The sequence below is a fragment of the Myodes glareolus genome, chromosome 9, assembly GCF_982192425.1.
Source record: "Myodes glareolus chromosome 9, mMyoGla1.1, whole genome shotgun sequence".
In the NCBI taxonomy this organism is placed as follows: Eukaryota; Metazoa; Chordata; class Mammalia; order Rodentia; family Cricetidae; genus Myodes; species Myodes glareolus.
This window is the reverse complement of record NC_142034.1, coordinates 19,547,106-19,670,339: the sequence shown is the minus strand read 5'-3', so window position 1 is coordinate 19,670,339 and position 123,234 is coordinate 19,547,106. Positions and strand designations below refer to the sequence as shown.

The window sequence follows — 123,234 nt, the reverse complement described above, 5'->3', positions numbered from 1 at the left end:
CAAGGAGGATCCCAGTGGGAAGGGATGAGTAGGACCAAAGAGTGAACGGAAAGGAGAGGCAGAGAGCTCAGAGTGGCATCAAGATAGATGTCCCGGGGGTCAGTCCCGAGGAAAACCGTGACAGAAGGGCAAAGGACCACCACATGCAGGAGGTTGAAGGATGAAACATTTCCTCTATCTGCAGCGGACAAAGAGATGTTGAAGTGGGGCTGTGCAAAGTGAGGAGCAAGAGGACAGACCAACAAAGAGGGACAGGGTGAAGGCCAAAGAGCAGGGAAGGAAGACTAGTGAGTCTAGCATCCAGATAACCCGTCTGGATACTTTGCTTTTAGGATGCCCAGAGGGATCTCTGAATTCTAAAAGCAGCCACCTCGTCGTCGTCGTCGTCGTCTTCTTTTTCTTTTTCTTCTTCTTCTTTTCTTTCTTTTCTTTTAATTATAACTGTTCAGGAACACCCTCTCCCAGGGTGGCGACATCTTCAACCCTTTCTTTTCTACTGCCCCTAGGGCTATCTGCTAGACCGCCCCTACCTGAGATCTCTTTCCCGCGGCTTCCTCTGGTCCCAGCTACTAGCTAGACAAGGGAGAAACAAGGCCCGTGAGAAGGTGAAGGGCCCCCCATGTTATCTCTTAATGCTAACCAGTCCTGGGTAGTGCTATTTTCTAGCTGCCAAAGGAGGAGGGGTTGATCTCCCCTAATCCCTTAGGGGACTCCCTAACTCTTTTCCCCATCAGGTTGCGGGAGGCTCTCTTTTTTCCTTGAGCGCAGTAGTGTTTAGGTTGCATAAACTGAAATGTGTCTGCTTCCATCAAAATATTTGTCATATTATTTGAGGCCCAGCTCAAGCTGCTGCACTCTGTTCCTCCTTCATTCCCCCCTCCCCTTTTCAGAGGAGGACTCTGTCTTTCTGAAGCCTCTGGTCATGATAAACAATGACACTCCAGCTCATTCTCTCAGGCTGCAAGACTCCTCCCAGCTCACACTCCCACCGCCGGCCTCCTGTGGTCCACTTGATTCTGTGACTATTCCTACCTAAGATTGAGACTAAGGGACACAGGAATAACCGATGGTAGGAGAGGGGGTGGGCGGGACGCTGCCAGAGAGGACCTTCTAAGCACTAACCCAGGTCAGAATGACATGGATCACCAAGGAGGAGGGAGCTAAAACAAACAAACTGTGTTGGATGCTGTGTGTGTCTGAACATATTTGATCTTCAAATCAATCTAGACATAAAGCCCACCAATAGTCTCATTTTACAGATGGAGAACAGAGGCTCTGTGAAGTTAAGAGATTTGCCCCCAAGTCACGAAAGTAAGATGTGGTGGAGATAGCTAGCATTCAAGTCTGCTTCCTCATTCCCAGCTGTTCCAACCTCAACGCGCCAGGGTCCCTGGGGACTAGTTACTGTCCAAACTGCAAGGTGATGCGAGCACACCGTAGTGCCCTTACGTTTCTCCAGGCAGACGCAGGCCAAGGAGACCTCCGGGTCCCTCGGGACAGATTCTTGAGTGCAGTTCCCTTTAGAGCGACCGGGCTGGTGACCCGAGGGGCACATGCGCGGTCTTGGGAGTTTGATTTGTCCAGACCCCCCAGCTTTCAAGACACACGCTAGAGACCCTCGTCCCTTAGGCTACCGGCGTTCGTTGGTTGCCCGCAGCCGTAGCTTGGCGGGCGGGGGAACCAACCCAACAGCATGCGGCCGCCGAGGTGGGGGCGAAGGCGGCCACCCCCTCGCTCGCCTGGCCGACCGAGAGGAGCGCTCGTAGCCGCAGCGCGCTCCGCCCCCCGCCCCGAAAGCGCGCCCACTCCCCTGGCGCGGTGTGGCGTCTCTGTCAGCCCAGCCGGATTCTCCCCGCTTCGCTGGAGTGGAAAATAACGGCTTCAAACTTTGCAGAAAGGAGCTGGTGCCAGCACTTTAATTAACAGCCATCTTGGCCTGTGAGCCTGAGCCACCGCCTTCTCCCCTGAGCTCCTCCCCTGGGTTCTCCCGGCCCCGCCCAGGTCCCCCCATAAGAGACCATCCCTACCCCTACCCCTCCGGAGTTCAGCACCTTTTTATCCGAGAGATCAGGTCTGGACGGATTGAGAGGATGCTGCATTAACATCGTCTCCTTATTTTAATTTGTTAAAAAAAAAAAACAAAAAAAAAAACAAAAAAACTTCTCCAAGCATTCTTCATTCTCAAAAGCCGGATCCAAAATTCTGGAATTAAAGAACTAGGTGCCGATTCCACCTGGTGATTTTAGATCAATGGCCTTGTGTTCATTACCTCCAGTGTCCTCTGGAAAAAAGGTGGTTGAGGGGGATTAAATGAGATACAATGTATGTAGAATGTCGGGCCTTAGTTGCTAATATAATTGCAGTCACCTAAGAAAGTCCTCTTATCACCCCCCCTTGGCCTAAGTTGGCTGTGCGTAAGCTGTCTTCTTCCGGAAGCAGTACTGCCGTATTGGGGCTAAGAGAGGACAGAGGATGTATGCATGTTTCTAGGTTTAGAGAGGGCACACGAATCTTTTATTATTTTTAATGTTTGTTTGTTTGTTTGCTTGCTTTGAAACAGGGTTTCTCTGTATAGCCCTGGTCCATCCTACAACTCGCTCTGTAGATCAGACTGACCTCGAACTCACAGAGATCCGCCTGCCTCTGCCTCCCAAGTGCTGGGATTAAAGGAATGTGCTACCACTGTCAGGTTCCAGGCCTTAACTAAGAGGCAAAATAAGGGCTTAGGTCTTCAGGGAGGCCAAGAAATGAGAACTCTGCCTTCCAGGAAGGCAGACAGCACCCTTCCATGTTCCGGACTCCGTAGTTGTTGAGGGCAAAACCATATGTGGCTTTGACTTCCCTTTTCTGATCGAGAATTCATCCATCTGGGTCCCTCCATTTTCGTGGTGGGGGTTGGTCCTCAGTGCTGGAGTGAATTGCTTGGGGAGGGCACAGGAAAAGGGGAACAAGGTTTCCGACTTATGGATGGCTGCCTTTGAGAATGAGTAGCTGTCCTCGGTGTTTGGAGGTACCCTGAATGAGTGTGAGTGGGTGGGCGTGGCTGTTAGAGACTGTGTTAGCAGTGTCTGGGATGTGAGGGATGAAGGGAAACAGCGCTTTGACTGAGCAGCTGGCAGGTCCGCAGTCAGTGGTGTTTGCAGTGACTGGAGACACCTGGCTGGGTGCTACAAGATGGTAGTGGTGATCCTGCCCCACGAGAAGAGCTCAGTGGAAGCACCGTTGGGCAGGAGACATAGACAGAAAGAAATTATAAAATAATGTCACTGCAGCCAGTGTGAGTTTTGATCCACTTACTAAATACCAGAACCCATTTCAAGCACTTTATATGTATTCTGCTCTTTAAAATGAGTAGTTGATTATCATGGACTTAAAGTCATTATGTGTCTTTTAAAAATTAGTGTGTTGTGTGTTTGAGTATTTTGCCTATATGTATGTCTGTGCACCACTTATGTTCCTGGCCCTGTGGAGTCCAGAAGAGGGCATCAGATTCCTTGGAACTGGAGTTGTAGGTGATTGTGAGCTGCCATATAGGTGCTGGGAATTGAACCCAGGTCCTCTAGTAGAGCAGCCAGTGCTCTTACATGCTGAACTATCTCTCTAGACCTGAAGTTATTGTATGTCTTTATTTATTTATTTTTAAATAAGTTCTTTCTATATAGCACTGGCCATCCTAGGTTTTGCTATGTAGACCAGGCTAGCCTTGAACTCATAAAGATCCACCAACCTCTGCCTCCTAAGTACTGGGGTTAAAGATGTGTGCCACCATGCCCAGCTAGTATGCATCTCCATAGAACAAACCTCAAGGCAGATACTGTTATTTGCCCTGTTTTATGACTGAGGAGTCCGGGTTTGGGTAGCATTTGCACGAGATGTTATGAAGCATAAGTGATTTACAGATGAAGATTGGCAAGCCCGCAGGACTCTAGGGAGGCATTACAAAGGAAGCATCATTTTTTTTTGCACCTGTCTGTCTATTCATTCATCTTTCTCCCATCCATTCTGTAACATAATTTTAACTGACTAGGGGTCCAATTTATTACCACGGGACATAATGATGAGCAAGAAAAGGCTTCCGACCTCATGTAGTTTACAGCGCACCACTGGACTCTGGACTATTAAACAAGCAGTGGCTATTAAGCCTGACAAGCCTGCTGTCTGGGAATGTATGACAGTCACACAGGATTCATCTGGAGGTCGGAAAGAGGGGACACCTCCTGATCCAGGTGCTATTTAAATTAAGCCCTGACAAAGGAAGTCAGCAAGGTGAGGGGCTGGCTGTCAGAGGGGTTGGGGAGGGGGATAGGACAGGGGTCTAGCTAGAGAAAACAGCATGTGTTAAAAACTAAGCTTGTGGAGGGGGGGCTGTGGGCTGTGACGGAGTTTACAATTTATCCCAAGGCAATTAAAAACTACTACTGAACGATGTTGAATGAGAAATATGATCAGAATTTTTTGCATGAGAATGATTACTCTGGCTCCTGTGGAGAAGAAAGATTAAAATAGAATATTTGTGGAGAGACTAGGAGGTGATTGTGGTCCAGGTAAGACGTGATAGCCTAGAATAGGCAGATGAAAGTTTATGTTAGCGACTGATGAGAGGGACCCTAAAAGGATAGGGAGGGGGACAGAGGACTTCCAGATTTCTGGAGGAATCTTGAAACGTATATTATGGGAATGAAGGATGGATGGATACTATAGTCATTGCCTGGGCACCGATATAGACTATGTTCTTTTGTATTCTATTTATTGAATTCTTACTAGAGTCTAAAGAATCAGTGCCACCATCTCCACGTGGAAGGGGAGGACACTGAGGGACAGAGGGGTTAAATAACCTGCCCAGGATCATGCAACCAATAAAAGAGAGAGTCAGGACAGGAACACTGGTCTACTGGAGCTTGGATTGGGACCATTCATCTCTCCATCCCTTCCAGGTACATCCCTGAGAGGGAAGACAAAGAAGAGGACTTTGGGATCAAGGCCCAGATAGATAAAAGCATATTTCATTTCTAATCTCTAAACTCTGGCTTGGCCTAGGTAGGGAACTGGGCATCAGAGGCAAAGACTGGCTTAGAGGCCCAGTTAGGTTGTGTGTAGTGTGTTTTGGGAAAGCTTTGTCACATTTTAGGACTTTTCTCTTTCTTCTTCTTCTTCTTCTTCTTCTTCTTCTTCTTCTTCTTCTTCTTCTTCTTCTTCTTCTTCTTCTTCCTCTTCCTCTTCCTCTTCTTCTCCTTCTCCTCCTTCTTCTTCTTTTCTTTCAAGATAGGGTTTCTCTGACTGTCCTGGAACTTGCTCAGTAGACCAGGCTGGCCTCGAACTCACAGAGATCCACCTGCCTCTATCTCCCAAGTGCTGAGGTTAAAGACATGTGCCACCACTGCCCGGTTAGGACTTCCTCTTACTTCTCTGGACTGAATAATTGTCCAGGAAAGCTCTGGAAGGATGTGTTGCTCACAGTAAGGACATCTCCCCAGTGGCATCCATTAAAATATTTCCATTCACTCCATGACATTTTAATTTAGACATTTCCAGAGCTTTCATGAAAGTCCTTCCATAATTTAGGCCCCCCTCCCGCTTGGAGAAGTATGACATTGGGTCAGAAAGTACAGGAGAACAGATTTTGAGTTATGATCTGGGGGAAGGGTGCATACCTCAGCAGGCTAATCCAGGCTGGCTCTTAGAACTCAATTCTGACCCATCTCAGAGGTTGGAAAGGAGACCTCCACCAGGTCCCTGACTTCAGCCCCATCTCCTATGGAGGACAGAGGGATCCAGAAGCAAAACCAAAGTTCCCAGGTCACTGGTAGGTTTTCTTATCCCTCTGTCACCACAGAACCTGGACCTCATGCCTGAGGATGGGGGTGGGGTGGGGTGTGGAAGTTCCAAGGACCTTCCCAGGCCTGTGCACCCCACTCCACCCATTCTGATCTGTAGCTGCCTATTGCCATCTCAGATCCAACTCCAGGGAGACAGCTCAAAAAAGGCCCTGGCTGAGGGTGGAGGAGAGCTAAGGGGAGGGGTTGTTTCTCCCAGCCCAGTCTGCCTCCCCCAGCTGCATGTATAAGTGATGAAGCTCCACAGGCCCAACAGGAACCAATATAATAGCGGGTGCGTAGGGTCAGCCGGAGAGGCAGATATCAGGATGCAGGAGTGACAGGCAGTGCAATTATGCCGAGCCTCCTGCAAAGGCGACTGCGAAGCCCCATCTGACCAGTAGGATCTGCAGGCTCCCTTAGGTTCCCTCTCCACAGGCCTTAACTCTTCCAGTCCCACCAGAAAAGCGGGAGAAGAAGCCAGGATAGAGAAGAAACCGGGGCTCTTGAGGAACTCATCAGGGGTTTCAGAGATTTCTGGGTCTAAGGATGGGAGGTGGGGGATGGCTTGGGAAGGCTTTCTCTTCCAAAGCACTGGATTCTGCTTTTGGAGGGGAGGCACAGGAGACAGAACCTGGGGCTTCCTGCCTATCAGGAAAGTGCTCACTCTACCACTGAACTCTATTTTTTTGTTTGTTTGTTTTTGTTTTTCGAGACAGGGTTTCTCTGTAACCGCCCTAGCTGTCCTGGAACTGTTCTCTGTAGACCAGGCTGGCCTCTAACTCCCAGATACCTGCCTGCCTCTGCCTCCTGAGTACTGGGATTAAAAATGTGTGCCACCCCCCCCCCCCAGCTCACTGAGTTCTATTCCTAGTGTTATACCCCCAGCCCACTTTTTAATTTTTTATTCTAAGACAGGATCTTGTTATATTGCCCAGGCTAGCCTTGAACTCTATCTGTAGACCAGCTAGAGTTATTATTCTCCTTAGCAGTTGGGAGCATAAGTCTGTGTCATGAGCCCAACTCAGAAGCACCTCCCTTTTAAGGAAAAAACCTCCCTGCTTATACCTACTTCAAGAGGCAGAGACGGGATCTGGAGAGGTCTTAGAGACCTGTCCATTCACAGAGAGGGAAATGGAATCGTCCCAGGGAGGGAGGGTTGGTTTGCCCAAGGTTGCAGGGTCAATCGGAGGCAGAACCATCACGAATCCCTGGGACTCTTCCCAAGGTCATGCTGGTGAGAAGCTTAGATAACACACCACTGGACTGGGAAGTCCACACAGACAGACCCTCTCGGGTGGTAATGGAGGATGGGACTTCGAGGAGTTACAACAGTTGGTGGGAATGCTGGAACTATGGTTGTGGTAGCATCTTCAGAGAGCCCAAGTCAGCTGGGGCTGGGGGTAGCATGGTGCTCTCCTTCCTGCTGTGTTCGAATGCGTCTCATCTCTTTATGAAGAGGGGTATATGAAAGCCATGGAGACAAGTAGAACTGAGCAAGGGGTACATAGTACATGTTCACTAAAGGGGGCCCTACACAGGACTGGCTGCAAGGACGGGCATGAAGTCTGTGCAGTAGTGTGAGGCCTGCATTCAGAACAGACTTGAATTTGGTTTAATGCTCTCTATTCTCGCCACCCTGAAATTCCTACCAGTTTTGGAACCATGTTCACTTCCCACTGGGCTCTGCAAAGACGCTGGCTGGTTCTGCCCCTGGAGTGAAAACGTAGTTTCATCTTGGAGAGATTTCCCTGATATCTTCTTGCCCAAACACCACTCCAATATCCCAAAGTGGAGAGGGGGACACAGATCTAAGAAAAACTGGTGTTTGATGAGCCTCCTAGGGTCTTCACCTACTGTGGTCGACCAGGCATGTGTTGGGAGAACTTGGCACAGTGTACTGTCAGCTTCAATGCATTGCGCCTGCCTGTCCATCTGTGTTTCATTCCTAACCCAAGGCCAGGGATATACATGAAATGGGGGTACTGGACACCAGACTGTTGGTCCCAGCTGGAATTTCCTGTCCTTTGGCAAAATGAAATGTAACCCCCCTGTTTTCTCCTCCCATGGCCTCCTGCTGGGATAGAAGGGGTTGGTGTGTGTGTGTGTTGGGGGTGTGCTGGGAGATTAATTAGCAGCCATGCCAAGCAGCAGGCGGTGGGGTGTAGAGTAAGCTGACTTTTCCCTGCTATAGATCCACGCTCTCTGGGAGAGGCACTAGCTGGCTGCTTTGGGCTCAGGCTTGGCTATTTTAGGAATATTCTTAACCCTTCCCGAACCACAGCCATCACTAGATCTCTCTTCCAGAACACATGCCAGCTCAAAATTGTCCTTCCCTTCTGTTTCCTCCTCCCAGCCTCTGCTCTTCCTCCCAAGCAGTTGAGAAGGTCAGAGTTGACTTTCGCCAAAGAAAACGCATGGCCCATGAATCCAGGAGTTTTCTGCTCTTTATCTCCAGGCACTAAGGAAAGCAATCCCTTTGAGCATCTTCCCAGCCCTTCTCTTTTTAGCTGGGAACCAAATTCAGGTCATCTGTTAGAGCAGGAAATGCTCTTAACCACTGAGCCCCCTTCTCATCTTAAAAACGTGGAATGGAGGCAGAGAGAGGCAGATTTATGCACATCCGAGGCCAGCCTGGTCTATAGAGTGAGTTCCAGGACAGGCTCCAAAGCTACAGAGAATCCCTGCTCAAAAGCAAACAAACCAAGGAACAAAAACCAAAAACCAACAAAAATGTGGAGTGGTTAGACCTGATTGCCAGAGAGTAGAATGGAAAGCCTTGGGGCCTTCTGTGCTCCCCGGCACAGCACAGCCCTTGTCTGCCTATACAGCTCCAGCTGGGTGATTCATACAAGTCGCCAGGGACCCTCAGAATCATCAGGTCCCCTGCTTACTTTTTAAATTTTTTCTTTTATTACAAGGCCTAATAGCTTCAAAACACCTAGGCAGTACAGGCACCATCTGAGCAAGGTCAAAGGGGGTTGTACCATTGCAGGTCAGAGGGGCTCACCAGCCAGGAGCCTGAAACCACAGATAGTCTGTGTTGGGTCCTTCTGCCACTGAGAGCTGGAGTCGGCCAGCTATGAAGTGCTTCTGGGAACACGGTGATTGTAGCTGGGTGTGGTGACCCATCTCTGTTCCCAGCACTCAGGAGGCAGAAGCAGGCAGGTTTCTGGGACTTGGAGGGTAGCTTACTCTACATAGCAAGTTCCTAGAGGCTAACCTAGTCTACATAGCAAGTTCCAGGCCAGGCAGGAAAAAAAAAAAATAAAGGGGATGCCAAACATGGTAGCACATCTGTAAATGAAGCACCTGAAAGTCATAAGACAGAGACCAACCTGTGGCGTGTGGGGCCCTGTGCTAGGCACAGACATAGAGGATTAGTTTCTCAGTCTCTGTCTGGGAAAAGGTACTCCGCCTCCTACAGTTCACCATGATGCCGGAGCACCCACCCTGGACCATCGTGTGGACAGCTTCGGGCACGCAGGCCCTTCTCCTTCAGGTATTCATTCATTCATTCATCCCCAGTAATAGAAGTGATGGGGCTGAAAATGCTTTAGTCTACAGAGAGGAGCTCTCATCTGCATGCCCACTGGCCTCCCCCAATCCAGAGAGCTCCTGGCAGTACCCTCCAGGGACTGTGGGGGAGTTCCGTGTCATCTAAGATGTAGGAAGGCCCATTCCTGTATCTGAGTTGAGAGACATGGATAGGTGCAGGAGAAAGACCCTCTGTTAGATAAGGACGGGGCAGGCTTCCTGATCCAGAGCTGTGGCTGATGTTTCTAGACCTACAGGGGCCATGGGCTAAGCTTTGCAAAGTCAGAAGCTGTGAACTCAGGAGTCCTGAACACCTGTCTCTCCACAGCAGTCCTACCCTCCCTCCCATGGTCCTCACTTGCCAGATCCCTCCCACCAGCTTCCAGCCTGGGAGCCCCAGCTGGCAGGGGATGTCTTGCTCCTCAGCAGCTGGGATTTGTAAATATTTATAGGAACACGAACAGATCAGTGGCTGACAGGCCCAGGGAGCGGGCAAGGGTTCTGTCTGCAGCTCAGCAGCTTCCTTGCTCTCTGGCCTGATTTGAGAGTCTCGACTGACAAAGCGGGTGGTCAAATAGGTTGTGGGGCTGGCTGCTTCTACATCCAGAGAGGCCAGCTGGAAGGATGCATTTGTCCATCTGTCCCCAGTTCCACACGCAGAGTCATCCCCGTCCTTCCTCCTCACCTAGCCTATCCGAGGGCTCACGAGGCCAAGGCCACACTCACCCTTCGACTCACACACATTATTTTCAACTTTCAAGGACCCTTACTTGCACACTTGTGTGATACTCACACGTTGTAACACCCACATCTGCACTGATGCTCTCAGGCTCGTGCCTTTGCACACACATCAGCTCACAACCACCTACAGGGGGCTCGAGTCCCAGTCATTCACTGCGATCTTAATGAAGGTCCCCCAGAAGAGATGGTGTGTGTGTGTGTGTGTGTGTGTGTGTGTGTGTGTGTGTGTGTGGCTAAAGAGTAAGGAAAAAGGAGGAAATGGATAGAGGCCTGGACTGAGGGCCATTTGGAGCTGAGGTCAGTCTGGAACAAAAAGACGGAATAAAAACAAGCCAAAGAAATGGAGACTGATGTGGGTTGAAGCAGAAGAGGGCAGAAAGTAGGGACAGTGCCCACACCACCACCCCATCCCCCCCGCCCATAAGAGATGCTGTCACATTGCTGCTCCAATGGCCTGTGAGACCAGCACAGCCCCAGCTGGAGCTTCTCCCCTCTGGATCTTGTCAGTGTGGCTTTGCTTTGCTGCTTGGGCAGCCGGGAGTGGTGACAAGCAGGGAAGACAGCGCCCAGGGCATCTGACTGTGCTGCTCCAGCCTGACTGCCAGCTCACCCATCAGTGTCCATCTCGTCACCCAAAGGGACCCAGATGAGACCGGAGATCAGCAGTAGTCTTACCTTGAAGGGTCGCGTTAGGGGAAGAAAGCAAGTGGGTCCCACGCCCCAAGAGATGGACAGTATTAATCAGACCTTGCCCAGGGACCTGGACTCCCAAGTGGGGCTCGGGGAGCACGGAGCCGCTCTCTATTTCCTGGAATCCAGGATCTGCCAGCCATGCAGAGGAAAGGAAGCACAGGCAGGGGCTGCGGGGGAAAATGGAAGCCACCCCGAGGAGGAGCCTGACTTGCTTTTGGCATAAACTTTTTATTTCATCGACTTTATACTACACAAGAATGATGTTCCCATAGCACATGCCCCTGGGTGCTGTGTTAAATAATCGTCCCCTCGCCTCGGGTCTGTCTGAGGGTGTTAGTTCCGGGACATCAATCAGTCAGTTTCTGCTCAGCAATCTGAAGAGAACCATTTCTATAAAATCAGAAAGGGAAAAAAAGAAGAAGAAGAAAAATGCAGGGAAAATGGTGCTCACTGCTGTTTTCCTGCTCTCTGGTCGTCAGTGCCGCTCTCCCCAGGTCCTGACGTCCTGATTGATTCATGCTTTCACAGGTTCATTCACGGATTCACTCAGCCACCATTACTCATTGGAGTGCCAGGCCCTGTGCCGTGTCTCTGAGCCAGTGAGAAAGCCGGCAAGGTTCCCGCTTACTTGATGTTAAGAACTGGTTCAAGATGAGCAAATGCACAACAGAGTGACTCCCTCGGGGTCTAGGGGCAATGTCATAGTACATAGCTTGGAGACAAAGACATCTTGTTCTTCTAGCAGAAGGTTTGAAAATGATCCAGAAACTATATGTGGTGTTGCCTGTCTGCTGCGAACACTGGAGAGGAAGAAGCAGGAAGATAAAGAGTTCAAGGCCAACCTGGGCTATGTAACAGGACCCTGTTGTTTTTGTTGATGGTGGTGGTTTTTGTTTGGTTTGGTTTTTTGTGTTTTGGTTTTGTTTGGTTTAGTTTGGTTTGGTTTTTCAAGACAAGGTTTCTCTGTGTAGTCTTGGCTGTCCCAGAACTCACTCTGTAGACCAGGCTGGCCTCAGACTCACAGAGATACGCCTGCCTCTGCCTCCTGAATGCTGGGATTAAGGGCATGTGCCACCATTGCCTGGTTTGGTTTGTTTTTTAAGGATTGGGGCTAGTAAGACAACTCGGTGGGTAAAGGTGCCTGTTGCCAACTCTGGCAACCTCAGGGACCCTCACAGTGGGAGGAGCACCAACCTCCAACTCCACAACTGTCCTCTGACTTCCACACATGTGCTGTGACATGCATGTATTCGAGTGCATGTGCACTAAATAAATGTAAGACATATTTAGCCAGATGGTGGTGGTGCACGCCTCTCCCAGCACTCGAGAGGCAGAGGCAGACAGATCCCTGTGAGTTTGAAGCCAACCTGGTCTACAGAGCTAGTTCAAGGACAGCTATGGCTGCTACACAGAGAAACCCTGTCTCGAAAAACAAACAAAAAGGAAAGGAAAGGAAAAGAAAGGAAAGGAAAGGAAAGGAAAGGAAAGGAAAGGAAAGGAAAGGAAAGGAAAGGAAAGGAAGGGAGGGAGGGAAGGAGGGAGGAAGGAAGGAAGGAAGGAAGGAAGGAAGGAAAGAGGGGAGGAAGAAAGGAAGGAAGAAAGAAATTTTTAATTTAGAAAAAATGAGGAGGAGCTGGGCATTCTGGTATAGTAGCAAATGTCTGGACACTCCCAGCACTTGGGAGATGCAGGAGTAGGATCTGGTCCTCAAGGTCATCCTCAGCTGTTTATCATGCTTAAAACAGCCTGGGCTTTATGACACCTTCATGGGAACTCAAAACACACAGGCAAAATAAATAAATAAACAAGCCACAAAACAATGTGGTCCAGAAGCCACTGCCATGCCAGAATCAACACCTCCCTGCCATATACCTGCAGTTTGGCTCTCCTGAGTAGCCATCTAGGAGTGGGAGCAAGAGTGTGATATGGGCTGGAGAGACGGCTTGGCGATTAAGAGGACTAGTTGCTCTTCTAGAGGACACAGGTTTGATTCCCAGCGCCCACATAGCTACTCATAACCATCTGTGATTCCAATTCCAGGGGACGCAATGCCCTCTCCTGGTTTCTGCAGGGAGCAGGCATGCAAGAGGTACGGAGAAGTATACACGTGCAGGCAAACACCCATACACATGAAGTAAGATAATAATAATAAAAGGGTATGGTATGAATTCCACCTTGGACAGTAATTGATCAGGTGACTGTAGGCAAATCCTTCCCATCTCTGAGTTGCTGCTTCTTTCTCTTTGAAATTAGGTAGCTAATACCCATCATATGCTAGCATAGTGTCAAAGAAGATTATACATGTAGACACCAGAGTTAGTGCCTGACACACAGTAGGGCCTAAATTTATGCTTGCACCTTTGCCAATTGTATGCATCTGTTGCATCTTTAACAGCCAGCAATTGGTGCTGAAGCTTGGGAGTCAGGGCTACAGGAAGACCCAGCATTCCCTTGCCCCATGTACCTTTGCTTCATGCTGTACTCCAAGTCTGACTGCTCTTGGGTGGAGGGTATCTCACAGTGTGGGAGGGAGTCGGGAGGTCTGGTTTTGCTTCTGTACTTCCCAGACACTGCATACATCACTGCTCCTCACCCTGATTCAGGTACAAAAGTGTATTGTTCATGTGTGTGACCCGTATGTGGAGGTGGCGATGGTGTTGATGCAGGAGGTGCTGGTGGTCGTGATGGTGTTGGTGAAGGTAATCATGGACCTTCTTCTTCTTCTTCTTCTTCTTCTTCTTCTTCTTCTTCTTCTTCTTCTTCTTCTTCTTCTTCTGCTGCTGCTGCTGCTGCTGCTGCTGCTGCTGCTGCTGCTGCTGCTGCTGCTGCTACTGCTGCTGCTGCTACTGCTGCTGCAGGAGGAGGCGGTGGTGACAGCCGGCGAGAGTGGTGACCACGTGCTGGAAGTTCATTTAAGAACACTTTACTCAGAAGAGAGCTAGAAGAAAGAGCTCGGTTTCAGTTGAGCCGGGAGGGCCTCCTGTGTGCTGGGTCCTGTAGTGTCTGCCTGGCTTTCACAGCGTTGCCTGGGGAGTGCTGGGAGTGCTGTCCCCTTCCGCAGATGGAGTACACAGAGCTGTGTGCAGTCAGACTGAGGGGAGAATCACAAATTCCAGGCAAGCCTGGGCTACAAGGTGAGACTCTGAATAAACAAAACTCTGAGCCCAGAGCTATCAGGTGACTTGCTAGAGGCATGGGAAGGTATTGAAATCCTTTGGCTTCTAACCCATGTTCTTGGTTTTTGTTTGTTTAAAAAAAAAGGCTACGCTGGGCCTCGCAGATTCTTGGTAGGTGGCCTATGAGTGTGGTCCACTTGTGAACTGCACCCCTCGCTCCCGCTCACCTTCTTGTCATCACAAGGCCACCCACCTGCATGCCAACCGGATAGAAATGGCCATTCTGGACGCTTTAGTGACTACCACTTTCTGCAGTGGGTCCTAGCCGTTTTGTCTGCACTTCTCAATCTCGGAAGCAAGGAAGATGCAAAAACCACGAGCCCAGGAACCCTTGGAGTTCTGCTAACTCCGCCTCCTCAGCTCCTGGGCAGCCTCTGTTATCTCCTCACCCTGTCCACTGTCAAGTGCAATCTCCCCTCCGGCAGCAGAGGAGAGTGGCAGGCAGCCCAGTTGCCGCTGCCTGACCCATTAAATCGATAGCTCCACTCCCAGGTCTGACTGTGGGCTTCCTTTGGCCTAGACACCATACTAGAGTGGCTCTGAGTGGCACAGAGATGGAAAGGCACTGGCTGGCACTCTTCTTCCCTTTCTCTGAGCTTTGAGATGGTAAGTTTGGGAATCTAGCAGTCTTGTTATCCTGGTTCTTTACTGGTCTTGGACTTGATTTTTCTATTAAAGCAAGAGAACTGTGCTGTATTTGATTCCCAAACACCCCCAGCAGGAAGCCTTCCGGGATTCCTGGCATCGTCCCAGGCCTCTGGTTCACCTGCACCATTCCTTTCACTTCAGGAATATGTGTTAGAGTGTGAATCACGGTGATGCCAGGGGTGATGGCAATGCCGATGACGGTGATGGTGACAGTGACGGAGAATGTGAGGGTGGCCTAGTAGCTCTTGGGTGGTCACCACAGACTAAGCTCTCTCAGGAAAGAGGCCGACTGGCCAACTATCGTCTTCTACATCTTCAACTCGAGCTGGCCTCAAACTCTCTACATAGCCAAGAATGGCCTTGAATTTACAATCCTACTGACACATCCTGAGCCCTGGGATTACAGGTGTGGCCCACCGCACTTGATTTTATACAATGCTGGGACTGAACCTAGACTTTGTGCGCGTGCTAGGCAAGCACTATCCCAGCCGAGCGCATGGCCGCCGCCCCCACCCCCGTGCAATTCTTTAATAGTAGCGGTGATTTATGGAGTGTTACCCATAAGCAAGTAACATGCCAAACACTCTATACATAATAATTCATTTACTCTTCCCAACAACCCTATGAAGTAGGTATTAATATTTGAAAGAAATGTTGCTGAGGCCTGGAGAGGTTAAGTACCTCACATACTCAAGGTCATACAGCTTGCCCCAACCTACAAGCCAGTCTCAACTTCTGCTCTCCTTTCCTGTGTTCCCAGTAGAGCTGTATTAGGAAGAGTCAAAAGGTAAGGGGCAGGACCAGCGGGACTTCAGAGGTCTCCACTGTCTTGGGATTTCCAGGTCACAACAATGGACTCTTTCTCCCTGGACCCCAGGCGGGATAGCGGGATGTGGGGAGAACTGGGTTCCATAGTAAGGGCAGGTCTGACCTTTGGGAGCTCACCCCAGAGCTCCAGCCTGGGGCTCCCTCCCTTGGGAGCTCCAACTTGCTGCCTCCCTCCCTCTCAGGATCTCATTATATCCCTAAGAGAAACTGACAGCCTCAATATCTTACTTTGCAAATATAGTTTATTCCTTCAATAAAGCCGCCTGCGCAGGGGAATGTTTAAGCCCGGGTCTCCCCCGAGAGCCTCATTTGAATTTCTAAAGTCTTTAGTCGGCTCCTCCAATGGGGCAGCTGGGTAATGAAAACGCAGCAGCCTCTTAGACAGGATTCATTTCCTGTCTGGGTCTCTGCTGCCGGAGGAGCTGGACAGACCGGCGGGAAAACTGCTGCCTACCCGGAGGTCGTGGCACGGGCCTGAGCCCCCAGCCCGCTGGGTGGAGGCCATGGATCATGCCCACGCAGATGGGTCTGTGGATTCCGTGGGGGGAGGGGGAGGTAGGGGTTCAGTCTCCAACTCTCCCCGCCCAGGTCTTTCCTGGTAGGCTCAGCTCAGGGACCTTTAGCCCATAAGTCCCTTCATGGGATCTCCCTGATGGAGGGTCTCTCCATGGAGACCTCCTAGTGACCCCTCCATAGGGTCCCCTATACCGGGACCCTTTAGACAGCATTTCTCAGGCCAGGACGCTTCCCTGGAGGCCAAGCCCACCAAATCTTTGGAGATGATGTCTGCTCCCGGGCTGGACCCCCTCACTCTAGGGCAGCCCCTATCCCGGGCCCCCTGGGAGTCTCTAATTAAAGGGCCGGCACGCCCCTCTGGGACTCATTAGGCCCGCTGTGCAGAGAACATTTAATCATTGCTCAGAGCATCGATTGGAAAATCAATTTCTTTGTCTCTCCGCACGAGGCGCGCTGGAGAAGTGGGGGGAGCGCTGACCTCCTTCTGCTGCCGTGTAAAGCGCTGCACATTTAATCAGGGAACAGAAATCAATTAGCCACTTACGAGGTTGGCTTTAGTTACCGAGTCGGCAGGGCCCGCGCCACAGCTCAGCCGCTGACAGTAGCGGATCTCCTCGCCAGCCCTGCTGCATGGCTCTGTCTCCCTGCATCTCTCCAGGTTCCTTCCTTCCCAGAGTGCTCTGGGTTCTCATCATCTAGGCAGATGCTCATTTAACCCCAGACAAGTCCTGAGAAGCCTCCCCAACGCCCAGTCTCCCTCTGTCACCTTCCTGTGCTCAGCGCTACCCATTCCAAGAAGTCAGTAGGCGATTCACATCTTAGCTTTGATCACTGGAATTCCATAATGTCGGGGAAGTAATTGTCAGTCCGAGTGACAGATACCTCAGGCCCACTTTACCCGGAAAATGAGAATAACAGTGCTTGCCTCTCCAGAGTGTTCTGGAAATCCAATGAGATCATTTTGGGGAAGTGCCTACTAAGTAGTTTGAGCTCCATCCAAAGAACTTTGAACTCACAGTATGGGGGCAGTGTCCTCCTCCTCAGAAAAGCGTGGGTGTGAGCTGGGACCCTCTAGCCGCAGCTCTCTTTCCTTCCAAGACAAGGATAGGTGGGTGCCGGGCCCCTTTCACCCTCTGCATTTCCACATTGTCTTTTGGGGGGTCGCCTTGGAATCAACTGTGTCTCTGTCCCCTTGCTCACAGCCGCACCCTCCTGGCAGCTCCCTCACTGACAATTATGCTCCCCTACCCCCAGCTCCAGAGGTAGAGGCCTTTCATCCCTGCCTCACGTACTCGAGTTACACACACCCAATTACACAGTTGTACACCGACTGCACGCCCCATTACACATAGTTTCGGAGAGTTGTTCCTACGTTGAAATCCCAGGCATCCGAAGCCCGCACGCAGCTGTCCTTCTTCCGCCACACATTTGGTGTCATATACACAGACCCACCTTGGTCCCATCACCACGCGGTGTGGCACACTGGTGGCACAAGCGCCCTCCCACACGCGCATAGCCACGCAGGCTGGCGCACACCCGTTCCATAATAATATTAGACATGCCATTTCTTTTGCATGACAGTTCCAGTGGAGATGCTTGGAGCTGTCACTTGGATGAAAAATAATGCATAATCCTCGTCTTCCTTCCTTCCCTTTCCTTTCTTTCTTCCCTGTTTAATGAGCTCCTAAAAATATTCCTTGCTGTCTCGCCGAGGATGTGGGCTAAGTGTGAGTCAGGTCTTTCTTCTCTCTCCCCGTCCCCCACTGCCTCCCTCAGCCCCCTGAGTGGCAAGGAGGATGAAGGGTCACAGTGAGCTGCCATGCTTGGCCAAGCCCAGATCATGTAGAAGGGCTACCAGCCAGGCCTTCTGAAGATCTGAGTCAGTACCTGTCCTCCCTTGACTGGCCCACCTGAACCGGAGATCAGAAACAGGGGAGACATGGGTGGGCGCAAGCAGAAAGGCAGAAGCCCCTCACCACCCCCCACACCCACACCAATTAGCTCCTGGCCTGCTTCACAGGCCTAGCAGCCTCCATCGTCCCTCTGCCTCAGAAGGGAAAGGCCTCCATGGAGACACCATCCCTTCTCCACCTCCTAGCGTTCCTGCGCCATCCTCCCAGAACTCGGAGACAGGGAAGAGGGACTCTCAGGGCCCTGAACTCCCAGTGTTTTCCAGCACCTTCCCTTGCCCTTACTGGAAAGGCCATACAGTCACATATTCCTCGCTTCATCCTTTAAAGCCCAGGCCGACATCACCACTTCCTTGGAGCCTTTCTGATTCTGTTTTGTTTCCTCACTCATCCTCACTAGATACCAGTCCCTGCCTTGTTCACCCAGCTCTGACTGAACTTGAAAGCTTGTGTCTCTAGGGTGATAGGACAGGGAGTAGGTGCAGGGAGGGAGGGAGAGCTGGTAGGTGATGGGAGAAGCTCAGGGGCCTGAGTCCTGGGCCTGACTGCTCACACAGGTTCTACCAAAATTCACTATGATTTGGGGGAATTTAAGGTTTTCTCTTGACCTCGGTTTCTCCATTTACAAGATGGGAGAGCAGGGTCAGGTGGCGTCTGAGATCTCACACAGCTCTGACAATCTTTACTTGGTAATCCAGCAGAGGGTCAGAGTAGAAGTGTCTACAGCTCTTTAGCATGCTACCCCTACTGTGTGCAGGAAGCCTCAGGTGCTGGGTTGTACGGTTCTGTCAGCCTTTCTGGACCTTCCGCCTGCCTCCCACCTCCTCTACACTACCTCCTAGGCTCCTAAGTCTATTTCTGGGCTTTCTGTTCATCCTTTGTCCCCTTACTGTTTTCTCTGGGGCTGCCAGCCTGCCATTGGTCCCCGGAAGCCAGTTCCTTCCCCCTGCTCTGCTTGCCTCCCTCCCCAGCCCACCTGCTGCTGGAGCCCCCTCCCTGCGCACCTCCCCAGCTCTTCCCAGCGGCTCCAGTCCCGAAAGGTTAAGCTAATAGCAGCTCCTTTCTCATCAGCTGTTCTTGTTTGCTCTACATAATTGCTGTGGAGGGGGGCTGGGTGGGGTGGGCCCTTTGGTGGCAAGTGTATGGGGTGGGGGCTGGGCAGGCTTGTCAGTGGGAAGGGGGACATGGTGAGAGGACACTTGCAGAAAATGGATGGAAGGCTGTGTGGGAGCCAAGAATATTGAGGGAGACAGCTGTGGTATAATAGTCACCTGAAGAGGGAGGAATGGAGTCCAAAGGAGGGCTAAGACAGCACCACTCCTGGGAATAAAATACCACCAGCCCTGGCTGTCAGGAGGATTTATCAGGTAAGGACTGTGAGCCAGATGTTTGACTGGCTCTATCTCATCGGATGCTTGCACTGGTCTCAGGAGGCAGAGTCAGCCTTTGTACCCATGACTTTTCCTTGTGCCCATTTTACAGGAGACAAAGGCTCCAGGAGGAAGAATCTCCTGACTGAGGCCACACATGGCTAAACAGCAGAACCTCCGGAACTCTGAATATGTGCCACACACCCATCTAAGACCGTGGTGGTGGTGTTTCCTCCTCTTCCTTTTTCTTCTTTTTGAGACACAGTCTTATCATGTAGCCGCAGCTGGACAGGAACTCACTATGTAGACAGGCTGTACTCGAATTCAGAGATCTGCCTGCTTCTGCCTTCATAGTACTTGGATAAAGTCATGCACCACCAGGTCCACCTTGAAAGTCGGGGTCTCATGCAGCACAGGCTGCTCTCTAACTGGCTATGTAGCCCGAGATGGCCTTGAACCCCAGCTCCTCTTGCTTCGGTGAGCACCACCCAGCCCAGCCGGATACTGCTATTAGTCACGGCCTTCGCTTGAGGAGTGAGGCTTGCAGGAACCTGGGAGGCAATTAAGTTGAACCCACTCCATGTCCAGAGTGGCAGAAGGAAACAGGCTTGTCCAAAGTCATACAGGAAGTTGTTATGACTATGTTTAGATCCATGGGTGATGCTGAAACAATTGCTCATCATCCGGGTCTTGGTCACCTTAGGGACTCCTACGGTTGGGGTGCCAGGGTGAGGGGCAGTGAGATAGACGAGGCATGCTTCCCGGGAAGTGGAGTTTGGATCTAGAGTGGTCTGATGTGCATGGCTGAGAAAAGGCACACCTGGAGGGGTCCCCTCTGCCAGGAGCAGCAGCCTTGGCCTCCTTCTGTGTTGAGCACTTTTAATAATTTATTGGGGACAGAGCAGGGGGGCAGATCAGCACACATAGGTACAGCAGTGGGGGATGAATTAGGCCAGCATTGTTAGAGGGTTAGAAGCCAGTGTGCCAGCTAGCTGCTAGTCCATCTCAGCTATAGCTTCACGGCTACTCTCCTCCACATTCTGTCACCCAGCTCAGACCTGGTCCCCCAGTGCACCTCCCATAGGACAACTTGCCTATTTATTGAAGGAGAGGCCATTTGTTTGTTTCCCGGCAGCCCGGCAGCTCAGCCCCGAAATAACCACTCAGAAACTGTATTAATTAAATCACTGTTTGGCCCATTAGCTCTAGCTTCTTACTGGCTAACTCTTTTTTATTATTATTATTTTTATTGAGCTCTACATTTTTCTCTGCTCCCCTCCGTGCCTCCCCTCCCCTTCAACCCTCTCCCAAGGTCTCCATGCTCCCAATTTACTCAGGAGATCTTGTCTTTTTCTACTTCCCATGTAGATTAGATCTATGTATGTCTCTCTTAGGGTCCCCACTGTTGTCTATAACTCTTATATATTAATTTAACCCATCTCCATTAATCTGTGTATCACCACGAGGCTGTGGCTTACTAGGTAAAGTTTCGGCAGGGCTACATGGCTTCTCCAAACTCCGCCTTCCTTCTCCCAGCATTCAGTTTAGTTTTACCCACCTAGCTCTACTCTACACTATCAGGCCAAGCCAGTTTCTTTATTAACCAATGGTATTCATAGCATACAGAGGGGAATCCCACAACACATTTCCTCCCAAGCAAAGGTCACTCAAGGCCAGGTGCTGCCTCTGTCTTTAGACTTGAGGGCTCCCTGAAGCAAGGTCTATGTCTCCTTTTCACAGTGGGGTTCCTAGAAAGGCAATGGACCTCTCCATCAGGCTGGACATTTATCTAAGGCACGTATGCTCCTCCTCTATCAGACTATGACTTCTAGCCTACACCCTGTGCTTTGATGGTCATGGTAGCTTTGGCATTGACTCCATCCTGAATCATCCTGCTCCCAACTCTGCCAGTTCACAGCACTGGATTGGCCTGTCTCTCCCTGTCTCCTGCCTCCCTGTGGGAACTTGAGACTTCCCTTAATTGGAGTCGGTGCCACCCAAGTGGACTCCCTTCTCTCTGCCTGCCCTCCACGGTAAATGTCCTCACACCTCTAGGGGGATATGACCAATTCTCACCGTTCACACCATGAATGAGAGCTCTGTGACAATATAAGGAAAGCAGGGTGGGAGGGGTGACTCAGGGGCCACCTTTCTCACGAGGGGACTTCTCAACTTTACTTGGACAATGCCAGCTCAGGGCATTCTCTGTCAGTCGAATAGGGAAGTGATCTCTTTATTTTGGAGAATGATCAGCTCTCTGCAGAGACTGTTCCCAGAGGGAGCTAGGATACCCTGTGATGATCATGCATGCGTGCAGCTGGGATGCTACATTCGAGAACTACGGTTCATGGCCTATCGTGGGCCCTCAAGTCTTCACAGCTGAAGTTCACCTCATACTTGGGTACATGTCCCGACCAGTACCTCAGGGGGAAGCTGTGGCAGTCCAAGTGAGCAGACATCTCATTGGTATTCCGTGTGGCCAAGTCATGCCATGACTTTCTCTGAGAGACCTCCATCCTCTCCCTTGGCGTCACCTTTCAAAAATTGTCCAAGGAACATCAATAGCGGGAATCAATTCATCAATGAGCATCTTGGCCTCTCTTCCAACCCTCATCCTGCGGAGTTTCTCTGCATTCCTAAGCACTCCATCATCCATGCTCTATATACCATTTTTTTTTTTTTTGGAGGAAGGGTCTTAGTATCCCAGCATGTCTTCAAACTTCCTGGGTAACCTTGAACGTCTCATCTTCCTGCCTCCACCCCCAGAGTGCTGGGGTTACAGGTGTGTGCCACCAATACCGGCTTTCACACCACTGGGGACTGAACCCAGGGCTTTGTGCATGCTAGTCAAACACTCTACCAACTGGGCTACGTCCCAAGCTCCACACATCACTTGTAGAACCTGGCCTTGCCTTGCCATCTGAGAGACCTCAGAGGCCAAGCCTTTTCTATTCCTAGGACCTTTACCTGAGTAAAGCAGGTTGCACAGCTTGGGGCTGATCATGGAGTAGAGCCGGGAACCTAGGGCATTATAGTTTGAGCCTTATTAGACACCACACAATATGAGGGGAGGTGCCATGCCTTAGGGATGTGGGGGAACCAATCATTTTTCCAATATTTAAACCCTAACATTCAGCATCTACTTCTTACCACTGACTATGACTCCTTGACTTACGTTACCTCCCCAACAATAATGACCTATGCTCAATCAACTATCAAATGTCTACTCAACCCTCATTGCTGACCAGGTACTCCAGATGACCCAACACCAATATGTTAATACAATATCTCAACGGCGGCCTCCCAACACTGAATGCCCAGCATGACCAGCCACCCCAACACCTAATAATGGCCTTCATTAAGAATTCCCAAAACTGACACCTCAAATTAACCAGGGCTAGTAATTGTCCCCCAGTCACAGGTCTAACAAGGGCCCCAGTCCCTGACCATTATCCGTTACTGCTTGCTGGAACAATCAGACATGTGCTGGTAACCGCTGGATTTACTTGGCTCTGACTGGAACTAACCTGAACTTCCTTCAGCTTCTTGGACAAGGCTAGTTGGCCAGTAGTGGAGCTACTGGGTCTCTTGCTCACTCCTTCTCCACCTGACCCAGCCCGACTTTCATACCAGACAGCTATGTCATCCAGAGCTGACCTGGATGGACATTCCTCATTTTCCTAAGTTATTTTGCTCTAAGGAATCCAGCTGTTATCCACTGGACATCTCCCGCATTCCCTTACCTCAGGAAGGATGCTATCTGCTGAAAGTGATAGTTCATGGAGAGTTATGGTACCAGGATGGGCTGATTTCAGAGGCAACGCCCACAGATCACCACACTCAGTGTGCCCACTTACAACTAGGCAAAGCATACAGGATTCAAGGGAAGAAGAAACCTTCTGGGACAGGTTCTAGGAAGGAAGCAGAGGATGGAGACCTATTAGGGCAGAGAGGAGCCAGTGTCAGGACACAGGGAAGAAGGAAGAGGATGCTTTGAGAAAGAGCGAGGGTAAAAGAGAGGACAAAAGGCGGGAAGAGGCGCCATTCTCGGTGTGGCAGCCCTGTGAGCTGTCCCCGTCTCTCCCAACCCCTCCTGGAACCTTTGCTCAATGGAAAGCTCCGTGGAGACTTGAGCAGAGCAATAGCTCATGATCCCCCTTCATCAAGAACTGGAAACCAGGACCATTAATTAGATGAGGGAGCAGCTGCTCTGGGCCCAGCAGCCAAGTGACAGGAAATCAGTCTGGAAGTGCTGCTCCGGCCCTGGCTGTAGGCTTGTGAGACAGACTGCCCTCTCCTCCTTGGGGCCTGCCCTGGGAGTTACATATACCAACTGTGATGCCCTGCCCACCACCAGCCACGGACCAGCCCCAGGAGAATCTCATATGGTGAGAGGGCACTGCCCTCTGGCATACTGTAGGCAGAGCAGGTCATTGTCCCAAGCCCCAGTTTCTCTATCAATGAGGAAGCTCAGATTCCCAGGGTGGGTGGGGCAATTTCTGGGCTCCTCCTCCTCCTCCCTCTCACAGGTACAACCACAGGTCCCTGTAAACTTGCCCAGAACTACAAAACTGAGCTGGATGGCGATGACTTCTCCTGGGTTCTTTTATTATTATTAATATGATTTCTTTGAGACAGGGTTTCACTGTGTAGCCCTGACTGTCCTGGAACTTATTCTTAGACTAGGCTGGCCTCGAACTCAGAGATCTGCCTATCTTTGCCACCCAAGTGGTAGGATCAAAGGTATGCACCAATACCTGCCTCTTTCTTTCTTTCTTTCTTTCTTTCTTTCTTTCTTTCTTTCTTTCTTTCTTTCTCTCTCCCTTTCTTCCTTCCTTCCTTCCTTCCTTCCTTCCTTCCTTCCTTTCTTTCTTTCTTTCTTTCTTTCTTTCTTTCTTTCTTTCTTTCTTTCTTTCTTTCTCTTTCTTCTCCTGAGTTCTAACTGTACCCTGGGGATAGCCTCCTGGATGGGATCCTCACACAATATGTAGTGGGGTGAGTTTAGGACCTGGAGAGCGGCCTAGAGCGCTCTCATTCAGCTCTTCCCAGGTAATGGAGCAGAACTAAGGTGAGGGGAAACTGTCCTCCATCACGAGAACTTCTGAATTGCAGGGGTGGAGACAAGACGTCCCTGTGGATCCTTCTAGTTGCAGGTGTCCCCAAGGCTCCAGCCACACACTGCACTGTGGGCTGCAGGGTAAAGATGGGGGTGGAGATGGTTAGGATGTGGTTTCTGACAGCCAGATCCTTACCGTCCAGTGGAGGAGATGGGACTGTTGCCCAGGAAACCGCAGGAGAGCAGCATTCTCTGAGCCTCCACATGGAGACATTTACACACACGCTGCAAGCAGAAGGCAGGAATATGATTGCTACAGACCAGGCCCCAGGAGTTGAAGGAAGAAAGAAGCCAGGAGGCTGCAGGCAACTAGGGAGGCTTTGGCAGGATGCAGGGCTTCAGACTGTCGAGGTCCTCACGATCACACAGGACGGGACATGGAGAAAACACTCTAGGTAGTCTGTACAAAGACAATGAGGGGCTAGGGCATGGGTAGGAACATAGGGAACATATAGCCAACTCTAGGAACCCAGACACACAGGCAAGAAGACAGGTCACAAGGGACCTGTGCCCTGTCACGGCACGATGGTTATTTTCTGATTCCCCAAGCCTCAGCTTATGGCAGAATCATTTGTCTAAGGACCTAATGGGCAGGGTATTTAAAATGTGAGTCATCTTGAAGAAACAGGCATTTGGGGACGGAGCCTTTTTCTCATGTATTTTCTCACCTCCCCCTCTATTTGCATGTTGTATTGACTAGAATCTGCCCACCTTTCAGAAATCTCGAGGGTGGATGGATAAGACATCCCCAAAAGGCAGGATGCCTGCCTCCTGACTTTGCCTGCCAGCCCTAGACTGAGCCTTCCTTCCTGCTTCTCTAGTTCAAACCCAGTCTTGCTCCCACTGGTCCCAGAGTTCCTTCCAACAGGATAGAAATCAATGAACAATTTGCTGCTATTTGTAGATCTCATTTCCCTGCCATCCCTAACCCCAGCCAGTCCTGATCAAGTTCAACCCTGCCCACCTGCCTCAAGCAGAGGGATGCTGGCATTATGCCCAGCTATAGGGAGTCCAATGCTGGATCCTGGTGGGATGGTGGGGGCGGGGTTACCCTTTACCTGGGTGAATGCCTAAGAATCAAGAGGAAAGACACACAAAACAAAAATCCAGTAATCAGTCAGACAGGTGGTGCACGCCTTTAATCCTAACACTTGGAGGGCAGAAACAGGTGGGTCTCTGAGTTTAAGGTCAGCCTGGTTTACAAAGTGAGTTTCAGGATAGCCAAGGAAACCCTGTCTTGAAAAACCAAACTAGAAAAAGAAAAAAAAGAAAAACAAAACAACAGCAACAACACAGTACTCCAGGGGCTGAGGATGTAGCTCAGTTGGTAGAGTACTCGCCTAGCATAAATGAAGTCCTGGATTCCATCCCCAGCACCACAGAAACCAGGATCAGAGGCTCACGCCTATAATCCTAGCACTCAGGAGGTGGCGGCAATAGGATTGGGAGTTCAAAGTCATCCTTTGGCACATAGGAAGTTCAAGGTCAGCCTTTTTTAAAGAAAGGAAGGAAGGAAGGAAGGAAGGAAGGAAGGAAGGAAGGAAGGAAGGGAAAGACAAAAGAAAGAAAGAAAGAAAGAAAGAAAGAAAGAAAGAAAGAAAGAAAGAAAGAAAAGAATGTTTCTATTTATTTATTTTAATTTTTAGAATTTATTTGCCTACTTAGGAGTGCACACGTGGAAGTTGGAGGATAATTTGTAGTGAAGTCAGTTCTCTCCTTCTAGTATGTGGAGACCAAACTCAGGTCATCCGGCCTGGTGACAGCCCTTAGCATGCTGAGCCATATGGCCAGCTTTGTTTGTAGTTCATAGTTTTAGAAAACCATCCAAGATAGCCAGGAATAATGGCACACAGCTTTAAAAAATTCCAATACATGGATGACAGAGGCAGGTGGATTTCTGAGTTTGAGGCTATCCTGGTCCACATAGAGAGTCCCAAGCCAGTTGGGGCTACCTAGTAAGATCCTTCCTCAAAACAAAAACAAAAAGCCCTCCACGGGATTCGGACAGACCTGGCATGAGTATTTCTAGGCAATCAATAGTACCAGAGGTTGTTAGTCTTCCGATCTGCTGGTCACATGATCTCGCATACCTTCCACGTGCCTCCACATCCTCCTCTGTGAAATGAGGACAGTAGCAGCCTTCTGGCCTCATTGACGCTCTGTCTGGAGGATTAGTGGGTAATGCAGACAATGCAGGCATAGAGTAAAATCAAATCCCCACACAGAACAGATATTCAGTAAGCAACTGCTAATAGCATCCAGGAGGACAAAGTCCTGGGATGCCATGCACTGCTGGGACGTCACGCACTGCTGGGACGCCACGTACTGCTGGACACCACGCACTACTGGGACGCCACGCACTGCTGGACACCACGCACTACTGGGACGCCATGCACTACTGGGACACCACGCACTACTGGGATGCCACGCACTGCTGGAACACCACACACTGCTGGGGCGCCACGCACTACTGGGACGCCACGCACTGCTAGGATGCCACGCACTGGCCAGGTTCCCTTGAACACCCTGCAGGGCATCTGCCGGGGCGGGGCGGGGGGGGGGTGGGGGGGGTGAACCCAGAGCATCTCCCCTTCTACTTCCTGGGAGTTTCTCACCATGCCCTAGGTGGTAGGTGAGAGGGGCCTCTCTGGGGATGCACCTGGGTACTGAGGTGACCTTAATTTTAAGGAATGGAAGGAAATTAAACTTTGGTTCTTTGTGGGTTCCTGACCCGCCCAACAGGATGCCAAATGAAGAAGTAGTGAAATACTTGCTCCTGGAGGGTGTCATGGAGGTATCCGAGCAAGTGATGCATACCGCAGGGATGGTCCGTGCCTTGGGTAACAGGGAAAGCTGTAGGGATTCTGGAGCAGTGTAAGCAGTTAGGCAGGGGAAGTGGCTGTAGGGCCAGGCAGTCAAGTCTAAGGAATCTTAGACACAGTTAGGTGGGCTAGGATAGAAACAGCTGACCAGGCCCACTCCCACATACGAACATACAAACCAGTTTTGGAATTTCGTAATTCCAAAACTCAGGAAGCTGAGCAGGAGGATCATGCGTTCAAAACCACCCTAAGTTACATAGCGAAACCCTGTCTCAACGTGGGAGGGGCTGAGGATGCAGCTCAGTGGTAGAATGCTTGCCTATCATCACCTATGAGGCCCTGACTTCAGCCCCTGGCACCACACAAGAAAGAGTGACAGAAATCTGTGCTTGGCGTGGTAGCACAAGCCTGTTATCTCAGTACTTGGGGGATAGAAGCAGAAGGATCAGGAGTTCAAGGCCATCCTCAGCTATGTAACTAGTTTGAGGACAGTCTGGGTTAAATGAGACTTTTAAATTAATTAGTTAATTAATTTAAAACAAACCCGGAGCTGGAATGATTGCTCAGAAGACCCAGATTCAGTTCCCAGAGCCAACATGGCGGCCTCTACTGTCTGTTACTCCACTTCTGGGAGTTCAGATGCCCTCTTCCCAGTTCTTTGGGTAACAGGGTCAAATATGGTACACATACATACATGCAAGCCCTCACTCGTAAACACAGAATAAATCATCAAAAATAAAACAAACAAACAAAAAACAACCAAAACAAAGGGGCCCCAGGTGCCCAGTGCTCAGATACAGGGCACAACAGCTTTCTGGTTTTTTTTTTTTTTTTCTGAGACAGGGTTTCTCTGTAGCTTTGGAGCTTGTCCTGGAACTAACTCTTGTAGACCAGGCTGGCCTTGAACTCACAGAGATTCACCTGCCTCTGCACAACAGGGCACAGCAGGGCACAACAGTTCTAAGTGTGGAATTCATCTCAGCTCACCTGGGTTTCTCTTTCAACTTTATTGGAATCTAATTTACATACTGTAAAAATGCATATATTTTAAGTGTTCAGTTTGAAAAATTTTGGTAAATTTATATACACATATAACCACCTCAACAATCAAGACAGAGAACATTTTCATCATCCCCAAATCTCCCTGGCGCCCCTTCCCAGTCATTTGTCATCCTGCCCCCAGCCCCAGGCACCCACTGATCTGCTTCCTGTTGCTGTAGATTAGAGTTGTCGTTCCTAGCGTTTCATATGAAAGGAATTATGTAGTATGTACCCTTGGTGTCTGACAACTTTCCCTAAGAATGTTTATGACGTGTGTACTTTAAGAAAAAAGACTTATTTTTACTTATTTTTAATCTTGTATCTATGTGGGAAGATACATCCTCACGTGAGTGCAGATACCCTCAGTGTCCAGGAGGGGGTGCTGCATCCCATGCAACTGGAGTTACAGGAGGCTGTGAGATACCATAGAGTGCTGGAAACTGAACCCAGATCCTCTGCAGGAACACTAAGCAAGAGAGCACTCTTTCTATATATTAAAATATATATATATATATATATATATATATATTATTTTTATTTATGTATACGTGTGTCTGTGCATAGGTGCACATGCATGCAATACTAACAGAGGCCAGAAGAGGACATCAGATCTGCTGGAGTCACAGGTGAATTGTGCAGCTAGGGAGATGCTTAAGTGCGCGGCCCTGAGTTTGAATCTCCAGCAGTCACATAGAATCCAAGCGTGGCAGCATGTGCCTGTGACTCCAGTGCTGAGGGACAGAGACAGACTCCTGTGAGCTCACTGACGAGTCAGTCTAGATGAAATGGCAAGCATCTGGTTCACTGAGAAATCCTGTCTAAAGATACACAGTGGAGCCAGGCAGTGGTAGCACACACCTTTAATCCCAGTACTCAGGAGGCAGAGGCAGGTGGATCTCTCTGAGTTTGAGACCAGCCTGGTCTATAGAGTTTTAGGACAGGTTCTCAAGCTACAGAGAAAGAAAATGAAAACAAAAACAAGCAAACAAACAAAAAAAGCAAAAAAAAAAAAAAAAGGAAAGAAAGAAATACAGTGGAAAGTTGGAAAATGATAGAGGAGGACACCTGACATCTCCCTCAGCCTCTACTCACATGGACATCGGACATGGGCACACCACATGCATATACCACCACTGCCGTTGCCGCCACCACCGCCACAACCACCATGCAATTGGATGCAACTGGGAATACAGCTCAGTTGTAGAGTGCTTACCTAACATGTTTAGGGTCCTGGCTTATATCCCAGCATTGCAAAGAATATATACATGCATACATATGTGTGTGTGCCTATGTATAGTGTATATGTGTCTGTGTAGGTGCATCATATGCAATACTAGCAAAGGCCAGAAGGGGGCACCAAATCCCCTGGAGCTGGAGTTACAGGTGAATTACAGGGCTAGGGATATGGGGCATGCTCAGTCATCCAGGGCCAGAAGAAACAAAACAGCAACAATGCACAACCCGGACTGGCTTTTTACTGAGCTGTGGGAGTTTCCTGGACGCAAGGCTTCTCTGAGCTGCAGGTCCTGCCAGTCTCTTCTGGCCTGTTTCCATTTTAGGACACTCCTCAGCTGTTCAGCTCCTCCTTCTCCTGGTCCCACGTCACACAGTCTCCAGCAAGACACCCCCTCTTTCTCTTTGTTTTGTTACTTAGTCTTTCTGTTTCCTCCTAAGTATAGTGGGGATTCCTGCACCTGCTAATGGCTGTGCTGTGACAACTCTGTTAATATGTGGAAAGTCCCCGGTGGCACGCTTATGGTAGGTCTGTCTCTGATGGCCAGTGACTTCTGAGGGTTCCATGGGAAGCCAAAGGGCAAGCCATACAATACAGTCATTCATCCCTGTCTGCCCTAATGGAGATTTGGGGACCACAGGTGCTGTGTCCAGGAGCTCATCACCCTGTTACCTCATTGGGAGAGGGACCATCTTTGGGACCTCACAACCTCTGGTTAATCATTCATGCACAGGTACAACCCCTCAGTCACAAAAGCTTCAGTGGCCACCCATTGCCCTCCTCCTGAGGCCTGTGCAAACTCAGACACACGAAAGCGAAACTTCCCACCCCCACTCATTCATCAGCGGTGCCGAGCTCACCGGCCAGCCTGTGCATAATTCAGAGGTTTGGTCCAAAATAGTTCCTTGCAGGTCTGGCCCTGCAGATTCATGCGGGGAGGAAGGAAGGGGGAAGATAGGGACGGAGACCTCCAACAGATGAAAGTCCAGCTGGGCGCCTGGCCAGGAAGCTTCCTGAGCAGCCTGGAGCATTGCTTTCCTAAGACCTCATCATAGCCCCAAAACTTCCCTCTCTGACCCTGTCCCCATCTGCCCATCACACCTGCTGAGACCTGGGCTCACCACATGTGTGTCCCCAGCTTCCTGATACTTCCCCAGCAGCCAGGCTGAAAGAGACACTTCAGCGTATAACCTGGTTCTCCATCTTCACTGCACCAATCAATCCGCCGATAAGTCCACAAATATTTACAGAGCACCTGCCAAGGCAAGATTGGGTCCTAGGACGTCGGAGAGCATATGGCCATGCCCAGAGAGATTCACACGTACCAAGAGGCAGGGCAGTCACCGAAAAGGTGAAGAACAGATCACGGAAGAAAGAGCCATAGGGGTCAGGGGTTGGATAACAGGAAATGTCCGGCTGAAGGCCCGATCCGAACTGGGCCTGTCTGGATGAAGGGTCAGTTTGGAGAGATTAAGAGGCAAATGATGAGATGGATGATTGGCTGGAAAGTTCACACCGTCTGGATTTTAAGATTGGTTGCTAGGGATGTGCTCAAGCAAAGAAGTCTTGGGACAGGCCTTGAGAGCTCTTCAGCCTTTGGAAATTCAGCCAAAGACAAGGACTGTTTCACAGTGTACAGTCCCCATGAAGTACAGGGTGTCGAGTACTTTGCTTTGGAGCCATCCAAATCCTAGCACTCCCATGACCTTGAGTGAGCGACTTAACTCTGAACCCATCTCTTTACCAGCTAATAGCAAGCAGGGCATCATGATGCATACCTGTGACCTAGCACTTGGGAAACTGAGACAGGAAGATTATGAGTTTGAGCCCAGCCTGGGCTACATAATAAGGCTCTGTCTCAAAATACAAAAACTAGTCAGGCAGTAGTGGCGCATGACTTTAATCCCAGCACTTGGGAGGCAGAGGCAGGTATATATCTGTGAGTTCGAGGCCAACCTGGTCTACAAAGTGAGCTCCAGGACAGCCAGGGCTCCGTAGTAAAACTTTTCTTGAAAAACCAAAAAATAACAAAGCAAAACAAAACAAACAAACACCTCCCACCAGAGCTAGGGAGATGGCTCAGTGGTAGAACACATTACAAGTATGTTGTGGGGCCCTGGATTTGAGCCCCAGAACCACAAAATAAATAAATAATAGATAAATGAAATAAATGGGTCAGGTGTGGTGTTGTATACCTGTAAACCCAGGACTAGAGAGGTGGAGACCTGAGTTACAGGAGATCCTGTGTACACACACACACACACACTCAACACAAACACATTCACACACACACACATTTTTAAAATATTTAAAATAAATGAACATGGGATACTTAGCCTAGTGCTTGTCCCTGTGGCCTCATCTCCCAGCATTCTGCCTGTCTGCTAACACTTGAGGTAAGGGGATGGATGGTGGAGAAAAAGCAAGAGGGCTTCCTGGGACACGAGATGCAGAGCCTAGCTGGCCCCAGGACATCCATAGGAAGGCGCTCCGGTGGGACCAGGAATGGAGGGAGGGCTGCTCATCCCAGGACACTGTGGTGAACCCTGGGATTCGCTTTGCTTGGCTGCTTTCTTTCTGTATTAGAGCTGCTCTGATTCTGTGTCTCCCTCCTCTCCAGCTCATGGCACCTTTAGGCCCTGGCTCAAGCCCTCCATCTCTCTTGTCCTCCAATTACATCTTCCATGGCTTTCTCGCTGTCTATTACCAGCTCCCAGTTTCTTCCAGGCTCCGGGCCCATCTTCCCACCTCTTCTCTACCTTTTCTCTACTTCCTGCTGTTTGGCTCTTCCGATATGGAAAAATCTAGGGTCTCCAGGGACCTTCCTAAAACTCTCTATCCCTTTTGGAAGTGGAGGTAGTTGGGAAGCAGCGAGAGGGTCCCTGCCTGGGAGGGGCCCAGCCCTATCGATTAGAGAAGGGTGGGAGACATCAGCGAATCCGCTTCCAGCCTCGCCAGTTGCTGCTAATATTAGCTCAGGAAGGCAGCTCACTGATGGATTAGGAGAAATTAAGAATTCAAATTCTGTAATTTGAATTGGAGGACCACTGCTTGCTGACAGCTAATACTTCTCCAGAAATTAATGAGTGAAGGAGGGATGGCAGTGTGGGGTTTCTTTAGCAATAGAATTCCCCACCCCCAAGATCCAGGCAGGCACTCTCTGAGAGGGCTAGGGTCCTGTCCATTTTGTATCTGATTCTCATGCCCTCCTGGAACCCAGAGATCCATGAGAACTGTCCTTCTAATTCTCACCCAGGCCCCTCTTCTACCTGCCAGTGTACTCAACTCGAGGGGTCACAGAGACTGAGAAGCCAAGCAGGGACAGGGCTCAGACTCAGGCGGACCCTGATAAATTCAGCTCCCCTTGGCTGCTTTGGACCCTGACAATTGTCTCACTGACTTTGTCTCAGGACTGTAGTCTGGGCAACCCCCTCCCTTCAGGGAGGCACACAGAAGCCTGAGGGCTGCCTTCCCTCTGCCTCTCCCCTCCCTCCACACCCCTGCTGTCTGAATGCCCTGACTCACCCACAGTCTGGACACCCAGACTCTTCCAAGAACCCTTCCCGCACTTCATCCCATGTGTCGGACCAGTGGCTGCCTTCATTTCTTTTCTAAAAATAAATTATTATCATTTCTGGGGGGGGGGGCACATACACCGTGTTCTGCCTATGGAGGTCAGAGGGTGGCCTTGTGAAGTCAGTTCTGTCCTTGTACATAGGTTTCAGGGATCACACTTTTGCCAACAGGCTTGCATGGCCAGAGCCTTTACCCCCTGAGTGATCTCATTGACCTGCTTTTTTCTTTCTTTCATTTTTTTTTTAAATCATCTTCTCTGCCATCTCTCAGAGTTCCAGGCTATTCCTGAGAAAGGGGCGTTGTCATGCCAGATGTTAGTTTTTGTGACATGGTACTGGCCTGTGCCTATCACCCAGTAGGTGCTCCATAGCCAGCAACTTCTGTGCTCTTTGTGTCTCCTTCTCCCTCCACCTTTACTCTCTGAATGTCCAGGATGCACTTGCTGACGGCCGGGGGACACTGATGTCTGCAGTCCCAGGCAGGACTGGGGTCCCAGTGAGGCATGGGAGACATATTCATTTCTTCAGTGAGGAGCACCGGGTTGCCCTTCTCCCATGTAGAGTCTTCTAATCACAGGGGTTACATATCGGATACCTTGCATATCATTTATTTACATTCCAATTTGTACCAGTAGCAAAATTATAGTTACAAAGTAGCAATGAAATAACTTTACGGTTGTGGGGGGTCACCACAACACTGGGAACTGTATTCAAGGGTCGAAGCATTAGGAGGGTTTGAGAACCGCTGCTCTAAGCAGGTTTTACAGTACTGACATGATCTTTGTCATGGGAGGGGAACGGAGTCAGGAGAGCGTCGGAAAGGCAAGTGCTTATGATGGAGAGAGTTCAAGGTTTTCCACCGCATCCCTCCACCTCTGGGGCACTGCCCTACCACTCCAGGCCCCGGTCCACTTTCTGCCTGGCACCGAGCTGAGCTCTGGCCCAGGGATATTGTTGGCTACCCGGGAGATGGGTGCTACACAGCTCAGAGCCCACAACTCCCAGGGGAATTGGACACTGAGGAGTTGACCCTAGAATACTCCAGCTTGGTGGAAAACCAAAGACACCTGGTAAATCAGTCAAAATGGCTTCATTGTTGCAAGGAACTTGGGGATTGCCTAGAACCAGTTCTACCCTTGGGAGTTGAGGAAACAGGCCCCAAAAGATTCCCAGTCGCCAGACTCCAGTTACCTGTCCAGTAAGATGGCCCCTGGAGAAGAGACTCTCAAATCCCTTCCAAAGGCTCTTCTGGATTCTGGAAAATCAGATACTTCCAATTCTGTTTCCTCAGTCAGGTGTTAACCAAAACACTTACTTGGGGTTGGCAAGGTGGTAAGGGAGAGAAGAGGGGCTGGGGCAACATGGTGGAGTGGCAGAAAAAGATGCTTTCTGAGGTAGAAACACGGCCCCTTTCTCTAGTTCACTTTCTTGGAAAGTCCCCCGTCCCTTCAATGTCCTCTGAATCTCACCCTGGGCTCAGTGACAGGCAGGGTTTTGGGGGGAGCAAGTCCTGGAGGTGTCCCATCTACACCCTTGGAGGTTGAGGCAAGTGATTCCTGCCTGACATCCCCAGGACTCTCCCCATCTTGAGTGGCCCCTCTGATGCAGAAATTGCCTTTTCCCAGATCCAATTAAAATGGTGTTTGGAGCAAGGTTGAAATAATCACATAATCATTTTCTCCAGTAAAGTTACTGGCTGAGGCCTGATTTGAAAGCTGAGCTGGTAATTGAATCTGAGGGGCAGTGACAGCAGAGGGGCCGGGGTTGGGGACTGGTGGCTCCTGGCTGTGATTACTCTGACCACCGAGGGCTCTGTGAGTGTGTGTGTGTGTGTGTGTGTCCATCCCCATCGCACACTCTCACATCACAGACATCCCTTGGGGCTGCAACCCTGTTAGACTATTGGAGGGCCACAGGCCCAGAGCCTCTGCCATCAGACTTGTAAAAATAAGGAGACCACAGGCTCATAGTCACCCAGGAGTCAAACAAAGCCAGGACTCCAAGCCACTCCGATACCAGCCAGTGCCCTGTTTCTTGTCTGCCCCGAGGGGAGAAAGCCTGAGCCCAGAGTCATATTCTCCTCATCCTCCCTTCCCTTCCCCTACCATCCCCTTTGATTCCCCGTGCTGAACATCCTCTCATTGGAGGGGGGAGGAAGGAGGAAGGGGAATTAGCCACTCACCCTCTGGCCCAATGAGCCATGCAGACAGTGGTTACCTGCATAGCTAAGTACCTAGAGTTGGTGACCCTGCCTGGCCCAATCTCTCAGTGTCTTCCCTACTAGCACTGGCCTGGAGCTCAGCATATCTGCCACTTGTAGCTGGTTCATTCATTTCTTCCCACCTTCCTTTCCCCACTTCTTTATCCAGGAAATATTCAACATGCCTTTTGCTTCATTTGAACTTCTGTGGATGCTGGGATGGGGGGTGAGTAGACAGAGTGGCTCTGCCCCCAGAAAGGAGTTAAACTATGACCAATGTGGTGTGGTGTGGTGTGGGGGTTGTGTGTGTGTGTGTGTGCGCGCACACACATGTGAGCTGGACTATGTTCTCCAAACACCAATGCCAAAATGCAGGGAAGAAGCAGATGTGACCCCAGGCAAGCTGCACCCTCTTTCCTGGAGTGAACACCACGCTTCCCCCACTTAAGGATTCATTTGTGAGGAGGGAGGTACACTCACTTACTTATCATTGTTCATGCCCGGCATTGGCACCCAACCCCAGAAGAGGGAGCAAGGTGTGACTGAGGGAGCAGTGTGGAAACGGCTGGCTGGGAAACCTAGGCTTGTAGCTCTTCGGGATGCAGAGCAGCAGCCAGGCGGAGGTCACGAGTAGCCCCATGGCTGGCGGTCGTGATGGAGGAAGCCATGAAGATGGCGGCTGGCAGGGCTCAGTTTGGTCCCTCTGGCCAGTGCCCCAGGAAGAATGTATTCTCTGGGCCTTGAATCCTAGGAGTCACGGTGAGGTTGGCCCTTTGACATCTCTCAGCTAGCTCACCTCTCTTTTGTGTTCTCTGCCTCCTGAAAGACTGGCGCTAAATGTACTGGCCAGCTGTTTGAGGAGCTGATCGGCGGCTTCCAGGCTACAGAGCCCTCTCCCCTTCTAGAGATCTGGAGGAGACCTAGCCACGGGCAAGCTTTGGGCCACCTTCCCAAGCTGGTGGTCACAGCTGAGCGCTCTGCCTCTGGGCCCTCCTCAGGCCATGTCTGTGGACTCGGTGCCCTTTCTGGCATGCTGGCCTCCTGGTCAGCAGCTTCAGGGGTGAGTCATGGCTCTCATTAGAGCTTAATTAATCAATTGAGTTAATCAGACAGCTTGGATGTGCTGTGGTTGCAGATGGGAGTAGGAGAGAGAAGAGAGGCTGGGCTGGGCGAGCTGGGGTTGGCAGGGCCAGGGTTGGAGCGCAGCCTCACGGGTTGTCAAGGGAGGAGCACACTGGAGCCTGCATCGGAGTCACTGGCAAGGAGGACGGATGGGCTGGCAAGGGCTGGCAAGGGCTCACAGTGGTGGCTATGAAAGGTGACCTTTGCAGGGCGCCAGGGACAGAGCCTGTAGGTGTCAGAAGCAGGACCTCTCTCCTCTCTGACTTCTCATTTTTTTTTTTTTTTGTCTTGTCACGTGTGTCTGTGAAGGCTGTCTGAAATCTGTATCTGAATGGACTGAGGAAAAGAAAAAAGACCAAAAAAAAAAAAAAAAAAAAAAAAGATAGTTCTTTACACCCCCTCCCCCATGATCCCAGGTTGATGGTAGAGATCTGGGGTCTCTAAAAGGCATAGGGTGACCTAGGCTCAAGGAGGAGAGCCACAGTGTCTGTCCAACTGAGACACTAGCCCTCTGCAAATGGCCCTGGAAATGGGAGGGGCCAAGGGAGCAGAGCCAAGGGCAGGAGCCCAATAAGAAGTCTGGGGAGAGAGGGGAGTGACTGAGCCTCACCAAACACTCACCCAGTCACCTGGTTCTCTTCACCTCTGACCTTGATGTTACCTTTGGGTGGAGGGGAAAGATTGGGCTCAGAGGGGGATACTCCGGACAATGCCTGTTGTCCTGCCTTTCAGGGGATTACTCTCTCCTTGGGGTGACCCAGAGTGAGAGAAGCGGGCTGAAGGCAAGAGCCACACACATAGTGATGGGAGGCGGAGCCAAGGAGGGAAGGCACTTCAGATTAGAGTCCCAGTAAACTGTCCCAGAAGAGGGGGCATTTGAGCCAGGCCTTGTAGGTTAGGGGCCACCGCAGTAAAGTAGGAGCGGGAGTGGAAAGGACGGGTAATTGGAGGAGCAAACTGCTCAGGCAGATGCGGAAGGCTGGATCACAGCAGGCAAGGCCAGTTAGTGCAGTGAGGGAAGGGCTGTAGGGTTACCAGGCCACAGTTTAAAGGGTGGAGGGACCGCTGCTGACTAGGGTAGCTCTGCCCGTGGGGTGGGATGGTGCAGTGGTGTCGTCCTTATAAGAACAAAGTCATAGATGGGATCCGCACCAGTGTTTAAGAGTGGGGCCAGAGGTGCCTCAGAAGGGTAGAAACAGTCGGGCATGGAGGATTTTTAAGTTCAGAGTTTCCTAGCAAGTCTGTCTTGTAAAACAAAAACAAAACCTGCATTTGGTACAGGCAGGAGGATCAAGAGTTCAAGGTCATTTTAGGCTACACATAGAGTTCTAGGTCAGCCTGGGATGCATAACTTTGTTCAAAAAATATTGGTTTAAATGTGATTTTAAAATTTTATTTTATGTTTGTGGGTGTTTTGCCTGCATATTTATCTTTGTACCATGTGCATGCAGTGCCCACAGAGGCCAGAAGAGGACATAGGAACCCTTGGAACTGGAGTTAAGACAGTTGTGAGCCACCATGTGAGTGCTGGGAATCTAACCTGGGTCTCCTGCAAAAACAACTGGTTCTCTTAACCGCTGAGCTATTTTTCCAACCCTTAAACACCACTTTAAAGTGAACTTGTTGTATTTAAAACACCATTTCTGCTACTGGCACTGGCCACATTTCAAGTGCTCAGGGGTCACACGGACTGGGCAGCTCCTAAGCTGGATAAGCACAGTTCTGGGAAAAGGAGCCACAGGGCAAGAGCGCCTGTCCCAAAACAGAGGGAGGGCCCGTGAGGCAGAGGGGCGAGGTGTGCCTGTCCCAGAACAGAGGAAGGGCCTGTGAGGCAGTGGGGCAAGGTGTGCCTGTCCCAAAACAGAGGAAGGGCCTGTGAAGCAGAGGAGAGAGGTGTGCCTGTACCAAAACAGAGGAAGGGCCTGTGAGGCAGAGGAGAGAGGTGTGCCTGTACCAAAACAGAGGAAGGGCCTGTGAGGCCTAGGGGCGAGGTGTGCTCTTGAAATGCAAGATTAACACCCCCTTTGTGCTGGCAGGGGTGTTTTTATGGCTTCTGAGGGGCTGTAATTGTCCAACAGAGGTTTTCTAGTGAGATAGCCTGGTGGCATATCTCAGGTCACAGAGGTCCTGGGCAGACATAGGGTGGACATTGGGTGGGGGTGGGCATGGGGCAGATGTGTGTAGACATGGGGTGGGCATGTGTAACGGGGTGATCTTGGAGTCTCTTGTCCATGGATCTTCTGTGTCCTAGTTTCAGGACTGTCCTGCTAAGAAAGGAAGTAGGAGAGGTTCCAGGCTTCCCCCAACACACCCATCAGGCCCCACAGTAGCCTTGACTTACATATTTTCCACACTAGTCAGGAGAGCTGAGATATTTGGAGAAACAATAGGGAGCCCAGCAAATGGGGCTCAGGAATAGTGTGAACCCAAGGTATCCCTCCTGCCTTAGTTAGGGTTTCTATTGCTGTATAATCTCACTGGGAAAGCAGTGCAGTGGTGAAGCAGAGCTGCCGGCTTCTGTTTTACACACACAGAGGTTGAGCCTCTGTGAGGTCAAATGCCTTGGCCAAGGTCATATAGCAAGGTCAGGGTGGAGGACTACACTTTCCTGACTTCAGATTGGAGGCAGCCCAGGAAGTGCCTCTCCCTCCTCACCGGCATCCGCCCACCCTGGACCCCTCTTTGCCTGTGGCCCCTCAGAAGCCAGTCTTCCATCTCTGTGTTCTAGGACCCTCCCATTAGAAACAGCCCGTGGACACCACTGCCTCTCTGTTCTCCATGAAAGCCAGGGTCTGATGTCACTTTAGACGCTTGGACCTGTGATTTCCATCAAAGCCGGTGCCTTTCCCCTGCCATGGAAAAGCGGCTCCTTTGAACCTGTCTGTGAGTGTTATAAGACACAGTATCCATGGCCGAGGCTCCCTGGTACAGATCCACTAGCTCTCCCACCCTGGTCCTGCCCTTACCACCTCTGGTCGGGCTCCACCCTGGAGATGAGCATATGCATCGATATTACAGAACTGTGTCTTTAATTTCTCCCCCTGTCCGTCCCTGGAACGTGATAAAAATACCAGCATTGATCTTTTTTTTCCCTTCCCCTTCTGCCAGGATAATGTTTACCCAGGTGTCAATCAGGAGGAGAATTTGGCTTCCTAATTTCTCTTTTCCTCCCTGGGGGCTGAGCATCTCCCTGCCTCACATGGACACTGAGCAGGAATCAAGGTTACTAATAATCCCCCAGCACACAGAGCCACCGAGAGCACATATATTAAAGTCACATATTGATTTATATTTTCGGGCCCCTCTGCCTTTCTGCCCAGCCTCAGCCTTTCCCTCTGCCAAGGAGAAAAAAAGAATTACATAGCTATATTTATCGCCAAGATGTTTAGTGTAAAGAGCATTGTGTCCAACAGTAATTCCCAACCCCCTCTGGTCCTCTTTGGGGGGTGTTTTTTAAAAATAGTGTGACATTATCTATCCATAAACATTTATCTTCTGGCTGTGGGTTCTTTACATCTTCTCCGAAGGAAGCAGTGAGAGATTTAAGGTGGACTGTCAGGAGGACTTTCTGATTTGATAAATGGTGGGATACCGTTCTGGAAGGAGGGATTTTGCCAGCAGAGGTGAGCTTACTGGAGACAGGTTAGGAGTATGTGTAGGAAGGAAAGGCAAATAGATTCGGTAACCTTGAGAAATCACTTACCGGGCTAGGAGTGGTGGCCTGTGCCTTTACCCCTAGCACTTGGGGGAGACAGAAGCAGGTAGATCTCTGTGAGTTCCAGGCCAGTCAGAGCTATATTGTGAGACCTTTGTCTCAAATAAATGAATAAATTAATAATCAATCATCACTCCGAATAGCATGACATAATTATTGGCTTGTGGTGCCATTTCACAGTTGAGAAAAATGAGGGTTGGGGTGACTTTGCCTCTCACTGGGGATCTGAATTTCACGCCAGCTTGTTACTTCAGCCCCAGTTTCTCTTCCAGGGGTGTCTGCACCCTTCCCCATGGAGCTGGGACCAAGAGAGAGGAAAGATCCTGACCAGGCACAGAGGTGGCAAGTAGGCACGGCAGGCATGGCATGGGGGCCAGCTGTAGGCTGGGGAGACGTCCCCCACACTGCTCATCCCACCCAGAGCCCCTGTCACTCTGTCTACCGTGGTGGCCTTTAGAAATGTCAAACTCTTGGACTGCAGTTCTCCCAGGGGACTCTGGGAATGAAAGGAGGGGAACATTGGTGTAACTTAGGCCCCTTCCTCACGCCTCTGAGCAGCTCACCCTCTCTCCCCAGGGACGCTGGGAGGCGGCCCCATTTCACACAGGGAAGAACGGAGACCTAGAAACTTGCCCACCAGAAAGGCAGAACCTTGTGTGTGGTGCAGCTGTCCTCGTTCCTGTGGGCCCTGGGTGCCCACGGTAACCTGGGTTAGTAGCTCTGGCCACCATCTCCAGATTCTCCTTGATGTCTTACCTGGTGTTGGGTAGACTTGGGGTTCAAAGCTTTTTTTTTTTGGCTCCCCTCCAGGCCTGAAAGAACAGCTCCTAAATGATTGTGTCCGAGGCACCTGGGCTAGGACAGAGTCCTAGATCTGGCCCACGAGCTCATGCAGTCTCCAGGCTTTCCAGGGACATGGAGACTGGCCACCTCCTTTCCTTGTGTCCCCTCCCACTCAGTGTCCCTCACATCATTCTAGAACCATTTTACACACCCCAAAGCGGGGCAGTAGACTTTATTATTTTCAAGACAGCACCTCTTATATTCCAGGGTGACCTCAAGTTTACTATTACTGAGGATGACCTTGAACTTCTATTCTCTTGCCTGTTTGTAGAGATTATAGCATGCAGCTGCATGCAGTGCAGAGGATCCAACCAGGAATTTAGCGTATGCTAGGGGAACACTCTACTGAGCTACATTCTCAGCCCAGCAGAGGAGGCTCATATACAGAACCCATAGTCCTGCCGGGCAGTGGTAGCACACGCCTTTAATTCCAGCACTTGGGAGGCAGAAGCAGGTGGGTCTCTGTAAATTCGAGGCCAGCCTGGTCTACAAGAGCTAGTTCGGAGACAGCTAGGACTGCTACACAGAGAAAGCCTGTCTTTACACTCCCCCCCCGCCCCCCCCCAAGGCACCAAAGAATCCATAGTCCCTAGGCAAGACGCCACACCTCGGTTTGATCATACCCGGTGAAGGATATGCCCCATAATCACAGATGGAGAAACCCAGGCTCCCTTAGGCCACTCACCGAATAAGAGGACTTGCTAGGATTATGGCTAGGTGGGTGTGACCCAAAGTCCTTTGAAACTCTGACCCCTAGATAATCCTCATTAAAGAAGCGCAGGGGTGGCAACAGGGGCCAGACCAGCGCACGGTGCAATAAGAGTCAGCAACGAGGACTTTTTCGGGAAACTTTTCCCATTGAAAACCTGTTCCCTGGCGGCCACGGGTGATGTATGACTGGAGCTGATGAGAATCGTGCGGTGGAATGGAGACCGGTGGCGCGGGCGACTCACGCGGGGGCAGCGCGGCATTGAAATTCCGCGGGGCGCAGGAGGGCGGCGTAGGCCCTGACACGGGCCGGGTAATTGATCTGGAGGTGCCAATTTGCAGCAACTAAATATTTGGTTTCTGCTTCTGCCTGCTCCGCGCTCTGCTCAAACAAACTTCAATTAAAAGCGAAAAGCAAGCGTAGGGAGGCAGCGCGCCCGGGTCCCCGCGGCCGGATCGATGGCACCCAGCCTGCGGGCTGCCGAGCGCCTAACGGTGGGGCGGGAGGCACCGCCTACAAGGGCAGAGCCGGCGCCCTCTTTCGGATCGCTGAGCACTGGGCTCACGGCCCAGGAGAGCCAGCGCCAGAGGATGTCACTAGAGCCCAGGAGTACTAAACCATGGTCACACAGGACCAGTAGCGGCATCTCCGCCCCGATATCTGAGCCTGCACACTCGAGCGGAGGCCTTGGGAAGAAGGACTCCCTGGGCACTAACTCTGTTTTCCGGATGCATTTTAGAACTTGGAACATGACCTCATGTGTGTTTTCTTGGCATCTTCTTCCAGTCCAGGTTCATCCTCCCTGCCCACGGCTGCCCATCACGTCTACCACTGGGTGGGAGGAAGTACTGTAGGTGAATCCACCCCAGGCCCAGCCCTGGAGGGGAGGAAAGAGAGGTTTGGAATCGGGAGAGCAGCTATAGCACAACGGAGAAGAGGATGGATCACGGACCACTTGTTACAGTTCTCCTGGGGTTTCAGACAAATGGCCACTCATGGGGGACTGGGGTTCACAGTCTGTTTTTGCCCCTCATGGATCCTCCAGGTCCTTTTGGGGAGAGTCCTGTGGTAGAGAAGGGGAACTCTGGTGGGAGAGGGGGCAGAGGCTCTGTGGCTTGGGCAGGCGGAAGGGTGGCTGAAGTCACTGCTGGAGGACCGGTGAGGGAGGGAATGGGGTTGGCAAAGGGGCATCCAAGTGAACGCAGATCTTGGCAGATGGACTGAAACCTGCTTGTTCTTTCCTAAGAGCCAGAGGAGGGACCCATGGCAGAAGGTTTGGGGAGGTGAAGAGGACCCTGCTTCCCACACTCCTGAAGTCCCGTCTTCTGGACTGAAAGGTTGGGTCACACCTCCCTCCCCATTTGCTAAGTCAGGCTATTCCAAGCCTCCCCTGTTCCCTCCTGGAGCCTAGGGCAACGTTCCTGTGTTCCGATATCCCTACCCTGGGGTTCCCTGGCTGGGGCTGGCTGGTTCGTTAGGCCAGTGAGAGCTTCTGTTTCAAGGTCCTCAGGTGAGTCCTGTAGGGTCCCCTGGGTGCCACCATCCCAGGCTCTAGTACTCTCTGGGGTACAATGGTCTCATCCGTGCTTTTCTGGGTTTTTTGTTTTTGTTTCTTCCATCTCCAGGCAAACTCCTTGAAGCACATACTTCATCCCGGGAACCATTCTCACGGGCCTTTAGCCTCTGCATTTCTCTACAGCTTGGGGCTCCAATTTCCCCACAAAACGGCTGGATCCAAAGCTCTATGTAATGCTGAGGAACAGCCTGGGGCTGAAGTGTGCCCAAGAGCCTCCCTATCCACCCCTTCCCCATGCTGCCTGCTGGGTGGGGGGAAGATGGGAGCTTCTGCTGCAGGCTTCCTGCCTTCAGCCCCTTCCCTGACTGTAAGCTAGATGCTTGCTCCCTCGGACCCTCCCCCCCATACCCCCCAGGGCTGAGCTGTGGAGCAGAATGATTTCCTGTAATTGGCCAGCAATCCGGCTGCCCGACTTGTTCTATCGACATGCTGGTTAGCTGGAAATTGTATTGGAATCTGAGCGATGGAGAAGGGAGGGGAGAAGGAGGTAGGGAGCAAGGAGGGGCAGCTTTGTGAGCAAGGGGTCTCAGCTGGGTGCTGCTCTGGAGTGGAATGTAGGAGCCATCAGCCAAGCTCTCCCCTGTATCTCGTCACCTCCTTCACTTGGCTTCACTCTGGCCATCTTCAAGGGCCTTTAGTGGCCACCCATGTGACCCCCTCACCTGTAGTCACTTCTTCCACTCCTGGCGCTCAAGCGCCTTTGTGAGAGCAAGGACTACTCAGGAAAAAGACCCCATCCCTCTCCCACCCAGTTTCCCTCAAACGTTCTCTTGTCCTGCTCCTTGTCCCACAAGGACAGAGAAGGCATCTGAAGTGTTGCCAGTAACTGTTGGATAAAGGTGTTACTGGTAGACGTCCACCGCTGGGAATCCAGAATGGCGGTCGCAGCTTGTGGCTGCATTCACTGCCACCCCTCTACATCACTCACGTCATGTGTCGACTTGAAGACGATGGAGACTGTGCTTTGTACAGAACAAAACTGAAAATGACATTGGGCAACTTGGACCAGGAGAGGAAAGTGGCTTTAGGGGACTTGGTGCATTCTTCAACCCTTGCCAAGAGGCAGGTGAGCATGTAGTACCCACAGACATCCTATTGCTCCTCTTAGGGTGGTGAAGACCAATCTGGAAACTGTGGCCCAAGGATTGGAGGAGGAGGGTAGAGATAAGATCTGTGTATCCCAGAATTCTCACTTTAGCTTCTCTAAGGCTGAAATCACTGTCACGCACTATCACGCCCAGATCATATTCCATCTGCATCTTCTTAAAGGTGCTCATGGTCAGGCGACACAGAGGTGGTCTTAGTCTACCACCCTGAGGAATATAGTTGAGAAGGGCACGGCTCTCCAGATCCCTGCTTGGGTGAGTGCTGCCACCTGGTGGCCACGGGGAAGGACACCTGCTCTGGGGAAGCATTGTGCTCCAGGTGTCCAATTAGATAGGCACTGAAGTTGAAGCAGTACAGCAAGACTTTTTCCAAAGCCACCTTGGTCAGTGCGTCAGCGGGACACACACACACTAGGGGGAGGGCAGCTGCGGGGCTGTCAGGGCCAGTGCATAACTGCCTTGGCTTCTGCACACCTTTCAGACCAACGCTCTGCCACACTGCATCAAATTTAGAGAGCTGGGCCAAGAAAGAAGTAACTGTTTGAATGGTTTACAACGGGCTGGAAACTGTCCTCAACTTACCACGCAGAGAGCAAGGCAAGGAGACAGAACTGGGCACCAGCACTGGCGCTGCTGTTCCTCCTGAGAGGAGACTCAGCTGTACAGTTCAGAGCCTGTATGACCCAGACCAATGCCCCACTGCCCTGCAGTGCATGAACTTACTGCACACGGTGTGTCCAGAATGCCATAGGAAGCAATCATTTCCTTGATTGTTGGCTCACAGGGTACTGCTGGAGCCCACAGCTTCTCCTTTCGTCAGGTTCTGCTGGACCCCACCCAATTGAAGAAGCAGGCAGCTCCTGCTCCCTCCTCCACCTCCCCATAGCCCCTTTCTGCTGCTTGGAAATGTGCAGGAAGCTGATGAGCGGCTGAGGTGTAAGCAGCTCTATGAGAGGGGGTGTTAGAAATGACCACAGCCCCTAGCACTCGGGAGGCAGAGGCAGGTGGATCTCTGTGAGTTTGAGGCCAGTCTGGTCTACAAAGCTAGTTCCAGGACAGGCTCGAAAGCTACAAGAAACCCTGTCTCAAAAAACAAAAAAACAAAGAGAGAGAGAGAGAAAAGAAAAAGAAAAAATGAAACGGCTACAGCCGCACCCACATCAGTCCCACCCATGTCTGGCCTTACTGGGCTGCTGGGAACAAGATCTGTACCAGCAGGACAGCAGAACTGCAGGGAAGAAAAAACAGACCTGTGGGGCGAGCGGATGTGATCTGCCCAGCACCTCTACTGGCCTCCTCAGTGTGAGCAGAGGCCAAGTGGAATTCAGTGGACATTTCAGACCAATTCAATTTATTGAGCACCAATGGAGAGCAGGCTTAGTACACTAGAGCGGACATGAGTCAAACCTGCCATCTACAAGGATACAGTCTAGGAGAAACCAGTTTCTTGTTCATTACTCGACTATGGATTAAGATAAAACATGGGATGCCTGACCAGGGGCCACAAGGGTAAGGTACTGCAGGGCAGGGAGCATCTGGGGGAAGGCACAGAGGTCAGATAGCATGGGGCCCGGGGAATGCAGAAAGTACAGGGCTCAGAGGCAGTGGTAAGAGGTGGTAGCTGGGTCTCTCCAAAGGGCCCTGCCTCGGACTAGCCACAGCATCCCCCAGACAGGAGTCAAACTGCATTCTGGCAAAGGGCTTCAACCCAGGAGACAGTTCTGTTTGAAGGCCTTCTGTTTAGAAGGATTTGCTGTAGTCCACTAGGGACTTTGTGGTCATGATGGGGCAGATGCTCCAAGAAGGTTCAAGCCCAAGACTGTTGGCTACATCGCTGTAGCCAGGGGGATGGCCACAGAGACCACTGTGTCCCTGCCATCGTGAATAGTGTTCTAAGGGGACACTATGGGGTGGTGGGGCTCTAGGGAGGGCGGTAAGGGGTACCTGACCATGGGCTTCCTTTTGCTCTGAGTTCAGACTGGATACACTCCAGAGCAGGGGCCAGTCCCAGCATCAGAGTGAGTGTAGTGTTGAGGACATGGTACCTGACTTAGGTCTCCAAGGAGGAGGCCTAATGCTTGCTGCCTTGCTGTACCCAACTAGGGAGAAGGGAGAAGGTAGCGGGTGAGCAGGTACAGGAGGCTGGCAATGCCTGCTAGGCCCGTTAGGAACCCGAGCCTCAGTGGCAGATATTCCATGGAGCGTTCCAGCTTGGCATGCAAGAGAATGACCTGGCGTCTGGTGAGGCTCCACTCGCCCGAGTTGTCTAGAACGTGGTTGGCCATGCGGGCCTTGTCCTTCAGGGGCAGCTGGGCATTGATTCTTGCCTCTGCGTCCTCGCGGCTCAGGTTGTTCCGCTTCATCAGCCGTGCCAGCTGTGTGTCTCGGTCACTAAGGACAGGGCAAAAGTGCACTGTGGACCCCAGCCTCCCTCTCTGCAGTGGACAGCGTGGTCAGGTCCAGCTTGGGGCATAGGTTAGGACAGCACCTTCCCTTTGGAAACACCCTCTCTTGCCTTCAGCCACCCTGTCAGGCTGAGACAGGTCCTGGAGAAGAGGACCCTAAGTCCCATCAATCACCTCAGACACCCAACAAGGGCAGACGGGGGTGGGCTGTAGCAGCTGTTTTCTATAGTCCAGGTCTGTCTGTCCACTGGCCTGAGTTTCCCTCTCTAAAATGGGAAGATGTTTACCACTACAGGCCTTTGTCTGCAACTCGAGTACAGAACAAAGCCAGATGTGAGTCTCCTCTATGAACGTCAGCCTCACTGTACAGAGACTACAGTGGCAGAGAACACATCCAACTTTAGCCATGGCACGTTTGTGGCTGGGCAGTCTACAAGAGAATGGAGCTGGCTGGCAGCTGCCTGGGAGTGCACTCTTCCAAAGGTGCGGTGCGGAACCGAGAACCTCCCCGGATGGAACAGCAGAGGCACCAACAGCCTCCCTAGGGCTGTGGCAGCGCACGCTGGACCCTGCTGATGGATATTTTTCTTTACTCATTTCACAAGCCAATTTTTTCTTAAAAACATTAAGGATCACATTTAGGTCCAAACTGCTCCATGCTGGCTCACAAGGTACAGAGCCTTTGGGGACAAGCAAACAATATAACCTTCCCCTTGTTGATCCCTACAGATTTTTTGTTTGTTTGAGACAGAGTTTCTCTGGGTAGCCTTGGCTGTCTTAGAACTAGCTCTGTAGATCATGCTGGCCTTGAACTCACAGAGATCCTCCTGCCTCTGCCTCCTGAGTGCTAGGATTAGAGGCATGTGCCACCACTACCCAGCTGGTTATTTTTTAAAAATTTACTTTTTACACGTGAATGCTCTGCCTTCATGTACACCTGCATGTCAGAAGAAGGCATCAGATCCCATTATAGATAGCTGTGAGCCACCATATGGGTGCTGGGAATTGAACTTTGAACTCAAGACCTCTGGAAGAGCAGAACAGACAGTGCTCTTCATCGCTTACAGCCCCTAGATTATTATTATTTTTTTTTTTTGGTTTTTTGAGACAGGGTTTCTCTGAAGAGATTTATTTTTATTTTATGAGTGTTTGCCTCATTAAGGATGTGCTTGGTGCCCACAGAAGCCAGAAGGAGTTGTATCCCCGGAACTGGAGTTATAAATATCCTACGCTACCATGTGGGTGCTGGGAACTGAACCTGGGTCCTCTGGATAGTGAGTGTTCTTGACCACAGAGTCATCTCCTGAGTCTGATTCTGTCATTAAAGCACCGAGAATCCAAGGACTTCATAGGGCCCTCCTGGTCTCAGCTGGCATCTTCCACAAACAGAATAAAGATCCCAGAGAGGCTGGGATACACTTGGTTTACATGGGCAAGGCCTGGGTTCTATTCTATCTTCATCACCACAAAAACCAAACAAGGAAGAGACTGAAGGCTTATGTGGGGAAGCACAGTCTTATGACGAGACTGCCAGGTTCAGTGGGTTCAGACTGAGTGACAGCCCATGAGAGACTTGGGTAAGGATATGGCAATGGTCAGGGCACTGAGCATCCCAGGGTACTAGAAGCCTCCCACACATCGATCCCTTGACAAGACCTTGTGCCCAAAATACCTGCAGAGCCAAGGCCCACCTAAGTGTCTGCTACACTGTGATACCTGGGAAGTCTCTGGGAAGCAGACACCCTGTGGCTTTGTCTATTCTCACCCGCAGGGACTGTGACTCATTTTGTTGGCAGCTTGATTCTCCTGTTTGCCAAACCTTGATTCTGATTTGCTTCCTGTCCTGGAGAATTCTGAGAAGAAAGCTCTTTCCTTAGGTTCTGACAGCTACATCCACACAGCTCTCTGCCCACAGGTGATCCCAACGGGTGATCTCGAACATTCTGCTCTTTACCCACGGGTGTCCCAACGGGTGATCTCGAACACATTCTGCTCTCTATTCATGGGTGCTCCCAATGGGTGATGGCCAACACATTCTGCAACTGCTCCCACTCCCACGGTCCCTCTATAACTCAGGAGCACCCCACTCCCACGGCCCCTCTATAACTCAGGAGCACCCTCCACGATGAAGTGGGAGCGCGCGGCTGCAAACACGGAGTGTTTGGAAAGCTGTGAACTGCTCTAGGGTGAAGAGGGAGTCACTGAGTAAAGGGGGGGCGGGCTGGAGTAAAACCAGACAACTCAACTAGAGTGTCTCCAACAGCCAGCAGGGGGAGCCCTTCCCAAACACTAGCGAGGCCTGGGGATTCCCTTAACTCCTATTTGCCCCGGGGGCATCAGGATCAGGTATAGAAGTTGGTTTCTGTAAGCCTGGGTACCAGTACCCCAACTCACTTTGTACCTTGGCCACTCCATGGGGAAAGCTGTCCTTTCTAGTCCCCATCAGCCAGGCCGGGCTCCACACTTACCAGTACACTACCACTGTGTGCTTCATGTACTTTAGCAGCTTCTTGGTCTCAAACAGGAGAGGGATGTCCAGAATCACGTAGCGGTACCCTGGGGAGAGGATGGAAAACTCCCAAGTTCAATTCTGCAAGGACACCAGGAAGGATGCTTGTGACCAGTCCCTGCCATAGAGAATGCCCCAGCAGATGAGAGACTTTCCAAGGACAGACATACCCTGAGTGCCAGCCAGTTCCGATGCCATTCAGAGCAGAATGCCGGAGAAAATAACTTCTGGCTGGCTGACCAGGGAAGACCTTGGAGAAGGACTGGCATTTGCACTAGCTTTGAAAGGCCGGGAAGACGTGGGTATTTGGAGTGAGAAGGTGGGGCGAGGAGTTCATGAAGACCAGCAGCACCATGAGCTGGGAGGTCTGTGCAGACCAGGTGGAGGTCTAGCGAGCACAGTGCAAAGGGCACTAGGTGGTCAGGGTAAACCTTGACCTTCAACCCCAAAAGTTATTTCTAACCTGAGACAAGACAAAGCCGGGGTTGTAGGCAAATGGGAAGAGCTTCTAGGAGATGCTGAGCCTTTCTTCCCTATTTGATCTTACACAGGCTCAAAAAACCCAAAGCATAGGCCCTTTCCTGGAAGCCTCTGCAGCGTTCTGTGAGACCTGTACTATCTCAGAGCAGCAAGGGTGAATCACGTTGACTACAGGGCTCCCTCAGTGGAGAAAAGGCACTCCGGGCCCTCCCAAGGTGGAGGCTGGAGAGAGACCATGTGCTCCACACTGTGAATGGGCACATCCCTGACAGTTATGTGTATCCCTGCTGCCCCTTGTGCCCTGCGTGGGCGAACAAAGGCGGAAGGGGTAAAGGGCAGTAGAATAAGGACCGGGAGGGAGGCTGCTCAGAGACCAGGGGCCTGGATGGTATCTCACTCCGGACATTGTCAACCACAGAACCACACACCAGCTGCTGGGATTGGGGCTCCCACAACCTGTGGTCCAGGAACTCTAAGAAAGGCCTTGGGTTCCTGAGCTCTGCTGACACACCTGAGTTTGCAGTGCCCCATGTGACCGCAGGTCCTTAACAAGCTAATCTGTGTAATGAATGAAAGCAACACCGGCTTCACAGGGTGATGGGCAGGATTACACGCGCTCCGAATGCATACGACACTGAGCAGCAGCCAAGCCCCTCAGCCAGTGCCCCCCAAATGATGGGTGTTACTGCTATTGTTCCTGGGAGCAGGGAAGTTGACATTGAGCCTCTCTACCTCCCACTTTTCACCCTCTCCAGCTCAGAGCCAGAGAAAAGGCTGGATCCTCCCCGGGCCTCTTATCTCCCTTTCCTGCTCCTCTCCCTCCCTCCTCCCCTCTTACTGTCCTTTCTCCTGGGTCCCTCTTGGGAGCTGGAAGCCAGTTCTTTGGTTCACCGGTAAAGGGCTGTTCAGCTGTCACATCTCTCCCGCTTGATAAGCCCTGAAACTGTCCTGACTCTATTAAGACATCCGCCTGCCTACGCAGAGACCTCCCCAACAGCTGGTGATCTTATCTGACGTCTGATTATACCAGCTTTGACAGTTGTATTTGTTATACTCATCAGGGAGAAACTGGGGCTGTGGAAGCCACAGCTGTCGTCCCCATTTTTCACCTTATCGAACTGAAAAGAGCTTTCTGGCTTTTATTTAAGTGGTGGTGGTTGGGGAGGCGGGAGGCTGGGTAGATGACACAACAGGAGAGCTCTGGAGCTGGTGACATTATCCAATGCTTAATTTCAGAAGGGGGAAGCCACTGGTGCCTGCAGCCTGGCAGATGCACTCAGGGCTGGCCCGGGAGCAAATGCAAAGGGCAGAGATGAAGGCAGAAGGGCTCTGCAGGCAGGGGTGGGCAGAGGGGAGCAGTGGCATAACGATGGCCTGACAGACAGTGGGGGAGGACAAAGGCGGAGTACAGACTCTTCTTGTAGAGGAAGAAAGATGGCTGAGGCCAAGTGTCTCAGAACAAATAGCAGGAGGGGTTTAGAGCAGCAGGTGCCAGGAGCCAGCTCCAACCTTCCCAGCGCTTCAGGGACTGAGGGGTAGGTTTGGGTCAGCAGTACAGATGCTTCTCATCACATTCTCTTAGAGGGAAGTATTGACCAGAGAGCATTAGGGAGAGGCTCCCTACCCTGTACACAAGAATGTGAGTCGTGAAGGATAAGGGGCCTGGCCATGGTCACAGTTGGAAAACTTGAAGACAACCAAAATGGATCCCAGGAATAGTCCCCATACTACGGCCGACAGGGGAGGGGGCCACTAGGCCCTTTCTACTCAGGGACGCAGACTAGAGGCCATATATACCAGAGGCTGTTGGAAGTCTCCATGACCTAGGGCAGCTTCTCTGCCCTCCCATCTCTCCTGCAGAGGGAAGTACCAATAAAAAGTGTAAACTTAGCAGCCTAGATAACCAACCCCCTACCTTGAACCACTTCAAATAGAGAAAGGCTTTGCAAAGAGGTATCTGTCCCCTTCAGCGCCCAAGTTTAGAGTCTCACCTCGGAGAAAGTACTTGAAGGTCTCCTTCATCATTTCCTTGCGGATCTCAGGGTGGGTGATGGAGTTGAGGAGCTGCCGACGGTCAGGCTGGTTAAAGATCAGGTCCCCAAGGACCTTGCGGTCGATGTCACCATTCTCCAGCAAGACTTCAGTGCCAAAGGCCTCCACAATACGCCGATGGGCAGGATACCCTGGCTGGACGACTGTGGCATGAAGAGGATGGGTCATTCCAGAGCCTCCAGCCACCCAGAAGACCCCACGTGACCAGAGGCAAACTGATGGGGGTCCAGGACTATTTCCTTCAGCTGGAGCCAAAGTAAACCAAGGGAATGAGCAGAGCACACAGAATCCCTCAAGCCAGCAATGGAGCTGAGTTTGGGAGGACAAACTCTTAGGAAGAGCGAAGACTAAGCTGAAGAGCCTTAAGGGCAATCTGATCAGAACCGTCTCCCTCTCGGAACACCCCGAGATAAAGAGGAGGCTGGTGGAAGAAAGGAAGCACAGGGGCAGCACTCGGGCCCCCTCCCAACTCACCATGCCGGGCAATGACATCGACATCAATCACAGCACAGCCCAGCTGTTGGAACACCTGGATGACGGAGCTCTTGCCTGAGGCAATGCCTCCCGTTAGGCCCACCAGGAACATCTTCCCAGAAGAGAAGACAAGCAGAGGAGCCAGAAAACACTGGACAGTCGGCACACTCGCCAATTAGCTGCTCCACCAGGCTGGAAAAACCTGTTGTCAAGAGACATTCAGGCCTGGTCAGCACGGGGCCACAGGGCTGAGGGACAGGAGACAGCAGGTTAGGCAGGGCCCAGTCCTGGGCTTGGGGAGCTCTGGGGTTGTTTCTGAGAAGAAATTTCCAGTGCTGTGTGTTGGTGTGGGCTGGACACTAATTAGGGCTTGGTGCATGCCAGGCAAGTACGGCTCTAATAAGCCATTCCCCAGGGGCTTATTCATGTAGGCCTTGAACTTGCTATCCTTATGCTTCAGGTTTCCAAGTATCTGGGATTAAATAAAGGTCTGCACCAATATTTTCAGTTTCTTTAAATCTTTTTTTTTTTCTTACACTTTTATTTTTAGTGTGAGTATATGCGTTCCTTAGTAGGGCTTGAAATCTGTCAGGACCACTTTCGTTAACTTGCAGATTTATTGTCCTAATTAATTACACTTTGCCTGGCTCACGTGGAAATGGGTTTGCCTCTCCTGAAGACACAAACAGCAGCCACTTCTGTGTGGTACAGATAGCCAGAAACCAACCAACACGTTTACATCTATCTAGCTCATTCTCACAGAGAGGCAACTAAAGAATGTCACATTTTAAAAGTTACCCTGAAGACAGGTAGTCTCCCTTCAACAAAAGGGAGTTAAGGACAGGGTTCAGTTGTCTAAGAGAAACTTAGACCATTCAGCTGAAGTTTTGTGACAGAGAATGTGATATCAGCGTCTTGGTCCGCATCTCTGCCAATGTCCCTCAAACATAGCTTCTCAACTAGGTGTACCAACACAACCTTTCAATCCCAGCACTTAGGACAGACACTAAGGACAAGAAGACTGAGCTATGCGGTGAGCTTCAGGACAACGTGGACTACACAGTGAGACTTTATTTCTAACAGAGAACAAAACCAAACCAAGAGAAGGGCTGGGGGCCCAGTGAGATGGCTCAGCAGGTCAGTGTCTGCACCAAGCCTGACAACCTGAGGCTGACCTCTGGGGCCCATACGGTGGGAGGACTGAAAACTCACACTCTCCAGTTGTCCTCTGACTTCCACACGTGTATGCGCGCACAATTTTTTTCTAAAGTAATTTAAAACAAACTCACAAAATGGTTTCAACATGTTTCTGGCAGCTCCTGCCCATGTCATGACGTCTCCTCACATGCCTGAAACACCCGTGTGAGACAGCTGTGCTGTGAACTGCAGCGCTTCCCTATGCGCTCAGAATGCTCTGCTCATATGGAAACACAGCGGTTTAATTAAAAAAATAAAGAGTATTTTCCTACTGTCATTTGTTGGGAATCTTTGGAGAATATTACCAAAATGTTTGATTTTAAAAATTGCTATTTGAGTTGATTTGAGTTTCAGTTTTTAAAATTATGAAATGAATTTGAGCAGAATTGTCAAAATTTCCAACAACTTCTGAACTAGCCCTAAACATACCTCCACCATTTTATACTATGTACTCAGGTGAAACAGTGTTCGCAGCATTGACACCCAGGAAATTAAAGTATCAATCAACTCTGAAAAACACCGAAGATGACCTACATCTTATACTATCAAATAGTCAACCCTGATTTGGTTTAATTCTTGCGTGGTGTGGCATACTCCTGTATCCCAGCATTCAGGACAAAGGGGTAAGAGAACTGTTACAAGCTTGAGGCCAGACCCGTGTACATAGCAAGACCCCATCTCAAAAAGGCAAGAAAGGGCTGAAGAAATGACTCAGGGCTTAGGAGCAGATGCTGCTCTTGCAGAGGATCAGATTTGATTCCTAGCACACACATGGTGGTTCATAATCACCTATAATAACTCCAATTCCAAGGATCTGACACTCTCTTCTGGCCTTTGCAGGCACCAGGCACACACCTGGTGTAAATACCTATATTCAGACAAATCACACACATCAAAACCAAAGAGTTAATGATTTATATAAAAACAGTGCATCCACTGGTGTGCCAATCTGCTTCTGTCCTGTGTATATCAAAGAAATGTTTGAGCTCCTTCATTTGCTTAATCATTCTGCTGGCCCTTAAAATACATTTCTTGATTTTGTCTGTTTTGTTTGTTTTTGTTTTTGTTTTTGTTTTTCAAGACAGGATTTCTCCGTAGCTTTGGAGACATTTCTTGATTATTGTCACTAATACCCATGTACCCAGAGTCACATTCTGGTGAGAAGCAGGTTTGGATAGGAACATTTTAAGAAGTCCTGCTCTAAAGCAAGCAAGGTCTGCATCTCTTTTCCGGAACACCAGTGGAGTAGGGAGTGGGGTTTGAACAAAGGGAAAGGGCCAGGGTTCCACAAGAGAAGCCACCGACTGCCAGACTCAGCTGAAGGGACTTGGGAGACCACCTAGTCAAGCTGACCTCAACCCATCCCCAGAGCTGCCCAGACCCTTCCTGAGAATGAAATGGAATCCAATCTCTGGGGATAGAGCAGCCTCAGCAATTCCGGTTTATGGCAGGGCTCAGAATAGATCCTAGCTCTTCATTCACGGCAGCACATAGTAAAGAACAAAGGAAGAGACCTGCCTGCCAGGCTAGCTTTGAATTCACTATAACTGAGGATGACCCTGAACTCCTGATCCTCTCAAGTACTGGGATTATAAAGTGCAGTCACTGGCTGGGTGGTGGCGCACGCCTTTAATCCCAGTACTTGGGAGGCAGGGGCAGGCAGATCTCTGTGAGTTAAAGGCCAATCTGATCTACAAGAGCTAATTTCAGGACGGCTAGGACTGTAACACAGAGAAACCCTATTTCGAAAAACAAAAAGAAAGAAAACCAAAAAAAAAAAAAAAAAGTAAATAAGTATGTACATCATTCCCAGTAGCTGATTGGCTGATTTCTTGATTGCCCTTTTTTGTTCTGCAGAAAGGGAGGAAGGGTGTTTGTAAAGTGCAGGGTACTAGAGCAACCAAATGAACCACCACCCTTTTCAGTGCCTTGGCCTTGCATCTATGGAAACAGCCACACACTTGGCCTTCCGGGGACAGAGGAATACATGCATGGGGAGGGGTTGGCTGCTGGCTTGAAGGGGATGGATAGAATTCAGCTGCTCCTGTCCAGCAAGCCCTTAGTGACTCAGTCCCTCACCAGCTGTTGATGAGGCTCCTCTGTGCTTAGAGCAATGCGCAGGGACCTTGCGGACAACCCATGGAAACTACAGATCTTGCCCTGTGGGAAAACTGGAGACAGACCGAAGCAAATGAAAACAGCTGGAAGCAACAGAGTACTAGTGGGGAACAGGAAGTTAGGTGACACTGGCCTGGCCTGGTCCAAAAGCCCCTTTGCACGCTAGGCTGTCCAGAGATTAGGCTCTGCCAAGAAAGGAGGCTGAAGCTAGAGCCCACTGTCCTTTCAAAGTCCAGCAAGGCAGAAAACAAGGCTTATACCAAATTCTCCCAAGGACCACTCAAACTGTCAACAGCTCCCCCAAGCACACATGAAGCCACCTTTAACATCCATGCTGCTAATCAAGCCATTATTTCCCAGAATCCACCCACTTCCCCTGGTGAACCAGAACCTCACAACCATCCCTAAGTTTGGCCAAATCTGAGTCCTCTGCAAAGCTTTAAAAACCAGTCGCAGAATCCAGACCTAAACAGAAACCAGCCAGGCTGGAAGCACTGGCTAAGAGGGAAGGCTATGGGCTACATAGAGAGGAGTGGGTCCCTGTCTGTGAACACGGGAAGATACCTGTGTGCCCTCAAGGAGCTATGACACCTGGGACAGAGGGCAAGTGCTCTGAGAATGACCAACAATGGAGCCCCAGAGGCCTAACCTTTTCTAGGCGTCAGTCCCCAGCCCTGCACACAAAGGGCCCAGCATGGCATCAGATCCTGAGGGAGGCTGTGTCATACACGATTTCCTCCTCTCCTGCAGTCAAAAACGCTCAGCTGGTAAGTCAAGAAATGCCATGACCAATGGAGGCCCTGGTCGTTCTTCCTAAAAATTACATATATAGCCACGCAGTGGTGGTACATGCCTTTAATGTCAGCACTCAGGAGGCAGAGGCAGGCAGATCTCTGTGAGTTTGAGGCCATCTTGGACTGTTTCACAGAGAAACCTGGTCTTGAAAAACAAGCACACAAAAAAATTACATCTCTTGGCCAGGCACCGTGGCTCACACTTTTTAATCCCAGCACTCAGGAGGTAGAAACAGGCAGATTTCTTTGAGTTTGATGCCAGCCTAGTCTGCATAGTGAATTCCAGAACAGCTAGAGCTGTCTCAAATAAACAAAAGTTACATGTACATCTGTGCATGTGTAGAGATCAGAGGACAACTTAAAGGCTGGTCCTCTCCCCCATGTGGGTCCTGAGAATTAACTCAGACTGCCATGGCAAGCACCTTTACCTGATGGGCCACCAAGGCCTGGCTCTCTTCCTCTGCAAGACCACAGGCTGTTCTCAGAGCTGGCTCGGCTGGAGGATAACTAAAGGTTCAGAGAAGGGAAACGGGAGCCTTGTGCCAGGAATTCAGTATGGGCTCCACTAGCCAAGGCAGGGCCAGAAGAGTAGGACTGTTCCCAGGGGAGCCACGTCCAATGCTTCCTCCCTGTCACTTGTCATGTCAGGGGAGAGGCTCAGAAACAAAGAAAAAGGCAAGCAAAGGCTTTGAGACAACAGCGTCTACATGCCAAATCCTCTGTGGGCCCAAAGACCCAAGAGGAGGCTCCATTTTATTGTTCTCTGTAAACAGCGAGCTACTCCAATATGCCCTTCTAACATTCCCTCTTGGGCCCCGCACCCCAGAGAAGACAAAGGAGATTTGAGAAGAATTTCCTTGGACCGTCCTCTGGTTTCTTTGGAAATGAGTGGGCTGCCTCACTGCTGATCGAAAGTCACAGGCTGAACCTGTAGCCTTGACACCTAACCCAACAGTCCCTACTTCCTTCTTGGAAGCTGGGAGGACTGAAAGATCTCTGAGCACTCTTCTGCATAAACCGCCCCTGCTTTCTCCATTCCCTCAGGGCTGTGCACAAAGGTCTCAGGAACTCCGGTCACTCCCTGGCCAGGCAGCCTCTCTTCCATCTCAAGGCCGCCACACGAGCTGCTCCTGATAACTCTCGATGCCTGATTTTTTAACATCCCATAGGCACTGTTCATTGACCCTACCAAACGAACAAGAAGCTGGAGTGGGGTGGAGCACACAGAATGTGATGGGGGACATAGTAGTACCAGGAATGACGGGGAGGGGGCATTTGCTGTTTTGAAAGAGGGGCCGGAGAGGTCTGTCTGAGCTAAGGCCTCCAATAAGCAAGACAAGTCACTGAGGTGTCTGTGCTGCTACAGATGAGCCCTGCTCATTACCAGCCGCCAGGCGTACCGACGGCATACTCACTCTGCCTCCCGTGGACTCATGCTTTGTACTTTTAACATGTGACTCTTGTATATGACTATTTTCTACAAGTTTGATTTAATTATTGAGCATGTAAGTGCAGATGTCTGCAGAGGCCAGAGCCATTGGATCCCCTTGGAGTTGGAGCTTCAGGCAGCTGGGTTCAGGGACTTAAACTTAGGTCCCCAATGAGACCAAGACAAGTTCCTAAGCCAATTATCAGTCCCTGTGCATGACTACTTTTAAGTGACAAATAAATTCCACAAAGCCACAAACCACATCTAATTTGTTCCCATCTCCAGCATAGTGAGTGTCGTTCAATGTCTCATTTAATATGTGACAACGTTAAATTACTTAATCTTAGGCTGGAGAGATGGCTCAGATATTAAGAGCACCGACTGCTCTTCCAGAGGACCTGGGTTCAGTTCCCAGCACCCACATGGCAGTTTATAACTGTCTGCAACTCCCGTTCCAGGGGACCTGATACCCATGGCAAAACACCAATGCACATATAATACATTTTAAAAAAGATTTATTAATTATGTATACAGCATTGCCTGCACGTATCCCTGCAGGAAGAGGGCACCAGACCTCATTACAGATGGTTGTGAGCCACCATGTGGTTGCTGGGAATTGAACTCAAGACCTCTGGAAGAACAGTGAGCACTCTTAACCTCTGAGCCATCTCTCAGCCCCCATAAAATTTTTTTTTTTTTAAAAAGGCTGACCTATTGTTTAAAAAAAAGCTATTTAGGGCTGGAGAGATGGCTCAGAGGTTAAGAACACTGACTGCTCTTCCAGAGGTCCTGAGTTCAATTCCCAGCAACCACATGGTGGCTCACAACCATCTGTAATGAGATCTGGTTCCCTCTTCTGGCCTGCAAGTATACATGCAAGCAGAACACTGTATATGTAATAAATAAATCTTTAAAAAACAAAGCTATTTAATCTTTGACTCAGTTTTTTTCATATGTAATTTAGAACTAAGGGCACCTACCATTCAATAGAGGGAATGTTTCTTTTGTCTGTTTGTGAGATGTGGTCTTCCAATGTAGCCGGGGCTAGCCTCTAACTTGCAGCAATCCTCTCTACCCAACACTCCTGAAACACTGGACTGCAGGTGTGTACAAGCATGCCCAGTTAGAGGGAGTCTTTGGTAACTACTTATGGAATAATGCCCAGGGAAGGGGAAGATAAACATTTGGGGTCTCATTCTCCTGTAAATAGCAAACTGGAGGCTAGAATTAGCCTTGGTCTCCATTCTCTGTCATTTGAGCATGGTGATTACTGTTAGCAAATCATTCCTGGGGTGGGGTGGGGGTTGGGTTGACCAGGAGGAAATGCTACTTGGTTACTAAGATACCATGTGAGGCACTCTTCTATTGGCCCCAGCCTGCTTTCACCAGGCCAGGACCTGGCTGCTCATTAGTGAGCAGCTCACTTCTCGGAGTGTCACACTGGGCATGTCAGGCCAGCTGGCCCCTTCTCTCCTTCAATTGCTTTCCAAAAGGGTTGTATCCGTTATCCTCCAATGATCAATATAATCATACATGAAAACGAGTCAGTCCTGTCTTGGGACCCAATTATTTTCTTGTAGAACAATGACTGAAAAAGTACATTGTTTGTCAGTTTACTATTAAGTGCTATTTTTATACTCTTCCCCAACTCCTAATCGGTCATTTTTGGTGAGGGTTTGCTGTTTAAACCGGGAGTTCAAGTTCTCCTTTCTGATAGGTCTACTAAGTCACCAGTTCCTCTGAGCTGCCCATTACCTGGAAGAAGTGGCAAGAGGGGGTTAATTCCTCCTTCTGCCCATGGCCAACACCAAATGAAGGGAGGAGATGATCTCTTCTCAGCACAAGCCAGCACACCAAGGAGCAGCTAGGAATGAATGGCAGGATGTGCACGGACTGGACTACTATGTAGACATTAGTGCAGAAAAACAGGTCATGGGGAAGGCCCACTCCAAAAAGCTTTGTAATGAGATGGACCTTGGGCAATTTCCTTCTGCATTCAGAACTTCCCTTAATTGAGTTAAAAAAATAAGATCAGTTATGACGTCTCACAGGAGTCTTGTCAGAATTAATGAGAGGACAGAGGTCATGGTCACTTCATCTTCCCAATTCAGAATGTGATGTCACCACCATTGAAACCTCCTACCTCCCCACTTGCTTGGGCAATACAGCAAGAGCCTAAGGAAGAAAGGAAGGGACTGAGGGAGGGCGGGGCAGAGGAAGGGAGGGAGAGCCACAGACTGAGTGTGCAGGTAACATGACAACTTTTGGGAGTAGGTTTCTCCTGCCACCATGGACTCCTGAGATCAAACTTGCTGGTCCAGCCAGTGTCAGTTCAGCTCAGCCCTCAAAACTCCCCCAGGAACTCCTAACCCACTCCAGTGTTAAGTCAAGACCTTGCAGAGTCCTTCACAGGTCTCGTGGACACAGGACGCTCCCACCCCCTCCTCTAGCTAGCCCCCCTGCTAGTCACAGAGTTACTTGACCAAGCTGAGCACTCTGCTCCTCTGCAGCTCCCAGCAAAGAAAGCACTTCTCCAGATAGACGGCTCGGCAGCTCAAAGGGTTTAACTGGCATGCCTGAAGCTGATAATCTGGGGAATACCCTTGTAGGGGAGCCAACTCCTCAGACTGACCTCTGAGCACACACCTGCACATGTCCCCCCCCCTCTCTCTCACACACATCTTATAAACAAAACTGATTTTAAAAAAGAAAGAGTTCCCCATCAAACTCTCTGCTTCGCTGTACTCAAGTATAAACAAGAGCACCCTGCTTTGCTCTGCGGGCTGCTAAACCTCTCTTCATAGCACTTACTGATCCACCCCCATCCAACACACTATGTTTACTGCAACCTATCTCACATCTAGAGCCCAGTCCCTTACACTTAAGCTGTAGGTAACAACCCACCTACAACAGTATAACTGAATGTGGGAGCAACAAAATTTGGCAGCAGTGAAAGAATTATGAATGTGCAATGGCCACCATGAATAAAAATGGATCCAAGGCATTTCTAGTGTTCATCCATACTGCAGCACTCCTGGAACTTCATTGCACCCCTCGTCCTGGATATCCAACATACACACTCATCTCACATGCACAGTGTAAAGTAACTGAACACATGGATTAGTGCATGCTACGAACTGTAATGTTCTCACTGGGAGATGAGTGGGCTTAGAGACGGTAGCGGAGGACTGGAGATTTAGCTCAGTTGGTAGGGTGCTTGCCTAGCATACCCGGAAGGCTGGGTGCTATCCCAGCAGAGCATAAACTGGGTGTGGTGGCTCACACTGGTAATCCCAGAACTAAAAATGGAGGGAGATGGAGGCAGGGAAGTTAGATGGTCAAGGCTGAGCCAGTGAACATGGCTTAGTGTGTCAAGGCACTTGCTGCCAGGCCTGACGACCTTGGTCCTATCCCCAGGACGTACAAGGCAGAGAGAACCACCTCTGCCTCTGCAAGTGATCCTCTGACCTGTCTCAAAATAAATTAAATGAATGATAAACTTTGAAAAACATTGAAAATGCTCTACATACTACAGGTATTTCAAGTATTTAGCCAAGATTTATTTTTTGTTTTTATTAGATTTATATATTATGTGTTTGCATACCACATGTGTCTTGGTGTCCAGAGGTCAGAAGGCATCAGGGTCCCTGGAACTGGAGTCACAGATGCTTGTGAACCACTCTGAGGGTGCTAAGACCCAAACCTGAATCCTCAGTAAGGGCAACAAGCGTTCTTAACTACTGAGCCATCTCTCTGTTCCAAGATTTAATTTTTAAAAGTTTAAAATTTATGGACTTGGCGGGGGGAGTGTGACGAGATCAAATTCAGGTTGTTAGACTTGACAACAAGCACCTTTATCAGCTGGGCCATCTCTATGGCCTCCGAGATTTAAATTATTGTCTAAACATTGTACACATATATGCTTGAAGCTCTCAGAGGCCAGAAGAGGGCATCGGGTCTCCTGGAACTGGAGTTACAAACCGTGTTGCTGCCTGATGTGTGTTCTGGGAACCAAAGCCATGTCCCCTGAAAAAGTCTCATTTGATCTTCACTGCAGAGCCATCTTCTCCAGCTCCAGCTCCCGGTTTTGGTTTTGTTTTGTTTAAAAGAGAACCTGGAGGGAATCCAGGACCCTACCAGCACACAGCAATGGGCCTGCCTAGTTCCAATTTATCAGTCTTATCTCTGACCTTTCACCCGTCTCCCAGACCTATCCTGGCACTGCTGCCACTCACAATCAGTATTTTCCCACTAGTCACCTAGGTGTCAGGAAATGTTACTGCATGCAAGAGTGTTCACAACTGCTGCAAGTCCGCTTCCTCCTCCCACCACATGGACCCTGTGTGTGTGTTCACACCTGCTGTGCAGGGTGCATGTGGAGGCCGTAAGACTGCTGCTGGGAGTCTGCTTCCTCCTCCCACCATGTGGACCGTGTGTGTGTGTGTGTGTGTGTGTGTGTGTTCACACCTGCTGTGCAGGGTGCAGGTGGAGGCCCTAAGACTGCTGCTGGGAGTCCGCTTCCTCCTCCCACCATGTGAACCGTGTGTGTGTGTGTGTGTGTTCACACATGCTGTGCAGGGTGCAGGTGGAGGCCCTAAGACTGCTGCTGGGAGTCCGCTTCCTTCTCCCACCATGTGGACTCTTAAGACTGATCTCAGGTTTATCCACTAAGCCATCTCTCCAATCCTCATTTTAATATTTATTTCCTTTTTATGTGTAGACTCTGGAAGTATAACATGCTATGCATGTGCGGGGAGTTAGCAGTGTTTGAACTGGGTGCTGAGAACCAAACCTGGGTCCTCTAGAAGAGCAACAAGCACTCTAAACGGCTTAGCCATCTCTCCTGCCCATGCCCTTATTATTTTTTATTTGAAATGTTACCATTTACTAAAGACGTGAACAAACGGATATGCTAATGAAATGGATGCGCTTGCCTACTTTTACTAAATAATTAATCCTGGCTGATAAGCAGGACATGAGCAACATTTTTCCAAGCTGACAGGTAGCTTGATTTTAGGATAACCGATGCTAAGTCAGGTGTGACAGCACACAGCTGAAATCCCAGAACACGCAGACAGGCAGGAAAAGTGTGACGCTAGCAAGGGAAAACAAAACCAAAGAAACTACCAATGCTTCCACAGGCTGCAGCACAAAACGGCAGGAGCGAGCACAAGCATTCTACTTATTCATTTACTTCTTGCTTTCTTGGGACAGCGTTTCACTATGCAGACCTGCTTGCCCCAGAACTTACTATGTAGACCAGGCTAGCTTCAAACTCAAGGGATTCACCTGCTTCCTGAGTGTGCCACCAGATCTGGCCAGTTTTCTTTTCTTCTTTTTTATGGTTTTTTGAGACAGGGTTTCTCTGTACAACACACAGCACGGCTGTCCTGGAATTCACTTTGTAGACCAGGCTGGCCTGGAACCCACAACAGAGATCTGCCTCCCTCTGTCTCCCGAGTGCTGGGACTAATGGTGTTGTGCCACCACTGCCACATCTTTTTTTTTTTTTTTTAAAGGCCATTTTAGAAATTGTTGGAACTTGAACTTAAAAAGTGGCAATTCAGCCTGGCAGTGGTGACGCACACCTTTAACCCTAGTACTTGGGAGACAGAGGCAGGTGGATCTCTGTGAGTTTGAGGCCGGCCTGGTCTACAAGAGCTAGTTCCAGGGCAGGCTACAAAGCTACAGAGAAACCCTATCTCGAAAAAACAAAAAATAAATAAAATCGGCAATTGATGTACATGCATGCAAAACATTCATACAAATAAATATCTGAATCTAAAAATTAATAATTCATTTGTTAAATGTGGTGTATGCACATGCAGAGGCCAGAGGTCGTCAGGTGCCTGGCTGTGCCATGCTGCTTTACTCTTGTTCTGGGTCTCTCACTAAACCTGGAGCCAGGCACCAAGCCCCAGTAATGATCCTCCTGCTATGTTCCAGTGCCCCTGCCTCCAACACTGGGCATATGGTCAGTAAGTGCTTTAACCTTAACCCCGACTCATCTACCCAGACCTGGGAACTAAACTTCAATGGTAAGAATAATAGTTTATGGACCATAAGTATAGCATATAGACCCAATACAGTTTTTAGAATATTCTGCAACTGTGTCCAAGAACTTTAGATGATCAATTGTAACTCTTACAATTAAATTTTTCGGAAGGTTTTTTTTCTTAACTTAAAATCATCTGGAGTTATACAGATTTCTAAATAAGCATTTTCCATTCCATCCTTCCACTTTAACTCTTTGTTGTTGTTCTCTGAGACAGGGTTTCTCTGTGTAACACTTCTGGCTGGCCTGAAACTCACAGAGATCTGCCTCCTGGGGTTAAAGGCAAGCGGCACCACCCGGCCCATGTTAACCTTTAAGGTAAAACTTTCCATTTTATCTTGTAACATTAGAAGTTACAGTTTCTTCACGAGGAGACACACCTAAATCATTGAGTTCTTTGACAGTATCTTTTAAGTTTTGGAAGGTCTAAATTATAATGAAAAACATTAACAAAATTAGTTCTTTTCTCAATCAAAACCTGCTTAAACCTCACCCTGAGAACCTCACCCTAAGTTTGCATATAAACAAACTTTTGTAATCACAGTCCATGTTTCTGCAAAGTTTTGTAAACAAATGGCCATTAAAGGCAATTCTTTAAGAATTCTTGATGAAGTTAATGTCTTTTGTAGGGTATATTAATGTATTTGTTTTTAGCTCCAAGGGCCTAAAGTGAGCTAGTCACATGTTCACTGCCAGTCTGAACTTTTGCTATAAATCCAATATCTCCCCCATCAGCTGCTTCACACCATCTGTCTGGGCACCAAGGCAATATTTTCTCCCTTTAAACCTTCATTTGTGGAAAACACATAGACTTTTAAGATAATAGTTTCCCCTCTTAAATGTGACCTTCTAAGTAGGACCAAATAGTGATTCTTCATGAACGTTTCCTTTATAGCCCTTTCTTACATAAAGAAACATCAAGGCTTTACCTAACTGAACCATAGGCTTTGAGCTGCCCTGGAGCCTGGGAATAATTACAAATTTCAGACACATTCTTTTGGAAACAGCATTGTTTGATCAAAGCATTTTACAAATTCCATTCCCATACTTTCCCCCCATTTTAATACAAGTAGGTAGCTAGCTAGGCGCAGTGGCTCCTCTAATCCCAGCGCTAGGGAAGCAGAGGTGAGAGAATCCTCACACCAACCTGAGTGATGAGATCCTTTCTCAACCAGTCAATAAATAACAGCAACAGGGCATCTTCTATTGCACAGTGCTTAGTTTTCTCCAATTACATAACAATTTTAAGATGCAAACACTCTTAAAAATAACGGATTTCTCTATGTAGTCCTGATTGTCCTGGAACTCTTTCTGTAGACCAGGTTGGCCTTCAACACAGCCTCCCAAGTGCCAGGAGTAAAGGCTTGGGTCACCAAGCCCTGCCTAATAGTAACAAATTTCCCCCCAAAATTTTATTTTCTTTCAAAATATATTTTAATTAAATCTTTATGAAAGTTGTTCAACAGCTGGAGAGACGGCCCAGTGGTTAAGAGCACTGGTTGCACTTGTAGAGGACCTGGGTTCAAATCCCAGCATCCACATGGCGGTCCACAACTGTCCATAACTCCTGTTCCAAGGGGTCCGATGACCTCTTCTGACTTCCATGGGCTCCAAGCATACATACGGGGCACAAACACTCATTCAGGCAAAACACCCACTCAAAAAACATACTCTTGGACTAAGGATATAGTATACTTGGCCAACAAGCATTAGGCCCTGGAAACAAAGCAAATTTCTTGTTATTTGGTTTTTGAGACAGGGTCTCATGTAGCCAAGCTGACTTCCAAATGGCTACATATCCCAGAATCACACTGAACTGTTCCTTTGACCTCTACCTCCCAAGACTAGACGTTTGGATTACTGGACTTCAGCCCCTGGCTTCACTTAAAAAGCTGATATTTACACGGACATACGTATCTAGTGGTAACGGTTGAGATTATTAAAAGGCTTCCATCCTGACTTGCAATAACATAATACGTGTCATGGATGTGTCTGGAACCCCAGCACTTTAGAGGTGGAAGCATAAAGATCCGGAGTTCAAGGTCATCCTTAACTACGCTAATCTTTGGAAGCCAGCACCAGTGGAGATCCACATCTCAAAATAAATAAATAAATACATAAATAAATAAATTTTTTTAAAAAATGGGCTGGAGATATGGCTCAGTGGTTAAGAGCACTGGCTGCTCTTCCAGAGGTCCTGAGTTCAATTCCCAGCGACCACATGGTGGCTCACAACCACCTGTAATGATATCTGGTGCCTCCTTCTGGCACGTGGGCATACATGGAGTCAGAATGTTGTATACATAATAAATAAATAAATCTTTAAAATAAACATTTTAAAAAATTGGTGTGCCCCACCATGCTTGGTAAGATAAAACATCCTAACAACACAACCTTACCCAAAGATAACTCACTTAACACATGCTGAGTGAGGAATCACCACTTCTGTTAACAGAGAAGACTTTGCTGTGGACAAGCAAGCAAGTGTCCATTCTGTGCTGGGAAATCAAGGCTGTGCTGAGGTCAAGGGTGAATTCTGACAGACTCTGCCAGAAACATGTAAGCTATTCAGTGTTGGATTCTGAACTAATGACGGGTTGTTGCACGATCATAATGTCACTGTTGCCGTATTTTCAGCAGTCCTCACATTCAGTTAACTCTGGGTCAGCACCCAATTTAACAAGCTGTGGGTTAAAATACACGCACAGAAAACCCAAAATGTACGCCATTCGAAACTTCAATGTATCACCTTTAAAAATGAAACACAACGGGAAAGTGTAACCAGGTAATAATGTCCCTGTAACCCAGGGTCAGCACAGGAGCTGCGAACACCCCTTAGCGTTAACCCCAGAGATGCCTGTCTCTGCCTCCCCTGGGAAGCAAAAAATAGGAGTCAGGTACTCTGAGGCCCTCAATTTTTTAGCGTTATGTATTTAAATTTTCATCTTGGGCTGAAATCTTGCTGTAGGTAGATCACGCTGTCCTGGATGCTCCCGTGAGGCCCTTAACTTAGAGGGTTGAGTGGGAGGTTGGCTCCGTCCCCAGACCTAAAGTAAACTAAAAGAATTTGGAAAACCAACCATTTTAGCTTCTCTGAGGAGGAGAGCCATGAAAAACAAGGCCTGAAAATAAGATGGTAGATGCCGTTTTGCATCTACCACCGAGCTTGAGATGGGTTTCGTTCCCACTTTTCAGATGAGGGTAGGCAAGGCGAGGAAGGTCATACTATTGGAAAGAGCAGAGGTTAGATTCAAAAATTAAAACTGGGTCCGACCCCACAGCTCTAAAGCCCAGAGGCTTTGGCCAGAACCTCGGATTTTCCATCTCTTTCCAGTGGTAAACGTTTTCGTTCCTCCGGTTTCACGGCTGTACAGGGGAAATAACGCTTGATTTCGCAGGTTTGTTGTCAAGACGATAAACGCGCTTGTTTGCCCCAGGGTCAGCTACAAATACGTGTTTGTCTTTTTTTTTAAAAAAAAAAAAAGGCGCGCACAATGCACCAGACTGGGCCGCGGGATCCCGCGCTCCGCGGTGGTACCGCGCGCAGACCCGGCCCCCAGACCCGCGCGGCGCCGCCGGAGGAAACAAAGCGAGCGCTCGCGGCTGCCACCCGTCGGGCCCGCCCCCTCCCGGGGCTGGCGGCTTCCCTTCGCCCGCGCCGCTACCTACCGGGGCTCCGACTCGGCCTCAGCCTCGGCCGCTAGCCCAATCTCCGCGGCGCTTACTGGCTGGCTCGCTGCGAACAGGAGGGATGCGCGGGCGTGCACGCCGACCGGACGTCCAGCCAGCGGAAGGGGCGGGACCGGAAGGCGGGGCCGAGCGTCTGCCGCCTGCACGGGAGGAGGTGGGCGTGGTAGGGCCGAGCTCTGCAGAGTCGGAGAGGGTCCAGGCTCAGTCTTCAATTTTTTTTCACTACTTTTCTTGACGGCCAGTGGAGGAAATATACTTCCTGGCGCAATTTCTATCACCTGTTTTGTCCCTTAGAGCAGTGAATACGACCCTTACATTTCAGGAACAAAATGATCAGAGAAATGTGTCAATAAAACCACGACTCTGCTTTAGTAACCACAGTAGCCACAGCAGTTAACTGAGCACTTTTTATCCACCAGGTTTTAAGAGCACTGTGTAATGTTATTATCTCAGGCCTCAGAGTCCTTATGGTGGATAATGTCGTTAATTTAATTTTACACAAGAAGTAACTGATATTTCGAAGTTAATCCATTTCTCCGCTCAAAATCAATTGATTGCTGGTCCATTTTTGTCCATACCTCTCCTAAATAACAATCTCTCCATAGTTCTGCAGACACGACTTCTTTCAAAAGCATTTTCATTCAATTACTCTGTTGGACAGCATCACATTTTGGGCATGCAGAGGATATATATTACTTGTTAAATATTATAAGGTCCATGGTAGGCAAGATCTGATATCAATATCTGATATCTAATATCGATGGGGCCTGATTAGTGGGCAGGACAACAGTCTTCAGGAGAGGAACCGCTGGTAAAGCGACTAAGAAGCAGACTCTTGGATCATGTCAAAAACCAGCCGTCATGATCTGGACCTGACCTTTTTCTTCTCTTGCACCCTCTGTATTTGACATAATATGCACATGTGACATAAAACAGGACTTCTATATCTAAATTTAAAATAATCAAGAACATAGCCTGGCCTAGCGAGCTGAAATTAGCAGATCAAGAAATGCTGCCTCTGGGGCTGGAGAGATGGCTCAGAGGTTAGGAGCACTGCCTGCTCTTCCAGAGGTCCTGAGTTCAATTCCCAGCAACCACATGGTGGCTCACAACCATCTATAATGAGATCTGGTGCCCTCTTCTGGTCTGGTGGCATACATGCAGACAGAACACTGTATACATAATAAATAAATAAATCTAAAAAAAAAAAGAAAAGAAAAAGAAATGCAGCCTCGCCGGGTGTTAGCGTACACCTTTGCCTTTGATCCCAGCACTTGGCAGGCAGAGGCAGGTGGTTCTCTGTGAGTTCGAAGCCAGCCTGGTTTACAGGGCGAGTTCCAGGACAGCCAGAACTGTTACACAGAGAAACCCTGTTTCAAAAAATCAAGGAAAGGCCGGGTGGTGGTGGCCCACACCTTTAATCCCAGCATTTGGGAGGCAGGCACAGGCGGATCTCTGTGATTTCAAGACCAGCCTGGTCTACAATGCTAGTTCCAGGACAGGCTCCAAAGCTACAGAGAAACCCTGTCTCGAAAAACAAAACAAACAAACAAAAAAAAATCAAAGAAAAAGAAGAAAAGTCTGCCTAACCAACCAAAGAAAGATTCCTCTGCATGTGGCATTAGACTCCTTACACACGTTTTCCCTCTGTGTCTACAATCATCTGTATTTATAGAGCGTTTCATTCGATGTCTGCAGCACCTGAAACAGCTCATGATTCTTCAGCTCTACCTTTCCCCTGGCCAGCTTGACTTCACAGCGCTCGCCTCAGGTAGGGTAGCTAACTCCAATTCTAGGAAAGATTGATCTTCAATATCCAAATTATTGTGGTTTGATTAATAACTTGATCTGGCCTATTATTTTGGTTATTACACCAGATTCCAGCTTTAGGAAGGGAATGGACAGTTATATTACAGAATAAATCAGGTAACAACTCAATATCATTCTGAAATCCTCCAAGCAGAACCAATCCTTTGCAATGGACCAAATATTATTTATGGCAGGAATGGAAACAAACGGCCAGACCTGTTGAAGCTGGTCATGGTGGTGCATGCCTTTAGTCCCAGCATTTGGGGAGGCAAGTGGACCTCTCTGTGAATTTGAGTTTGAGGCCAGCCTAGGTTCCAGGACAGCTAGACAGCGAGAGCTGCTTAGTGAGATTCTGTCTCAGGAAAAGAAAGGAAGGAAGGAAGGAAGGAAGGAAGGCAGGCAGGCAGGCAGGCAGGCAGGCCAGATTTGTCTTAAGTTATAAACTTCTTCTATTATTTAGCATAACTGGAGTTTTCCAGAAGATTTCCATAGATCTGGACTGGAGAGATGGCTCAGCGGTTAAGAACACTGACTGTTCTTCCAGAGGACTCAGGTTCAATTCCCATGAGCTCCCACATGGCAGCTCACAACTGTCTATATCTCCTGTTCCAGTGAACCTGACACCCTCACACAGACATAGATGCAGGCAAAACACCAATGCATGTAAAAGAATTAATTAACTAAAAAAAGAAAGAAAAAGAAAGTGAGTCCTTCTCTAATGTGTGCTGGCTAGTTTTGTTTTGTTCTTTTTAAAGATTTATGTACTATGTATACAGTGTTCTGCTTGCACCCCAGAAGAGGGCGCCAGATCTCATTACAGATGGTTGTGAGCCACCATGTGGTTGCTGGGAATTGAACTCAGGACCTCTGGAAGAGCAGGCAGTACTCTTAACCTCTGAGTCCTCTCTCCAGCCCCGCTGGCTAGTTTTTAATGTCAGCTTGTGACAAGCTAGAAAGCTAGGGAACCTCAGATGAAAAAAATATGCCTCTGTTAAGATTAGGCTGCAGAGAGGTGGCGGCACAGGTTTTTAAACCCAGCATTCAGGAGACAAAGGCAGGTGGATCCATCTCTGTGAGCTTGAGGGCAGCCTGGTCTACAGACCTAGTTCCAAGACAGTCAAGGCTATGCAGAGAAACTCTGTCTCCAAAACAAACAAACAGGGGCTGGAGAGATGGCTCAGAGGTTAAGAGCACTGCCTGCTCTTCCAGAGGTCCTGAGTTCAATTCCCAGCAACCACATGGTGGCTCACAACCATCTGTAATGAGGTCTGGTGCCCTCTTCTGGCCTTCGTGCATACATGCAGGCAGAATATTGTATACATAATAAATAAATAAATAAATATTAAAAAAAAACAAACAAGCAAAGATCAACAAGCCTTAGGCAGGCAAGCCTGCATGGTATTTTCTTAATTAGTAATTAACGTGGAAGGGCCATTGTGGGTGGGACCACACCTGGGCTTATGATTCTGGGGTCTATAAGAAAGCAGCCTGAGCAAGTCATGAGAAGCGAGCCAATAAGCAACACTCCTCTGTGGCCTCTGCATCAGCTCCTGCTTCCAGGTTCCAGCCCTATCTGAGTTCCTGCCTTGGCTTCCCTCAGTGGTTAGAATTTGTAAACCAAATAAACCCTTTCCTCCCCGTGTTGCTCACGATCACAAAGCTTCATCATAGTAGTAGAAAAGTAACTTGTACATAAGGAATATCTTTCTTCATTTTTAGTGAATTCAGCTTATGCTAGAATTCCTAGTCCAGCATCTGCACTGGTGCTGGTAAGGCCTCTTTTGACTTCGACATTTGGTTAATTTTGACTAATCCACCACGAATGGTGTTGCCATTGAAGACCGATAGCTTTTGAGTGATTGACAAAAAGAGTCAACCTTGGGGCTGGAGAGATGGCTCAGAGGTTAAGAGTGCTGGCTGTTCTTCCAGAGGTCCTGAGTTCAATTCCCAGCAACCACATGGTTGCTCACAACCATGTGTAATGAGATCTGGTGCCTTTCTGACATGCAGAGAGAACACTACACATAATAATAAATCTTAAAAGAATCAACCTCAAATGTCTGGGTATCCCCTACACAAGTCAGTAGAATAAAGGTTACTTCTAGGCACAAGTCTGAGTGTGTCGTAGGGCTTCCAGAGCCATCCGGGCTTGACAGTGATATTTACATCATCTGGAATTTGAGTCCAAGTTACTCCAATGAATTGAACTTCATGTGAACTTCATGTGGTTGGAAGGTATTACTGTGGCTAACCACACTTAGAGGGCAAGTGATCATCACAACGGGTTATATCGTGACAGGAACAGGCAGCTGCAATTGACTAGCCGTTATATCCAGGAATTCTCACCCACACTTTGTTACTGGAATGTAAGGTTCATGTTCACTGCTCTATGGAAAAAGCAGGAGACAGAAATTAATGCCAGGAAGTAGATTTACACTGCAGCTTTAAGAAAAATACAGGAAACTTTTGCATCTCAAAAATCTTTGGGAAGGGGCAAGAGGGCTTCTGGAGGACAAAAAGGCTCCCGATGGGCTGGAAGTCTGCGTGCTGTGTGTAGTCTTCTGGTCCTCAGCTTTGCGTCCTCACACTTCCTTGGAAAGCTAAGTACACTGACTGGAACCTGGGACTGTGACCTAAGGTCAGCTTCTGTATTTTCTTTCTAGACACAAAGCTTTTCTCCAAATCAGTTCATATGAATTGCGGAGAAAAGTCTGCTTTCTAGAATTTAGACTTGATGTGGGATTCCCCTCTGTATGCTATGAATATGTTTTATTACCCTTGGTTAGTAATAATAATGATTAAAAAAAAAAGCTGCTTTGGCCTATGGCAGGCAGACTAAAGCCCTGCGGGAAATCCAAGCAGACATAGAGAGAGAGAGTAGGTGGAATCAGGGAGATACAATGTAGCTGCCAAAGGAGGCAGACACTATGTAGCTGCCCAAGAAGCAAGAAGTAACAAACTACAAGCCTTGCAATAAAATACAAAATAATAGAAATGAGTTAATTTAAGATATAAGAGCTAGCTAAAAAGACACCTAAGCCATTGGTCAAACAGTGTTGTAATTAATATAGTTTCTGTGTTGATTATTCAAGTCTGGGTAACCGGGAAATATAAGAGGCAGTCTCCTCTTACAAAATGGAATACACAGATTAATATTCCTGCAGTCTCAGAAATGGAACATAAACCAACTCATGTTTCTGGGAAGGATATTATAAGGTACTATAAAAAACAGTCATCAACCATTCAGGCAGTTTAAAAACACAAAATAACAAGCAAACTTTCAGAGGTACCTGTGGGGACTGAATTATGCCCGCCCGTATTTCACATTTTCTGGTGGTCAAAGAATCTGAGCAACTTACAAGGCTCAATTTTCACCTTCCACACAGGAGGTGGTCGCCTGGCTCTTTGATAGTAAAACAACCTGATGCCATCCTATCAAGTGGTCAGGATGTGCTAATGCCATTCTGCTCCTTCTGTTGTAAATTAGGAGGTCTCCTAGGGAAGAGGTGTTTTCCCTCTGTGTGACAAAATAGGCATAGACAAGACAAAACAGGTATAGACGTGGCCTATGTCATTACCCCACTACCTAGAAGACAATGCTAATGAAGTTTGTGTTATCTGCCCCTCTCAATTTACCTTAATATAAAAGTTGTTTGAAAAATAAATGCTGGTGATTTTTCAGGATTTGAATGATCACTGAAACTCCCTCCTGATACTGTGGTGTGAATTGTGTCTGCATTTATTCCCAAACCTCCACTCTGGTATGAGAAATGATTTATGACTGACAGGTACCAACGGCCCTACCTTTAAAATCGTTAATTAAGAAACCTATATGAGTTAAACAATAACCTTTAAGAGAAGAGAAAATACAGGCTTTAGAACAGCTGATAAAGGAGCAAATAGAGTCTCAATATATTGAAAAATCAACCAGTCCTTGGAATTCTCCTGTATTTGTCGTTAAAAAGAAGTCTGGGAAAATAGAGAATGATGACAGATTTAAGAGCTGTAAATAAGGCGATTCAACCAATGGATCTACTACAATCTGGAATTTCTTTGCCTTCCACATTGCCTAAAGGATGTCCTTTAATAGTTATTGATTTAAAAGATTCTTTCTTCACTGTACCTTTAGAAGAAAAAGACAGAAAAACTTGCCTTCACAAGTGCCTACTTATAATAATTCTCAGCCTAATAAAACATGTCAATGGAGGCTCCTCCCACAGGGAATGTTAAATAGTCCCACACTGTGCCAATATTTTGTAAGTCAGTCATTGGAAATAATATGTAAGCAATTTCCTGAACCTACAGTTTACCATTACATGGATGACATTTTGCTATCTGATTCAAATGTAGATACTTTAGAAAGAATGTTTGAAGAAGTAAAGAAAGTTTTATCTAGTTGGGGATTACAAATTGTTCCTGAAAAATACAAAGAGGAGATTCTATCAATTATATAGGTTATAGGTTTCCAGAAAAGTAGAACACAGAAAGTTCAAATTAGGAGAGATTGATTGTAGACTCTTAATGACTTCGAAAGATTGCTAGGAGACATTTTCAATCTACAGCCCACTTCTGAGATCAAGTAATTCGTTTAAACAAAACCTTAAATGGTGACATAGACTTAAATAGTCCCAGGAAATTAACAGCTGAATCTGAGAAAGAATTGACTTTGATTGAAGAGAAATTACAGAAGGCACATGTGGATCGTGTGGATTTGAATCTTAACTGCATTCTGGTCATATTACCCTCCAAATATTCCCCTAAAGGAATTTTAATGCAGAGAGAAGATGTTATCATGGAATGGATCTTTTTGCCACATAAACCGAGTAAAAATTAAAATATTATGTGGAAAAGGTCTCTGAATTAATTATAAAAGGAACATTGAGACTTCATCAATTAGCAGAAATAGAACCAGCAGAAATCATAGTACTTTTTTTTTTTTTTACTAATGATGACATTAAAAAACTATGGGATGACAACAAACCCTGGCAAAGATCTTGTACTAATTTTTTGGGAGAGATGAATAACTACTATCCCAAAAGTGACAGAATTAAACTTATAAAGAGAGCTAATTGGATCCTTCCTCACATTATACATGACACACCAATAACTGGAGCCCCAACATTCTATACTGATACAAATAAATCAGGAAAGGTAGGTTTCAAATCAGAAGGTTTAAGTAAAGTGGATCAAAGCCCTTATGACTCTGTCCAAAAGTCAAAATTATGTGCTATTCTCAAGGTACTAAGGGATTTTAAAGAACCTCTCAAAATAGATACTGATTCACAATATGCAGAAAGAATTGTTTGCATATTGAAACTACTGAATTTATACCACATGATACAGAACTGACTTCATTAATTATTCAGGTTCAAGACATAATCAGGTATAGGCTTTGTCCTATAAACATAACACACATCTGATCCCATCCCGGTATGCCAGGTTCTATAGCACAAGGTAATGCAGAAATTGATCGATTATTGATTGGAAATGAATTAAAGACCTCAGAATTTCATAAAAAAACATCATGTCAATAGCAAAGATTTAAAAAAGGACTTTTCTTTTACATGGAAATAAGCTAAGGAGATTATAAGGAGATATCCTACTTGTTCTTCATAAAAACCACCACTACCTGCAGGAAGTAACCCAAAGGGAACCCAAAGAAATAAAATATGATAGATAGATGGATGTGTTCTACTTTGTAGAATTTGGAAAATTAAAATATGTACACCAAACCATTGATACCCATTCAGGTTTTCAATGATCACCTGTTTTGAGTTTAGAAAAGGCTAATTCGATAATCACATTTACTGGAAGTTATGGCCATCATGAGTTATACCTGCACAAATAAAGACAGATAATGGTTCAGTATATGTTTATAATAAAATGAAACAGCTATTTTGCTTATTATAATATAAAGCATATTACAGGTATACCACACAATCCTACAAGTCAGATAGTTATAGAAAGATCAAATTGAACTATAAAGGATAAGTTAAACAAATAGAAAGGGATGAAAAATACCTCTAGAAATAGACTGCATAATGCTTTATTAACCTTGAATTTTCTTAATACTAGTGAGAAAGGAACAATGGCAGCAGACAGACATTGGATAATAGAAAAAAACTTCAGAACTAAATCAGCTAGTGTATTTCAAGGATGTGTTGACATCAGAATGGAAATCAGGACATGGGCTCTGTTGGGGAAGGGTTTTCGCTCTTGTTTTCACAGGAGAAAAAAAGCTATGTTTTGTTTTGTTGTTGTTTCAAGATAGGGTTTCTCTGTCGCTTTGGATCCTGTACTGAAACTAGCTCTTGTAAACCAGGCTGGCCTTGTTGTTTCCATAACAACGACTCCACCTGGCTGATATGATGTCATCACCCTGGGGCCCCACAACAATGACTTCACCTGGTTGATATGATGTTATTACACTGGCAGCACCACTTTAAATTTGGTTTGGGGTTACAAACTACTCAAGATCATTCCAACTTGGCTCGCTGAGATGGTGCACCTTCTTACAACATTCTGGCCAGAACTTCAAATAAGAACCTCAGAAAAACCCTACCGACTACTCAGAGACTATCTGCAATTATACCAGAAAATAGTCCTGAAAAATAATCATTATTTTAGTTTTTACAGGATCCCAAATAACCTCACCCCCACAACAGCTGGAAGTAATTGTAGAAAATGATGTCCGCTCTCCCAACAAAGTTTGTCCTCAGGGTTAGGGATATATATTAGGGGTTGGTTATAACTGATAAAGAGTTGGGGGTGGAAATGAAGTAGACTCAGGGATCTCTCTTGAAAAAAAAATAAAGGAGAATGGATGGGATGGGATCAGAGGTAGATTAGTGTGAGCTTACTCATACTAATTATAGTGAGTGATAGTGAGATTATTTATGAGCTATTATTTATAGACAACTTACATTGGTATAGATTCTTGTATATTGATATAAATTCAAATTATATTTGTTACATTGAATATGCTTCTATTTCTGTTTACAATATTTGTGCACCGGAGCAAAGTTATTTTGTCATATTGTATGTGTCATGTTTCTACCTCTGCTTAAGATATTTTGTATATTGATGCAATTTTAGGATATATTTATCATATTGCACTATACATTTCTACCTCTGTTCAAGATACTTATATATTGCTTAAATTTTGAGGTCATTGTCCTCATTTGATGCACATTTGTTTAAAGATTGTTTAATTTTTTTTAATATGAAGCCTTAATCTTTAAACTATATAGGTATTAAGAATTACAGGTCAAGGGCTGGAGAGATGGCTCAGAGGTTAAGAGCACTGACTGCTTCCAGAGGTCCTGAGTTCAATTCCCAGCAACCATATAGTGGCTCACAACCATCTATGAGACCTGGTGCCCTCTTCTGGTGCGCAGGCATACAAGCAGACAGAACACTGTATACATAATAAACAAATAATTTTTTTAAAAAAAGAATTACAGGTCAATAGTCATCCATGTTTGTCATACTTATAGTTTGACTGTTTTTTGTTTTTTGGGTTTTTTTTTGGTTTGTTTTTGAGACAGGGTTTCTCTGTGTAACACAGTCCTAGCTGTCCTGGAACTAGCTCTTGTAGACCAGGCTGGGCTCGAACTCACAGGGATTCTCCTGTAGTCAAGTCATTTTTAATGTAAGTCTTAGACTCCTTAGGGTAGGATAACTATTGAAACATTTAGCATATGTTTCTTGTTTGATACTGCTCATGCTGGTTGTAATTCTAATACTTATATAAGTTTTTGCCTCTTATTTTCCCTGGACAATACTTGATATTTGTTCTTATTTATTTATTTATTTTTGGTTTTTCGAGACAAGGTTTCTCTGTGTAACAGCCCTAGCTGTCCTGGAACTAGCTCTTGTAGACCAGGCTGGCCTCGAACTCACTGAAATCTACCTGCCTCTGCCTCCCGAGTGCTGGGATTAAAGGCATGCACCACCACTGCCTGGCTCTTGATATTTGTTCTTATTGTATATAGTTTTGTATTAGGCTTAAAATGCTCTCATTTAGACAAAAGGGGAAGGTGCTGTGGGAACACTTTCAGTCAATAGCCTTTAAGATACTGGCCCACTTTGGGCATGATCTTGTACCATCCACTTGTATTACATGTACTATGCCTGTAGTGTGGGCATGCACTACAGGATGGTTCTCTAGTCTCGCAAGGGCCTGGGCAAAGACACACAGACAAACAGAGACATGGGTCATCCTTGAAACAAGAATGCCCCCTTTATTGTGTTCAGGGGCAGCTTATATAGTGCTCTGGCCACGCCCCAGTTCTCGGGATCTTTCAGACCCACCAGAACCCACTCCCCTGCTGTAGGCTGCTCAGAGCAGAGAAAAACAAGTTGTTTACAGGAAATTCAGGGTCTGGTGGTCTGCAGTCCCCAACATGATCTCAGGTACTATAAATGCAGACAAAAAGTGTACGTGGGACTCTTGGCCGCTGGATTCAGTTCCAGTTCCCAGCACACAGAGGACTGCAGATCACTACCCTTTCTGTGAGTTTATCCCCAAATAAGTAAACCTTTGTTATACTCCATTCCGAGCTATTGTGGAACTCTTTTGCACACCAACATAGACTAGTATGTCTAGGGTCTATACGAAAGCAGGCTAAGTCATGAGAAGCAAGCCAGTAAGCAACACTCTTCCTCTTTAAGTGAGTTATAGGGGAATGCCCTCAGCTGAAGAAGCAGAAGGCCCATGGTCTTTGCATTCTGGAGACTGAGGCAGAAGGATTGGGAGTTCCAAGATCAGCTTCGTGAGCTGCAGCAAACAGGTCAGTTTTGGTCACATGGACCTCTGTCTCAAAGCAAAGTTTGGTCACATGGAACTCTGTCTCAAAGCAACATACACAAAAGAGGGGAAGAGATGGGTGGTTAAAAGATTAGTGTACTTGGCCTGGTGATTCAGACCTGTAATGCCAGCTGCTTGGGAACCTGAGGCAGGAGAAGCAAAAGGTCAATGCCTGCCTGGGCTAGAGTGAGTTCAGAGTCAACCTGAGTGAATTATAGAGACTCCATCTCAAAATAAAAGTTTTAAGAATGTAGCTAGTGGTCTATAGTCCCAACGTCAATCCCCAGTACAAATAAATAATAAATAAATAGAATAAATAAATTATGGAAAGAATTAGGGAATGGGGAAAAAGACAGTTTGTGCCTGCTGTTAAAATCCCAGTTCCTGGGGCTGGAGAGATGGCTCAGAGGTTAAGAGCAGTGACTGCTCTTCCAGAGGTTCTGAGTTCAAGTCCCAGCAACCACATGGTGGCTCACAACCATCTATGAGATCTGGTGCCCTCTTCTGACCTGTAGGTGTATATGCAGACAGAACACTGTATACATAATAAATAAAATATTTTTTAAAAAAATCCCAGTTCCTGGAACGTTCTCTTTGCCTTCTATGGCCAAGATGACTTATGCTGTGTCTCCAAATGAATGGTGTCTATTCTCCGATCCTTCCCAAACAGAGTTGCTATGTAGCCAGACTGGCCCTGAATTTGCAAATAGAATTCATCTTATAATTCAATGGTCCCTGTGCTTCACACATTCTGACATTGCTTGAGCTCCTGTACACCACACACCCCTCTACTTTCCATGTTTATTTTAAATAAATATTAAGCCGGGTGGTGGTGGCACACACCTTTAATTCCAACACTCAGGAGGCAGAGGCAGGTGGATCTCTGTGAGTTCAATGCCAACCTGGTCTATAAGAGCTAGCTAGTTCCAGGATAGACTCCAAAGCAACACAGAGAAGGCCTGTCTTGAAAAACAAATAAACAAAAATAAATAAATATTAATACACAATTAAATTTATGCCACACTTTGCAAATATCATTAACATCCATTCTTTATGTAAAAGCTTCCGCAGCTGGGTATGGCAGTTGTCTGTAATCCCAATATTCAGGAAGCTGGACAGGAGGTTCATGAGTTGAAGGCCAACCTGGGCTACCCAATAAGTTCCATCCAGGCCAGGCTGACATTGTCTCAAAAAAAAAAAAAAGAAAAAAAAGATGAAAAAAAAGACTGCTAAAAAACATGATCAAGCCAGGTGGTGGTGATGCATGCTTTTAATCCCAGCACTTGGGAGGTAGAGACAGGCAGATCTCTGAGTTCGAGGCCAACCTGTTCTACATAGAGAAACCCTGTCAAAAAAAAAAAAAAAAAACAAAACAACCCAAAATAGGTGGGCTGTGTTGGTGCACGCCTTTAATTCCAGTACTCAGGAGGCAGAGACAAGTTTGAGGCCAACCTGGTCTACAAGAGCTAGTTCCAGGACAAGCTCCAAAGCTACAGAGAACCCTGTCTTGAAAAACCAAAAAGAAAAAAACAAAAACCCCACAAAACCCCAAAAGTACCATAATTGAGCAGGGTGGTGGTGGCGCACACCTTTAATCCCAGTACTCAGGGGCACAGGCAGGCAAATCTCTGTGAGTCTGAGGCTAGTCTGGTCTATGAGAGCTAGTCCCACCCAGGACAGCTAGGATTGTAACACAGAGAAACCCTATCTCAAAAAAACAAAAACGAAACAAAACAAAACAAAAGAAATCCATAATCAAAACCTAGGTCCTCACAAAATCCAACTCCTTAGCCAGAAACACAGCCTTTGTAACTTGGCCAGGTTGCCTTTATAGACCCATTTCTCATCAAACACCACCCTGTGAAAGAGGGAGGAAAAGTCACAAGATTCTTCCACCCAGCTCTGGGTTAAAACATCCCATGTAAAGTTTCAACTCCATACTAAGCAGCAGAGACTTTGGACAAATCACTGAATGAAACCTGACCTGCTCAGACAAGATAGCAGACAACACAGCCCAAAAGGATAAGATGCTAGCAAGAAAGGACTGCGCAAACATCCTAGCATATACTCTGTTCCTACCTCTGCCTTTTACTTGCCACAAGTTGCCACCACGACCTTATCATTTCTTTGTTGCCACTTGCGCATACATAAATCTAACAATTCTGTTGTTGTTACTGTTGTCTGTTTGTTTTTAGGGACAGAGAACAAACCCAGCATCTTCCACATGTTACACAACGGTTCTGCTCCAATCCCTACTTGGCAAATGTTAAGGGCCATTGGTGTGGGAGAATGGTCTGTATTCTGTTCATTATATTTTAAATAAATGCTGATTGGCCAATAGCCAGGCAGGAAGTATAGGCGGGACAACCAGACAGAAAGTAGAGGCGGGTCAATGAGAGCAGGAGAATTCTGGGAAGAAGGAAACCCATTCCTCAGCAGTTTTGACCTTATCACAGAAGAAGCAAGATGTGACTGCCCTGCTAAATAAGGTACTGAGCCACATGGCTAACACAGATAAGAATAATGGGCTAATAACGGGCTATATAAGTTATAAGAGTTAATAAGAAGCCTGAGCTAATGGGCCAGTCAGTTTATAACTAATGTAGATCTCTGTGTGATTTCTTTGAGACTTAAGGATTGTGGGAACCAGGCAGGACAAAAACCGGTGGGACAGAAACCTCAGACAAAAGACCATTGTGTGCTGGCCTAAGGGATACAAAGAAGTAAGGAAAATCCAACACGTCTCCCACCTCGTGCAATGTAAGGTCTGCTGTGGATAACTGCACACACTGAAGTAATTCTTTAGTTTATCTTAGAAGAGGGTCTGGAGAGTCCCAGAAATTACAGTGGGGGAATACAGAGTTTATGCAGCCTCTAAAAGCCAAATGTAGTTTGTTTTAGGGAGATAAAGATGTGGCTCGATTGCAAAAAACATGCTTGCCTAGCATGCACAATATCCTGGCTGAACCAACTGGGCATGGTGGTAAATACTTATATTCCCAGGTAGAGGCAGGAAGATCAGAAGTTCAATGTCATCTCAATTCATAGCAAGTTCAAGGCCAGTTTGGGAAAGATTCAGGAAGGAAAGGAGGGTGGAAAGAAGCAAGCAAGCAAGCTAAGAGCTGCAGAGAGAGATCAGTGGTTGAAATCACTTGCTGCTCTTCCGAAAGACCCCAGTTTGGCTCCCAGCATGCACTTGGCAGCTCACAAACACTACTAGTAACTCCAGTTCCAAGGAAGCAGACTTCTTTGGGTCTCCTTGGGTACTAGGCACATAAGTAATGCACATACACACAGGCAAAAACACTTTTACATATAAAATTAGTGAGGGGGGGGCTGGAGAGATGGTGCATCAATTAAGAGCACTGGCTGTTCTTCCAGAGGACCTGAGTTCAAGTTTTAGAGCCCACATGCAGTTTACAATTGCCTGTAACTCCTCATCCATGGGATTGGGACACCCTCACACAGACATACGTGTAAGCAAAATACCAATGTGCATTAAAAAATTTTTCAAAAATTAAGAAAATAAAATTTTTGTTTGCTTTGTTATTCAAGGCAGGATTTCTCTGTGTATATCTGTCCATACTACACCAGGCTGGACTTGAACCCAGAGATCCACCTGCCTCTGCCTCTAGAGTGCTGGGATTAAAGGGATGTGCCACCATTGCCTGGCTAAAAATAATTTTTTTTTAAATATCTGTGCTTTTTTTTTTAAAGATTTATTTATTTGTTATGTATACAACATTCCTTCCATGTATGCTTGCATGCCAGAAGAGGGCGCCAGATCTCATTATAGATGGCTGTGAGCCACCATGTGGTTGCTGGGAATTGAACTCAGGACCTCTGGAAGAGCAGTCAGTGCTCTTAACCTCTGAGCCATCTCTCCAGCCCTAAAAATAAATTTTTAAGAATGTTAAAGTTTGGTTCCCCCCGCTCCGCCCAAAGAATTTTTCACAGCACCACCCCAGATATGCGTCCCCAACTTCATCTCCCTGTTCCATGTGCGTATGTGGCGATCACAGCAAAGCTTCCAAGAGTCAGTTCTCTCCTTCCATCGCAGGTCTGGGTACGGAATGCAGGCTGTCAGGCTTGACTGGAAATCCCTTTTACCCTCTGAGCCCCTAATTTATTTGAAAGTGCTGGGAACACCTGTTATATTCTTAAATTCACAACACCGAACAAAAGTCCTACTGTTCTTTGGATCTCATGTCAGGACTGTGACTCAGGAAGAAACAAGGGTCCCTTCCAGAAGGTGAGCTTCAGGAGAGATGAGAAGCTATTGAAGACTACATCCAACTCGTCACTTCATGCCCAGATGATTAGCCTTGCTCTACAGAGGGAAGAAATCCTCTGACTAAGATTACTAAGTGACAGTATGGTATGAATTTTTTTTTTTTGAAAGACAGAGCCTCAACTGGATATAGTGGCACAAACCTTTAATTTCAGCACTCAGGAGGTAGAGGCAAATTGGTCTTTGTGAGTTCAAGGCCAGCCTGGTCTACACCTCAAGTTCTAGGACAGCCAGGGCTACACAGTGCCTGTCTCAAAAATCCAAAACAAACAAATGACAGAGTGTCACGCAGCCCAAGCCAGCCTGGAACTCTCTCTGTAGTCAAGGGTAAACCTTGAATTTCTGATCCTCCTGTTTCTTCCTCCTTAGTTCTAGGATCCCAGGTAATACCACACCTGACTTCTATGATGATGGGAACTGAATTTAGGGTTTTGTGCACTGTTGACGAGCACACTACACAACTGCGCCATGCTCCCAGTCTCTCCAATATAATCTTCTAGCAACAGAAGTATGATCCCATTTTTCCCCAGCTAAAACTCCATTAGAGACTCCAAGTTTTTAGGATAAAGTCCATATTCTCCCACTCTCTGCCCAATTCCTGCCTGCTTTTCTGTTTCTCTCTCTCTCTTTCTCTCTCTCTCTCTCTCTCTCTCTCTCTCTCTCTCTCCCTCTCTCTCTCTCTCTCTCTCTCTGTGTGTGTGTGTGTGTGTAGCACTTAGACTCGAGCCCAGGATGTGTGTGTGTGTGTGTGTGTGTGTGTGTGTGTGTGTGTGTATAGTACTTAGAACTGAACCCAGGATGTGTGTGTGTGCGTATGTGTGTGTGTATGTACTTAGGATTGAACCCAGGCTCTCAGGCACGCTAGACAAGTACCCTGCCACTGAGCTATCTCTAGCCCTTTTTGTATCTTTTACTTTTCCACAGTGTTTCCCTAAGTTGGCAGGCTGATGTTGCTCTACCGCCTCGGTCTCTTCAGCAGATGGGACAACAGACCTGTACCACCACTCTTGCTTTCAATCTCAATATGTTCCCCATCCCCCAGCCTACAGTTTTATCAGTCTCATTATGGTACCTCAAAAGCACCATCCTGGGCGGGGGAGATGGTTCAGTGGATAAGAATATTTGTTGTGTTGGGCATGGTGGCACATGCCTTTAATCCCTGCACTTAGGAGCAGAAGCAGGTTGACCTCAAAGTTGTGATCCTGGCTTATCCTCAAAATCTTCTCTGAAAGATTATATTTTTATTATTTTTAATTATGTGCATATCCTGTGTTTCTGTGTTTGGGTTTGTGTATGTGAATGCTGGTACCCACAGAGACCAGAAGAGGACTATACAATGCTCCTCTTGCCTCTGCCTTTAAGTGCTAGGATTATAGGCATGTGCCATCACACCTGGCAAGGCGAAGTGTTGTACTTAATCTGTGAACTACAAGAAGAGCAGGGTCCATCAGGCAATAGTGGTGCAAACCTTAATCCCTGCACTTTGGAGGCAGAGGCAAGGGATCTTTGTGAGTTTGAGGCCAGGCTGGTCTACAGAGTGAGTTCCAGGACAGCTAGAGCTGTTACACAGAGAAACCCTGTCTCAAAAAGCCAACTCTCCCCCAAAAAGTGTGACAGGGTCCACAGAAACCTACATATTTATTCTTCCTGATCTTATTGAATGTCTGTTGTTGGTGCAGCATCCAACAACACAGGGAATTAGAATTATAGTTCTAAGTTCCCATTCAAGCTCTGCAATTGGCATCACTGAGTTTTGGGAAAAGTACAGTTTTCTTCAAGTCCCCTCCCCTGTCTTCTTTACCAGAGCATATAAGTCAGAGGAGGCAATAGGAAAGTTAGCCTCCAGATGGTGAGATGGCTCCATGGGTCAGAGTGCACGCATACACATGCACATACATACACGATGTATAATGTTGGATGCAGTAGTTAGTGCACAGTGAGCCCAGGACCTTACATATGTGAGGCAAGCCATCTACTGAAGAGTAGTCTTGATCCTGGAGGGGTGAGTACAGGTGACAGCTGAGCCCAAGTGGGTAGCTTTGACTGCTTTCCAAAATCAAACAGAAATGACTGGGAAGTGTTTGCAGTTTTGGAATCTATTTACTTTTCTGGGCCTGCCACTAATGCAAGAGAAGTTGGCTATATTTAGTTCTGTGTTTTATTTTGTTTTCTGTCCCTGAGTCAGAGGGGAATTGTTTCTTCCCTTGTTCAGTTTTGCAAAAGCAAAGATCATTTATTTCCCTTTTTGGCCGACAGCTCTCTGATGTTAAAAACTAGTCTTCTCTCCCCACCTACCATACCCAACACAAACAGGCAATTTCTGAGCCTACATCTTTGGGCTATCTTCTCAGGATTATGGTTAAACTAGTTAGTGACAGGACGCAGACCCGGGGGACTGAAGCATTTGGGCAATTCTAAGATAGATGTTACAATTGCCTTCCTATAATTGGTTTTCCTGTGGTGGCTGCCTATATCAGACAACATGATTGTTGTGATGAATTAAAGAGGGAGCCAGATGGTGGTGGCACACACCTTTAATCCCAGCACTAGGGAGGCAGAGGTAGGAGGATTTCTGTGAGTTCGAGGCCAGCCTAGTTTACAGAGTGAGTATAGGACAGGCTCCAAAGCTACAGAGAAAAAAACTGTCTCAAAAAACAAAACAAAACAAAACAAACAAAACAAAAAGAATTAAACAGAGTATAGAGTAGATAGATCCAGATTTATATACAGATTTTGCCACCAACAAGCAATGTACCTTTTCTGGAATACGTCTTTCAGTGTGTTTAAAAAAAAAGGAGGGGGGGAGAAAAATCATGACATCCACACTCTAGACTTGTTAAATTATACATACATATGTACAAAAAGTCTTCCCCCACAGCCTGGTTTATAAGTGCTCATTTAAGGACGTAGGGGAACTCATGAGGCCTCAATCCTAGATAAAGAACTACAGATAGCTAAAGCATGCTGAAAGTGGGAGAAAAAATAGTCCTCCCCATGGAAGAGCACACCAGTCCTGAAATCATATTCCTATATTATACGTACTGGGCAGGCTGTATTAATATATTTAGGAACACACGCACCCTATAAAGAGAAGGAGGCCATGAATTTGAGAACAAGGTGAAGGGTATATGGGAGTAGGGTTAGAAGGAGGAAAGGGAGGGGGAAATAATGTGATTATAATCGCAAAAAGAAATGACTTGTGATGGAAAGCTCTAGTGGTGAATCAAAGGCCCATGTGAAGAGTTCGGTGCAAAACTAGAAGCCAAGAAGCAGTAAGTGTCGCCTCCAAACAATAAAGTCTTCTGGCTCTGGGTCAGCGTTGCACACACCTCATTGCACTGCCTCCCGGTTTTAGGTTTCCAAAGACCCAGGACTGCCTAAAGGCAGGAGTGGGGAAGGCAGCCGAGAGCAAAACTGGCTTCTAATAGGAATAGTTCGCCAAGGGGCAGTGGCTCTTGGCGAACCGCAGCCATGGACCTCGGTGTCTTCCACTTACCCAGGAATGGTAACGGTCCTTAACGGCAGCCGATAACGGCTCACCTGTGACCCGGTGCCTATCAAGGATACTGTGATTTGAAACCTTGGACTTTACAACCTACCACTCGCGAAACGCTAATTCAACAAGGAACTGCAAGTCCCAGAATGCCCTGCGACCACCCTACAAGGTGTGGGGACCTCTTCGCCTGGGAGCGCGGCTGAACCTAGGGGTTTCCGGAATTGCTGCCCACTCCTCCCAAGGCGTCCCTTCATGATTTCTGGGTTTTGTAGTCCACTTCGATCCATTTTCTTGAAAACGAGCTGCCCTTAGTGTCAGATTTCTTCACAAAAACTACAAAACCCAGAATACAGTGCATATCCCTCCTGTCCAATAGGAGCCCTCCATGTAGCGGGGCGCGGAGCCCGGCTCTCGCAACCCAAGATGGCGGATGAGAGTGAGACAGCAGTGAAGCTGCCGGCACCTTCACTGCCGCAGATGATGGAAGGGAACGGAAACGGCCATGAGCACTGCAGCGATTGCGAGAACGAGGAGGACAACAGCTACAACCGGGGGTAACGAGATCCTTGTAGCCCATTTCTTGCCCCGTCTCCCACAAGCTGGGTCTCTGGGGTGCGGGGAAGTCACCGGGAGCTTAGTCTAACCCCACCCCCATGTTCTTATTGGCTAAGACATTGAGATCCTGCCTAGCGATTGGTTTTTGCCTTTGTCATTTATTAGGGTGGGTGCTCAGATGTTAAGGGTCGGAGACATGCATTACTTTCATTATATAAAGTTCAGTGTAGTGTACCATTCGTGTGCTTCAGGCACGGTGGGGGACAAAGGACATTTTGAACGGTGGGTCTCAATAGTACAGCGCAGAGCAATCTAGAAACCGCGGTTTAGAGAAACGTTACTTATCAAGGTGTCTGAACAACGTGACTAGCAATAAACTAATAATAAAGCATTTAGTTGTAGTTCACGGTCAATGAGGAAGTTCACCAGGCTATTCAAGCCATGTATATAATTATGTTGTAAAGTTATTACTGCCAGAGAATTCCAAAATATAAACTCTCCTTATAAATCCTGTGTTACTAGCGATGTGATAATTTTTTTGACTTATTCGGTGTCTATTGCCGCAAATAATCCGTAGGTATTATTAGAATCAATCTTCTTGTGTCTTTGTTAACTTAGTGAAGTAGCTCAACGCTTCAACAAACTGATGTTGCTTCTTGGAGAGTATGTGCTGCTTGTGGGATACTACCGCACCTCTTGTACTTTAGGATATTTCCAGGGCGTTTTGGTTTTTAAGACAGATTCTCACTGTGTAGTTCTGGCTGGCCTGGAACTTGCCATGTAGAGCATGTTGTCCCCAAACTCGGGGTGACGCTTTTGCCTCTGCCTCCCAGGTACAGGGACTACTGTTACAGGCTGCCATGTAGCTCTTACTCTAAGTAATTGCTGTCGTTTGTTACTAGAAAAAAATGGGCCGGATATTTGAGTGTTTTTCACCCCCAAATCAGTACATCTGTAAGCCAGTCATGGTGAATATTTTGTTCATGTTTTTTTGTCTGCTGCTAACCCCCACCGTCTGTCTGTCTGTATCTCTATCTCTCTATATGCATATGTGTATTTTTTGTGTCAAGAGACTTTTGTGGGTGTGTAATTGTCTGAGTATATGGTAGTCTGCTTTTTAAAGCCAGACTTTGTTATAGCCAGCTTGTCATTAGCTGTAACTGGCGGCTCTTAACTTCCCCCTTCTCCCCAGTGAAAACTGAGATAAAGGTGGAAGGTCATAACCTTTGGAAACATTCTTATTTATTCTTCTGTCTTAGAGGTGGTTGAGCAAAGGATTTAATGATTAGCAGTTTGCCTGGGGGTGAGTTTTAGATTTAAAAAAAAAATCTAGCTTCTTGTTCTTTACCAGCATGAAAAAAAAAATCACAAGAATGTGGCAGAAAAGGAAGTTTGCCAAATTTGATTTTATGACTATGTTCTGTTGCTGTAACTCACAGCAGATCTAATAACAGCCTTGTTTAAGCAGCTATTCCCAAGAAAGGGATAGCTGAGAAAGAGGAAGTGGGAGCTGGAGAAGGGACAGTACAGGCCTCTCGAGAAAAAAAAATCCCCATCAGATGAGAGTGCTGAATGTCAGTCATTTCAGAAGTGAAAGTATGAAGCTTTCTTTGTTCATCCTGTAATTGCTCTGTTTTTCTCTGTGAAATTGTTGCCCTGCTTAGTGTCGATCTTTTCTGTTTTTTAAATGGGTTTTGTACTCCGAAAAGCTGTGATCAGTTTGCAGAACTTTGCCATGAGCTGGGGTGTAGCTCAGCCATGGAGCACGTGCTTGCCATGTTGCAGGCCCTGGTGTTCAACCACAAGCATGAAAACCAAGAAAATCCTGTTTGCCAGGAAGTTCTTTGTTTTAGTTCTGGTACCGTAGTGTAATAATTCCCCTTTCCCAAAATCTTTGGGAGTGGCCCTGCCCCCCTCCCCCCAGGGAGAAGGTGTTCTATTACAGGGTATGGTTTAAGTGAGCAAATTATATTAGCTTATCAAATCTAGCGTTCCGTGAAAATGAGTTAGTTTGGAGGCGGCAGGTAAAAAACAAAGATCTGGGTCAGGAGACAGTCTACCTCTGACACTTAGAATCAGCCTGTCCCATTAACTTCCCAAGCAAAGTGTTGTGAAAAGAGACTTGCATCCCCCTGGGAAAAGCATGAACTTTGGAGTCATTCAAAACCTGCTTTGAGTAGGGTGTGGTAGTGCAAACCTTCAATCCCAGTGCTCTGGAGGCAAAGACAGGTGGATCTCTGTGAGGTCAAGGCTAGCCTGATCTCTATAGCAACCAACAAGGGCTACATAGTGAGACTTGTCTACAAAAGCCACAGAAAACCTGGTTGTGATCCCAAGATCCATAGCTGTGATCTTGGGGAGGTTCCCTTGCCTACAGCTGTTTATGAAAGTAGAGACAAATAGGGGCTGGAGAGATGGCTCAGTGGTTATGAGCATTGCCTGTTCTTCCAAAGGTCCTGAGTTCAATTCCCGGCAACCACATGGTGGCTCACAACCATCTGTAATGAGGTCTGGTGCCCTCTTCTGGTCTGCAGACAGAATATTGTATACATAATAAGTAAATAAATAAATATAACAAAAAAAGAAATTAGAGGCAAATATTAAGAGTAGTTTTTTTTTTCTTCAGATATTCTCCCAACTTTCCCCAGCTTGCCTTCCATTATTATTTTTTTTTTCTCTTTTCTCTTTTTGGATTTTTGAGACAGTTTCTCTGTGTAGCTTTGGGGCCTGTTCTGGAACTTGCTCTGTAGACCAGGCTGGCCTCAAACTCACAGAGATCCACCTGCCTCTGCCTGCCAAGTGCTGGGATTGAAAGTGTGCGCCACCACTGCCCGGCCACCCTCCAGTTTATTATGAACATTACTTTTTTTTTTTTTTGAAATGCTTTTGCTCCCCCCTTTCCTGTTTTAAGTTTTTGTTTATTTTAATTTAAAATTTTTCAATTATGTGTCTATGCATGTGAGTGTAGGTATCTGAGGAGGTCTTAAAAGGACTTCAGTCCCCTTCACCTGGAATTATGTGTAGTTATGGGCACCTCAGCATGAGTACTGGAAACTGGACTCTTCTGTAGCATTGGTAAAACATGCTCTTAACCTCTGAGGCATCTCTCCACCCACCCTCCCCCAGATGTATTGCTTTTTAAATTTTTATTGTTTTGCATACGGGTGTGTGCATGTGTGTGGGTGCACAAGAGATAGTGCCTCCTTTGAAGAAATTGAAGAGGAAAGGCGCTGGGTATATAGCAGTGCATGTCTGTAATCCCAGCCTTCAGGAGCCTGAGGCCAGTCAGGGCTGCAGAGTGAGACCACTTGAGAACGACATGCACAGCTAAACCAAGGAAGGAAAGTAGGTATTTACTTTTAGAAGGTGTTTAGTTTTCGTTCTGTTGCTAGGATAAAATACTGCACGAAAAGCATTTAGGCAAGGAGAAGATTTAAGTAGCTTGTGCTACATATGTGTAGTATACACATATGTAGCGTGTACACATGATACACATTATGTTGCTTACGCTTCCAGGCTGCAGTCCATTATTGAGGGAAGACAGAACAGGAACTCAAGTAGGACCTCAAAGGCAGAAACCGTGGAAGACGCTGCTTGGTGGCTCACTCCCTCACTTGTGTGTGGCTGGTTTCCTCCTCCTCTGCTGTTTTCACACTTATTTATGTGTGTCTGCTGTGTGTGCTGGTGTCTGGGGAAGCCAAAAGGGGACATAAGTCCCCATGGAGTTACAAATGGTTGTGAGTCCCCCTGTATGGGTGCTAAGAACCAAACTTGGGTCCTGCGGAAGAACAGCTAGTACTTTTTTTAAAAGACAGGATCTTACTGTGTAGCTCTGGCTGGCCTGGGACTTGCACCAGGCTGGCCTTTAGCTCACAGAGATCCACCTGCCTCTGCCACCCAAGGGCTAGGATTACAGGCGTGTGCTACCACACCCAGCACAACTAGTAATTGCTAGGCCATTTCTTAGACTCTTAGTTTCCTTTCTTGTACAGCTCAAAACCACCTGCCTAGGAATGGTGCTGCCCACGGTGGGCTGGGTCCTCTTGTATCAGCACTCAAGCCAATCTGATCTGTGCAGTTCCTCAATCCAGTCTCTCCTCTCTGATGACTGACACCAGGCTGTGTCAGGCTGACAGTTCAGTGTAACTAGGACAGAAGGTCAATTCCGCAAACAGAACTTTCCTTGCTTGCTTTGTCTTCCTTCTGTTTCAAGTGACTCTGTCCATGCTGCTTGTGGAGTTTATAACACATCTAGCACTTGGGAAGAAGGAATCTTTCAGTTTTTAGGCACTCTCTTCATTTCACGGCTCAGCTTTTGGATTTTCAAAACTAGATCAAAGAAAAATGAAAAGAACTCTCATCACTGATATCAAATAAGTATTCTAATTATGTTTCCTAATTAAATGGTAGTTAAAAAGAAACTAATCAAGAGCTGCTTCAAAGAGAGAAACTGGAGAGCAGAAGAAATTAAAATTAAATGAAGCCTATTTCAGGGAGACTGCTGCCCAGGGCAGCCTGTTTTTTTGCTCATCTCCCGCATTGTTGAACTAATATGCTCACTCCAAAATGTGTCAGCTTTGCCAAGCTGCAGTTAACCCTTTCTCTCTGGAGCTCAGAGAGTAGGGACTTTAGGAGGGTGCATCTGTAGCTTTTTCTCTTAATTTTTTGAAAATCTGAGATTTTGGGCTGGAGAGATGGCTCAGTGATTAAGAGCACGGCTGCTCTTTGAGAGAACCTGGTTCAATTCCCAGCAACTACATGATGGCTCACAACCATCCATAGATCTTATGCCCTCTTCTGGTGTACAGACATACATGTAGGCAAAACACTGTATACATATCTTTAAAAATCTTAAATTTCCATTTAAAAATAAATTTATGAGCCAGGCGGTGGTGGCGCAAGCCTTTGATCCCAGCACTTGAGAGGCAGAGGCAGGTGGATTTCTGTGAGTTTGAGGCCAGCCTGGTCTACAAGAGCTAGTTCCAGAACAGGCTTCAAAGCTATAGAGAAACCATGTCTCAAAAAGCCAAAGAGTGTGTCACAAAAAAAATGAATAGGCCCTGTAGAGATGGCTCACCAGTTAAAAGTAGATCTACCTGCCTCTGCCTCCCGTGCTGGATTAAAGGCATGCGCCACTACTGCCCGGCTGCAAGCTCTACTCTTTAAGCCTCTTCCTTTCTTCCTTTTTTTGCTTCTTTTTTTTGATTTTTTGAGACAGTTTTTCTGTGTAGATCTGGCTGTCTTGGAACTCGCTCTGTAGCCCAGGCTGGCCTCGAACTCACAGAGATCCACCTGTCTCTGCCTTCCAAGTGCTGGGATTAAAGCGTGCACCACCACCAGCTGGCAGAGCCTCTTTCTGAGCCCTCAGCGATGGTGTTCTTGTGATTGTTCCCTTTAAAACACATGAATACTGTGTTCTCTATATGAAGCACCTGAAATTACAACTGAAATGCCTTGCCAGGGGCAGTACTTGGTTTGCAGTTTGTCTGGTGTACTGACTGAGGAGCAGCTGGAGGTTGACTGTGGTTGAGTTCCTGCTGTTACTGTGTGCTAAACTGTATGTGCACCTGATTTCCCTTAGGAAGACCAGTTCTGCTTTCCTTGTGAGCTTCCACCTCACCCTCTGATACTTAGAGGATCCATTTTGAACTTGGTGGATGTGTTTTCCATCAGGGATAGACTTCTGTATTCTGAATTTCTTTTTTCTTTTTCCAGTTTTTCGAGACAGGGTTTCTTTGGAGCTTTGGAGCCTGTCCTGGAACTAGCTCTTGTAGACCAGGTTGGCCTCGAGCTCACAGAGATCCGCCTGCCTCTGCCTCCCGAGTACTGGGATTAAAGGTGACACCACCACCCGGCTTTTTTTTTTGTTTTCTTTTGGTGTTGGTGTTGATGTTCAAACCCAGCGTGTTACACATGAGAGGCACAGCCACCGAGCAATATTCCCAATCCCTGCCTCCTGGAGCAGCAAGAGTCCTCTCTTTGGATCTCTTCACAGCTTGTGGATTTTCTCAGACTAGGGAGTTGGGTGGCAGTAGAACTGGCTGCCATTGATAGGCAGGATCATCCTCAGTGGACATGGATTGAGCATTGAATAGCATCTGGTTTGATCTTTGCCAGGTCACAATGCCCCAAACAATCTCAAACTGTTGAATTTCGGTGTTTATCTCATTTTAGTCTTGTTTTCTGCTGGCCAAGCTTTTAATCAGTTTTATCAGAGGCTTTGTGAGCTCTCCACAGAAGCTCTCCTCCTTGATAGGAATTGGCTCCTTCAACCTGCAGAACATCCAGAGAAGGCAAAGGTGGCAGTGAGAGCCGCCTTCTGTAATTCCTGCCTACAAGTTTTCTTCTACAGCCGGCTGGTGCCTCTGTGGCAATAGGAATTTAGGATTCACAAGCAGGTTTTTATTTCATTTATTACATTTATTTATTTGCATGTGTGTGCATGTGCACATGTGCCACAGTACACGTGTGGATATTAGAGGACATTTTGAAGGAAGTCAGTTCTGTCCATTCCACCATGTGAATTCTGGGCTCAAACTCAGGTCATTAGGCTTGGCAGTGGGCATTTTACCTACTGAGCTATCTATGCCTTGAACTCCCAATCTAACTAATTGGTGGGCATATGTGGAGTTTGGGGTGTAGTACCCAGCAGCCACAGCAGTACAAAGAATATTCGGGTGATGCTGACGCAAGGCACCTGGTTTCCTCCTAAGTGTCCTTGTAAATGTCCCTCTGTTCATCTGTCTCTGGACGTCGTGAGTACCAAGAGGATTAGTGGTAAATACTCACATCCCTAAGGGTGACTTCATTTGCAGAAGACTCTCTTGATGTCAGAATTAGAACTAGATAGAGTTCAGGATTTATTTTAGTACCTTTCTGTGGAAAACTTACTGTATAGTCCCAAGAATTATCTTCCAGAGACAGAGAGAATAGGGAACTGGAGTCCTGGCTCAGCTGCCAGGAGCCCATCCTGTTCTTCCAGCAAACCTGCCTTTGGCTCTAGCATGCACGTAAGGAGGCTTATAACTGCTTGCTACTCCAGCTCCGGGGAATCTGATACCTTATGGTCTCAAGAGCACTGGCATACACATTACAAACACACACACACATATATAAAGGTTAGAAAAGTAAAACTGAGTGTGATCCCATAGGCCTTTAATACCAGCATGAGAGAGGCAGAGGCAGGCAGCTCTGTGAGTTTGAGGCTAGCCTGATCCACAAAGTGGGTTCCAGGGCAGCCAGAGCTACACAGAGAAACCCTGAAAAAGAAAGGGATGGAGTGGGGGAAATAAAAAACTACATGTCCTGGGACACAAGAGACTGGCATAGGTGAATCTTGAGTTCTAGGTTAGCCACGGTGAGTTCCCATTGCAAACAACAAAAAAAAAAATAAGTGACCAGAAGTTATGAATTTTTCTTTCTGAACTTTGTTCTCAGAAACGTGCGGTGTGTGTTACAGCAGCGCTATTTGAACAGTTCCAGTGGCGCTCTCCACATCGACCGTAGGAATAGGACGTGACAAGGGGGCAGTGGTCAGGAGTAAGGAAGTTGGTCGTTGAAAATCTCAACCAAGACACAGACGAGCACAGCATCTCACTGCTTTCTCAGAACGTTGGCACAGCTGTCCCGTGCAAACTGCACTAGGGATGTCTCACTGACCTCTTTTGGGCTGTAGCTTTTCTGAGTTTTATTTTAGTCCATTGTGCCTAGAAAGCATCAGGCAAGCATAAAATTGTTGAGCTTCTAGCTGTGTGTGCAGTATAACGGGAGGGACTGTGAGAAACAGCTGTGTCAGTGTGGCCTCTATGCGCAGAACATTTTTAAATCACTGGGAGGCAAAGAAAGAAACCCATCATTTTATGTGAATAATTATATGTATGTAGTTTTTTAGGAGATTATAATTGTAAAGCAGATGTCAGGGAGAGTCGGAGGAATCAGAGATGGCTTTCAGAATAAAACACGGCTCATCCTTGACATTACCTCAGGCTAACCTGGAACTCCCCATCTTCCTTCCTTAGCACTATGAGCCACCATGTCTGCCTCTCCTTGTTACCTCTAACGCCTGCTCTTTGACTAGAGCTTCCTTCTTGGGTCTCGTGTGAGAAGACAGTTAATAACTTGGCTTTGGAGGCTTCCCAGATACATCCTTCTGGAAGCTGAGACTAACCAGTGCACTCAACCTTCCTGATGCTGTGACCCTTTAATATAGTTCCTCATGTTGTGGTGACCCCAACTATAAAATTATTTTCATTGCTACTTAATAACTGTAATTTTGCTACTGCTCTGAATCATAATGTAAATATCTGTGCTTTTTGATGGTCTCAGGCAACCCCAAGGGGTTGCAACCCACAGGTTGAGAACCACTGCTGTAACATGTCAGGGAGAAAAGGCTCCATCCACATCTTTAGAGATTGGTGGCTTGTTCCTGGGTACTGGTTGGTTAGTTGATGACCAAGTTGCCTCATTGTGGTCTCTTGTAAGCAACAGGTTGAGGCACATTGCTGTGAGACTCCTCCCAAGGCTGAAGGCTCCCTCTGCACTCTCTCCCCCATGATAAAAGATTTTAGTTCCCAGACACACACATTTGAGTGTTTGTCATCCTGTGAGGGAGAGGAGGCTTGTGTTACGGACCCTTCGTGCTGTCGGGAAGTTCTGTGCTCTGCTCCTCTGTCAGCTTGCCCTTCCCACCCACCCACACACACCCGGCACTCTTCTATTTTAGAAGCACAGAGGCTCATTTTCCATCTCCTCCTGCTGCCCTGATTTTGTACAAGAGCATCCATAAGATTTCTTGTGTGCTTGAATTTAACATTTAGGGCCTTCATTAAAAGATGGCATTCCCGTGGGGTGAAGCACACCTTTAATCCCAGTGCTCAGAAGGCAGAGGCAGGCAGATCTTCGTTGGAGGCCAGCCTGGTCTACAAGAGTGTGTTCCAGGATGGCCAGGGGTACACAAGAGAAACCTTGCCTCAAAAACAAAACAAAACAAAACGAAAAGGACACATTTCTAGTTGAGCATGTTGGTTCACACTTAGAATCCTAGAAGTCCAGTGACTGAAGCAGAAGGATCAAAACCAGCCTGGACTACAGTGTAAGACCCAGTCTTACATATGTCTCTGTGTGTATGTGTAGGTCAAAGGATAGCTGTGGAGCTGATTCTCTTTTTACTTTTACATGAATCTCAGGGGTTGAATTCAGGTTGCCAGGCTTACGTTCCATTGCCTTTTTCTTGCTCAGCCATCTTGACAGCTCTGAAGATGGCAGTTCCTAGTTGCTTTTCTTCCTTGGCCTGGATCTGTCATTCTCTCAATTCATCCTATATTTACTAGGCTAGTTATTGATACTAACCCTTCCACCCCCAAATACAGAGTCTCTCTGTGTAGCCCTGACTGTCCTGAAACTTACTCTGTAGATCAGGCTGGCCTCGAACTCAGAGATCCGCCTGCCTCTGCCTCTCTAGAGTCCTGGAATTAAAGATGTGCACTGCAGCCAGCAGCTGTTCTGTGGCAGACATTCCCTGCCTTCCAAGGACAGATTTCACCCAAGTCTCTTCTTGGTATTCTGGAGCAGAAGGAGCGAGTTAAGCTTTGGTTTGCTGTTGTAAATGTGTGCCTCTGGTCAGTCTCTGTCTGTACAGTCTTACAGTTTATAACAGATTTCTCTTTCAGTTACTGAATCCTGGCCTCAGAACTCCTGGGCCCAAGCAGCCTTATCTCATCCTCCTAAGTCAGTAGATGCTGCACTGCTTTGTCAGTTCCCAGTCCCTCTGGCAGGCGTGTGCGTGTTCTCAAGGCCTCTGAGCTTGGTGTCTTAGGAATGGTTAGATTATTATTTTTTTTAAAATATTTATTTATTTATTATGTATACAATATTCTGTCTGTGTATCTGCCTGCAGGCCAGAAGAGGGCACCAGATCTCATTACAGATGGTTGTGAGCCACCATGTGGTTGCTGGGAATTGAACTCAGGACCTCCAGAAGAGCAGTCAGTGCTCTTAACCTCTGAGCCATCTCTCCAGCCCCGTGGTTAGGTTATTATAATTGTCTTGAAAGATCATGGGACTAGACTCCTTGGTGTCTCCTCTGATTCAGTTGTCTCTCACTTTGGGGCTTGTTGTCTGTAAGACCATGGCAGCTTCATGTGTTCTCATAGTTGTGGCTCAACACCTCAATAGAATGAATTACAAAATTAAAACATAAAGCCATCGGGCAGTGGTGGTTTTAATCCCAGTAGTCAGAAGGCAGAGGTAGGTGGATCTCTATGAGTTCGAACCCAGCCTTCTTGGTCTACAGAGTGAGTTCCAGGACAGCCAGAGCAACACAAAGAAACCTATCTTGAAAAACCAAGAACAAACAAACATAAAGCCAGGTGTGGGATTGCATGCCTTTTGTCCTAGGACTTGGGAGGTAGAGGACCTCTTTGAGTTGAAGGCTAACCTTGTCTACAGGGAGACTTTGTCTCAAAACAAAACAAACCAGCTTACTCCAAAAACAGAACAAGTGCAGCCTGTGACCTCTCCACAGATGTGGGGTCAGGTCGTGTGACAGTGCGCACCGCCTCTTTCCTGAAGCGGCTCGGACGGTAGATTGACTGACCAACTTTCTCTCTTAACAGTTTCACTGTGTAGTCCTGGCCTGGACTCATTCTGTAGACCAAGATGGCCATAAATTTGGAATGATCTTCCTGCCTTTGCCTCCCAGGTACTCGGGGGTCATAGGCTCGTGCTACCATGCTCAGGTAGGAAGACATTCTATAATGATTTTTGTATACTTTGTAAAGGCTTATAAAGTGGAGAGGGGTCATTTATTGCCATATAAAATTGTGTTTAGTAAATATCCAATTGGTTAACTGATATGCAGCAATTTCTTTTTATAGTTATTTTCATGGTTTTGAGACATGGTCTCGTAAGGTCCCTGCCTGGCCTGGGACTTCCATTTTAGACCAGGGTGGCCTTGAACCTATGGCCACAATCGTGCCTCAGTTTCCCAAAGATGACCTACCACACCTGGGTGTAGCATTTCTTTACTTTCACCTTTTGATTCTTTTTCCACAAAATGAAATAAAAATGATTTGTATCAGCCAGGTGATGGTGGTACATACCTTTAATCCCAGCACCCAGGAGGCAGAGGTGGGCAGGTCTCTAAGTTCAAGGCCAGCATGGTCTACAGAGTGATTTGCAGGACAAAAGATTTGTACGTTAACTCACAAGGGGCCCGGATAATTCATTCTGTGTACTGATATGAATAAAATACAGTAACTGGGTTTTACGTAGCTTTTCAGTGCTCACTTAATCCTGAGACTGAAGAGAATATCTCTGAAATGAGAAGACTGCAGAGCTGTGACAGGCCCTGATGGGGTTACATAGGGTAACAAGTGAGTTTTTAAGAGGAAGTTATCTATTGCTAAAGAGGTGACTTAGAGGTTGAGAGCTCTGAGTTTTCTTTCAGAGGTCCTGAGTTCAATTCCCAGCAACCACATGGTGGCTCACAGCCAGCCGTAATGAGATCTGGTGCCCTCTTCTGATCTGCAGAGATATATGTAGGCAAATCACTATATATAATAAATCTTGAGAGAGAGAGAGAGAGAGAGAGAGAGAGAGAGAGAGAGAGAGAATGTTATCTGGGAGCTGGGGAAATGGCTCAGTAGTTAAGAGCACTGACTCTTAACTCCAAAGGACCAGGGTTTAATTCCCAGCATCCACATGGTAGCTCACAACTGTCTTTAACTTCAGGATCTGACATCCCCACATAGACATACATACAGGCAAAACACCACTGCACATAAAATAAATTTATTTTAAAAGAGGAAGAGGAAGTTATATGAGGTCGTGAGTGACTGTGGCTCCTATTTGTTGTGGCCTTGGAAGATTCAGTGAGCATCTGTTTGCTTTTCCATCTCTGAATGTCATCAGTCCCCGCTCTGTGTTGTACCTTCTGTGTCTCATTAATAGAATACTCACTAGCGCGTTTGTGTTCAGACTTGATGACCTTTTGCTCGTCTGAGATAGAGAAATCCAGCTTTTACTATAACTCCTAGGCTTCATAATCCTACAGTCTCCTAAATCCCCCATCTATGGAATAAGGATAAAAATTTGGAGACTCCACATACGAAGAGATGACAGGGTATATCTTCCAGATCCACCCCCACCTTTTTCCCCTCTAGTACTGGGGATAAAGTCTGTTGTCTAGAACATGCTAGGAAACTACTCTGCCACTGAGCTACAGCCTCAGCACAAGAAGTGGACGTGTGTGATTACCAATTACTTTACCTTTATATACGTATACTTATTACTACTGATAGCGTTTATCAGTTGTGTTAATATTCAAATAACTGCAAGATACTTTGAAACCCTGAAGTATCTGTTTCCTTTTTTAAATTAATTTTTTAAAGAACAGTGTCATGCACTGTAACTCAGGCTACCCTGGAACTTTCTGTGTTCTCCAGATTGGCCTGGGACTAGGAGCCACCGTGTCTTTTTTTTTTTTTTTTTTTTTTTTAAGGTAGGTAGGGTTTTACACTGTAGCCCTGGCTGGCCTGGAACTTGCTGTGTAAATGAGGCTAGCCTTGAATTCACAGAGATCTGCCTGCTTCTTTCCTCTGCTCCTGTGTGCTGGGATTAAGGATGCTCACCACCAGGCCAGTTTACATTGTCTCCACCTCAGCCTCCCAGGTGCCCTACTAGCAACTGTGACACCATACCTGGTCTAGTTTTGACGTTTTAATGTAGCTAGGAAACTGCTTTCCCATGTCTTACTAAGGGAAAGCAGCATGAGGAGGTCCCTTTACTGCTTCCACATGTATGAGTTTTCATGTATTTGTCGCAAAAGTACTTCCCATCCTTCCTAGTTCTGGGTTTGCCATCAGTGACCACTCAGTCTTGCTGCCTAATGTCTCATTAAGGAACGTCTCTATTGACCGTTTTGGGCATGGACTGCAGTAATGACAGACGCTTCTTCATCCTGCTCTCTTTTCCATACTGACTTGTGCCTTAGGTCCAGTTGGGGAAACCCAGTAAACATAGTACACTTGGAGAAGTCAGGGCAAAGGATTCCCTGAAGACTGCTACTGTCTTTTGGCTGCCCTTTTTCATTTAGGGCCCTAAGGAAGTGGTGTTGGTACCAACACATTGTTGACAGATGTCGTTGTCTTTAGTGCAGCCTGGCAATCTGAAGAAGTAAGTACATATCCCTTCCAACTCCCAGAAAAGGATGTGGTGGCTCATATCTATCATCCCAGCTCTCAGGAAGCTGAGGCAGGAGGATTGCTGTAAGTTCAAGTCTAGCCTGAGATACATACTGAGTACCAGGTTAGCCAAGGTTACATAGCAAGACTTTGTCTCACAGAAAAAAAATAAAAAGATCGGGAATGCAGTTCAGTTGGTAGAATGCTTTCTTTGCATGCAAGAAGCTTTGGGTTTGATCCCATAAACCAGGTGGGTGGGGCACCTGTAATTTCAGCATTCTGGAGGTGAAAGCCCGGGAATCAGAAGTTCAAAGTCATTGATGGCGATCAGTCTTGACTGCTGAGACCCTGTCTCAATGAGTGAGTGAGTGAGTGAGTGAGTGAATGCAAGAATAGAAAAGACCCTTAGAAGTAAATAGGACATGCCTTGCACAGTGTCTCCTCCCTGGGGAGCTGGTGGGTGGGAGTGGAGAGGGGAGCTGTGCTTACTAGTGTCCTCCAAATACCCCTTCTGGGAGCTGGAGTCTCCAGTCCGCTTCTGGAGCCAACAGGCTTGATTTGGAAGGGTCTGCTCCACAGAAAAGCCTTTTGTCAGAGTAGTTTAAAGCATTTGGTTTTTTTAGGACTCCATCAGTGTTTACTTTGTCTTACAGTGGCTTGAGTCCAGCCAATGACACTGGAGCCAAAAAGAAGAAGAAGAAACAGAAGAAGAAGAAAGAGAAAGGCAATGACACAGATTCGGCCCAGGATCAGCCTGTGAAGGTAACAGCTGTTTTCTGTGATGAGTTTTGAGGTAAACATGTAGGAACAATTTAAACTGGTCGTCTCCACTGTAAGGATGGAAGAACTTCAGTGCTGCCTGTCCTGCCCTCGGCCTTGGTGGTAAAGCTGCAGTCAGTACCTTAGAAGACCCAACTCTCAAGCGCAGTACCTTCAGAATCTCAGACACGTATTGCCTGTGTGTATCAGGTGTCGTGGGCTGATGGTGTGGCAGCCCCTGCTTCTTAGAGCGGTGGCGCTTGGTCTTCTGATCTTAAGGCCCTTGCAGCCAGGCCTGATGTCCTGAATTTGGTCCACTGGACCCACTCAGTGCAAGGAGAGAACCGACTCCTCAAAGTTATTCTCTGACCTCTGTGCGTGCACACACGCGCGCGCGCACACACATACTATGGCACATGCATATACGCACACATGCAATATATATAATTTTTTTTGTTTTGTTTTGAGACAGGGTTTTACTGTGTAGCCCTGAATGCCCTGGAACTCACTCTGTAGACCAGGCTGGCCTTGAACTCAGAGATCTGCCTGCCTCTACCTCCCAAGTGCTGGGATTAAAGGCGTGCCACGCGCCCCCTCCCCAACAACAACAGAATATTTTTTTTTTTATTTAAAAGAAAGTCATTAGCAGTGTTTGTCAACCTGTGGGTCATGACTACCTTGGGGGCCCATATCAGATATTTACATTATGATTTGTAACAGTAGCAAAATATAGTTATGAAGTACCTATGAAATAATCTATGGCTGGGGTCATCACAATATGAGGAACTGTGTTAAAGGGTCACAGTATTAGGGAGGTTGAGAACTGCTGTTACAGTATTATAATCAAAGGGCTAAACAATCAGAATTCCCATCAGTTAATCAGTCGGGCTGGGTCAGTGCACTGTGCTGCATACAGCCTGCATTTGGAGGCACAGTATGTAGTATGTCTCCCTGTGGAGAAGATCTGAGTTACTGGGATTAATGTGCTAAGGATCCAATGGGAGCTTCCCACACACTAACCGTGCTCCACTGCTGAGCCACACCCCTAACTCCCTTCAAGTGCATAGGTTTCAGGTTTGTTTTTGCAGCCCTGGTTGGCATGGAACTTGCTGTGTAGATCAGACTGGTATGAAACTTGCTATATAAATCAGACTGATCTGGAATTTACAAAGATCCTCCGGCTTCTGCCTGGGTTAGAAATGTGTGCTACCAGGCCTGACCTAAGGTATATATATTTTTTCTATCTTCTACTGGAAGCAAAGGACATAATTTTTTTAAAGAATAACTTATAGGGAGGCTGGAGAGATGGCTCAGTGGTTAAGAGCATTGCCTGCTCTTCCAAAGGTCCTGAGTTCAATTCCCAGCAACCATGTGGTGGCTCACAACCATCTATAATGAGGTCTGGTGCCCTCTTCTGGCCTGCAGACATACACACAGACAGAATATTGTATATATAATAAATAAATAAATATTTAAAAAAAAGAATAACTTGTAGGGGCTGGAGAGATGGCTCAGTGATTAAGAGCATTGCCTGCTCTTCCAAAGGTCCTGAGTTCAATTCCCGACAATCACATGGTGGCTCACAACCATCTGTAATGATGTCTGGTGCCCTCTTCTGGCCTGCAGACACACAGACAGAATATTGTATACATGATAGATAAATAAATAAATAAATATTAAAAAAATAACTTATAGAATAATATGTAATTGAATTTTTATGCTTTTTTGGTTTTTTAATGTTTTGTTTTTGTGATCCCAGGGCTTGAACCCCAGTCTTACACATGCAAGGGAGGAGCTTTACCACTAAGCTGCATCTCTAGCTCCCAGTTTTACCCTGTGGCGGGAGGGGGGGGGCTGTAGGTATGTCTGTGTATGTGGATGCCATGCTTCTTCATACCAGGCAAGGTACATGTACAGCCTGTCTATAGAAGTTCAAGGGTAACTTTTGGCAGTAGGATCTCTCCTACCATGTGGGTCCTGGGCATTGAATTCAGGTCGTCAGGCTTGGCAGGAAATGCCTTTACCCACTAAGCCATCTTATCAGCTTCCAATTTTACTTTTTGAAAGATGTCTATGGTTTTAGAACTTGCACCACACATGTGCAGTGTCTGTGGAGGCCAGAGAGAGTGTTGGAACCCCTGAAACTGGAGCCATAGACAGTTGTGAGCTACCATGTGGGTGCTGGAAATCAAACCCTGTCCTCTGGAAGAGCAGTCAGTACTCTTCTCTCCAGCCCCTTCTTTTTGATTTATTTTTTATTTTTATTTTGTTTTTGGTTTTTTGAGACAGAATTTCTCTGTATAGCAGCTCTTGATGTCCTGGAACTCACTTTGTGGACCAGGCTGGCTCAGACTCACAGAGATCCTCCTGCCTCTGCCTCCCAAGTGCTGGGATTAAAGGCGTGAGCCACCATACCCTTCTTTGCCACCTTATTTTTGAGATGGGTTTCTCATTGAATCCGGAGCTTCATGATTTGGCTAGATTGGTTGGGTAACAGGCCCTCCGGGATCCTCCTAGCCTCACCTCCCCAGCAGTGGGATTATGCATATACCACCATTGTCAACTTTTTTATCTTGGTGCTGGAGACCAAACTCAGCTCCTCATGCTGGAATGGCAAGCTCTTTACTAACTGCGCTGTCTCTGTAGTCCTGAACTCTCGGTGTTTTGATGCAGGGTTTCATGTAGCCAAAATGGGCCTCAAACTTCTAATCCTCCTGCCTCTGCCTCCTGAGAGCTAGTATTACAGATGTATATTTCTGTATCAAACTAACTTTTTGTTTGCTTGAGACAGGGTCTCACTATTGAGCACTGATTGGCCAGGAATTCTCTGTGCAAAGTAAGCTAGCTCATGGAGATCTGCCTGTCTCTGCCTACAGTGCTGGAATTAAAGGTGTGCTTTACCACAGCTGGCCTAGCTAACTCTTGAACTCATAATGATTCATAAGTTTTGCTAATACAATGGGTCTTTTCTTTTTCCAACTGTCCTGCCCAGATGAACTCTTTGCCAGCAGAGAGAATCCAGGAAATACAAAAGGCCATTGAGCTGTTCTCAGTGGGTCAGGGACCTGCCAAAACCATGGAGGAGGCCAGCAAACGAAGCTACCAGTTCTGGGATACACAGCCAGTCCCCAAATTGGGTATGTATTTCCTTCTGCAGGTGGAGCGAGGAATGTGCCTTAGCTGTGTTTCTGTGGGAGTTTCATAAGGGAAGGCGATAAGGCCCTGTAGATCTTTGGTGTTTATTTCTGGAGGGTCGTCTTTTAAAGGAGCACATAAAAGGCTGTTGTTCAGAGACCTTAGCATTTCGCAGCAGCACACAGAGAACAGACGATGGTTCTTTTTAGGTCATCAGCATCTTAAATCTGTAGAGAGCAGGGTCTTAATGCATCATGCGTGGGGCTGATGTCCATGGGTCTGTCTTCCCGCTTAGGTTAGTGAGGGACTGTTGTTTGTGTGGACAGATGTGAACTCTGTAGTGGGAAGAGTTCCCAGATTCCTGCTTTCTCTCAGCTAATACATGCTTACTAAATTCAAGTAACAGTCATGGCTCAACTCCAAGAGTACTATATTTTTTGTCAGGTACTCTTAAAAAGTCACAATGAGCCAGGCGGTGGTGGTGCATGCCTTTAATCCCAGCACTTGGGAGGCAGAGCCAGGTGGATCTCTGAGTTTGAGGCCAGCCTGGTCTACAGACTGAGTTCAAAGATAGCCTTCAGAGTTACACAGAGAAACACTGTCTTGAAAAACAAACAGACAAAAAAAGTCCACAATGAAGTCAAAAGTGGTGGCATACTCCTTTATTTCCAGTACCTGGAGGCAGAAACAAGTGGGTCTCTGTGTTTTAAGCAGCTTGATCTACAAGGGAAATTTCAGTCCAGCTGGAGCTACGTAGTGAGGCCTTGTCTGAAAATAAAACTAAAGTTAAAAATGCTGTAATAGGACTGGAAGTCCTGAGTTCAAGTCTCAGCAACTACATGGTGGCTCACAGCCATCTATAATGAGATCTGGTGCCTCCTTCTGGCCTTCAGGCATATATGGAGGTAGAACACTGTATACATGGTAAATAAATTTTTAAAAAATGTTGTAATAAACTTGTAAAGGGATTAGATAGAAATCCCAAATGTATTCCAGAAGCTACTGCACATACTTGAGTTAGAGACAACTGTTAGTCCTGAACCACAGCTGACCTTGGCCGCTGACCTCAGCTCTTTGTGAACAAAGGTTTTATAAGTGATTGAGCTTTGCTTTTGGGACCGTTGGGGACCTAGTTCTTATATATATATATATATATATATATATATATATATATATATATATATATATATATATGTAGCTGAGGAAATAAATTGTGTTTTCTTGTTATATTTTTTAAAATATTTATAATTTTTTGAAATATCTGTATGTGTGTCTATGTGTGCCTGTAATACAGACATAACAGGCAGTTGTGAGTCACCCAATACACATACTGGGGACTGAATTTGGGTCCTCTGCAGCATCTCTCCACTCCAAACACATGCTCTAACATTAAATGCAAGAGATGGTAAAGTGTTCAGTGCTACTAGCCCTCTCCAGTAACATTAGCTTCTAGTACATTGTGGGTTGGGAGGGCAGAGACAAGTCAAATACCAGGATGTGAAAAGACAGCTGTGTCCAACAGCATTTGTCTGTAGAGGTAGACAGCAGATAGAACAGGTGTTTCCTGACTGCAAGTGGTTGGTGTAATGATGGGTAACCAGTTATACAGTAAAAATAGCCAGGCGTGGTGGCACATCCTTTAATCCCAGCACCCTGGAGGCAGAGGTATCTCTGTGAGCTTGAGAACAATGTGGTCTATATAGAAAGTTCCAGAACAGCCAGGGCCATGTCGAGAGATCCTGTCTCCAAAACAGAACAAAACGAAACAAGCTCTACTTTGGAGAAGATGTAGTTGTCAGCTTAGCAACAACACCGATACGATTGTGAGATAAAGCAGGGGGAAGGGAATAGTGAGGGAATGCATGTGCCCGGATTCCAGAAACCTTTGTCTGTCTGCTCCCCATAGCTGCAGTGAGCCTGGTAAGGAGCTAGAAGCATGGGAAGAGTCTCTCGCTCTGCCTTGGTTGAGGTCCCCATAGGCTGCTCTGTGTTCTGGCCCAGGTTTTAGGTAGTCTCTTTTGTGAAGGCTCATGAGGAATTTGCAAGAAAATAACCTTGCTCCAGCCTAGAGAATAGGAGCCGGTGAAGAGATGAGTCGAGAATTGGTCCTGTCTGACCCGTGGCCAGTCAGAAATTAAGGATTCTGTTTCATTGGGTCAGGGGATAAGAGGTGCCACCTTCATCCTCTAAGCTTAAACTAGTCTTCACGGCAGAGACCTCATGTTTCCCTTCTGCAAACCTGGAGAATGGCTCTGTGTGGTTACTTTCTTTTCTCCCACTTAAACAGGGAGGTTTGGTTTGGTTTATCTTTAAAGTGGCTTTTTGTTTTCTTTTCTTTTCTTTTTTTTTTTTTATAAATGTTATTGTGTGTACAGTGTTCTGTCTACATGTACACCTGCAGGTCAGAAGAGGGCATCAGATCTCATTACTGATAGTTGTGAGCCACCATGTGGTTGCTGGGAATTGAACTCAGGACCTCTGGAAGAGTAGTCAGTGCTCTTAACCTCTGAGCCATCTCTCCAGCCCGGCTTTTTGTTTTTAAGACAGGGTCCTTGAACTTGTGGCCAGCCCTACTGCCTCAGCTGTCTAAACTGTGGGATTACAGGCATGAACTACCATTCTCGTGGTTCATGGGAGACTATTGACTGTAAAGGTCATGCAGTATGTTGTGTTGAGTTGGAGCTCTTTGTGGCATAGACCTGCTGTCCCTGCCACTTGGGAGGTAGAGGCAGAAGCAGCTCAGAGTCAAGGCCAGCCTTAGCCACAGATAGAATGAGTTAAAGGCCAGTCTGGATAATGTAGCAAGACCTTGTCTCAAAAAATAAAAAAGCATGCTGTGTTTATAACACATTTCACCTTTAGGGAGTTTTTTTTAATTAAACTCTGTTCTGCTGAAGAGGGCTAGAATTGTTCATAGTTTAGAATCCCTGAAAGTTCGCTTGTGAAGTCCTCCAGACGGTTTTCAGTCTGGACCAGCGCATCTTAAATTTTCTCCACTTTTCTTTTCTTTCTTCCTTATTTATTTGTTGTTTGGTTTGGTTTGGGTTTTGTGTGTGTGTGTGTGTGTGTGTGTGTGTGTGTGTGTGTGTGTGTGTGTGTGACAGGGTTTCTCTTGTGTAGTCCTGGCTGTCTTGGAACTCACTTTGTAGACCAGGCTTTGAACTCACAGAGGTCTGCCTGCTTCTGCCTCCCGAGTCCTGGGATTAAAGGTGTGTGCCGCCATTGCCCATTAGTGGTTCCTTTTAACCTGAAAACTTGTGGTGTATAGGGACAGCTCGGTGTATAGGGACAACTCGGTGTATTAGGGACAACTCGGTGTATTAGGGACGGCTCAGTGGGGAAGGGCACTTGTTGCCAAACCTCATAACCTGAGTTTGATCCGTAGAACTTGATGGAAAGAGAAAAATGACTTCTTGTAACCTGTCTTCTGACTTGCACGTGCATACTGTGGCATGGAAGATAAAACCAAATTTCCAGGCTGGGCATGGTAATGTATAACTGTAATCTCAACACTTGAGAAGTGGAGTTAGAAGGATCAAGAGTTGGAGGCCATGGACTGGAGAGATGGCTCAGAGGTTATAGATGACGAGTTCATTACCACTATCCCCATGAGACAAATCTTAACTGCCTGAGGATCCAGTGCCCTCTTATGACCTCTTAGGATCTATACAATGTGTCACTCTTGGAAAATACATATCTTTAATAAAAATACCCTCATCCGAGAAGTTTCTCCTGGAGTAGAAGGTAATTTGCAGCGTTGAGACCTGATCAGTGTGCCGAAAGTAAAGGACTGCTGAGTGCTCGGCCCTAAGTGGGGTATTCACATCGCACCGCTCCTCCTAAGGTTCGGGGATCTTCAGGGAAGCAGAGAGAACAGTTGTAAGAGGTGGTAGTAGCGTCAGGGAAAGTGTTCTGCAGACCCTACAGGGCATGTGTGAACTCACGGCGATTGTGACAGCCCGTGCAAGGCTTACACTAGCTCTTCCAGACAAAACCTCAGCTTTGTGTGGGAACTGTTGGCATTTGATAGCTGCTGGGAGAGGGAGAGTCAGCTTTCTTTAATGATCTGACCCCTGGCGGGTTAACTACACACCAGGACAGCCCATTCTCATCACTAGCTGTGCAACCAAAACTGGACTCAGTGGAGAAAGAAAAATAAAATCTCAAGCTGGATGGAAATTGTTAAGAAAGTGGTAATGGGAGAAGTTTGGCTGTGAATGTGTTCAGATACATTGTAAGAAATTTTCTAATGAGAATGTTGTGGAAAATTAAAACAAATCAAGAGTTCAAAGCTAGCCTCCAATATGCAGTGAGTTTGAAGTCAGACTGAACTACATGAGATCACATCTCAAAAAAGCATTTCCATAGGGTATGCTTTTTTTATTGCTGTTTTTTGAGACAGGGTTTTCTGGCTGTCCTGGAACTCACTCTGTAGACCAGGTTAGCCTGAAACTCACAAGTCCTCTACTTCTAAGTCCTGGGATTAAAGATGTGTACCACCACTGCCCGGCCAGATGTGCTTGTTATTTTCATGTAAAGAACTGAATCTCACTGGGCATGGACTTCTGACTTTGCTGTAAAACAGGATGTTTTATTTATTTACTTTTTATTTATGTGGGGACTGGAGAGATAGCTCATGGTTGAGAACACTTGCTCGTGCAAAGGATACAGGTTCAGTTTCCAGAACCTATGTTATGCAAACCATCCATAAGTTCGGTTTCAGAGGATCTTACCCCTTCTTCTGACTTACATGGGCACTAGGCACACATATGGTGCATAAACATACAAGCAGGCAAAACACTCATACACATAGAAAAATAAATAAGCTTAAAATTGTATGTGCCTACACCTGTGTGTTTGTGTTAGTTGTGTGTTGGCCTGAGAGGCTAGATAAGGGTGCCGTGTACCACATCCCCTGGAACTGGCCTTACAGGTCCATTATGAGCCACCTGACATGGTGTGAGGAACTGAGCTAGAGTCTTCTGGAAGAATAGTGGTGCTCTTAATCACACCGTCTTCCAGCTGCCCTACAGTAGTCTTGATCTGAGCCAGCGTTTCTATGCCAGTTTATTGGTATTTCATGGCATGTTGGCATGCACGGTGCAACATGCCCATGTGTATTCAGAGCCAAGGCAACAATGAAGCCACATAATACTGCCTAGAATATCGCAGACTTGGTACATGTTTAATTTTCAATTTATTTTTGGTATGTTCAAAACCTTATACAATTACCAAAATTTTCTTGACACCCCATACTCATTATGGCTTGCAGTTTCAGAAGCTTTGGTCTGGAGCAGTTGTTACACGCCCTAAATGAATGGGTCCCTCTTCAGATCATGTCATTCTTTCCTTGTTGAGGGTGCAGGAGCCTTTCTTCCTCTCAGCTCTACCTGTCCCTCTGCGACTCATAGCTGGCCTCCACCTCATGCTGCCCTTGGCTCTGCACCTCTGCCATGGGGGGCTTGACACCTCCAGTGCAGGAAGTAAGTGACTGAGGACAACTGAAAGATGCTAAGAAGTACTCAGAGCGCTGGGTATCTGGTGCATACCTGTAATCCAGCATTAGGAGGCTGAGACAGGAAGATTGCTGTGAGCTACTTAGCATTCATCTCTCTAAAAAAAAAACAAAACTTTAGCTCTTTGTCAGCCTCTTTCCTCTCCAGCCTCATCTAGTTTCATTTCTTCCCTTCTTCATTTCTTCCCTTCTTCTCAGCCTCCCAAGCTCTCCCACAGAGGAGGGGCCCTTTCAGAGGGAGGCTTCCCGGCAGCACAGCGTCTGCAGACCTGTGATTCAACCCAGAGGCATTTGTAGGACTCAAAGCACTGAGCCCTGAGTTGGCACTGGCGGTTAGCTGGCCCACAGGGCTGGAAGCTGAGGCTGTAAGGCCTAGAGAGAGCCTGGCTCCTAGAAGCCATCATCTGACTGAGGAGTGAGCCCAGGTCTTTGCTCTTTACACAAAGGCAGGCTTGTTGCAGCTCCTTACAAATCTGCTCAGGTCAGGGAAGGGTGTCTGAGCTAGAACATGATGACACTCTGCACCAACCAGGAGGCAGGAAGCCAGATCAGCAGTGATGAACATTTGTCATTCAGGAGCCCAAGGGAGATTTATAAGGATTTCCAAAAATGAACCGCCCTGGATCCCAGAGAGGCTTCTGAGGCTTTGCCATGCATTGGCCCTCAGCTACAGACCAAGGTGGCTGGAGAAAGAGTCTACAGTTGCCAAGCATGGAGTGTTCTTCAGCTACATGGTTCTAGGGACAGGGGAAATTAGCTCTGGTGATTTTTTTCTTCATATAAGGTCTCATGTGGCCCAGACTGGCCTTAAACTCACTGTGTAGTAGAAGATGACCTTGAAGTTCTGACCCTTGGGCCTCTACCAAGTGCTGTTGTAGGTGTGCACCATTATGCCCAGGATATGTAGTACTGTGTTCACACCCAGGCCTTTGTACAAGCAAGGTGACCACTCTAGCAGGTGAGCCTCATCCCCAGCCTTCCAGTGAGTGTTTTATACGTGCTCTCCCTCCCCCGTGCTGGCCGACAGTTGACTCCTGGCTGTGCTCTTCTAGGTGAAGTGGTAAATACCCATGGGCCAGTGGAACCCGACAAGGACAACATTCGCCAAGAACCCTACACTCTACCCCAGGGCTTCACCTGGGATGCCTTGGACCTGGGAGACCGTGGTGTGGTAAGTAGGCCTGGCTTGCAGGCAGGACTCTTAGGAGCCGAGCCACAGAGGGCTCAGCAAACCCCATCTGGTACTTTCTGGGCATGCCCCAGATTCCCCACGATAGATATTAGCATCTCATACTTGTAAGACTGAAAGGTGTCCTCTGAAGTTTTTGATTGTAGAGTCTTTATTATTATTATTATTATTTAGAGTCATTATTATTATAATCATTTATATTCCTTTGTCGTTATTTTTGCTTTCTTTTGTTTGTTTGTTTGTTTGTTTTGAGACAGGATCTCTCTGTTATGTAGCCATGTCTGGCTTGGAACTCACTATGTAGACCAGGCTGGCCTTTAATTCATAAAGATAACCTGCCTCTTTGCCTCCCAAGTGCTGGAATTAAAGGCATTCAGCACCACCATCCTGCTGAGACTTGGTTTTATTCATTTTTATTTGTGTGTGATGTATGTGTGTGGGCATACACATGCTTTGGCACACATGTGCTGGTCAGAAGACAACTTTGTGGATTCAGTTCTCTCCCACCTTTGTGACAAACTGAGGCCAACATTAATGTCAGCTTTACCCACTGAGCCATCTTGCTGGCCCCCTTTTTTAGTATTTTTGAGGCAGGATCTCACACTGTAGTCTAGGCTGACCTTGGACTGTTGGTTCTCCTGCTGAGCCTCCTAAGTGATGCCATTAGAGATGTAATAGGCCATGTCTAGTCTTTTATTTCTTGTCTATTTCTTTTATTTGTTTCTGTTTCAAGACAGGGTTTCTCTGTGTAGCTCTGGCTGTCCTAGAACTTGCTCTGTAGACCAGGCTGGCCTCTAATTTAGAGATCTGCCTCCCTAGTGTCTAGGATTAAAGATGTGTGACACCACCACCCAACTTAAAGAATTATTTTTAATATGAGTTTGCATGTGGGTTTGTGAGTCTTAGGGTTGTCTTAGGGTTGAGTTAGTGTCTTAGAGTTGTCACTATGATAAAACACTGAGCAAAACGACTTGGGGAGGAAAGGGTTTGTTTCAGTTCACAACTCCATAACTGACAGAAGCAGGCTACTCTTACAGAGTCATTCTCTCAATTCATATTCCCTCTTTGCAGATATGTGTAGATTGTGTGAAGTTGACAAAAACTAGCCAGCACAGTGCTCATGAGTTTGGGGGACCCACAGAGGTCAGAGGCATTGCATCCCGTGAAGCAACAGTTGCAGATGGTTGTGAACCGCCTGATCTGGGTGTTGAGAAGTGAACCTGGGTCCTCTGGAAGAGCAGCAAATGCTCTTAACCACTGAGACATCTCTCCAGCTCCTTATTTTGACTCCTGATATATGTATGGGGTGGAGGCAGGTGCATGTCCGTGAGTGTGCATAAGCAACTGTGCATCCATATGTTTGATTCTTGTTTTTGAGACAGGGTCTAATTCTGTGGCCCTAGCCGGCCTGGAACTTGCTTTATAGACCAAGGTGGCCTTGAACTCATGGAGTTCCAACTCCCTTCTGAGTGCTGGGATCACAGTCATGCTCCACCACGCCCAGCATCTGTTTTGGGTTTGTTCTTTTTAGGTAGATATCTGCTGGTATTGCAGGTATGTGTCACCTGCGCCTGATGGTGATGCTGGGAACTGAGCCTGAGCTCTGTGCACACTGGACTAGTAGACAACTAACCTACGAGCTGCCCTCTTTTTTACCCTTGAGACAGCCTTATTATGTAGCCCTGGCTAGCCCTGAATTTGAGTCAGCCCTGCTTCAGGCCCAAGTGCTGGAATTGCAAGGCTGCACTGTCACACCTGTTACCTCTTGTTTTGACATCAGGGTCTGAGGAATTTGGACTTTCTTTCTCTGTAAGGAATGATGAAAATGTGAATAATCCCCCCCCCAACTTCTAATCACCTCCACCATGCCTGGTTTAGGAACAGATCTGTTTTGGGAGGGGGGCGGAGGGACAGGAGATAGAGAGGGACAGTGCTCGTGTGCCACAGCGTACCTGTGGAGGTCAGAGGACAGCTCTGTACACTAAGCTGGCAGAGACGACTGCAAGGGCAGAAAAGGGACAGAAATCTGGACTAGATGATAAAATAAAGCTTTTTTTTATATGGCAGTGAACATATTTTTAATATGGCAGTGAAGTAGTTTCTTGACCAATTAGCGTTTTATTAAGCCAGTATGAGTGACAAATTTGCAGTGTACAAGAACGTTTCGCACAGCATTAACCCCCAAAATCATTTCTCCAAAGCATGTTCACAGAAAACGGGAAGCTTTCTCTGATAGATGATGATATTCTAGATGCTTCTGTGTTTTGAAGTCTGTGGCTCTGCCCCCTAGTGGCTCTGTTTCTTATCACAACCATGGGTACTTGTTCTAAAAGAATCCTTGCCATGCCTGAGATGACACAGATTTGTGAGACTTGAGGTGGTTTTCATGGTTAGCCTTGTCCTTCTGTGACGCTCAGAGCCACCAGGCATTGGAGTTGGCGTTCACTTGTCAGAACACCTCAGTGAGCTACTTGTTTCTCTGCAGCTGAAAGAACTCTACACCCTCCTGAATGAGAACTACGTGGAAGATGACGATAACATGTTCCGATTCGATTATTCCCCAGAGTTTCTCCTGTGGTAAGTTGTAAAGGGTGTCTTTATTAGAATTTTATTTAACTTGTAAACAATAGAAATTTATTTCTCATGGTTCTGGAGGCTAGCTCAAAAAATGATCTGTGTCTGGTAATAGCCTAGCCAGCTCCGAGATCTCTTCCAGTTTTAAGGACAAAGCAGATAGCAGAACCACAAAGGAACATGGAGTTCTCATCCTTCCCACGAGCCAGCCTTTGAGGGGCCAGCTGCTGTGTGCTTGAGTTCGTGCATCTGGAGACTTGCTTTAAGTGGTGCTTAGGACTGAAGCCTTCCTTAAAATAGATTGGCTGTGGGAAATGTGCGGAGTTGGTACCCAGATCCTCTACCATATGGCGGCCTTTTGAAGGAAAGGACAGATGAGACCTACTAAGATTTGAAAGAAAGTTCTTCACTATCCAGTTAATGAGCATGTTCATTATAGAATATAGCCTTTCCTGGAGGAGCCGTCTACTAGCCTGAGCTACGTTTAGCTTCTAAGAAGGTAGAAGCATGAGGCCAAAGTAGAGCGGGATTACCCCAGTGCGTAGGGAAGCAGTGAGAGCAGAGACGCTGAGACACAGATGGCAAAGCCCAGGGTTCCCAGGTTAGTCCCTAACCAAAAGACCACTAGCCTCCGAATGGAGATCTCCAGCTCAGGCTGAGGGGAGCATAAGGCTAGGCATGGTGGCACATACCTTTAAAACCGGTACTTAGGAGGTGGAGACAGACAAATCTCTGTGCGTTCAAGGCCAGCCTGTTCTGCATAGAGGGATCTAGGGCAGCTGTTTCAGAAAATAAGAACACAGAACCTAGCATAGGGGTGTACTTATGGCAGAGCCAAGATGGTCACAAGTTTAAGGTCAGCCTCTAGGGTACATAGAGAACCTGTTAGAGAAAAATAACAACTAAAGGCTGGACTTTGTAGCTTAGTGCCAGAGAACTTGCTAGAATATATGTGCAAGACTGGGCACAATCTCCAGCATGACCAAGAAAAAGATGCTTCGAGAAATGCCTATGGTTTGATTCTCTTGGAGTCTAGGAAGCCTTGGTACTAAAGAGGAGGTAGTTAGTTGTTGAGTTCAGGGAAGTGGTAGGACCGGGTCATGGCTCTGGAGACTAAGCGCCTCTCCAGCCTGTTGTTAGCCATAGCACAGTGCCTGTCCTTGTCTTTCTTCCAGGGCTCTCCGGCCACCTGGCTGGCTCCCACAGTGGCACTGTGGGGTTCGAGTGGTCTCAAGTCGGAAACTGGTTGGGTTCATTAGTGCCATCCCAGCAAACATCCACATCTATGACACGTAAGCATCAGCACTTGTCACCGCCTTCTTGCTGGTCTGGGAGGGAGAAGAAAGCTACATGTTTAACTATGAAAGAAAGGTGGAGGGCCCGGGGAAGCATCCATATGCTGGGAATAAAACTCACTGTGGGAACTGTGTGTTTGACATGCATGGTGGCCCTTAAATCCCAACCTTGGGTGACAGGCAGGTGGATCTCCGTGAGTTTAAGGCTAGCCTGATCTACATAGCAAGTTTCAGGCCAGCTAAGGCTACATTGTGAGCCTTTCTGAGTTGTAGCTAGTAGCAGTTAAGTATTTTTCCTGACTGAAGCAAAACTCCCAAGGGAGGGAGTTTTGAAATGGAATTTTCTACCCAACATTTCAAGATGGATGTCAGGGGGCGGGGGTGAAGCCCTCAGTCAAACAGGAGCCTTGTCTGTGACCTGTGCTGAGGCCATCCCTGCCCCAGTCACATGGTGACACACTTGAGCAGCTTCAGAAATGGGCAGGAGCCAGTGTGACCCAGATTGAGATGGGCTCACTGTCATTTGCTGCAGTCTCCTGGGTTTGCAGGCTGTATGGTGATTCTTGTGGGAATCAAAATCTTAGAGTATCTGTCAGTAGTGGTACAAACCTATAGTCTAACCTACGCCTTGGGAGGGAGGGGAAGGAGGGGCGATGGTTTGAGGCTGGCCTGAGTTACTTAGTGAGTTCAAGATCAGCCTTGTCTCAGACCTAGATTAGCCTTGATTTCCTCTGGGGTTTCTTAATGCTAGTTGGGTGTCTGCTACAGGTGGGACTCTCAGCCCACTCACAGGGATTCCACGGGAGATGCTCGTGCTGCCTTCAGATAAAGGCATCGCAGGCCTCCTCTTCCCCTCTGAAGCAGAGGACGTGAGGCAAGCTGGAAAGTGGTAGTGGGTGGGATCCCCAGTCACTGCTGGTGCAGATGACAGCAAAGTGCACCCCTGCAGGTGTGGCTCTGCTAACGGGCTCCCACCATGTCGTGAGGAGCACCTTGGCAGCCAGCATTTTGCCTCCTTCAGAGAGAAGAAGATGGTGGAAATTAACTTCCTGTGCGTCCACAAGAAGCTGCGCTCCAAGAGGGTGGCTCCAGTCTTGATCCGCGAGATAACCCGGAGGGTCCACTTGGAGGGCATTTTCCAAGCTGTTTACACTGCGGGAGTGGTACTACCAAAGCCTGTTGGCACCTGCAGGTAAAAATTGCTTCCTGTGGGTCTTGGGAACGCAGGTGCCTGGCTCTAGCAGAGAATATGTCACTGAGACACAGCATTGCCCTGCTCTGTGCCTGGTCAGGGGGGTGTGGGTGGCTGGGTGACTAGCAGGAGCCAGGTGGAGAACATTTTGGGAATGTGGGGGAGAGTGTGGTTCAGACCAACTGGAAAGAAATTCTCAAACCGGATTGCCACCAGTTAGAGATGAGGGTTTTGTTTTTAAGGATGAGGCCAAACCTGGGTTTTCACAGAAAATGCCTTTAAGTTTTAAGTATTTGACTTGGCTTCATTTATAAATACTTTGTGGATCAGAGGGAGCTTGTCTGATCCCTGTGTGATCTAAGGACAACCTCCACCTTGGAAAATTGCTTGAAATAATAGAATAATCTCAGCCTAGAGAACCGCAAAATTAATAACCCCAGGTAACTAGAGAGGAGGCTGAAGAGAGGATGGACACATCTACCCGTCTTCTCTGACCTGGTTCCAGGAGCCGCTTGTGCTCCCCAGACAGCTGCTCTACAGAAGAATGGCTTTTGAAATGGAAAACTAGGGAGGAAAAGTTCTTGGAGGGCCCTTGGCAGCCCTGACCACTGGAGGAAGCTGAGCCTACGCCTCCAAAAAGGAGGTCATGACACCTGCCCGCCATCTGGAGGTCCCCTACCCTTGTCCTCCTAATTAGCGGGGCCAGCCAGCGTCCTCTGAGGTCAGACAGGACTGTCCTCCTAAGTAGCGGGACCAGCCAGCGTCCTCTGAGGTCAGACAGGACATTTATGTCCCTACAGGTACTGGCATCGGTCCCTAAACCCTCGGAAACTGATTGAAGTGAAGTTCTCCCACCTGAGCAGAAATATGACAATGCAGCGCACCATGAAGCTGTACCGACTGCCGGAGGCCAGTGGTGCTTGGGTGGCGGGCAGGCGGGATGGGGGGCAGGTGTGGGGATGTGGGGAGCCCCTAGTCACCAGGTTCTTGTGTCTGTCTACAAGGGTTATTTTTATTTCATTTTCTTGGTTTTCCCAAATCTCTGCCTGGCTTAGCATCCCTGCTGACTGGGATTAAAGGCATATGCCACCACCACCCCAGCAAGAACCCAGATTTCTGCTCCCTCCCCGACACCCAGGCTCTGAGGAATTGCACAGCCTGGAGTAACCAGGTCTTCGGTTCTAGATCTTAGTCTGCCTACTTTCCCAAAGAAATGGGTGTCTTGTTCTCTAGTCGTGCCTGCTTTCAGGACTGAGCTGTGACCTGGCCTCAGAGCACATGCAGGTGCCTGTCAATCCATACAGAGTGCTTGCTGCTCAAACGTCTGCTAGGTTGAATGTTGATCTGTACATGGGCTTTCTCACCTTGGCTGAGGTCTCACACTGGGTTAGGGTCGTTGTCCTGTCTTAAGAGAGTGCTACATCATAGTACATATTGCCAAAACAGATTTGGAAAGCTGGGTGTGGTGTCTTGTGCCTGTGATCCCAGTAGTCAGGATGAGGAAAATGAGGAGTTCAAGGCCAGTCTTGGTATAGCAAGCTTAAGGCCAGCCTGGGCTACATGAGACCCTGTCTCAAAAGAAAGAAAGAGAGAGAGAGAGGAAAGGAAGGAAGGGAGAAAGGAAAGAAAGGAGAGATTGGGGAAAAAAAGTTAGGGCTGTGGGAGATGTCTTCTCCCGCGTCATGCTGTCACCTCTCCCTCATCCTAGGCAGGTAGAGAGGCATATTCAGGTGTTCTGGGATCCAAAAGAGTGTGTGGATCTCCCGATATTTGTGTAAGAAACCCAGTGTGGGTATATTTTCAGGGTTTGAGAGGTCACTATGGGGACAGCCGTGATGAATGAGGTCAGCAAGCATTTTCTAGAGAGATCAAGATTATCAAGGAAATTTGAAGGGTAGAGGTTCAGACTGAAGTTTTGTGCACATTTATTTGTGTGTCTAAACGATCTCCAGCGTCGTTCTCTGCCTTCTGCTTTGTTTTACGGTAGGGTCTCTATGTTTGCCTGTGTACCCCAGCTTACTGACTCAAGTTACTCTGCATTCCTACTGTCTCTGCCTCTCTTCTCCCTGGAGGAGCATTAGGAGGACAGGTGCTCACACTATTGCACCTGGCTTTTACATGGGTTGTGGGATTTGAACTCGGGTCCTCACACTTACACAGTAAGCACTTTTACCCACTGCACCATCTCCCTAGCTCCACACTGAAGTTGTAAAAGTGGTCCCTGTCCTGGTTGTGTCATATGGTACATATCATTTGTGACTCTGCTCTTTCCAGTTTGGACCAGCACTCTTGTGTGGCCCTGAGCCACTGGGGATAGTCTGTTAGCCCTAGGACTTGTTCTGCAGGATCATGTGATTTCCTTCCTCTGAATTCGATTGGCCCTAGGGTAGCAGGTCACATGCTTTGTAGAGAGAGACACAAGGAAGGGAAGGAGACATATTTTCTTAGGGTAGACTAGACCCACATAGATAGAAACGAATGTCACTGTTTCTATCTGTCCCAACATTTGCCCTGCCAAGGAGGGAAGAGCGAGCCAGATTCCCAGAGGTAGGCTGAGTCTGGGTGCTCCGAGGTCTAGGGGTGATGCTGAGGATGGCCTGGGTTTTGCTCTTGAGGGCCTCTGGTCAGGTCTAGGCTGATAGGCATATCTGATGCCATCTTTTCTGTCTTCCTTCCAGACCCCCAAGACAGCCGGGCTACGACCAATGGAGAAGAAGGACATTCCAGTGGTGCACCAGCTGCTCACCAGGTACTTGAAGCAGTTCCACCTCACGCCGGTCATGAGCCAGGAGGAGGTGGAGCACTGGTTCTACCCCCAAGAGAACATCATTGACACTTTTGTGGTAGAGGTGAGTTGTTCCAATCCCAGAGAAACAGCTGGGTTCCCAGAGAGCTGGTATCGCCATGTTAGGCTTCCTGAAGTCTTTGTTTGGTCCTCAACAAATCGGCATCATAGTTTATATTTGTTGAAAGATACCTTTGATCCCCCACCTCTGCTCAATACAGAATAGAGAGCACCACACCTCTTAATCAGGCGAGCCTCTGCATCTCTGCTTGAGCTAGTGTGGTCCAGATACTAAAACCGAAGTCTGAGAATGTGAGCCACATGAAGAAACTCCTGGCCATGCCCAGCAGAGTTTCTTAGCCCACAGTCCAGCCTGGTTGTCCTCAAGAGCCCTTAGCCTCTTGCCGCACATGCAATGTTCACCCCTCTCATCTGCCTGAAAATGGGGTGAGAGAGCCGGGCAGTGGTGGCGCACGCCTTTACTCCCAGCACTAGGGAGGATCTCTGTGAGTTTGAGTCAAGCCTGGTCTATAGAGTGAGTTCCAGGACAGACCCCTAAAGCTACACAGAGAAACCCTGTCTCAAAACAAAACAACAACAAAAAAAGACAGCGAGGAGAAAGAAAGAAAGACAGGAAGGAAGGAAGGAAGGAAGGAAGGAAGGAAGGAAGGAAGGAAGGAAAAGGAAAATGGTGTAAGAGTAAGATGGTCTCTGGGCTGCCTGCTGTCTGCATGTGATATAATGCCTTTTTATTTAATCTTTCCTTCAGAATGCGAACGGTGAGGTGACGGATTTCCTGAGCTTTTACACACTTCCCTCCACCATCATGAACCATCCAACCCACAAGAGTCTAAAAGCTGCCTACTCCTTCTACAACGTCCACACCCAGACCCCTCTTCTAGACCTTATGAGCGACGCCCTTGTTCTAGCCAAAATGGTGAGAAGCAGATCGGACCAGATGGTCTGGGGAAACTCGAGGGAGGCCTTTTAGCAGCAGTGAGCACAGCTCAGGAGTTTGCTACCCATAGGCTGGGAGGCCTTGAGCTTCCTTAGTCCCCAGCAGTTCTCAGCCACACACTCCAGTCTAGAAGAGGGTCGGAGTCACTGAACTCCTTGGTTGGGGAGCCTGACTGGGCAGCCAGCTTCAGGGTTAGGGTTCTTTTGGCTCTGCAGCATGGGAGGGGAGCCTGGGCTCTGCCCTGGTGAATGATTGGAATGGCTGGCTGGAAGGCGGAGGTGGTAGGGCCTCTCGTCAGTCAGTCGTCCTGCTCTTCTTCTCAAAGTTCCTGTGCCTTCTTGGACCCAGGCCAGCCTCTGTGGGCAGGCCAGTCCTCCATGAGAACAGATCAAGTTGGTGAGATTTTAGAAGTGTCCTTGTCACAGTGTCAAGCAGCCTATAATGCATGTCATAACAGTGCACACTGGGAACCTGGGAGTTGAGTGGCCATAGAGTTAGGAAGCTGATAGGAACTGACTCTTTGTGGAGGAGCAGGCTCCAGTTTTGATCCTCTCAGAGAGACACTGAAGAAGGCTGGCCTGTGAGGGGCCTGAGAACGGTCTTGGAAGTTAGTTCATCTGGAGACCTCAGTGCTAACGGGAGTTTGCTGACCAGGATGTAGCTGGAGCCTCCGAAGGAAATGCCCTATGGCTGGCTGGCTGTTGGACAACAGGGGGAAGGAGGGGGGAGCAGCCTCCTGGCCTCACCTGTTGTCATTTCTCCTTGCTACCCTGCAGAAAGGGTTTGATGTGTTCAATGCACTGGATCTCATGGAGAACAAGACATTCCTGGAGAAGCTTAAGTTTGGCATAGGGGACGGCAACCTGCAGTATTATCTGTACAATTGGAAGTGCCCTAGCATGGGGGCTGAGAAGGTATGTATATCACAGCCCGCGGCTGAGCAGCCAGTCAGGGAGCCGGCGGCTCCAGCATTGTAAAACAGCGCAGAAATGGTGCATCAGTCTAGGCCTCCAATTGGTGCTTAGGCCTTGAAAAGTCAGATCCATCTGATGACCAGGCCAGCTGGTGAGGGTGAACAGGCAAGGAGCCTCTCTTCCTGTCTGTTGGGGCAGGGCATCCGATGCTGTCATTTTAGTTGTTTACTGGTCCTGGAGTTGAACCTACAGCCTCACGTAAGCTAGGTAACTGTGTGCCTTGAATTTCTTTTTCTTTTTTTCTTTTTTTTTAAATATTTATTTATTTATTTATTATGTATACAATATTCTGTCTGTGTATATGCCTGAAGGCCAGAAGAGGGCACCAGATCCCATTACAGATGGTTGTGAACCACCATGTGGTTGTTGGGAATTGAACTCAGGACCTTTGGAAGAGTAGGCAATGCTCTTAACCTCTGAGCCATCTCTCCAGCCCTTGAATTTCTTTTTCTTTTCTTTATTTGTTTTTTTTCTTTCTTTTTTTTAATTAATTTATTTATTTTACACACCAACCAGTTTCCCCTCCCTCCTCTCCTCCCATTCCCACCTCCCCATCCACTCTTGCTCCGTCTCCATTCAGAAGGGGTGAGGCCTCCCACGGGAGTCAGTAAAGCATGGCATATCACGTTGAGGCAGAACCAAGCTCCTCCTCCTAGCATCAAGACTGGGCAAGGCATCCCGCCATAGGGGATAGGCTCCAAAGAGCCAGCTATGCGTCAGAGACAAGACTTCCTTAAATTTAAAGATGTATGTATGTATGTATGTATTTAATTTGAGACAGGGTCTCACTATGTAGCCTAGAACTTGCCATGTTGACCAAGATGGCCTTGAACTCACTGGTCGAAGAGTCTGCCTGCCTTTGCCTCCCAAATGCTGGGACTGAAGATGTGACACAATACTTTGTTCTTTTTTGGGTACAGGATCTCACTAAGTTGCCCAGGCTGGCCTTAACCTCAGACTTTGAACTTAAGGCTCTCCTGCCTCCTGTTCTCAAGGGGCTGGAGTCACAGACCTGCACCATCAGGCCCACGGTTTTGAGGAACTCATGAGTTGAACTACACGTGGTTAGCCAGTTAGGGTCTGTGTTTCCTGTCTTAGGCTGCCATTCTTGTCTCAGTGTGGCCCTTTCTTGCCCTCTGATCCCCCACCTCCTCAGCACATCCAGTGTTTACAGTGTGCTGCCCGTGAGCTGGGTGCGTAGGTGCAGTGTTCTTCAGGTTGCCACCACTGCCTTCCTTTAATAAGGGTCTGCTAGAAGTGTACACCCAGCGAAGGCTGGGTACGAAGCCTGCGCACAGCGTCTGCTCTCCCACAGCGGACGTTTTCCTCTGAGCTCAGTGGGACTGAATCACAGGACTGGGGAGACAGGAAAGCCCTGGACATTGTCAACTCAACATGACCTTTCCCCATTGGCTCTCCTAGGTTGGGTTGGTGTTACAGTAACCAGTTGCTACAGTAACCAGTGAGATTCTGGATAAAGCCACTGAGAATTCAAACCAGGAAGCGGAACCCCACCACTTGTTGGTCCAACTTTCACAAATGTGAGATTTCTGGCAAACAGAACTGAACCGAACCGGCTTTATCAAACCGCCAGCGAACTTGACAATTATATTGCAATGGCGTAGGCTGCGTGATGTCACCTTTGGCCATGTTTCTGGTCTCCCTGTTTTCAGTGAATAGCATCCTCGTGCAGCCGTGATCAAGGGAATGTAACTGCTGAACCTAGCTCGTGATTGGCATATTATGGAGTTAACGGGTGAATAATAAAAGTATATATATTATATATATATAAATATTTTAAATATCTTTCATGTTCCAAATGTACAAGGATGTTGGTCTCTAATGAAAAAAAGAAGCTGAATCCAGTCATTCTACAAAATAGAGCCCGAGGGCAGTGGCAGACAGACATGTATGGCAGTTATTGTTTCTTCAGAAGCAGGTGGCTGTTCTCGGGGAGCAGGAGAAAGGGGATCTAGGGGGCCTCACCCAGTCCCCCTTTGGAATTGGCTGCCTGGCTGGCTTTGAACAAGAAGGGAAGGTGGAGGGGCTGCTAGCTCAGGAGAGGGCTTGCGTCTCCAGGATGGCAGGACTAGCTCCTGGGGTGGGGCTGACCTGGGAAGAGGCCAGGCTACTGCATCCTGAGACTAGGAAATGGTGACAATCATGGAAACAGATTTCCTTAATCGAGTCCCTCTTCCACCTCCTGGACCTTCTGTAGAAAATGATCCGACCAAGTGATTTTAAAGGCATTTGAGCCGGCTGGTGCCAACTTTCCAGGCACGCGTTCCTTGTGAGACTTTGCCATCACCACCTAGGATGGTTGGCTATTTCAAAGGGACCTTGGACCTCTTTGTAGTATCTGGATCTTGTGGAGACCATGTCAGTGCAAGCTGTCATCTTGGTGCAAAGAGGGAGTATGCCAGGGAGGCTGAGCAGGGGTAGTATGGTGATGCCCAGGCCCTTCAGCCCCAGCCCCTGCCTGTGCCTTTGAACCCATCAGCTGTCTCCTTCTGTGGTCCTTCGTCTCCTTTCCAGGATGTGCAGCCCACAGTGGCAGCAGGAAACAGTCACTAGAGATGACCTAGACTTGGCACATCACCGCTGTCTGACCACCACCAGTGCTGTTGTGTGGGTTTTGTGGTGGCAGTGATGGTCATTATTGCTGCCAGGTCCTCCAGAAGTCATCAAGCCCCTGAGCACATGGCTGCCCGTGTGGGCATTCTACAGTGGGGTTCAGCCAAGTGGCCTAGGAGGACTGGGCTGTACTGTCAGCAAGCCACATCGAGCTCCTTGTAACTTGTGCTCTAGGAGAACGCCCTAAATGATATGTAGTGGGGGTTTCCTTACTCTTTCACCTCTTGGCATCTTGCGGGTGGGGGTGGGGGCTTGTAGGAGAAAGAAGCCTTAGCCACGAGCCAGGTTCAGCCTTGTCCCCTGAACTGAAGCTGATCTGCGGGCGAGCAGGGGTTTGCGTCAGGCTGCGACTTCTACAGAAGCTACCACTGCATCTCCTCAGCTGAGGGAATGTGTGCCTGGGATGCTGCCTGCTTCGTAGACTGCCGCTGTGGGCTGAAACTCTGCTGTGGGGTTCTCCTCGGAGGGTTCTAGGACCCTTCTTCCTGTCACTGTCCTGTACTGGGAACTGCAAGTGCCAGCGAAGGGGGCTGACTTGTGACTCCAAGGTCCTCAGACCAAAGAAACTGCTGCAAAATGTGCACTGAGT

At 47.7% G+C, this 123,234-nt stretch overlaps 2 protein-coding genes across 2 annotated transcripts; one reads left to right on the top strand and one right to left on the bottom strand.

Moving 5' to 3' along the window:
• Positions 1-45,625: 45,625 nt before the first annotated feature.
• On the bottom strand, positions 45,626-67,592 carry Dcakd (dephospho-CoA kinase domain containing). The gene is made up of 5 exons (XM_048445843.3): positions 67,474-67,592; positions 52,212-52,413; positions 51,677-51,880; positions 49,165-49,252; positions 45,626-46,682 (listed from the first exon to the last, which is right to left on the bottom strand). The coding sequence occupies exons 2-5, from the start codon at positions 52,321-52,323 to the stop codon at positions 46,391-46,393; spliced, it is 696 nt and encodes a 231-aa protein (XP_048301800.1). The 5' UTR covers positions 52,324-52,413; positions 67,474-67,592; the 3' UTR covers positions 45,626-46,390.
• An 18,698-nt stretch (positions 67,593-86,290) lies between these two features.
• Positions 86,291-121,804, top strand: Nmt1 (N-myristoyltransferase 1). The gene is made up of 12 exons (XM_048445844.3): positions 86,291-86,453; positions 100,289-100,397; positions 103,387-103,531; positions 110,097-110,215; positions 112,719-112,810; positions 113,983-114,099; positions 115,124-115,294; positions 116,095-116,203; positions 117,973-118,143; positions 118,849-119,016; positions 119,814-119,951; positions 121,434-121,804. Exons 1-12 carry the CDS (start codon positions 86,323-86,325, stop codon positions 121,452-121,454), a joined length of 1,491 nt encoding a protein of 496 aa, XP_048301801.1. The 5' UTR covers positions 86,291-86,322; the 3' UTR covers positions 121,455-121,804.
• The last annotated feature ends 1,430 nt before the right edge of the window (positions 121,805-123,234 follow it).

Coding starts and splice junctions, on each gene's coding strand:
- Dcakd (XM_048445843.3), bottom strand. CDS start 52,323: ATGTTCCTGGTGGGCCTAACGGGAGGCATTGCCTCAGGCAAGAGCTCC. Junction 51,881..52,211: donor CGATGTCATTGCCCGGCATG/GTGAGTTGGGAG, acceptor TTCATGCCACAG/TCGTCCAGCCAGGGTATCCT. Junction 49,253..51,676: donor CTTCAAGTACTTTCTCCGAG/GTGAGACTCTAA, acceptor TCCTCTCCCCAG/GGTACCGCTACGTGATTCTG.
- Nmt1 (XM_048445844.3), top strand. CDS start 86,323: ATGGCGGATGAGAGTGAGACAGCAGTGAAGCTGCCGGCACCTTCACTG. Junction 103,532..110,096: donor ACAGCCAGTCCCCAAATTGG/GTATGTATTTCC, acceptor GTGCTCTTCTAG/GTGAAGTGGTAAATACCCAT. Junction 115,295..116,094: donor AAGCCTGTTGGCACCTGCAG/GTAAAAATTGCT, acceptor ATGTCCCTACAG/GTACTGGCATCGGTCCCTAA.